Below are 123,217 nucleotides of genomic sequence, written 5' to 3'. Positions count from 1 at the left end.
GTAGATCATATAACATGTGAAATTGTACCTGTAGCTTAACTCACTTGTGAAATTGTTCTTGAAACTAATCTTACATGTAAGGCTGTACGTGTAGCTTATCTCACATGTGAAACTGTACGCGGCGCTAATCTCACTTTTGAAACGGTAAGTGTAGCTAATCTCACATGTGAAACTGTACGCGTAGTTAATCTCACTTTTAAAACGGTAAGTGTAGTTAATCTCACATGTGAAACTGTACGTGTAGCTTATCGCACATGTGAAACTGTACACGGCGCTAATTTCCCTTTTGAAACGGTAAATGTAGCTTATTCCACATGTGAAACTAGACGTGTAGCTAATCTCACATGTGAAACGGTAAATGTGGCTTATCTCATATGTGAAACTGTACGTGTAGCTGATCTCACATTTAAAGCTGTACGTGTATTTTATCTCGTATGTGAATGTTGCAAATTAGTTAAAGGTCGTTAATGAGATTTCATTTTCAACGTGTACTTGACAACACAAGATAGCATGGCAATTTGGAAACATGGCAATAGACCCATTTTGAAAATGTTGACTGTTAGACCACGTCCCAAGCAGGACGGTATCAATAAGTTATAAAACATCGTATACTTAACGACGTTTAAATCTTACTGGATATTTTAACTTTTACCTTATTCTTGATGTATCTTTTGGTCATGGTCAGGAAATAATGATAACACCATAAGTTCTAGCCAAAACACTATACAAGGTAAGGAAATTGTTTGTAACTGTTACAAAGAAACAGTATGATTCTTAATAACAGAATGTGTTGTATTCATACATTAAGTCGAATTTAAACAAGCTTTGTGTAACCTTTGTCCTGAAGTATATAAACCAAATGTCAAGCTTTAATAGTATGTAATCCTGAGGAAACTGTGCGGAAATTGTTTGTTAGGGGAGACCAGATTGCATTCCCAAGCTAACATTCTGTTCTATTTTCCTTTGCCTAAATTATTTTACGTGACCTCCATCTTGAAGACAGAGACGCTACATACTATCCTTATATAGCTTTGAGTCTATATTAGTTTTATATTTTTACTTCATTGCATCTAAATATGTCATATTTGAACCGTATTTAGCGATTACCACTTTCATTTGAGAAAGAATGAACTTCAGCTTGATCATAAATAAATAAAATTAAAATCCCAGTCAACTATGCATATCATCTTTCTACTAATCCTTATACAGGCTTTTACAATTTCCATTTTTTCATTACCTTCTTTATAATGGTTTTTATTGTAGTAATTTTAGCGTTTATTGAAAAAAAAATATTTTTAGATACGTATGACCCAGGTCTTACGAAACTTTGCCTCCAAAGGAACGAAAAATCATCCGGTTAATTAAATCAAACTCAAGTTTTACCGTACAAACAAGTGTGGATGTATATATTATGACCATAAAAGCAAGTTATTCACATCTGGTTATCTGTCTGGGAAGTGTTACTGATAGGATATTTATATACATTTGGTAAATACACCGCGGATTGTTACTGATAGGATATTTATATACATTTGGTAAATACACCGCGGATTGTTACTGATAGGATATTTATATACATTTGGTAAATACACCGCGGATTGTTACTGATTGGATATTTATATACATTTGGTAAAGACACCGCGGAATTGTTACTGATAGGATATGAATATACATTTGGTAAAGACACCGCGGATTGTTACTGATTGGATATTTATATGCATTTGGTAAAGACACCGCGGAATTGTTACTGATAGGATATTTATATACATTTGGTAAATACACCGCGGATTGTTACTGATAGGATATTTATATACATTTGGTAAAGACACCGCGGATTGTTACTGATAGGATATTTATATGCATTTGGTAAAGACACCGCGGAATTGTTACTGATAGGATATTTATATACATTTGGTAAAGACACCGCGGAATTGTTACTGATAGGATATTTATATGCATTTGGTATATACACCGCGGAATTGTTACTGATAGGATATTTGTATGCATTTGGTATATACACCGCCTTATTATACCACTGATCTTACCGTACGATCGTTAAGAGTTGTTTTATTTGAACAAATAAGTCTGTGTTATACTTATATCTAATTTCAAAACAATTGTTTAATTAGTAAATAAGAACAGACATAGTTTGTTTGACTGTGGAAATAAATTTGCCATTACATTTGTAACTGGCAAATACAGTTTATCTGAAAGTCTTGATCTGAAGATATGTCGTCGAACATTGGAGGACATTTAAGAAATACATCACTTCTACAAAATTCGTTTAAATGTACATCAGAATCCCTTTGGCCCGAGGTCGACTATACCGACATAAAACTTCGAGTCATGAAAATTTCGAAGCAAGCAGAATGTAGACTATTTCATGGAGCGTTTGTGGTGATGTTGGTATTTAAGCGATGTAACATCATTGTTTCAATTAAGCTATCGTTCAAACAATTGCATGTACTGATTTGTTTCAAATTAATTTTACTATGATAATATGACTAAAAATAACAGTTCATAAAGTATTTTATTGATTAAAAGCGTTTCATTCATTTTTTCCAGTATAATTACGAGCATATATTATATAGATATATTTTTCAATTATTTACAAATGTTTGTTTTTCTAATAAGAAAATTCACCAAGTTTCAAATTGTATTCAGAAATATATAAATACAATATTTAATTAAATACATTTAACTTGTACTTTCATGATGCATATAAAACATTCTTTAATATTATATGATATAAGTTATACTAATTATTTATCATTTGTTACATGTAAAATGTTAACTATACGCTATATATTATTATATGCATTTTAATTTATTGTTTCATGCTCGATTTTTGATATTTTTGCATTGTACATTCAGTGTTATTTTTATCATGGGTCATATTGCCCTTAATCTAACAAAAAAGGCCGGGTTATTGTATACTATATTATAATATTATTATTATTTTATCCTCCGAAATTTTGATTAACATCACGCATTTCAATTCAATCCAGTGCATCAAGAGACATTCAGATTGTACATAAATCCGTCAAGTAATTCGTCAGTATTATGTTGATTGAAGTTCGTATAAAAGGTCAAGATCTTGAGATATAGTCTGTGTTTCATTCACTAAAAATAAACGGTATAACGAGACATAGGTATTGTTCACAATCGGCTGCTCTCCTTTACCTGAGATTTTGACATAGAGTATGACACGAGTGTTTCGTGCACATATGAATGTAAAGGCATTCAGTGCTTGGGAATGGATACTTTCACATCGATTCAATTGATTGTTTACCTTTTACAAGTACTGTCTTAGGTGAACGTTTTCTGTTACTATGATCTATTTGTTTTAACGTGTATACACAGAACAAAGAGGTGTAATTTACACGTGTATAACTTGATATAATACGTATACATGGATCATATAAATGTTATTTTATACATCATTGTTAAGGAGCTTATTGGTGATGAGGCCTGACATTTAGTGGTAAAAATACTGTAAATCTGGATGACAAACGGGCAGAGGTTTCTGAGTTTTACCCTAAAAGAGAGTTTTATCTCAGTTTTTCCTCGACCAGTCGACCACATCTGTAATCTCCATTTTTTGCAAGAATATTGTTACCTTCTTTGATCATTTTGCAAATATATGATGTATCGGTTTCCCAAATCTCTTCACTGAGACTTCCAAAATAATATAGTTATTAAGTATTGATTTGGTTGTTTATATACGAGGTTATAGAATGATATACCCGGAATCGTCAATGTCTATAGAAATCTTGCTGTTGATATGTATAAAGAAAAATCAATTAAGGGACATTTTTATCCCGTTTTACGGGCATTGATGATGCCATTAAATACTTCACACTGTAAAACATCTTGCTGAGATCAAATTTGCAGTTTTCTTCTGTGCTTTATATTGTACCCTGACTATGTATTTTGAAAGATTTTGCGTCATTATGTTGGTGATGTCTTGAGAAAGTAGTGTGCATACATTAAATAAAGTATCGATCAATACGAGAGTGTATTGTGCATACATTCAATAAAGTATCGATCAAACCGAGAGTGTAACGTACATACATTAAAAAAGTATCGATCAAACCGAGAGTGTATTGTGCATACATTGGATGAATTATCGATCAAACCGAGAGTGTAATTTGCATACATTGAATAAAGTATCGATCAAACCGAGAATGTAATTTGCATACTTTGAATAAAGAATCGATCAAACCGAGAGTGTAATTTGCACACATTGAATAAAGTATCGATCAAACCGAGAGTAAAATTTGCATACATTGAATAATGTATCGATCAAACCAAGAGTGTAATTTGCATACATTGAATAAAGTATCGATCAAACCGAGAGTGTAATTTGCATACTTTGAATAAAGTATCGATCAAACCGAAAGTGTATTGTGTATCAATTGAATAAGTATCGATCAAACCGAGAGTGTAATTTGCATACATTGAATAAAGTATCGATCAAACCGATAGTGTAATTTGCATACATTGAATAAAGTATCGATCAAACCGAGAGTATAATGTGCATACATTGAATGAGTCTCAAATACATTGGCTGAAGTCTCGATCAATCCAAGAGGGAAATGTGCATACATTTAATAAAGTTTTGATCATACCGAGATCGTTTCGTGCATACATTGTATGAAGTCTTGATCAAACTGAGAGTGTTACGCGCATACATTGGGTGTAGTCTCGATCCATTACGCGCATACATTGAATGCGATCTCGATCCAACAAAGAGTATTACGCGCTGACATTGGATGAAGTATCGATCCAACCGTGGTGTAATGGATAAGTCGTTTACGACAGAGAACGAGCGTTAATTGAATGTTAATGACGTCATGCTTTAATTATGTATATTGTATAGGTAAACGCATATGTTTGTAAAGTTTAACAATCATTTAGGAGAGTGGGGGCTGTAAATGATTCAATACAGGAAACTTATATATCCTAGAAAAAAAGGCTCTTTTTAAAGTCTATTGGTTTGATGCCGACACTTGAAGGTGCGTGCTTTGTTGTAGACGCACATATCACCGAATAAAGCGCGTTCTATGATTTATTCAAGATCTTTTTTGTACTATATTAACGTTCTGCAGAAAAATGAAGAACCCAAACTGAGGGAACATAATGTTATAAGAAGTAAAGAGAAGTAACAATACTCCCTGAGTTTTTATTGTACTATTATTAAAGGAAGCTCAATAAACTACATCCACAAGCCAATATGTTAAATGTCTTAGATACCTTGTTTATTGTCGACTTTCAGAAAAAAAATCGCCTACTTTCGGTTTACATTCTTGGCTTTTTGCTGCAAATGAAAGTTACACTTTCGTTATATCGGTAACAAATTCGCGAACAAATTTGTCTTGCTCAAACAAACATTTTTAGTACAAACTATAACTAGCAACCCGGAATATCAAACACTTAAAATATTACCAAAAACAAGTCAATATTTACAACAAAATAGACTAGAAGCAGACAACACTTTTGTTTACGTATAAGCAATTGTTACTTCTTCTTGCGAGGAGCTGTTCGATATATTGTGGTAGCGTGTCTGCTGTGTGACAAGTATATAACTCATTATTTTTTTTAACTTTTCGTACTACCAAAATGTAAACTTGTAAGACTTTTAACGTGTTCAAGGTTCCTGACTGACTATAAATTAACGTTTGGACATCGTTTTATGTATATGACTGTTTAAACATTACTAGTGATAATGTAATGGGCATCGTTCTCAGAGGAAACATTCTACATCAATATGGCCGACCAAGAAAAAAACACACAATAATAAATCCTTCTTTTTAGGACAAACTGCTTCTCCCTGTACGTAAGGAACAGGCGAATTTTGTATCCTTGCCAGATACAGTATTCTATCCACTGCTGTTAAGTTGTCCTTCATTGGACACTTATGATCAGTTACTTCAGATTCATTGATGCTTGTGTTTCGACCACCCAAAAGACCAAACGTGAAAGCGAGAATCGACAAAAATATTTATAAACATTATATGTGTTTTTACAAAGTTTTTATTTCCTTTTATTTTCAGAACAAGTGCAAATTATAGTCAAACGTTGCAAACTGAATCAGATGCGGAGACCATTGACTTCAAGTTTAGTGTGTAGCATCTACATTGGCCGTCCATAGCACTGTGTCCCGACAGTTAAATGAGTAATATTACCAAGAATGAAATCTTGATTCAGTTATTTTGGCTAGTTTGAAGCTCGATTGCCTGAATTTAAAACCTTCAATGTTTTGATTCATTGTCCTCAAGAACAGCATTGTTGTTGTATTCGCCAGTTACTTATTAATTAATATTCGATTCTACTTTCTTTCATCGGAGGCATGCGTTATTTCTTGTTTCATTTTGTTTCTATTCAGATGTGTTCTCACAAAGCGAAATTGTGCTTAGAAGTATCAAAACAGAATTCCTTCAATATAAACAAATACTACATCTTTAGTTCATGCTTTCTATGATCTATATCTTTAAAACATACATTGAACACACTAACATTACAAATGCAGTTTACTATTCAAAGCTTTTGTAAAATATCTAAAAGCATTCCTTTAAAGTTAAGTAGACACTGATTATTTTCTCTTACCCAAACTGTTGACTGCTCCCTTTGCAATTGACCTCAGTTGTTTATATTGATATGCGTGCATGTGTTAAACCGTAATAATGGTTGTAAAAGGGTTTTAAAAAGATAATATTTTAGAGTGTGCGCAATGTTTGGATACATGTGTGTTTAAACGATATCAAGTAAGTGTTTTAAGCGTATCATTCTATTAAGAAGATCTGACTTAAACAAGGAAGTAATTTACTTCTGAATATAATGCAGGCTGTTTTAGTGATATTATTGGTTTCGGTGAGTAATTTTTAAATTGCTTTTTTTAAAGTAATTATTTTTTCGATAGGTTAAAAAAGGATAATATGTTTGGGTGTGGTCAGTATTTAGATAGATGTGTTCTAAAGGATGAAATATAAGTGGTTTAAGCCTTCAAAACAGAAAGTAGATTATTCCACAAGGAAGTTATTTGCTTCTGAATATAATTCAGGTTGGTTCGTTTATACCATTATAAGCTCGTTTGTTCAGAAAGTTAAATGTTAAATAAAGAATAACAATAAAAAGAGACCTTTTTGATGTGGACTCTCCGAAAATACGTCTACTTTTGATTTTCGGTTTTTATTATTAGTTATTTGCTGTAAATGAATTCTACTTTCGATATCTCATTAACTGTGTTTTCGCAAAAACAAATACGTTAAAAACTCATCAACATTCTGTTACTAAAACAAGCATATAATACGAGCTATTACTAGCAAACCTAACTTTAAAACAATGAAAATATTACGAAAATTCTTTTAAATCAATATTTACATCAAGATAGACTCGAAGCAGACAACACTTCTGCTAAAGTATGAGCACTGATTACCTCATTTTGCGGGTAGCTGTCCGATCCATAAATTGCATAACCGTCGTTCATTCTGTGTGAAATTAAAAAAAAATAAACTCATTATTATGTTACCTTGTCGTACTTGCAAGTTGATAAATTTGTTAAAAGTATAATGTGTCCGAAATTTATGAAATGCTGCCTATAGTTTAGAGAATAAGCAAATTGTTGTATGTACATGACTGTTAGACCGTACTTTCGATACTGTAACCACCATTGTACGAAGAGTAAATATGGAACATTTCTTATTTCGACCAAGATCAAAAACACACAAGAGCAAATCATATGTTGGGGATTTAATGCCTCTCTCTCTGTCAGCAAGGAAAATGCATTTTGATTTTGTAATGTTTCGAGATACAAGATTGTATCCTCTGCTGTCGAGTTGTCCGCTGCTATTGAGTCGCCCTTCATCGGACAATTGGGATCATTTACTTCATGTCCATTGGTGTTGTAACCCGTTGTTTGTCCATACAAAAAACGTTAAAGCGAAAATCAACAGAGAATAAATATAAATCATATGATGGTCATGATGTTTTTATTTTTAATTTGATTTTATAACAATCGCCAATAATTGTTAAACATTGCAAACAAAATACACGAACTATTGACTTCTAAGTAAGTGTGTAACATCTACATTTGCCGCCAATAGCACTTTGTCCCGACAGTTTTATGAGTTTTGTTACTAAATATGAAATCGCGATTTAAGTATTCTGGCTATTTTAAATGGAGCTCGATGTCCCGGGTTTCATCTTCTGGTTTTTGGAGTTAATGTCCAAACCTCTTATTCATCAATATTTGTTTCCACTTCGTTGCATTTGAGCCATTGCTATTTATTGTACCGTTCTGTTTTTCTTCAAACGTGTTCTCACAAAGCGAGTTTGTGCTTAGAAAAGTATCAACACATGAATCCTTTAATTAAACATATAATACAAGTTTTCGTTAATGCATTTCACGATCTATTTCGAAAACATACAATTTTTATAAGACTTAAATAAATAAATTATCCTTACTACCACAACATAGATATTCCTTTAATGAAAACTGTTTTTTATCGCAAGTGGTAAATATTATTTCTTAAAATATTCCTTAAGTGACATGTAGACAGTGAATATTGTCGTTTAACAAAACTGTTGACTGCTCCCATAGTAAGTAACGTCGGTTGTTTACATTGATATGTCTGTTTGTGTTTATCCCAAATGATTAGTTTAATAACTTGTTTTAAAAAAGGACGATTGTGAGTGTGTTCAATATTTGGATAAATGTGTTTTTTAAATGATGACAAATAAGTATTTTAAGCGAAAATGAACAATAAAGGCGATTTAACTTAAACAAGGAAGTACTTTGCTTTTGAATACAATGCAGGTTGGTTGACCTCGGGTTTCTGTTTTCAAGTTTACGATTTTGAAGTTTAAGCTATTCATTTCATGAAATTTGAAAGCGTATTGGTTTCATACTTCAAGTTATATTCACAAAATTGGATGGTTTAAGTTAACAACAGTGCTTACGCTGTGAATTTAGTAAAAGCTATGTTACATTAAATTAGATCGAGGCATAAGTGTAAGTTTGGACTAACTATTATTGTTATGTTGATGTGCTTTCTCTTGTCTTAGAGTTTTAATTATATCCAATATGTTTAAAATGTTTATTTAGGAGCGTGTTCAATATTTGGATAAATGCGTTTTCAAATGATGACAAAAACTTGTTTAAGTGTAACAAATCTAAAGAGGTGATTTTGTTTTAAAAAAAAGAAGTTATTTGCTTTATTAATAGAATGAAAATATCACATTCAAGAACTACTTTGAAAGCAAATGTATTTACGTTCCTTTAACGAAAATGAAAACGGCCTTTTTGAACCTGTAAACTATGACAAATAATATTTGATCGTAAAAATGTTTCAATATGTTCCTAGAAATAAACAAAGCTGATCGCTAATTAGGGAAATGGCAAACCTAATTTTTGAACATTTTCGCTTCAAAACGTTTCATTCCGTACAAAACATAAGACGAAAACAATTGTTAGAACATTACATCAATGTTATTCAGAAGAAATAATGAAAAATAGTGGATGGAATTTATTTCCGGGTTACAAAAATGCAATTATCTTTTTTTAAATAGTGCAATCAGAACTAAGCTCCAAGACATTGTTGATTAAGCAGTTCCGATAAATTTGAATCATAAACATATTATTTTATTATTAGGAAGACATTTCCGGGAAAACATAAATGCCTATTGATTGGAAATCTGATAAAATATTATTTCGTTAAATATGCTTAACTCATAATTACAGCTTTTCATGTTACAACGGATATATGAATCATACGTGTTAAATATTGAACATTAAAACTAAATAGAAATTGATATTTCCAGCGTTTAAAATTTTGGTCGTTCAATCGACTTTCGTATCGCTGCCGGCCTTTTGAATTGTTAGTAAACCCGTTAGGTTTTTTATCAGTATCAATTTGATTTGAGCTTGCACTAAAGGACAATATCTTGAGGTATAGTGTGTATTACATTCACTCAGACAGAACGGTATACTGTCACACAAGTAATTTTTACGACCGGTTGATCTCTTGAGATTTTGACATAAAATATGACACGAATGTTTCCAACAGAAATCAATTTGCTAAATCAGAAAATGTCAATGTCAATAGAAATTTTGCTGTTAATTTGTATAAAGTAATATAATTTAAGGGAAAAATTTATCATGCATAACGGGCAATCTTGACGCCATTTAATACTTTACGCTGTTATACATATTGCTGTGATCAAATGGTTGTGCGATATATTTTATATTGTACACTGCTCTCAAATCGCCATCGTAAAATATGCACCTGACTTAACGCCATGTACTCAAGCGTTAACCTAGGTCAAATGCCTTTCAAATTATTAGAGTTTTATCTTTGAATGATAACCGGCTACCAGTAAGCTGGAGCGTAGAGGCTTTCTTTTATTTATGAGGCGATTATTTTTTACATTGTAAACATTGATCACAATTGTTTGAATTGTATAAAATATCTTCTTTTTTTTAAAGTAAAAATGATGTACATTCTTACAATATAATTTTAGATGATCTAATTCTAATTGCATTGGACGAACTTAATCTCCTTAGTTTAAAAATGTTTGATATGTTCTAAAACCTCAGTTATATGAAACTGTTTTGAATCACTTTATAAAGCCTCAGTTTTATAAAACATTTGGAAAATTTCTACAAACATCTCTTTCGTAACGTTCTAAAGCCTCAGCCATATGCAACGTTCACGCTTACGTTTGAAAGCTTCACTAAGATGACAATATCATGTGAACGTTTCTTAAGTCTCAGTTCTAGGAGTTTTTATCCGTGACTTACTCTCTTGCTTTACATTTTAATTACATGTAATGCTTTATAACGAGTGATGGAGATATAATACTTGTATAATATAATGTATTATATATATGTATAATAATTGTACTATATTGTACAATAAGAACGCTAGTCACCTCCCTTTCCGGCGAGCTGTTCGTTCAATATTGTACTATATTATACAATAAGAACACTGGTCGCCTCTCTTTCCGGGGAGCTGTTCGTTAAATATTTAGGAGCACTAGCCATCTCTCTTTCCGGGGAATTGTTTGTTCAATATTGTACTATATTGTACATTAAGAGCGCTAGTCACCTCCCTTTCCAGGGAGCTGTTCGTTCAATATTGTACTATATTGTACAATAAGAGCACTAGTCACCTCCCTTTCAGGGGAGCTGTTTGTTCAATATTGTACTATATTGTACAATAAGAGCACTAGTCACCTCCCTTTCCTGGGAGCTGTTCGTTCAATATTGTACTATATTGTACAATAAGAGCGCTAGTCACCTCCCTTTCAGGGGAGCTGTTTGTTCAATATTGTACTATATTGTACAATAAGAGCACTAGTCACCTCCCTTTCAGGGGAGCTGTTCGTTCAATATTGTACTATATTGTACAATAAGAGCGCTAGTCACCTCCCTTTCCTGGGAGCTGTTTGTTCAGTATTGTACTATATTGTACAATAAGAGAGCTAGTCACCTCCCTTTCCGGGGAGCTGTTCGTTCAGTATTGTACTATATTGTACAATAAGAGCGCTAGTCACCTCCCTTTCCGGGGAGCTGTTCGTTCAATATTGTACTATATTGTACAATAAGAGCGCTAGTCACCTCCCTTTCAGAGGAGCTGTTCGTTCAATATTGTACTATATTGTACAATAAGAGCGCTAGTCACCTCCCTTTCCTGGGAGCTGTTCGTTCAGTATTGTACTATATTGTACAATAAGAGCGCTAGTCACCTCCCTTTCAGGGGAGCTGTTCGTTCAATATTGTACTATATTGTACAATAAGAGCGCTAGTCACCTCCCTTTCAGGGGAGCTGTTCGTTCAATATTGTACTATATTGTACAATAAGAGCGCTAGTCACCTCCCTTTCCTGGGAGCTGTTCGTTCAGTATTGTACTATATTGTACAATAAGAGCGCTAGTCACCTCCCTTTCCTGGGAGCTGTTCGTTCAGTATTATACTTTATTGTACATTAAGAGCACTAGTCATCTACCTTTTTGGGGAGCTGTTCGTTCAGTATTATACTTTATTGAACAATAAGAGCACTAGTCATCTACCTTTTCGGGGAGCTGTTCGTTCAGTATTGTACTATATTGTACAATAAGAGCACTATTCACCTCCCTTTCAGGGGAGCTGTTCGTTCAGTATTATACTTTATTGAACAATAAGAGCACTAGTCACCTACCTTTTCGGGGAGCTGTTCGTTCAGTATTATACTTTATTGAACAATAAGAGAGCTAGTCACCTCCCTTTCAGGGAAGCTGTTCGTTCAATATTGTTCTTTATTGTACAATAAGAGCACTATTCACCTCCATTTCCTGGGAGCTGTTCGTTCAGTATTGTACTATATTGTACAATAAGAGCGCTAGTCACCTCCCTTTCCGGGGAGCTGTTCGTTCAATATTGTACTATATTGTACAGTTAGAGCATAGCAGTTGTTCATGCTGATTGAAATGTATGAAACTCATGAGTATTTTAAATTGTCGTTCTTGCAAATTTATCAATTTTTAAGATGTCGAAAGTGTCCGTGTTTGATGTCATGCTGTCCAATTTTAAGGCGGTAAGCACATCGTGTTATTAAATTGACATTTTTACCATAATTGTGATACTGTAATGACCAATGACCAAAAGCATATTTTCTAAATTTATTATTTCGTCCAAAAGGAAACCACACAAGAATCGTCTGTGGGGGGACAAACTGCCTCTCTCTCTCTGCACGCAAGGAACATACTGTATCGTATCTTAAAGGAGGTGGCACTTTTCGGTTATATTCACGTAATGTATGCATCAGATCGGTGACTATTCGATCTAAGTATATCAGTTTTATTTGGTATATTTTATTTTTCTGTATTGGCATTGTCATCAGGTTGGGTTAAGCTCCCTTCCTTATGTTCGTAATTTCGCTTTTCTTGGTTTAGATGCCTGTAAATTAGGTTAATTCCCAAATTAACTTATGTTTTGCTGACCATTTTCAGAAGGTAACACCAACTTTCAATATTTACTCTTCAACTTCCATTCCTTTAATGTATAACCTTTCTGAAATTGCGAATATGATCAGATGTACGCATATTCTTCGGATATGTTCAGATCGCGAATATCCGCGTATTAAATAATGTATAAAAGTTCAAAACTATTGGTCGTATCGTTGTTTGCATTTTGCCAGAAGAATACGAACTATTTAATGACTATCTTAAAAAAATCAATTCAAATGTTTTGAACGTATCAAATATAAAGTGATTTTCTCCTCGCGATATTATGACTTCATATGATTAACTGTTTTCATGTTACTGTACATTTTATTTACAAAATGGTTAAAAAATAATATTACTGTAGGATTTTCTGGACTGAAATTAAGTAATGTTGTAATTATTCAGAAAAAAAATAAACTATTGGTCTCTCGGACACAACACACTTTAACCAGTCTAATTGCGTTTATTACCCATATAACGTCAATAACGCAATTTGTACCCTAATTATTAGTGTTTTTTGCCTTAGAAAATTGTTCCTTTTAAAAAGGCTATTCGGTAAACAGGGTCTTTATTATACATGGTATTCGTTAAACAGGGTCTTCATTATACATGGTATTCGTTAAACAGAGTCTTCACTATACATGGTATTCTTTATACAGGATTTTCATTATACATGGTGGGGGCGTATTATCAACGATCGTACGCGCAAATATTATCGTAAGTTTGTCGTACGTCAAATTTACGATCGTAACCGCGTCTTACTAAGATTCGTAAACTTACGATTATCTTAACTGGTGCGTTAAAGTTACGACAGGTGAAACGCTCTCGTAAATTTCGTAAATATGGCGGCGTTGTTTGTTTTCGGCCAAAGAAAAAGAAAACAACGCACCTTTAAGGATCGCATTTCATCCTTAGATCATCTGTCAGATGTGGAGGTTGTGGACCGATATAGACTCTCACGAATCGCCATTATTTATTTGGAAGATAACCTAAGAAATGACCTTTCACCTCCTACAAACAGGTCACAATCGGTATCGTCTATGACGAAGGTAAAACTGTACTGGTACTCTTAAAAAAAAAGACCGTCAGTTATATCTATATAACTTATTCAAAATTTCATTGAGTGCTTGAATTAACTCAATGCTTTTATATAAGTATTATAAATGATGTATCAAAGTAGAGCGATATAAAGATACACCAGGTAGCATGTACTGTACTGTATGTATATGAGCAATAAAGACCTCAAAACGAAATGAGAATGACACAGCATTTTAAATAAACCTTTGCAAAAAACACATACCTTCATTGTCCATGTTATCCGATAATTGTGAAATATAGTAATAGTAAGAAGGCGAGTCCAGCAAACATCAGCAGGGCTCGCCACAAGAAATGAAATGCACCGTAAATCCTTCAAACATGTAAATATTTACAGCCATAAATTTCCAGATAAAATGAGGTCAATAACAATGACGTCATGTATTGAGAATCATCGATAGCCTATTTCAGTAATCATACACTATAGTCTTTTTCAATAAGGTATTGGAAAAATACATTTCATATAAAGCAGACGTACTAAACAAGTTAGTGAAAAAAGGGGTTGAACGTAAATATGTATTGCTACGAAAAGCTCTTTTTAAAATTTAATATTTCTGTAAAAATACAAACTACTTAATTTGTGTAACAGGTGCTGGTTGGGCTTAGAGTTCTGTCTAAAGGAAATTTCTTATCAGAGGTAGCCGACCTGCACGGCATATCTAAGCAAACAGCGTCAAGGGTGTTGCATGAGTTTGTAGACGCTGTCAATCGAAATATTGACAATATAAGGTAAGTTACTTAAAGGATATAACTCAATCATTGTGTTATTTGTGTGCAATACCCCCCCCCCCCCACCTTTCTTCGTCTATTTTTGTTTTTGTCCCTTGTCGTATACCTTAAATTACGAAGCGCGTTATATATATATATATATATATATATATGCCATCATACTAGTAAAATGCACAATGCAGTGTGGATGGACCTTAAACATCACAGGTTATTTGACAGAGTTCTTTATTCTGTAATATCACAGTATAGATTAACATATTTTTGAGTTTAACGCAGTAGTAATGAAACACTTTCTTTTGCCAGATTTCAAAGAACACAACAAGAATTGGCAGAAGCAAAACTTGGCTTCTACAAAAGATGCAAAATTGCCAATATCGTAGGTAGGCAATACGTATAAGTAATGACTATATGACTTCATGCATACTAACTGATGGGTTGAAAGTTCGTATTTTTTAATAGTAGTATTTCGTACTCATTTATATTTAAATGATACAGGAACTTATTTCAATAATTTGAATTGAAATTGAAAAATGGTCCGACGGGAAAAGGTAATTCTCTGATGAAAGGTGCACACCAATCTGTTATTTACTTGATGTATTTTAATATAGGTGCAGTCGACGGAACACTCGTCCCTATCATTGCCCCGAAAGACAGTGGCGAAGCCTACATATGCCGGAAAGGATTCCATGCTATAAATGTTATGGCTACATGTAGCCACGACAGAAGGTAAATCGTTTTATTTGATTATTACCTATATATCTAGGTAATGAGATCATCTATCGGCATTCTGTAATTGTCGACCTTAATATTTAATCATTGCATTTTGAGATCGTTTTAGCCCTTTTCCTATTATATATTAGGTTCATCGACATTGTCGCCAAGTGGCCAGGGTCGCAGCATGATTCTTCCGTCATGAACACCTCGTCGTTGAAGGTAATGGCTATATGACTGAATACGTAAGCCATGTATTATATACAAGAGTTCTGCTGGCATTTGTTTATCTATTTGGAAACCCTTGGAAAAACAATTAGAATCATGATAGGTCCATGCATCAAACCTAAGAACTTTTCTTTAGACTACTGTACTTGTTTATCCTTTAAATATTAACCAACCTCAAACTTTTAGGTGCACATATTTTGACAGTTTACGTGACACACGTTATTTTCTGCTTAGAAATGCAAGACATACTGATTTTTAAAACCACTTCTTGTCCATTATCTAACACAGGAACACATGGAGAGTGAGAGGCCAGGGATGCTGCTGGCTGATAGCGGTTATCCACTCACTAACAGCCTGCTAACTCCGCTTGCTAATCCCGTAACGCCTGCTGAAGCAAGATATAACAACGCGCAGAGCAAGGGAAGGATGGTTATCGAGCAGAGTTTTGGAATCCTGAAAGGAAGGTTTCGGTGTGTTATCTCAATCCTATCACCATACACCTCATCGAACACAGACTTTATAGTTGAACCTTATTTTAGAATTGAACACTCTTCATGAACACTTTTGTGTGAAATTGAACGTAGTTTGTTTGTTCCATTTCCTTTAATTTAAATAGTTTGTGATCGTTTTGTGTTAATACATGATGCAAAGTATAATACAAATGAATGTGTGAACTTACTAAGTGATGTAAAAGTAAACAACAAATATGCAGTATTGTGACCTTTACATGGAAGTTATTGGTTGCAAATGGACTGAACATGTTGCCCTGATTAACAGAGTGATCATTTTGTACAAGTATTACAATTAACTGTTATTCAAGTCATATATGTAATTTATGCAATTGATATGAATTGTCAAAATGGAACAAAGAACAAAGAAATGCCAAAACAAATCATTCGTTTTCCAAAGTCCCTTTTTAATGCTGGCATATCCGCAATGTTAACACATTTGTAAACATTCAACAAGACGGCGTTTTAAAACAACGCATTAAAGACATATTTTTTATTCCACCATGCAATTTTGCAAACCTAAGATTTGAGCTAATTTGCTAATTATTTAACAAATAGGATCAATTTTCATACTTATCAGAGATGTGTGCATTCAAATAACCTTAAAGCGTTTAAATGTATGAAATTGGGAGAATATTTCTTCATTTTCTTAAAGCTGCACTCTCACAGATTTACCGTTTTGATAACTTCTTTATTTTTGTTTTGGTATTTAAATGAACAATTTGTTTGCTTATATCTGTATTCCAGTAATGTAACAATGATGACAAACAATCAGCTTGGTTTCATAAATCCTGTTTTATGGCTAAAAGCGTTACTTACAGTTAAAGGAGAATGCATTAATTTAAACATATTTTTTTAAACTTAATTACAAAAATCTGCGATCTGATTTCTTTATCAGCCGTCTTATAGCATTGGTTTCCTTGCATTTTCGCATAAATTTGCTTGTTCCAAAACAGAAAATGAAATTAATTGTCAAATGATTCAATCTGTGAGAGTGCAGCGAGGTTTTACATAAATACCTAGTTTTTTACCCAAGTTCCTATTCTAATCAGGTGCAGGAAAAATTCGGCTTAAAATTATGACATAAACATAACAACATAAAAATATCACATATTTTTTTACGAGCAATTTAAGGGCTATTTATTGATAGTATATACCCCATGGATGGGGGCACTCTTATTAAATACACCACCCTCCTACAGAAGCAAATTTGGGATTCAAATTAGCAAAACAAACACGCACCCATACCCTTTTTAAATAATTGCCCCCCCCCCCAAATTTTATATGTTTTACTGGGGTAACCCTAAATAAAACCTCTTTAACACAACAAATATACAATTATGTCAACAACTTAGACTATCACAGTAGCATTGTGCAAAAGTGCAGTACATTGTAAAATTGTAACCATGTAAATGGGATAAGAACTAAAAGACATTAAGATATTTATGATATCACCCATGTCATTTTAACCATAATAACAAATCAATTATGCACAACATTACACACAGAACATCATACAACATGATTATGGCAACAGAATGGCACACTGCAACAATGTGCATTTCCTGATGTCTCAATGAATAACATTCAATAACTTACACAAATCAAAAACCTTAAAAGCTCAACTAATTAACCTTAAAAGCTCAACTAAATAACCTTAAAAGCTCAACTAATTATTCTTTCATCTATACATTTCTATTGATACAATACAATGCCGTTCAATATCATTTCTGCTTTGTACATATCCTTCATTTAATAATGCCTAACTTGCCAAAAAAGTGTTTTTCTAGTTTATATTTGATTGCAAAACGTTCAGTCAGAATAATTTATTTTACAACTGCAATTCAATATAACAGTTATGTCAGAATAATACACCCATTTTATACAGGGAGTTCATAACAGTTTTAGTTTTATAGCAGTACCTTTCCTAAGAACATCATAGGCAAATATAATATTGCACCAAAACATAAACAAGTAAATGCATCTGGGCCCAAAAACTGACTTTCACTTCGAGGAATAAGTTAAATTCTACACTTTTGAGGAAACACCCATTCAGTTTCAATTACATCCGAATTTGGCACTAAGCCTAAACTTTGTACAAAAGAGTGTAGGTTCAGGCTTTTTATCATACAACACATACAAAGAATTAAGAGTACATACAGACAAAACTAAAGTAACTTTAAATGCCTCTTCTTGTAATCAACTGTACATTTGATGTTTCATAACATCACTTCCAATGGTTATATAAATATTTCATTGACGTCATTTACGAAAAAATGCTTGTTTTAGTGTAAGATGGCAATATATTTAACCTCATGAAAACATAAAATATAGTTTTTAGTGCCCACTTGGTGGAATTTATTACAATGTTAAACTAAAATGAACAAATTAATAATCTTTTATATACATGGCAAATTTCTCTTCAGGGACCTAAGTTCAAATCTTAGATGAAAGGCAGTAAGTTACACAAACACTATCACATCACAGTGCAATTCACATATCATAAAGTTTACTCTTAAACAGCTGGCCCCAATATCTCAAAACATCTTATGAAGCATAACAGGTGTACGAAGCTTATTTTTATAGGCCAAAATACATACTGTAACTGAACTTTGATAAATGAAAGAGTTAATTGTGATAACCATAAACATAATTCCCATTCAAAGTCTAAAGTCTCTTAAAGCCGTCGTAAGACAGCGCGCTCGTCTACGTCGCTTTGACTTAGAATACAATAACGTATAAAAATACCAAGTTTGGTCTCTTTATGTCAAACCTAACTGAAATTATTCGATACATAAGGTGACTTTGATGCTGCCCTTCCACCAGCCCGCCAAAACAATGACGCAAGTCATTCAAATAACTTGATTTCCCATTATGAAAATGTGGTTAAGAATATACAAATATGTCTTTAAAAGGAAGTTAAAAAAAAAAAAATTTAAATTCAAGGGCCATAATTTGTATTTAGGCTTAAAAATGAGTTATGTTTCTTGTTGTAATATGGTCGTAAATAATTTTGCCCAAAACTTTAACCCAAGTCAATCAGGGGCCATAACTTGTATTAAGGATATGGAGTTATGTAACCTAATTGGGTGATGATCCTGAACAATTGTGTGAAGTATTAAGTCAATTGAATGAAGGGTATAGAAGTTATTAAACAATATCCCAACCTGCCCTAAAACTTTAACCTAAGTTCCATAGTCAATCAGAGGCCATAATTTGTATAAAGGATAATATGGAGTTATCTAACCTCATTATGTGATGGCTCTGAACATCTGTGCGAAGCATTAAGTCAATTGAATGAATGGTATTGGAGTTTTAAGTGAAAATCCCAACTTGCCCTAAAACTTTAACCTGCCCTAAAACTTTAACCTAAGTCAATCAGGGGCCATAACTTGTATTTAGGATAATATGGAATTATGTAACCTCATTGATTGAAAAAGTGTTGAGAAATTGTGGCCAGTTGAATAATATAACATTTTCAATGAGTCTAAGAAACCGATACAGAATTTTATATGAATGTTTCCTTAAATTAATATTCAAAATGTAGAAGGTCAACGGATTTTTCTTTTTGGTATTCTAACATTTTCTTCAATGTAGAATCTATTGATGACAGAATACTGTTTTGTTGCTCCTGGGCCATCACCATTCGCAGTTGAAGATTTGATGTGGAACCCCCTGTTGCATTACAAGAAGCTGAAATTAGAAAAAAAACCATTAAATAAAGATGGTCTAATTAAATGGGTAAGACATTAAAAGAATCAAGAAGAAGTTAAATACTTAAACAACATCGGTGCTCACTCAGCTTTAAGAAATTTTATTTATGACACAATTTACAAAATTATCTTTGTATTAGTTTTAAACATAGAGAATGACAACAAAAGCAGGTTATAGTTTCATGCTGGAGACTGATTTGACATAGTTACTTTCTTAAATGTTCATTGATTTAATTCTGGGGAAATCACCTTGTGTAAAGATCAATCTGTTTATTTATAATGCTCAAATCATTTTATTAGAATGATAAAAAACAGATTTCCATCAAATATATTATATGTCTATAAACCTTAATGGAATATCATGAAAAAAACTCACAAAACTTTACTGATGATGAGCGGTCTTTCACATTAGCTGCTGCTCCCTGGATCATGTCTTTTTCTTCTTCTTCTTCTTCTTCTATAAAAAGAAATAACAAATGGTAATTTAAATGTATAGTATAATTGAATTTGTATGATATAACATGACTTGCCATTTTTTAAAACAAGTATGAAGAAATGGAAGACTTTGGAAGCAAACTTGTGGCATGTTTTATAATTTTGTGGTAGTTATACGACACATATATTTGATATAATGCAATGACATTAAACGCAGAATGTTAACTAGGGTCCCTTCATTACATTTGGTTTAAATATACGGCACTACCTTTATTCGATTCCTGGATTGAAGAAACCCCGCACTGCACGCCTCCAGGAATGCCATCAACTGACACCTTTGGAATCGTTGTCAATACCTGAAAGGTTTTTAAATGTAAGAAATACCACTACAAAAAAATAACAATTATCTTTATGAAACATATGCACTTATATTCAAACAACAAACTTTTAATTGCATTGTAAAGCAAATTGTTAAAAAGAAAAGAACTGTTTCAAATATAATATATTTTATATATTCTAATTCAGCAAAACAATATCACACAATTGGCTTAATCATAATTGCAACATTTACTGATGGTGCTTCAGTCATTGAAACTAGACTTTTGGATTGACAAACCCAAATTCAAACTGATATTGCTTGGCATCTTTTTTTTTTAACAAGCCCTGCTAGATAAAATTCAGAATTTGAGAAAACTCGAAAGACATTTTGCTGTTGTAGGGCTTGTGTTAATTTCAACCACTGGTGCTCATGTAATGAATAATATATTGCGATATAATTATGTCATCTCTTTATTTTATTACTTAAATTAATATAAGTAACAGTTAATTTAATTTTACTAAATCATGCATAATTGTTTGTGAACGCAGCATCATACCAGATAGGACATCATTAGAATTGATTCTCAACTCTGTTTGATATGGAAGTGAGGCTGCGATATATATTGAAAGAAAAAAAAATATACACAATTATCCCGATATTTAAAAGACAGAAAAATATAGCTCTTTTTTCGCTGATAATTCTGCATGAACCATAACAAGAGAGCCATAATGGCCCTAAATCGCTCACCTGAGAGTTTAACCTTTGTAATCAATATAGCTTGATATTTGTTCAAAGAATATTGAAAAACAAACTGATCAAACATGTGAAGTTCCATTGAATTTGGGTAGGTAGTTTCAGAGGATAAGTTTTTTAAGCAATTGTTGACGGACGGACTGACTGACAGACTGATGCCGGACAAAAACCGATCACAGTAGCTCACATTGAGCACTTCGTGCTCTGGTGAGCTGAAAATACATAGGATAAGCTTCATTTCAGTATAGCAATACACTTTCAATAAATTTAAAATGGATCTTCAGTTTAATAGCAAGCTCTTTTGCATAGGATTGATTCATATGTTAACAGATAACGTTTTGTTTATTGTGGGTGATTATTATAATTACCATTTCCTCCCAAGAATCCAGATTTATAGTCTTCAACCCATTTCCTGTCTGCCTGCTTTCTGTCCGTTCTTGCTGCGCCTTCCTCTTTACATTGCTCTGTAATTTAACAAACAATAACATATATGATATTGTATATTATGGCAAAGTAAACAAAACACTTAACATCATATCAAATTAGTATGAAATAACACATGCAAATATTATGCAGAACAAACAAATAATTTGATAGAATATTTAAATCAAGTAAATAAAGCAAAAGAAACTTAGATATGATATAGATATAAGGAAAGCATCTATACAATATTATACTAGTTGACTTGTTAAAGCTGCACTCACAGATCTATATATGTTTAATGTTATGCACCAGTCAATTGTACCCCCAGATCCACGGGTATACCAGGGATATCCGTGGAAATTGGCCGTGATTTACATTCCAAGTGGCCCTGAGTAGTTTTGTCTTTGCGCCAAAATTAACAGGGAATGGGCCTGTCTTAAGTCAGGGATGCGGTGACATTTGACGGTGATTTTACCAGCAGTTTGTCTCCCGCGGGGATTTCACCTCGGGTTGGCTGGACCAAAAAAGTCCCAGCTATCCCCCTGGCCTGGGGGGGGGTCCGTTGTTACAATTGACTGGTTTATTATGTCTTAAACTGTTACTAATGCGTAAAGAAAAATGCATAAAACATCAATTTTCAATCTCACAAAAAACTGCCAACAATTCTTTTAGCAGCAGTCTTATATAACTGGTTTCCATGCATTTTTGCAAAAATCAGCCCATTCCAAGACAAAAATTAAAAAAGTTGTCGAAACGTTCACTCTGTGAGAGTGCAGCTTTAATATATGTTTCCTTTTACTTCATTGTTACTTTTAGAGAATGTTTTGTTGTTGATAAAATACCCATTCTTATAGTTTTAGGATATTGCTTAATTTCAGTCCAATATCCAGTAAATAAGACACACTGCAAGTCTAATGAAACCAAATTACCCTCATGTTTTTCATCTGAGTTGTAACAAGCTGTCTGCTGCACATGATGAATTATATTGAAAACATAATTTTCTTTAGCATATCACCTGTTATATTACTTTATCTAGTACCTTCATATCAGTCCACTTCTTTTTAACCTCAGGGGCGACTCTGGAGTTTCCCCCGATACTGTTCACCCTGCAAAACAAATTTAATGAATTGAATATGTATATATCAATCATGAACATTTTGTGAGTATGAAATAAATGTGCTAATATATTAGATAATTATGCCTAGGATATATCTCCCATTCTCAACAACAAAAACAGCAATTCAATCAACATATACAGTATCGACTTTTAATCTTCAGTTAAAAAAAAAAATAACCCAATTTTACTTTAGTAATTTATTTAATACAAATCCACTAAGGAAAATAAAACTTGTTTATGACTAGTCAGAACAGATACTAGCCTTAACATATCCATATACATTTTAATATATGTACAGGTGTCGATAAACAGATTCACAACTACTGACACAAGAAAGTTAACAAATAAACAAAAGGAAAAACCTGTCAGCCACTTCTCCCCAGTTCATTTTGAGTGTGTTTGTACTGGCCCGGCATAGCTCTATAAGCGTATTTCTTTCTTCTAGCTTCCAGTTTGGCCCTCGCTTCTTTTCTTTTCCGCTTAAAGACATTTTACAACTTGTTTACGTCCAAGTGAAAACTGACAGCAGCCACCAAACATCAGATAAAATACCTTCGTTTGAAGAGCTCGCTTTAACTGCGCATGCGTACGATTATCGTAAGGTTACGAAATACTGATATACTTGCGACAGGCTTGATAAGACGCTCGTAGCTAAAATCGTAAACCTGTCGTAAACACTTACGATACGATTTTTAGTACGATCGTTGATAATACGCACCCGGTATTCGTTATACAGAGTCTTCATTATACATGGTATTCTTTATACAGGGTCTTCATTATACATGGTATTCGTTATACAGAGTCTTCATTATACATGGTATTCTTTATACAGGATCTTCATTATACATGGTATTCGTTATACAGAGTCTTCAGTATACATGGTATTCTTTATACAGGATCTTCATTATACATGGTATTCGTTATACAGAGTCTTCATTATACATGGTATTCGTTATACAGGGTCTCCATTATACATGGTATTCGTTATACAGAATCTTCAATATACATGGTATTCTTTATACAGGATCTTTATTAGACATGGTATTCGTTATACAGGGTCTCCATTATACATGGTATTCGTTATACAGAGTCTTCATTATACATGGTATTCGTTATAGAGAGTCTGTATTATACATGGTTTTCCTGATAGAGAGTCTTCATTATACATGGTATTCTTTATACAGGGTCTTTATTATACATGGTATTCGTTATACAGAGTCTTCATTATACATGGTATTCGTTATACAGAGTCTTCATTATACATGGTATTCGTTATAGAGAGTCTTCTTATACATATTCTTCTTTATTCAGGGTCTTCTTTAGTAAGGGTCTTTGTCATTTAGTTGCCTACTGGCTTTTCCCCGTGAAGAATGTACAATACGATTACATACTATTAGATCTTCCCTTTTATTAAGCAACTTAATATCGATAGGGGTTAAAATCATTTCTTAAAGCGTTACTTTAATATCAGGTAGGCACTGATTATCAACTCTTACCAAAACTCTTGACTGCTACATTCGTAACTATCAACAGGTGGATATATTGATAAGCTGTTAAACCGTTGATATTAGTGTAAATAGGGGTCTGAATTGATCATTTGGGAGTGTGTTAAGTATTTAGATAATTGTGTTTTTAAATGATGAAAGTAAGTGTTTGAAACGTAACAAAACAATAAAAGAGAACTGACTGAAATCAGGAAGTAAATTGCTTCTATACACAATGCAGGTTAATCAAATTCTGAATGTTTTAGATTCATACTTTAAAACATATCTTACTAAGCTTTGCTGACAAAATGTATTTGAGCTCACGTTGGGACTTAAGTAAAATTATTGTTATTGTAAACAAAATCAACGCGTAAGATTTTGCGTTGACTTAGCATATTTGTCATTTTGTTGTGTTTTTATTTGGCTTACCGATTTAATTATTGCCAATAGGTTTAAAACAGATACACATTTGGACAGTGTTCAATATTTGGATTACTGTGTTTTGAATGGTGATAATAGGTTTTAAGCGTACCAAAGCTGAGATTGAAAGATTGTTTTGCTGAATAAAATGCTGGTTTGTTTCCCATTCTTTAGTGAGTACATAAAGTGAAATTATGATTTTGAAGTCAACCTTTTAATTAAATTCATTAATTAACATAATATAATAGATTTCACTAAGCTGTGACGACTGAAATGACTTGGGCTTATGTCTGATTTTTAGTAAAAGTATTGCTTTATTAAATAAGACCGACGCAAGAGGCTTTAATGTCGATAATTAGTTCTTACTATAAACCTAAGTACACTGAAATTGATAATGACTTGGTCGTTTCGTATTACCATCTACTCGATTAAAAGGGCATGATATATTGCCAGCTAGAGATTAATTTTGTTTACAAATGATGTAATATATATATATATATATATATATATATATATATATATATATATATATATATATATATATATATATATATATATATATATGACCTGTTTGCCAGTGCATTGAGCACTATCGATGATTGTCAGCACAGTATAATAAGTTCAGCTTTAAGCTGCACTCTCACAGATATACCATTTGTACAACCTTTTATGTTTTGTCTTTGAAAGAGCAAAATTTTGCGTAAATATATGTAAACCAATGATACAAGATTGCTGACAAAAGATCAGATCGCCGATTTTCATATTACCGATCGAAAATTAATGTTTTACTGCTTAAACCGTTACTAATGGTTTAGCAAAAATGCATAAAACATTAATTTTTGAAGTTAAATATAAATATCTTCGATCTAATATTTTTCAGCAGTCTTATATAACTGGTTTCCATGGATTTACGCAAACATTTGCTCGCTCCTGGACAAAACATAAAAAAGTTGTCAAAACGTTCAATATGTGAGAGTGCAGCTTTAAACACTAAGTTAGGTTATAGTTAAATAATCTGAACAGTGTTTCTCAAATGTATGTTTGTATAATAATTATACATCTAGCTATTAATGATTTCAATTCAATATAGGATATTTGTTTTGATTGCTATTCAATAATTACTTCTTAAAATGCATTTTTATATAACTGTATTTCTTATCGTGGTATAGGTAAATGTGTCACTCATATTCATTGGATAGTAAGCATTCACTCCGTTTCTGAATGAACCCAATTTATCTGTAAAAATGAATTCAAAAAAATGCGAGAACCCCTTTACTCGTGATGGCATTAATCAATATCTTATATACATAAATAATGCAGCTAGTGTTATGATATTTACAATGATGAGAAGAAAATATATATTTCTACATGAACAATATAACCGTTAGTTCCCCTTACGTTTTATTCATAAAGCGCCACCTGAATAAACGTATAATGACAAAGCCTCGAGGTTCTTCAACAAAGAATTTTACTCTCCTACACCAACAAACATACCAAATTAAGTATGTATGTAATCATCAGCTTAAACATGATGCCTAATGCATATAATTATTTGATTCAGACGTCGAAACGGAACAATTTTAGTATCCCCATGACAAATGTCTATCTTTGAAAGCCATTTGATCGAAAACTCTTATTGAGTTAAAACATATAAGTAAAGGTAGCTTTTTGTACTTTGTGAAATCTTAGGTATCATTTTGTCTGTCCATTGACTTCATGGGACACAATCATCTTGCTGTACATAGAAAGCTTTTACTGTTTTATGCATTTTTTAAGGACAAGTTCAAATCACTGTGTATTTCTATATTCAAAGTATACCTATTTCTCTTTCTTCATGAAATATAGATGCGTATTGTTTTCATTCATTATTCAACATTGTGTTGTTATAATACATGACGCATTCAAATATGAAAGAATATCTCGTTACACAACCCAATATTTAATTATTTAAACTCATACATGTACATTAAACCTTTATGATTTGTGATTGATACAGAGATAAATACGGGGTTAGGTTTTTAATTTACATTTTTAAACATACGTCATTAACCATGCTTCTTATCGTCAGCGTTATAATACACTCGCTATTTTAAGAAGTATGTTTTTTCTTGTTTAACATGTAAATATTCATATTTTCAGTGACAGATATACTCAAATGAATATACGGTGACAACAATACAATAATCAATTGACACAAAAACATTACTCATATCGCTCTTGCGCATACAAGGACGTTTTAGTATTGGTCACGATATCTTAAAGCTGCATAATCATATAACATGGCATCAAAGCAGATTCAGTGTGAAATGTGCTTTAATGAAAACGCAGTTGGACATTGCAAAACCTGCGGTGATATTGGAGAAATTTGTGTAGATATTCACAAAAAAGGAAAGTTGTTTCAAACTCACACTGTCGTTTTGTATGAGGCTGTAAAAATGCATGAGGATGGGGGAGTTAAACCAAAATTCTTTATGAAAGACATCACAGAAGATAGATGTAAGCAGCATCCGACAGAGAGAGCTATATTTCTTTGTAATGTTCATGAGTCCATGATATGTGGCCGATGTCTTCATTCGGAACATATTCCTTGTGTAAAAGAAGTTGTTGACTTGTTGCAGGAAGGAATTACCATTAACTGCGAGAAAGTCAACACAATGAAGTCAGTGTTGATGGAGGTAAAACATGAAATTCGGCTTCTGAAAAATGAGGCAGAACAAAGCAAAGATAACTACAAGAAAACTGCAGATAAATGTGTGCAAGAATGTATGGAGTTGGGTAATAAGATTAAACGACGGGTAGATGAACTAACAAGTGGCCTTAGAGACGGGATAACAGACAAACATTACGAAAACTTGACCATTCATTCCCATATTACTAAATTGTGTGATGAGAAAACCAAGTGGTGTGACGATGAGGAAAGTAAAATTGATAATTTTGTTGACAATAATTTGGCTGGACATTTGTACCTAATGGGCAGACATTTTGAGAAAGAAGCTTCGGATGCCAGATCCCACCTGAAAGAAATTAAACACAAACATACTTTTAAAGGTTTCGACTTCAAAGAAAACAATGTTATTCTTAAATGCCTGTTTGAGGATTTGAAGGAAGTTTGTGAACAACAAGACGAAGTTACTGGGAGCGACGATGGAAATGCCAACGATGTTTTCGCATCTCTCCCGAAAATAAACAAGGTATCTCGTATGATGTCGGTTGATATTAAATGTTACATTCTTTACTAGCCACATGTCGCATTTTATCTCTGTTGCATGGTAACATCAACGAACTATTTGAGCGTTACATCACGAAATTTTCTTCTTTTTGAAACATGTAGTGTTCTATGAACTCAATGCATGAAATCTAAATAATCATTTATTTTGGCCTGTGAAAGTATATCATATTGCATCGTACTACGTATAAGAATATTCTGATTTGACTAAATTTGACCGATAGTAAAATCATTTTTCAAACGTGTAATTTATTTAAAGAACTTTTAATTTTAAAGGTTTTCATGTTTGATTTCAGACCCGGCGAGAGCTCACTGTACTCTTGAATCAGGCCAAACACGAATCAGATATCTCAGAAAAGGTTTGTACACATCTGATCGTGTAAAGCATTACACAACATTGTCTTAAAATACGATACAATAGAACGTAGCAACTATGATTAAGTATCATCGGGACCGTTTTGTCTTCGCAAGATCACTTTAACAGCCACAGAATAACACGTTGTGGTTAAATATCACACCAATATTATCGTCAAACAAAGTTTTGGGTAAGAATAACACTGTTTTGTTTCTTCTCGTAAGTAATTGAAGACAATCAACAAAAACATAACCTTTTGAAATGGACTTTATGGATTCAACTGAATCAAAACCAATGATAGAACATTTTTGAAAGATGCTTATATAAATACAATTAATTGAATTGTAGAAAAGGTCTTAGTTATTGTTTCGCCCTTTGTCCAATATACCTCATTGTCCTACTATTGAATGGAAGCTACACTGAAAATAGCTAAATGTTTAACAGAGGCCCTGTGTAAAGGCACAATGCTTTGGCAAGCCATGCAATAAACGGCAGATACATAACGTACAAACAACACTGCATCAAACTATATTTACAGTTTGTACAGTAAGGATTTACTTTAAGGTAATTGAATATGAGATCTGTATCTGATCGTTGAGTACTTGTATTTTTGCATGTAATTCATTGTATAAGTTAAAACGATTTGCGGCGTCATCAAGTTGATGGCATTGAAGTTGACACGCAGGTCGAGTCTAATACGTGTTAACTCCCCGTACTAGACATATAGACCATCACTTGTAATGCGTCATATCATAATGTTCGATTTAATATGTATACCTTACTATGAATTACTCTTTTTTTTCGTTTTCAGTATATAATGATATAAATTACCTCAAATGTCCAAATATGTAATGGCTAGTGCGTATGAAGATGTATCGTACTTTTGTGTATTGAAGTTATGGGAGGCTTCTCCAGCGAAAAATAAAAAAAAAGTTACAGAATTCACTTGATTGGGCAAAACAATAAGATTGTTTTGTTATGTATAAGCAAAATCAACAAATTGTTAAAACCAAAACAATTAAATTCGATAGACGCTTTGCATTGATATTTTCTGTTATGATAGTTCCAATTTTAACGGCTAACTAATAATATTTTGCCGTTTTACCGCTTTCAGACAAGAAAGCAGTTCGAGCAAGAGTTACTGAAAGCGAAACAGGACATAGATAAATCTGAAAACGTAAGTTTTCTATAAAAAAATATTTGACAAGTAAGTGAATAAATGTATGACAATATGAAGAAAACCGGCAAACAAAATTAAATCCAGTCTATACAAATGTCAAGTATAAAAAGTACAATTAATATTTTCACTTCTTATTTTTCAGTGAAATTTTCACTGTTGTTTAATTAACTAATAAAACGCCATATTTCATCGAACAGCACGAATGAAACTCCGATAATAACACAGCAACTATTTAAACTGACAACAGACATAAGGGAAATTATAATTTGACGCTTTTCTAAGGACCTGTTTTAGATCGAGTACTGTGTGTAAGCACGTATCTGTCGAAACTGCAGGTCGAGTCGAATACGTGTTAACTCTTCGGAAGAGACGTGTAACCGGTCACTAGTAATGCGCGTCAAATCATAATTTTCTATTTAATGTATACCTTACTATGATTTCCTTTTTATTTTTTAATCATTTGTTGAATATGTTCGCAAAGAATTTTAGGGAACGCCAGACTAGTGCACCTCTTACATTAGTAAACCCTTACGATAAAACAGCTTTAGGATGCATACTATATTTAGATTTTGTATATAATATTCGATAGAAGCATTGCATTTCCTTTCTGTTCTGATAGTGCAATTTAAACTGCTAACGTTGTAATATCCTTCCGTTTGGTCGCATCAGAAAAGAAAGCAGTTCGAACAAGATTTACTGAAAGCGAAACAGGACATAGAGAATTATAAAAAGGTAGGTTTTCTATATAAGTTATTTTACAAGTAGATGAATAGAGATATGATTAGTCTTTTTAAGCGCCGTGTAATATTGTGCTTGCTTGGCCGTCGGAAGGCGATACCCTAATAGGTTTCAGCAGACAGCATGTAAACTGTGTATCAATGGTTGCTCACTTCATATATTGTTGAACAATTATATTACGTATAGGAATGTGGTATCTTCGATTGTGGCCATTTAATCGAATATCTAAACAATTTGTTGATAAAGTCGAAACCAAAGTGATGCCTTATAATTATAAACCAGTTCCAACAGCGAAATCATCTTAAAAAAACTTCTGTTTGCATATACGGTATGTATGTGGTGTTATACACATGGTGTGTCTCTGGCTTAGAGTATATTGATCCATAGCCTGTGTTGATATGAGTCAAGCAATATTCGGCGGTACATATGAATACTTACGAAGCGGGGAATGAAGCCCTTTTAGAAAAATGCTTGGACTCTTATTATAAGTAATGTCTTCAGACGGTCAGATTTGTTCTCGTCTTATTTGTGTCGTGGAACTGGCCCCCTATATTATGGTTGAACTGTATGCAATAAAAATAGTAACTGTTATACATACTGATATGTAATCTTACAAATTCATTCACTATTCCAGACACAGAAGGAACTGCGTGATGAGCTGAAACGAGTTAAACAAGATCTTTCAGAAAAGGTAAAACCTCTTAAAATCATTTGTTTTGAATATCTTCGCAATGATTTAAAGGAAAAGCGAGAATAGTGAACCTATAGCATTTGTAAACCCTGACTATGAAACAAATGTTTAAAAGTACATTGTATATAGTTCTTATATATAAAATTCGATTAACGCGTTGTATTGTGTCTTTTTGGTCTGATAATCGAAATAAAACTATTTAGGTACTATCCTACCGTTCTGCTGCTTTCAGACAAGGAAGGGATTCGAACACGATTTACTAAAAACAAAACCGGACATAGATAAATCTGAAAAGGTCAGTTATCTATTATCATATATAAGTTTTTTACATGTATTTGCATAAACATGACATAATAGAAACCTATGTAAAACGGGCATATTTTTAAATCCTTGCTATTCATATATCAAGTCAAAAACGAACAGAACAGGCTAATAAGCGTGACTTATGAGAATCAGGGGTGTTAGAACATTCCGACACTTTTTCAAACAAGGAACGAGCTATGTGATGAGCTGATAAAAGTAAAACATGACCTTGACGAATAAACAGGGTGAGACATTTACAAAGATGTTTTATGAATCAAAGCGTTCATGGAGACAGGGGTAGTACTTGTTGTAAAACTCTTGCATTTGTCTTGACAAGAGCAAATGTTTGTATATGTATAATTTTTTATTTCAAAATCGAAAAATACGCAAATGATGTTTCTTATTTCATTAAGATTAGTTACTTGCCATTAGCTACAAAACGTTAAAAAGACCGTTATAATTCGAAAATATTTCTACTAAGATTTATTCTCATTGTTTCGTGTTTGCATACAGTATAAACGTCATTCCGAATATGAAATAATTTGAACTGTTGCTAAATATTATGTTTATCGACATTGGTATTTATCTAGAAGTTGTTTGTTGTCTTCATTTTTTGAATAAGCTGTACATTATATATTTTCAATTCCGCGCATTTGAAATGCATTGTTGAACATGTAGATCAAATGCTTATCCGTAAAGCACATATCCAATATGTATGTTTACCAAAACATATTGCGATTCCATTTTGAAAGATATATAAGGCACAACGCAATGTCTGCATGTTTCTGTACGATAGTATGTTCGTAAGTATATATAATTAAAACTCACCTGCTTTTTATTATTATTTATTTTTTTAAACTCAGAAGAGGAGTTGCGGTTTTCATAGAGATAGTTGTTTTTAAACTAAATCATTGCACAAACGCAACTACATTTTTCTTACACATGTGAATATCAAGATAAAGGCCAAGATTAATTATAGAATCATATCTTGTTTGGGATACCGTTCATCGCTGCAAGAATGGAAAACACGAATATACAACACAAATACGTTCGGCGATTTAGTGTTTTCAGTTTAAACTCTTAAATCGTCAACAATCTCAAATTATGGGTTGATCAAAATACAATATACATTAAACAAATAATTGCATGAATATTGGTCTTCACAGTTTTAATGGACTAGACAATAGATGTTCCTAAAATCGGCAAATACAATATTTTCTCAATAATAACCATAGAATTGTCAATTTGAGCTAATATGCGGTCGAGTATACATATTTTACATGCTTTTGATAAAAAAGAGACAATGATGTCACTCTCAAGCTGTCTCAGCTGAGTTTACCCTTTCAACAAATTGCGCGGAATGGTTGACAGTTGCGCAGTTTGTCTTCCGAACACCTTGCAGTTCACATGATCGTTTCAATCAAAATAACCTGTCAATTAGCGTTTTAGCAATGTTGTTCTCTTTAACGAAAGCCATAAAGGTTGTTTTTGTTAAACATGTTAAAGCCCCGAGTTGAGTGTCGATAAATATATGAAGCGTAACAACTCGTGTCTAGTTCATTTAAGGATTTGAACTCTCTTTAGACCCGAATCGCTCTCCCACGGTGGCTGTTTTATATTCATGCTGATTATCAAATTTAACATAATCCCACATGTGTTAGTAATGGAATTGGACTAAAACATATCATTACAAAACTACCAATGCAATAAGTGCAAATGTCACGACAAAGTACGTGACAGCACTAAATAAATGCAGCTGAATGAACTGTTAAGCATTCCAACAAATGGCAACCCTATTAAAAATACGAAAGACAACGAATGTGAACAATACTTACCTTTGTGTATGAATAAAGACCTCAATGACAATAATAAGTAAAGCATGACTGACTGAGCAACGGTCTTTTCTCCATACCATGCGGATCATATTGCTGCTTGTAACCGATCTGATCTTTGATTATTCAGACGTAGCTATTGAGTTAGTGCGACAAGCAGAACCATGAGTGCACTTTTAAACTCAGTATCGTCCTTGTGTTAGAGTATTAAGTTGTTTTGTGTGGTGATATAATCATTGCTGTAGATCAAATGAATATTGCAAACAAATTAATCCAGATGAATAGATGAGCGAGACAGTGAGCGCATTGACTGTTGTGAAACTTGTTTGAGGGGGAACCACCCAACGCGGTTGAACATACGCGGCGTAATTGACACACTTGTTCTGGTGTATTGTTTGGATATTTGGTGCTCCAAACCCGACAGGGAACTTAGGTGTACTTGGAAGCGCATTATAATTTTTGTGCAATTGTGTGGAGGTTGGGGCTCGAACCCCCATTATAATTGAGAATAAAGGCGTGCTGGTAAGCGGGACGTATAGACAATGGTTTAGTAAATGTTTAAGGAGAGGACAGGCGTAAAATTTGGCTGTTTGATTTCATCTGGAAGTAACAGTGTTGTGTCCGTTGTTGTTTTTGTTTTCTTTAGATGCTGGTATTAGTCCACACCAATATATTAATCAATAAGATGTCCAATAAATATGAACCTACATATATGAGGTTCATATTATTGGGCAATATATATTATATTATATTAGTTTATATTTATATAAATATATAGAACATCATTGTACTGTAAAGTAATTCAATGGACATTGGAAGTAGCCATACTACTGTGATATTTAGTACAGCAACTTTTTTTACGAACAACATTAAATAGACAAGTATTCATGAATTGAACAAAACCCCTGTAGAAACATTTACCAACAACAGATGTTTTTGTTAGCTTAATTGTATATTTCAGTATTTAAATAATGTAATAAAGAACGACTTACCCAGAAATAACAGAAATTTGTCCGTTAAGTGTATTTATGGATTCGGGCATTTCTTATATACCCCAATTTTTATTATTTATTATTCTTATTTGTTGTTACTTTATTAGTAAGATTTAATTAAAATATTAATATAATTTATCTATAACGTTTTAACATTATGAATGACAGTTTTTTTTCTTTGGTTTATTACGGAAGGTGCTCCACTAGTCCTTATGAAATAAAATTGCACAGTGTATATTTTCAATTTTAAATCAATGGAAGGACTTTCTATTATACTTACTATCTCAACCATTATCTTCTGTTACTTTTGCACTATAATTAAAGATAACTCTTAGATTTCAGCCAAGTGCGGGGACAAAGGTGTGATATAAAACGTAGTGATTTTTAAGTAATTGATTGAAGTTGGGGTTCGAATCCACCAGCGGGACAATTTGCATGATAAAAAGCGCACTGGTTTGTGAATTATAGGAAAGATTGGTGTCGAAACTCCGAGCGAGAACATAAACGTGAAATAAGTAGTTAAAATAGTCGAAGGTTGGTTCGGTGTTTTAACTCCCGGGAGGTTAAATTGGTGGAATTGTTATCGCACTGGTGTAAGTGATTGTGTAAAGGTAAGTTGTTTGAACACCCGGGAGGTTAAATAGGTGGGATTGTTATCGCACTGGTGTATGTAATTGTATAAAGGTAAGGTGTTTGAACTCCCGGGAGGTTAAATAGGTGGGATTGTTATCGCACTGGTGTAAGTAATTGTATAAAGGTAAGGTGTTTGAACTCCCGGGAGGTTAAATAGGTGGGATTGTTATCGCACTGGTGTATGTAAGTGTATAAAGGTAAGGTGTTTGAACTCCCGGGAGGTTAAATAGGTGGGATTGTTATCGCACTGGTGTATGTAATTGTATAAAGGTAAGGTGTTTGAACTCCCGGGAGGTTAAATAGGTGGGATTGTTATCGCAATGGTGAAAGTAATTGTATAAAGGTAAGGTGTTTGAACTCCCGGGAGGTTAAATAGGTGGGATTGTTATCGCAATGGTGAAAGTAATTGTATAAAGGTAAGGTGTTTGAACTCCCGGGAGGTTAAATAGGTGGGATTGTTATCGCAATGGTGAAAGTAATTGTATAACGGTAAGGTGTTTGAACTCCCGGGAGGTTAAATAGGTGGGATTGTTATCGCAATGGTGAAAGTAATTGTATAAAGGTAAGGTGTTTGAACTCCCGGGAGGTTAAATAGGTGGGATTGTTATCGCAATGGTGAAAGTAATTGTATAACGGTAAGGTGTTTGAACTCCCGGGAAGTTAAATAGGTGGGATTGTTATCGCAATGGTGTAAGTAATTGTATAACGGTAAGGTGTTTGAACTCCCGGGGGTTAAATTGGTGGGATTGTTATCGCACTGGTGTATGTAATTGTATAACGGTAAGGTGTTTGAACTCCCGGGAGGTTAAATAGGTGGGATTGTTATCGCACTGGTGTATGTAATTGTATAAAGGTAAGGTGTTTGAACTCCCGGGAGGTTAAATAGGTGGGATTGTTATCGCACTGGTGTATGTAATTGTATAAAGGTAAGGTGTTTGAACTCCCGGGAGGTAAAAAAGGCGTTTATGTTAGCGCACCAGCGTATGTAATTGTATAACGGAAATGTGTTTGAACCAACGAGTTGTTCAAAAAGCGTTCATGTTAGCTCACCGGTGTAAGTACTTCTAGAAGGGTTAGTTGTTTGAACCCCCGAGAGAGGTTAAATAGGCTTGATATCAAGCCCACTGGTCTTTTTTGTAGTAATGTTGAGGGTGAACATGTTTGATTAGTCGCGTTGGTTTTGTGCAAGTGGTAGGCGCACTGGTGTCTGTTATTTTAGGAAGGTTTTCGTATCGAATCCAAAGCAGAAACATAGGCGTGATATTTAGTATACCTTTTTTAATGTATATATATTGATTAAAATGCGTTGCTTATACCATTAATTAAACGTTTAGGTCATCCATTTTTTGTCTGCTTTAAGGAACGAGCGGTTGTTACTGCACAGCTTTCATCCCTGAAGGACAATATCAAGTGTAAGTTATCTTTTATTAACTGCGTATTGAATGGGTAACAAAACAAAAATGATTGGACAGTTCATTTCAAAATGTAAAAAGTGATTATTTCAAAGAAAATATTTAAAACGTTTTTACGTACTATTCATTGCATGCATTGGTGTAAAGTTTTGCGAGTAGTTAGATAATGGGTTGTTCTGTGGGTCAATAATATGATCAATGTTTAAACCAATACAATTGGCGATGCATCTTAACGCCCGAGACGAGTTGTTGAAAGTTTTCTGTTGCTACTTAAAAAACATTTCCTTTCCTTGCAGAATTTGATCAAATACGTTGTTGAGCTAACATGTGTTATGTCATTTTGTTTCTTAGGGACTCAACCAACTGGAACAGTTGATGTCAAGATCCGTCGGAGGTTTTTGGTATCATCGATTTGATTTTTACATTCCCAGATGGCATTCAAACGGTAATCATTTTGTGTATTATTTTTTTTATTTATAACCACGTGTTTGAAGCTAACAAGAAGTACATGCAATCACAACATAATACTGTTAACATATACTATCCTATACGTGTGAGCATTTATCTACGTTATATTGTTATACTGCCATTATCAGAATTAATCTCTACGCAAGAAAATGAAATGATATATATTTAATTGTTATCCCAAACTAAGGAAAGCGTTAATTTGATCGAAAAACAAGATCGGCCAAATGCTAGCACCAAGGCAGATGCTGGATAGTGGGAACAATTCAACTAACACGACTAGCGTTAAATCATAAAAGGCACATTCTAACCTTAGTTATACATGTCAAAGATACAATATTGTGCAAATCAGGGTCATGTCCTAACTTTTATAATTCAATTTACAATTTGTAAACGTAATTTTTAATGTAATATTATTGGTTTGAACACTTCAATATGTAAAAACAATACAGCCATACACATAAATATGTGCTTAGATAATGGTTTTGATTTAAAAGTTTTGTCACGAGACGTAACAATTCATTCAACTAGTTGAGGAAATTTGACGAGCTTACTAACATATTTAAATATTTATGTGGAAAACTATATTTTTATCTAGCTCTAGCTATATGCTTTGCTGAATGATTGTACAAGGAATAATTAAAGAATAGACAGTTTATTTTTGGATGCAGGTTCAATAAGTCACATAAGCCGTGAGAAAAACAACAACAAATAAACACAAATAAACATTTAAAGTGACATCGTAATTCGAGCATGTGAGGATTACCTTTTAAGGTATGTGCTTTAATAATTTGATATGCTATACAATAACTTGTACAGATAAAAAGGGCATGATAAAAGAAAACTTGAACGTCTTGTAATACAGTGCCAACATGATGCAAAATAGAAATCCTATTCAAGTGAACGTTTTTACGGATTAAAAATCACACATTTCAAAGACAGCAGTATCGAACATTCAATACATACACACCAATGGATGGATTCTGCAATACATAAATGTATATGTTAAGCAACATAATATAACAACAAAATGAGTTATATTGTCTTTGTTAAGTAGATCTTCATTTAAAAGCTTTATGTAAGTATGTACTTCACTTTATGAGATAAGTAATATGAGTACTTTCGAAGACTTGTTTTAATTTATGCATACAAGGATTGGACCAGTAATGTTTAGAAATGCATATTTTACATTAGATTCATCCGATCATTTTACTGCCCTTATATGTATAATGCATACTAAGTGAGATTCAGTCAATATCTTAATTCAACACTCGAAATTTGCTTTCATTTAGAGAGTGACGTCAAATCTTTGTGTATGTTTATGACGTCATTTCCTGTTTAGGTATATCAAGTACCAAACGTTTCAAACTTTTGTCACAAACAAACCATATATATTCTTTAAGATGACAAATGATTCATTCTATTTAATAAATGTTGATCATATAAGAACATGAGATATAAGCGTATGACTTTCTGAAATACTGACAATTATGCAAAAGCAGTCCTATTGTATATTTATAAAACGTGCGGAGGGCTAGTCATTATTTTACCTTCAGAAAAATAAGCAATGCTAAATTATAAAAGATTTAAAAAAACAAACAGAAATGGTGGTAATAAGAAATGGGAAACAACAAGGTATAACATGTGATACATATATATATATATATCTACTACAGATATTAAGGTGACCATATATATATTAATCTAGGCATTATGGGGACCGCTGGATTAAGGCGACAAAAATTGGTCTCCTTAATATTTTCAGTCCAGATTTGATGTATCAAATGTCAATAAAAATGTCCATTGATAGTAAGTTGATAAGCTTGAATGTTTATTTACGAGATCATTTCATTGTTTTAAATCTTATTATCTTTTATTATCAAAAAAAATATTCTTAAACTTTTGTGCGTGTATATTTGTGTATCCATAAAAATAGCTATTAAGGCGACCAGGGAAAAAATCATAATTTGGGTCAAATATAGCTATATACTAAGCATTTTTTATTTGTTTTACTTTATTTAAAGCCTATTGTATATTATCCCGAAGTTTCATTCCATAAAAAACAGAAATAAGGAAATTCGATATTTCGTGTACCATCAGCATCCAAATTTTCAAGTATACAGAAATTTAACTTTCCGGAATATAACGGAAATTTTCGGGTATCTCCGTGGTACCATCTCCGTGCAATTATGCAGTATGGCGTTCATCTCTTACGGAAAGAGAATGGTAACTTGGCAAGTGTTTAAAATACATATTTAACGTTTTTTTTCGTTTATTTTTATGACTTTTGTACAGTAGTATAAATCGTCCACCCTTTGGATGAAAAGCAAATGATTTATCCGGATTTTGTTCATCCGAAACTAAATCACTAGTATCAACATCCGGTGTAATTTTTGCTTGCATTTTGGAGAAACTCGATTGATTTCTAGCAAACTTGGTTTACCACTACATCGTCGCTTATTATGTTTTGGTATGTTCCAATCTAAAAAGGGATTTTCTCCCTTAACATCTAAGATTTTAATAAATAAAAGACGAAATGATACAAATGCCTTACATTTTGTTTGTCAATGTCATGTCATTTGTCATTCTCATCACCTTTGAATAGCAGAACAGAACGAACTCTATCACCAATTCGTATTGTGGCTTTTTGCATGTGTCTTAAATTTTCATATTTGATAATAAATGCAACAATAAAATATTTCCCTTATTCTGCCACAGTTATGCACCAGTCAATTGTAACCATGGCCCCCAGGCAGGTCTTGTTTATACCAGGGATAGCAGGGGAAATGGGCCATGTTTTTACGTTCCAGGTGGACCGGCAGTGCTGAGTGAATGCAGTGTTATTGTTTTTGCGCTGAAAACAGGGAATGGGCCTAACCTAGGATGCCCCCAGGGGCATTTGACGGGGATCTGGTCATTTCGTAACCTTACCATTTCGTAACTGCTGAATCTTGGTTATTTTGTAACCATTTTGTTAGTCAATTCGTAACCATCAATAAATCAATTGCTCATATGGTAACCACCATTTAACAAGGTGATAAATAGTACACTTAGCACCTCGTTAAGTATATTGTTCGAACCTGGATGTATATGGCACAGCAACCAAGACACCAATTGGGAGACATTACTCAAATTCTCACTAGTAACAAGCCAATAATTTATGTTACTCAATAGTTATTAGATATATATCATGGTAAATTAGAAATGATTTGTTATACTACCAAAATATGTTAATTAATTTCTTACATTTTGCTTACTTATAAACAATAATTTAAGACTGATCGCGATGTATTTTTGAGTAAAATTACGTTTACATAAATGATCATTCTTGACCTATTTCATTGACTATATTTGTTTGAATTGTTTAAAACGAAAAAAAATTTGTTCTGTTCTTTTCTCAATTGATCCATATTATGCATACTTTATATCCGAAACCGACAAAAAACAGCCTAAAATTATTAGTTATGGTACAGTGGAAACTCACTAAACCGGATCTCCACCAAACCGGAATCCTCGGGATACTGGAATTTTACTTCTTTCAGAGTCCCGGTTTTCCCCCTCTATTTTCAATGTAAAAAAATCCCTACAAAACCTGAACCCCGGAATTCCGGATACCGGACAAAAAATCGAGAAAATTTGTTAGTTGTCAACGTAATTTTACCTTACAAAACCAGACGTTTTGTTCAAACATGTCAAAATAATTCTGTATATTAGGAATTCGCGAATCACGTGTCATTTTGTTTTGACAGCTGGTACGTCGTTAAATATTACACCTGTGATGTTGTGTTAACACGATAATCGATAATGATGATTGCGCTGTGGATTGACTGTCGCGCGATAATCAAACGATAATCAAACTTGTGAAAAGAAAATTGATTAAAACATTTATTTGTTTGTTGCAGAAAATAAAGAACTAGAAACGGTTTTTTAGTGATCATTTTGAAGTGTTGTTTTATCTAAAGACTTCTATGATTAAATCAAATTAGAGCGGTGCTTTAATTAAACTATCAAACATACTAAACAAGCATTAAATTACGAGAGTTGTTTTATTTCAAGATTTGGAAAAAAGATGGTTATAAAAACGCAGAAATGTTTAATTATGCTTATCACTTTTGCAAGCGCTTTAATCATGTCTCAACCTCCGTCTAAACGTCGGAGAATTGAACTGTCCCTAGAGGACAAAAGCCTTTAAAGGTTAACTCAGTTAATATATTGAGTAAACTTACTCCATACATCGAATCCCCACTAAACCGGAAATTTTGCCCAGTCCGGACCTTGTCCGGTTTAGTGAGTTTCCAATGTATTAATTTCCAATAACAAGATACAAAATTAAACATATGGGCACATTTTTAATACAATAAGCATATAAAAAGCGCATACTCTCATTCGGCAAACTTACTACATTTGACAATACTTCTATGCAATTTAAAAAAAATGAAATTCTAAAGTTATATGGTCTATATATTTAAAAAATATTGGCTTAAGGTCACAATTCCTCTTAATGGTAGAACATCTATGAATTAAAAAATTATTACATTTAATATTCAGCCTACTTATAATATTTCCTTCGCAACATAAAAAATAGCTAGTGTGAATGTTTCTATTTGTCATAGTTTCAGAGTTTATTGGCAAATCGCACTACACTATTAGGAATAAAGAAGGAATACAACTACTAGATTTGACTTTGTTTATGTTGTTATTTTTATGTTTTATACTTACCATAAACTTATTTTGTAAATTCAAATGGTATTAAACTAATTCCTCATAATTATAGGAGTCAACGGTTAAGATATGACCATTCGATTTCTTAACGGTTACGAATTGACTAACACAATGGTTACGAAATGACCAACAATGAGCGGTTACGAAATGACCATAATTCATTGGACAGGGCTTTTACCTGCTGTTTGTCTGTGCAGAGCGGGAATTTTACCTGGGATTGGCTGGACGGAAAGTCAAAGTCCCCGCTATTAGCAGGACCTTGGGGGCCCATGCTGCAATTGACTGTTGCATTATTTTTATTTGGATTTTTTCTTAACTTTACGACACGCCCCCCTACAGTATTTTATAGTCAAGTTTAGTAACATTTATTTACAGAAATTGGATAACTTAACAAGTAAAGTAAACTGTACTGAGCTTTTGAACAAACCTACATACTTATAAATCAAATTGATATTTTAGGGTCTACACTGAATAAACCCAAAATGTTAGTTTTGATTTGCTAAATTCGAAAAGTATTTAGTATATCCACACAAAATTTACAGGATCATCAGATAACAAATTTTCTAAAAATTCTCTGTTTGCCAAATAGGGAAGACAGGTTAAAGTGGGGTTAAAAGGTTGCTATCTGTGACCAAAAAAATACTGTTCAAAATTGTGAGTATTCATTTATCTTTCATTCAGTAAAGAGCATGCAATGGCATAGTGGTTGGATTAGATAATCTGACAGCGGTGCTGGACGTCAGGAGTTCAAATATTGTTGTGAGTTCAATGTACCAAAAGAATACCTTTGGAATACACAATTGTCTATAAAAATGGCAGAGCAAATTGCCCATATTGTAGTAATGTCTTAGATTCAGCTTGGATGACTTGGACACAGTAAGCGGTTCACACCAAGGGAAATTCTCAGATTAAACAGCGCTTATGAACTTGAACATTACGTTTTTCATTGAGACAAAGAAAAAACATAATTGCTGATCTTCTGAAAACAAATCTTGGATTTATACTAATCACCACCAAAATTTAATTTTAATCACACAATGTAAACAACTGCGCTACAGATCTATCTTATCTGTATGTTTAGAGTTTTTAAAATTTAGCAGTTAAATATAGATTAGCATACTGGTAGGTCTGGTTGGTCTGTTGCTTTAGATGCTAAGTAAACATAATGTCAGTGATTTCATCACTATTTCTATTAAAATATCAGTTTTCTTCTTCAGAGCTTCTCACATTTGCACCATTTTTTACCATTTGAATCATAAAAAGATAACAAACAAACACAGATGGAACATTTGAAAATACAATTCAGTTGGTTTCTATTTTCATGCTCATTTTTGCTTAAAATTATTCTGCTTGAATGTGATTTATGTTGCTTAAATTTGAACTTAACTCTTTGTGAATATTTAAGGAATGTAAGGGGTCAGATTTCAGATTGCTCATTATTTCTGGAACACTAAATACTTTATTTGATTGTGTACACTGCACTTTCTTGTTAAGCATTCATCCAAATCATTTGGGTAAATATTTGCAGAAAAACTGCTTTTAGATTTATACTGGTCATCAAAACCGGCACTGACAAAACATAAGATGTGTTTAATTAATGTGCGGGAAAGAGGTTTAAAGGTGTCCGCCCACAACGAAATGCTTGCGGGTCACAGTACCCCTTCAAGTAGTTCTTGAAAAAAAAATGATTCTCTCAGGTAGCGTTTGATTATGTGTACATTGTATCCTTGTATATATTCTCAAGTGTACACATGATTTATATAAGGTTTGTACAATTTTAGTTTTATTTAAATTTTAAAATTTTGACATTTTTTTTAAGATTTGCCTGCCCCTGTCTAAACACTTAAATTCTTGGTCTTTGGACTATTGTCTGCAACTTTAAAACACACTTTTTGGAACAGGACACATTTTTCTGATATTTTATCCAGTTTGACTGCAATATAAGTTGTATTTATCAATCAAGTAAAAAATGACATTTATTTTTCCATAATTACCTGGTAGTTATTTGTTAATTTGTTTTAATTCATGGATAGGTTTATTGCAAGTGTCATGGAAAGCTGGAACTTTTCAGTACACAACATGCAAACAGAGAATGAACTGTGTGTGCCGGCTTTGTGAACAAAAACGCAAGGCGGCTATGGTAAGTTGCGTCAAGATATATCCTTGGGACCCCCCCCCCCGGACACGCAATACAATTCGTGTTTCGCTGATCTGTTGGCTGGGATCAGATCATCCATTTGAGGATTTAGATATGTTACCCCAGCCAACAGGTTGCATGTTTAATTTAACTCACTAAGCTTTGTTTTAGTGCGAACATCAACATGTTTATCTAATTGCAGTTGCTGCTTGGGACATTAAAGTTAAGTCAGCAACCGTCTACCAGACTGCAAGATTCATCTCTTCCAAAGGATGTCGTACCTTTCCAGGTGGGTGTGCATTGATTGATTGATTGTGAGTTTGTGTAAATGAATAACTGTGAAACCATAACCAAATGTTGGGCTGTAAAGGTGTGTATGTGCATGCTTCACATATTCTCCATCCTTTTGGCATACTGGACCGTCATCAGACACTCTGCCATGAATGTTAGAGAGTTTAAAGCTATTTCTTATTTTCCTGTGTAACTATATTGATGTTAGATTAAATTTACGCCGCCGTGTTCCTGAGTAACAATTTGAAATTGGGCCAAAATCATCAAGCTAGAGCTTTGCATAATCTTTTTCAAACTTCTGCGAGATTTCTGCCCTTGACAATATTTGCTCGCAGCCCCCCTTAAAGTTGCACTTCGTTCAGTATTTGAAAGCTTACGGATACACTTTTTTGTTAATTTGAGATCTTAATGTGGCTACTTCTAAGTAAATAGATGCTCAAAGTAACTAGATGCTCTGGGTGTTCACTGGGTGACAAAGGCTACACAGTATTGGTTGTTTCTTTTTTCTGAAAAGATGTTTCTAGTGAATTGCCCAGTTGCAGTGGTTTTGACGCCACAGAACCAGCATAGCTCCATGACAGATATATATGTTTTCGTCATTGATGTCAGTACTGCTGTATTGGAGGCCTCACAATTTCTGTGTGGAAATGTCATCTGATACACTCATAACGGCGTATTTCTAGCATAGCTTTCATAAGTGCATGGCCATTCTCTGTCATTTTCAGATACACTGTGTTTTGTGTGGATAAGAAATGCAGAGTGGTACCACCAATCACCTAAGCCACCATTCCCCTAACAGACAATAGGCTCAAGGGGACAGTTCCTGCAATTTACAGAAATGCTCTCAATTGTAGCCCTACGAACTTAAGGTAAGCGATAAATCTGGACTTCAAGATATCTCTGTACTCACTGTAAGTTTATACTTCATTTGAACAAAACATAGGGCCGAATTCAGAACAATCACTCTCACTCACACTCAATGAGTTAATCCTCTGTAATCACATAACGGTCGAGATATTTTCGAGTGAAAGGTATATCCGTATTCACAGGTGTGAGTGAGACTCAAGTGTTTTGCGTGAGTGGGACATTTGTGAGTGCTCGGCTAGGCCACATGAACCGCCCTCGAGGATTGGTTGTGAATAGGAATTGAATGAATGTATGTGAAAAAAGTACATGGCAAGTAGAAAAGATGAAATATATCAAATATTTGGAACAAATAAGGGACATGCTCGTTCCCAGACAATATTTAAGAGACCGGGATAATCCATTGAAGTACATGTTCATTCAATAACGTGGCCATCTATAAACAAAACAAATTCAAAAGAATGCGCCTATCATATATTTGTTTTGTTTCACAATGATCTTGAACCCCCAGCAATGTTGATGTTTGCAATTCATCAATGGCTGCAAAGACAGGCAGCTAAAGGTACGTGAAGTTAGCATCCTAGCGGCATGAAGTTAGCGGCCTAGCGGCGTGGGGTTGACGGACTAGCGGCCTAAATTTGTTATCTATTTCAAGGTTCAATGGTTTAAATGGAAAATAAGATAAATCAATGTTTTTAGTCGTACATTAGCGGCCTTAAATTGTTTTCTACTTCAGCGCATTTTTATATGAGTTTTCTTCTAAAACAATGCTAAAATAATTGTTTTCCTATGCAAAATACATCACGCTTGAGCGGTCTTGCGGCGTGAACTTGGCGGCCTGGTGGCCTAGCGGCCTAAAAATCCCCAAAACTCATTCAACAGCCCATGAAAAGGGGGAAATGCTGATATTCGCTAAAGGATGTTGATTTATGAAAAGGACATTTAATATATCATTGTTTTAGAAAAGAACGCATATAAAATGCTTTGGAATAGGAAACAATTTTAGGCCGCTAGTCACATGAGGCGGCTAGGCCGCCAGGCCGCTAACTTGACGCCGCTAGGCCATTTCATAGCGTGGTAAGGGAATTGATATGTATTTTCCAGCCTACTTTCAGCTGGATTATTATTACTATTATTACTATTATTATTATTATTATTATTATTATTATTATCATCATCAGCAGCAGCAGCACCACCAACACCAGCAGCAGCACCACCAACACCAACACCACCATATCATCATCAACATCATCATTATTATTATTATTATTATCGTCATCTTCATCCATTTTCCCCTACATTTCTTGAGTTGTTTTTCACTCCGAGGTGTTATTTCCCCATAAGAAGTAGATTCATTCGCTGATTCTATCCATCTGCTATTTTTTCAACTTCCATATATTATTTTCAAACGCCCAAGACCGCTTTATGTAGAATACAAAAGCAAGATTATATATGAATACATATTTAAATTACGTGATACAATGGAAAACGGCTACATATTTAAAACAGCAACAACAATGACAACAAAAAACATGCATTTAAACGTATTTTGCAACAGTTATTTACAACCCAAAACGTTTATTTTTATTAACCAATTGTTTTAAAATGAAAATATCAGTTTTAGAATAACACTTATTATCATTTGTTTGTTGCCATAACTAACAATAAGGTACTCAAATCTCAAATAAACATATGTTTACAATGTATAATGTAAACATCACCATAGTCAAACAGATAATCCGATATGATCATGTAAACATACGTGTATAATTATATACTGTATTGCTCACTTGATGAAGTGGAGTGTTAGCGAGGCGTGTGAATACGAACAGATCACTTGAGTGTCACTCCCCATATTCCACTCAAGTGATCATTTGAGTGTCCCTTAAGGGAATGTGGTTGGAGTGTGAGTGAGAGTGGATGTTCTGAATTCGGCCCTTACAATTTCACCATCAAAATCCAGGTTTAGATCCCAGACCGAACTTTGTCTCCTTCATTAAACTTAATTTCAGATGTTCTATAAGCCACATACATGTTCACTACTTATGACGGATAAGAACTTTCGCAAATTGATTATAAATGCGTTTTCCCAGATTTACACCCTCCTCTTGCAGATACTGCCGATGGTGAAGCTTGGATGCACCGGGCCGGTTTTCCAGCCGTGTGATATCTCCAGCTGAACTGGGGCCGGGAATTATATAAGACTCCTTAGCAGCATGGTGAGCTTTTGCGTATTTATTTCCAGGCTCATATACCCGGCCAGACTTCTGCGTTTAAGCTTTCCTGTCATCATTTTTTTAAATAACGTATCTCAAGTCTTTCAATGAAATCACCACTGTGACACCTTTGGAGACTAGATTTAAATTAAGGAACCATTATGTGTAGAAAGCCTTTTGGGTGATTTAAAATCAAATTAATAAACAGGATTCTCATGGTTCATGGTTTATAATTGGTCTTGTGGACCTTTCATTCTTTACTTTGGTAACAGCCGCTTAAGTAAGAAGGGGGGAGGGGTACAGATGTGATAGTAAACAGTGTTTAATAAGGTATATTTGTTTTTATTTTATCACCAGTTTGAAGGTAATGATTTTGTTAAATCAGTGTTAAGTAACAAGTTTAACACAAACACTGTAACATGTTCTTTATTTCAAATAAATCTATAAATTATCTCTGGAGAATTTAGTCTGATCTCCATTTCTCAGAAAATGTAGCTGTCTAAGTGCCTATTCAATCAATGAGTATCACTGTCTTTAAATTGCTGTTGCGGTTCAGTTTAAATAGCAAAAGTTTTATGGCCCTGCTTGTTTGCAACTCCTCATTCATTTTTGTACAGCGAGAAAAGTAAGGGAATTCTAGAGATTTACTAGAATTATGGATTGTTTTTCATGAGTTACACAGTACATAAGGAGGAATAAGTGTGTACACAACTCCTCATTTTATTCCTGTTTATTATTTATATATGTAACATAGATGTGTACAAGACTTAGAAACATGACATAAAAGAGCTCACTTTGATAAATTTTCTCAAAAAAAGATATCTTTACTGTTAAAGTAAGAACTTTTACTGCATAGTAAGTAATGTCTTCTGCTCATCTTTATGACATCATTACATGGAATGGAAACTTCCCAAGATACATTTCCACATGGCGCAGCTCATTTATATATATTGCTGATGGATTGTTTAGAAAGGGACAGTTTTAATTGGACAAAATGTTTTAATCGCCATTTTACAGAGTGCCAGCCAGTCATTGCTGTTCTTGCATTGCTGAGGAGGACAGTCCTGCCAACATAACAGTTTGTTCAATAACAGGTAAAAAACTGGTCTCACTTTACATTTTCAACCACTGCCAGATAATATAATCTTATATAATGATAACTCCTTCTTCACAACTGGTGTTAAATATACAATGATTAAACAAACAATAAAATGAAAATTATGCTCTTTAAACTCAGAACCATTATTGACTGTCAGATGCTACTGGTAAATGAATTGGTCTTGATGTCCTTTTCTTGAGATAATAACTATTTGCATATTACCCCGGTACTACTATTGTACATTCAATAGAAAATCGTCTTGTTTGTATTGTTAAATGGCTTTATAATGTTCCCCACTTCCTGATTCTTAAAAATTACGTGAACAAATGACAATCCTACTACCATTTAAAGTTTGATTAAATTTCGTACAAATGTGTTTGTTTTAATTTGCCTTCTGCTTAAAGTAAGGGTATATATACTGGGCAAGAAGTGCTGAATTTCATCGTGAATGACAGTGATTATCCATAGTTTGAATTTGGTTCGGACATGTTTGACGGGAATTCAAAGACATTTTTTTGTCATCATTTTCGCATACATTGGTTCATTCTAAGATAAAAAATATAACCTTTTTCAAAATGTTTAATCTGTGAGAGTGCAGCTTTAATAGACCCGTGAAACTAAACTCTCAATCAAACTTTGGTAAAAGATCAAATGCGGGGCTCCGTGTGTGGCATAGACTGTGTTAAGTTTTATTTAATATGATGAAGAGCTAGTAAAGTTATCTTTGATAAAAGTCTTTATTTGAAGCAAAATATGTTTCAATTCCCTGTATGAATTTTCTTCTCTGGATATTGATTTATAAAAAACATTGCTCCAGGGTGCGGAGCTATTTTTTGCTATATGTCTATATGGAAAAATCTTCTCCTCAGAAGTCAACTTTGTTCCCCAATGTGCAAGGCACAATCGGTGAAAATAATTTCAATAAAAGTCACTGATTATTATTATTGTTATTATTATTAATAAACTTTTACTATTTCAGGAGACAAACAGAAACACAGAGGTGCTATACATTCTGATGGAAAAACAAAAGCATCTCCCATCATTTTGGCGTGGCTCAGATCAAGAGGAGAATTTTAAGAAAGGTAATAACTGAGCGACTAAGAACATGCAAGTTGCACTGGTTAGAGTGTAAGACCCATCTCCATTCATAAGAATTTATAATCATCACTGTATTAAATCAAGAAATTGAAACGTAAGTGTCTTGTCTTTTGCAGTGTTTTTGAAATATAATATAATTTAAAAAAACTAAATTATTATTTAATATGATTGTGAATGTGTGATGTTTTCTTCTGATCATTCACTCTCAAAAACCAGATACTAAAAACATACTTGTAGATTTTTTTGTTTTACTTGTAAATATAGTTTTAAGGTTGTATTTTAGGCAAAGCCTTTTATTCTGCTCAATACAAACTTAAATATTGTAAGAGTTATGGCCCTTTGTAATTTTTTAAACAAATACATTTTTTTATGTTTTTGTAAGCCCATTATTAAGGGACTTTTAATATTTTCACCAGCTGCATTATAAAGTCAGACCAAAAGTGTTCAGTAAGTGTCCAAACAATAACTAAGTTAGAATCCTTTCTCAAATCAAGTGAGCGATATAGGGCCATCTCTGTGTTTGTCTGACTAAAACACAATAATCAATCTTTGAGTTAAATTGACAAATATTGTTGTAGAATGTTTTGTGAAGACATACAATTGGATTACTTTTGTGTCAATAGGATTAAGGTTTCTGCACATAAAAATTATTTAGAATTGCATTTGGGTCAGTCGGTTCACGTTCAATATCACTTGCAGTATAAGTGGAAGCAGTGACTTAAAATTAATTACCAAACAGTTTCTGCTCAATTGCTTTGAGTTAACATACGAGTTATGAAACTTGGAATACTAGTTCTTGGTGGCATAAATGAAAGACCTTGTTTTGTCACATTGACTTGTTATCAAGCACTAACTTCCTCTAAATTCTCTTCAGGTGATGGTTGGGCACACACAAGAAGACATAGATCACAGGTGTCTAGCCATATAAGTAGATAGGAGTGTCACACTCTGCCAAACTTACTTCATCAGACGAGCAGAAAGCTTCTCAAGATCCCGCACTGCACACTAAGACATAGTCTTTGACTACAACAAGGTGATGAAAGTACAGAGGTCCAATTGAAATCAATTCTGTGCTGCTGTCATTTCTTCATTCTGGAAGTCGATGGACATGATTTATTATGGCATCAAGTGTGTAGTTTGCCGACTATCAGCAGTGTTGTTCACCAGCTGTGCAACTTGAGCTGGTAGCTTTATTGCTTGAAGCCACTGCATAAGAGGGGGAAGGTGCAAGCTCATCAAAAAGTCTCAAAAGTTGAAACTAGGAAAAGAAGTTTATCAAGAGTGTGAATCTATTTTGAAAACAATCGTTACAATGATTTGGTTTCCTTTGAAACTTCATACATACTATGAATTGAGATGCTTAAATAAAAAACCGCTATTCAAATATCAGGAAACTGCCTTTTTCATACTAAAGGGTAAATGATGTCGCCATTTCCTGTATGTATTTAAATAAGATATGTCTCCACAATTAATATTTTTAGGGAATTTTTCTCAACCTTATGAATGAGATTAAATTGTACAGCGTTATATGAGCTTAATATGTTTTCTCATTCTTTAAAATTGGTGAAAAATTGTCAGAAGATAATTAGACCAGTATCCATTACTGCAATCATACAATCAAATATACAGGGACAAGCCCACTGGGCATATAATATAATTAAACCCTGTTTAGGGGCACGAGGCAAACAGAGTTACTTTCAAACGTTAAAGCTGCACTCTCACACTTTGGATGTTTTGACAACTTTTTTTATTTTATGTCTTGGATTGGAACCATCCAATTTTTGCGAAAAATTAAATCCCAGATTTTTCTATTTAAGTTAAAACATTGATATTTTTTATGCACTTTTCTTAAACCGTTAGTAACATTAATTTTCGAACGGAAATATGAAATCTGCGATCTGATCTTTTGTCAGCAATCTTTTATCATTGGTTTGCAGATAATTACGCAAAAACTTGCTCATTCGAAGACAAAAAAAGTTGTGGAAACGGTATATCTGTGAGAGTGCAGCTCTAAATGTTTAATTTCTTGATTTTACTACTGTATTAGAAATTACAGGGATTGGGGTATATTTTTAGTGTTTTTATTGCTTGTTTTTGATTCATAGTCAGACTTTATTCTTCAGGGCACAACTTACAAATAAACAAAACTGGAAAATGGTCATATCAAAAGGTCAAAGATAATGCAAGTTGAACAATCATATTGTTCATGGCTTGTATTTTTGGTATATTTTGTTGCATATGCTATAGAAAAGTTGAAAGTTAAAAATAAATTCATAGTTGAAATGATGGCTTTGAATGATATTGTCAGATGAGAAACGGCACTATTAAGAAATAGGTATAATGGTACTTTATTTATTGTAATCAATTTTAGATATTATGAAAATTATTATCTTATTTAGTACATGAGACCTTTTAAACAGTTATTGACAATATAACAATGTGTATATGAAGCTTTAGATCAAAACTTAAAGCTGCACTCTTACAGATTGTCAGTTTAGACACAAAATTGTCTCAAAATCGGCTGATTTGGTTATCATTCCTTTAATTCAGTCATATTAGATAATTCACAATAGAACCAATCAAAAATGTTTGGCAAAACTGCCGAAAAAGTAATTTACATTAAATTGTTTGTAATGCTTTTAGTCATTGTTCGTAATGCTTTTAGTCATAAAACATCATTTTTTTTTAACATAAATAAGATGAACTGCAATCTGATCTTTTTTCAGCAGTCTTATATCACTTAAAATTGGGTCTAGACATTTCTGCAAAAAATACTCCATTTATTGACAAACAATAAAAGAGTACCGGTAGTCAAAACGATCAATCGGTGAGATTGCAGCTTTAAATACACCTTTTAAGACCGCCGTAAAATTCCAATGGTTTGCCTAAATCTTTAAAGCTAGCATACTGTTTAATTGACAACCATACTTATTGTTTAAAATATGTCATGATATCTTTGTACAATGTGTTTATATAATTCATTAAAGAAGTCAAAACAAATTTGTTTACCTTGTAATTTGTTATCTGTTATTTAAATGACTCAGACAAAAATGGAAACGTCAGTGCTAGTTCTTTTACTATTAACATCCCATGAAGTTTCTATTGGTGTAGCAGCAAGGAGGTGTTACATTAATTATGCATCATTTAAACCAAATTATACATTCATATGCACATCATACAGGCGTGTAGCCGCCTATACGTGAATACGCGGCTGAATCCACATGATTCTGACAAAAAAATCAACCAAAGTTGCAGTATGCGAACTTGACTACATGAATCTAAAACTGGTTATTTTCCAGTACTAAATAATGCACTAGATTGCACCATGGTTTTCAAAATTTTCTGAGGGGGCACGCCCCTGAACCCCCCAGCACATGAATTCACATGAATAGAGGGGTAGCTACGCCCCTGACATAATTGAAACCACAGTGTGGCTAAACAACACTTGTATGTTTATCATACGCAGTGATCTCCCATGGAAATGCAATCGTCAAAGAATCTGAAGGGGCTGTTTATATGGACTAGATTTGAAATGCACCAAGTGTTTAAAAAAGTTGATTTCAGTCACGAAGAGAATCAACCATACCCCACACTTGTTGGAGTAAGATGAAATGTCCACTTTCCGCGAGAAAGAAAGTACATTGAAAATGGTCATTTGATTCAATTGACTTTATCTTTTTATAAATATGTTGCAATACATAAAATACGTTATTTGTTATAATTGTTTACCCATGTTGAATTTTATTTGGCAAATTTATAAGAGATTTAAATATTAAGAAACTCAGCCGCTAAAGAGCATATGATTATGACATACTTTTTTTTAAATCTTTCGAACATGAGTTTTTGAGTGAATATAAGCGAAGCGTTAAGTGTTTTGAAAATGCATCTTTTACTTGGATTTTATAGATTGTTATTACGAAATAAAGTATGGCGAATCAAACGAAGTGTTAAAGCCAAGCTATTGATGGCTGAAACCCTTCAATAAATGTTGATATGTGCTAAAATATAGTCTTTGAAGTCCAAAATTTTGACATGCGTTACTAACCCGATTCAACAAAAGGCTGTTGCACAATCAGTTGATTGACATAATCACGTGATAAACCAATAACTTCCATTAAGGTTAAAATATTCAACACCTTAGTATGAGTCCCTGTGGGCGAGTGGATAAGCGATCCGTTTTTTATTCTATGTGTTATCTGCACCCCCATGTGCTTGCTTCCAACTTGAACAAGATTAATTTTTAATACTTTAATCGGTTTTTTTTAAAAATGCAATTGAAGTATAAAAGAAAATCAACCTGGTTACTATTATTTCTGCAATTTCAGTACCAAGGAGTAAAATAAATATACATGTAAGTGTTTTTAGATGCATTACGAGGAAAAATATGTTTGGTGCCAAAACATGAGAGAGTCTCTTTAAACGGAAAGGTTTTGACAGTTACTCAGTCAGTCAGATGATGATAAATATAATGCATAGCATCATCGCTCTGGAGTACGAGAACGTTGTATACAGAGTATGTTTTTACTGAACATGCGTCTGTTTATTTTGATGCCATAAAAGGTTTAAACTGTTTAAAGGAACTATAACATTATGAAACAACAAATCTGATTACAGATATCAGTGGCAGATCCAGGAATTGACTTAAGAAGGGGTACGTGAAACTCATGGGCTTAATCTTTCCACATCCGCCCCTCCCTCAGAACAGAAATTGAATGGCTTAAAATGTTGGACCGGGGTGGGGGTTAGACTTCCCTAATTTATAGTCCGAAATAGTGCATTTTTATCTTAATATTGTACTTTTTCCTGATATTGACTGAGAACGTATTATAAACGGACGATTCAAAAGGGTGGGGGACGGCGCGCGCGCTGGAACCGACCCCCCCCCCCCTGAATCTGCAATTGAGTACATGCATTAAACCGTCTCCGTAGCCTATTGGTTAAGGCGTTCTATACCCTTCATTCAATTGACTTAATACTTCACACAATTGTTCAGGACCATCAGCCAATGAGGTTACATAACTCCATAATACAAGTTATGGCCCCTGATTGACTTAGGTTAAAGTTTTAGGCAAGTAAAATTTAAGGGGAAGTTGGAATTTAATAAAAATAACTTCCATGGGTCACAATGAACCCAATGAACAATGTTCTTTAATCATGAGCTAACTGTTCAAGCGTTAACAGACACATTCCTGTGCAGACAAAACTTTTATTGTTTTTACAAGCACAGAACTTGTATTTAGAATTTACAGTTTCTATATAATTCAACTGAAAGTTCTATTTAACCATAATATATCAAATATTAAGTCACCATTCACTAGCGGATTGAGAATGGGGCGCAATCGGCGTGCGCTGCCTTTAAAATCGTCCAAGTTTACTTTTTGTGTCAATATATGAGAAGAAAATAAATAAGCACATAATGCATCATTTCCGACTACAAATTGTTAAAAATTTCTTGATTGAGTAACCCTCAATCCTCCTGCAAACGCCCCTTAGTAACGCCCCCTTCTAACGACAATTCCTGGATCCGCCCCTGGCCATTATATTTTTTGTTGATCAAACGGTACACATACCAAGTGACTGAAGCTGAATTTCATTTAATGAATGAGATGGTCTGTAAAAGATTTCTGATGAATATCCTATGAAATTTGCAGTCCTCCCGTTTCGACCGGTCAATGTTTGTGGATTTATTACACACAATTATATAAAAATACTATTACAAAGTTGTCTCTTAAGGTTACGGGAGCCTTCACTGTCAAAAGTAAGATATATATAATTTGTCCCCCTAATGCCATAAAATATGGATGGTCCCCTTAATGCCTCAAAAATAATATTATATATACACTGGTCTCCATAAACCCTTCGACATATATACCGGACCCCTTAAAACCTGCAACATACTTACAAATTATTAAGGAGACCGCAAATTACGTATATTTTTTGTTAATTAAATTAAGAAGCCTAAATCTTGTACACATAATAAATGATCATTTCAATACTAAATTATCAACAAAAAAGCAAAATAAAATATAAAACAAAAAATATACAAATTGTCTCCTTAATGCCGTAAAATACATACGGTCTCCTTAATGCCCTAAGTATATATATATATATATATATATATATATGAAAAATGATTGCGACATTGGAATATAAGTAAAAAGGCTGTATATCTCAAGTCCAATTATTTATGCATTACATTATATTGAATAATATTCTTAGCCAGTAACCCCGCTTACTTATTTGAAATGCTTTATTGTTAATGGCATGTTCCATTTAACTTCAGCGCATCAGGCCCTATAAAAATAGCACTGTCTTAATTAAAATACACTTTAAAGCACCTGTTGATCGAACTGTGCACAACAGTAAAAGAGTATAAACATATTTGCACCACTTGTTTTTAAAGTATTGTAGATTGAATAAATACGAACAAACAAATTAAATTTAAATGAACATGCATGCTACATAGTCAAATGAATTGTATTCCTATCTTTATTGCATATTGATTACGACATATCCTTGGCGACCGAAATGCCGGCCATCAAATCTAACATTATAACCTTTGGCCTGCACTATAAAGAGGAATGTTTCGTAAACGACGTAAACGAAAAGCTTATATGAAATATAGAAATTTAATGATGTTAATAGTTAAAATTATTTACAGTAATCACAGTATGTACAGATATTACACCATGAAATCTTAAACCTGTGAAAAAGTTAAATGAATAACTAAACGAATAATCTTAGTAAAATGATACTACTGTAGTTTTTAATATTTACAGTTAAAGTTATCAAAACACATCGCGTGTATATGCGTTTATGGTTGCATTATATGGACGATTGATTAACAAAGGACAACGTACGTTTTGGGCCGAAATCGGCCTCACCCAGATTTTTAAAAAAAAATACATCACGGAATAATGAACATATGTAGCTCGTATTTCCAAAGTTTTAAAGAAATATTTCAAAAAACCTTGAAATGGCGACTTGTTGAGTAACGTACGTGCATTTCACGATTCCACTGCTTACCGCGAGATATTGATGCTTCGTTGCGCTCGGTGTTGTACGTTATAAATCAAAAACTGATTCACATCTTTGTTTGTTTTTATCTTTATCATATAAAGTTTTAAATGGCATAAGGATCTCCTTTTGGTTATATTTCAATTTATTGTAAAACCAAATATAAACACGCTTAGTTAAAACACAACATTGTCATAATTGTATTAATTAATACCATGTAAAAACAATTACCTCCCTTTATTTTTTATATTAGTTTTGCAAAACAATAAAGTTATTATTTATGAATTACTATACCAAATTAAATACACTTTATTGGATTTAATTTATTTTATAAAAAAAATATGTTAATTTATTAGCTTATATTATTTCTAAATTCCATTGATTAAATTCGGCCGGTTAGCTCAGTCGGTAGAGCGTTGGACTGTTAATCGGACAACCCGGGTTCGATTCCCGGGCGGACCAGGTCACTTCTGTTGTGATTGGTTATGAAATCCTTTCTACGACCATTCGCACTGTACCACTGCCCCTGGCATGTACAGAAGCTGTCAGTTCCTTGCAGAAGTGAAGGCACCTAGTACTGGTTAACCGCCCAGGATATGTGTGCGGTGGTTGAACTGTCACTCTGGGACCCTTCAATGTGCTCACGCCGGGACCCGGAGTATAAACTACTAACACCACCATTATATTCAAACCTTCAATTTGCCATAAACGCCAGGACCCGGAGTATCATCACCAATTTCATTCAACACCGATCGAATATAATGAAAGTACTAATAAACATAAAATACCACCATGAACTGAATTTTAAGAAAAGAAAAAAAAACGTCCTTGAATTGAAATTAGGACGAAAGTGACGTATATTAATCAAGAAATATTGTATCTATGATCAGATATGTTTCATTTTCTTAATAGAAAATAACAACATATCTATTATAAAAAAAGAAGAAATCATTAATTCATTGTGAAAGCGTGAGCACCGCATGCATACATAAAACAGCAGACTAAAAATATCATCACTATATCTATGGCGAAGTCATATGATATGAAAGATCAAACCTTCAATCAATTTAAGGCTCAGCGGTGTCAATTAGAGCGTCGGTCCAGTTCCTGACACCGCGTGCCATGACATTGTGACGCTGGTATGACAAGTGCCATACAACCGCTGTTATGTGTGCGCACATGCCAACAACCCTGGCACCCGACTTACACTTACAGTACCACCCATTAATGGCGCCCTCGTTATACCCAACCCAGCATTTGTATCTGATAGCTGACATATGCCTGCTCTGTATTTTAATACAAAGAAGGCCAGGCGTTTGCACGCGAACAAAGATATCGAAGTTGCCATGTTCATCAAGGTGTTCTTGTACGTAGGATGGCTTAAGCTTAACACCAACAGTCAAAGTCCTAAGGTCGGACTCGTCCAGCTTTGGAAAGTCCGGCACCACACCAGGTTCAGACAATAGTGCCCAACCGGAGGACTTAGTCAGATGGTCGAGTCCTTCTTCTTCGACCCTTGCTTGCAAGAGGTTCTCATGGCGGCTCATCGATATCAACCGCGCGGCTGTCAATAGTTCATCTTCATCATTACCTAGAAAATAAATTAGTTTGATACTACACATGTACAATGATATATAATGGTAATAACTTTAAATTACAAAACGACTATGGCTTTTCCCTGTAGATTTTACTCGTATGTTACACACAGGGCTTCTTATTGTACATTGCTTGGCTTCGACGGCCTTCCTACGGTCCTTGGTCTTGCTATTTTGGTAATATCCCAGCTTACATTTGTTACATATGACATCATCGTCGCAGGTCCTTTCAATTAAAAATGTTTTTCTTAAATATTTCCTTAGTGGTTTATGTTGTGACCCTGCCACTGGCCGTCTATCTTTTGGTTTTAAACGTTTTGTGCAAACTATGCACGTGTACTGTTTAGCCATACTGAAAACATACAAATCTTATTGTAAACTAACTACCACAATAAACAATATACCACGCGTCCATTATTTGTGTATAATGTACTTGACATGGACAATTTGCCTTTATTAGTTAATTTTATTTGTTTAATGTTTTACCAGTGTATACTGTTTCCATGTTTCATACAGATAAATGGTTCTTTGTTGTTCTTTTTCACCAAAATATGTTTCAACACGGGCTATGAACTATTAGTTGTGTTAAACTTCCTTTTCAAACAACCATTAATATACGTAAACTTTATAGAAAAACAAATAACTTTAAATAATTAAATATAACTAAAAATGTTAATGAAAATGTTTATTGCACAAAAACAAATCAATTTCTCAAATTCAATTTATAAATAAATACTTTTGTATTAATTTTATTATCTCCCTTTTTTTCTCACATGAAGGGAATTAGTGCCCTTAGTTTTAATTTGGCGCCATTTCACAGACGACTTTTTCTCGAGCAGAATATTAAAGACATCATTTAGCAAGTCTGGTAGTATAAAGTATCAGCTTTATTCTTATTATTGTTCTTTTCATTTCTAGTTCACTTCGTTTCACTCAGAGTCAGATATCAAATGAAGATAAAAATACATCACCTTATAAACTGCGGTTGGCTGTTGGGTTGATCCGGATCTTGAAGCTTTGATTAAAAAAATCACTTACACCTTTCAATACTATTTCAAACGTTGAAAAATACTCGACACGAACAATCAAGTCTCGGAGCGTCTGCTTAGAAACGGATATTTGATTAAATCATGGCGGTACTCAACCGATTTTTGGAAATATTAAATCGATTATTTTTAGTAAAAATATTTATGAGTGATCTCAAGTTTCAGACGATGTATTAAACCAAAACACACGAACACATATGACAGACTAGACACTTTTTGGTCACATTTAAGGTCTAAATTAACATTACTAGGAAAAAAAACAAAAGTATTATTTTTAAATTACGTACAAATTAAGAAGCTTTTTTTGGTGTTTAAGGGTAGAGCGCAGATAAGTGTCACGACCAAACTGTGCATAGAAGTAAATAAGATAATACTGAATCCTATGTGAAAAGATCTCAGTGACACTTGCATGCGCTCTGTGTTTATTTTTACATTAAAAACGCAAAAATCGGCAGAATCAACGCTTTTGGCGCGAAACCACGTGCTTTGCGTGCCGTTTCTGACGTCATCTGTTGGCATAGCGGAAAACTATTCGTAATAAAATGCAGTTTACATGTTACTCTATTTATTAAAAACTGTCAGTAACAGCAGTTAATAACTTAATATTTTTGAAATATAGAGGCCGTATATGCCCATTAACGTACACATGTCTTGATGTATTACAAATTAGATGTCTTCCCTTTCAAAAATAGTTGACTATATATAAAGGGACAAAATATATAAAACATTATCAAGGTTAAGTTAAGAGAATGATGTGCAATTTTGGTTAAGTAGCTTGAATTGTACTATACCGAATACAGTAACAATAACAAATATGTATATGAATAATTGTATTGAGTTGAACAATAACCTTTAATATATGCTTTTGAACCGTTGATATTACTTCCGTTTGAACAACAATGTCCTTTTTACCATCCAATGTGCTAAATAATAATTTGATTTAAAAAATATCGCATACTTTTGCATAAAGATTTGTTTTGGGAATAAACTTACCGTTTATAAGGAAAATGGCAATTTCATTTTAAAACGTATTCTTGTAGCTGAATTCTTAAATATTTGACGAAAACTTTTATTTGAACATAAATTCGATGGTTAAGCACGTATTTACTATGTTTTCGAACTGTCTGACTTTGTTAAACAAACTCCATTGGAATTAACACAATAATTAACTAATACATTTAAATAGCCTCCACACGTCATGTCAACAATGAAGCGTGGTACTAACCCCATCTTGGAAATGACCCTTATACAAACGAAGAAGAATAATGTTTGAAAATGACTGTGATTTAATATTCACGTATCATGAACCCATGTTCTATCATGAAACAAACTATACAACTGGTAGAACGGCTTTTGATCTAATGTTTAACCACTCATAATTGGTTTCCTCTTTTAACCTTTCTAATATTTGTTCAGTAAATAGTGACCACTATTATGTTGTTAACGTGTCCCTTCCCTTTTTTATTCGTGCATAAACAGTTATAAATAGGATTATATATGCATTAAAAATGGTTTAATGAATGTTTATAAAGGATTGACAGTCTACGGTATTATCGATCAAAGCTTTGCGTGAGGGACGTCCGTCGGGTGCAGCAAAAGGTTAATAGGAAACAGGGTATTTAGAAAAAAAATATAAATAAATAAAATACCAATAAAACTACAAAAGTAACCATAATTACATATATGAATATTACAAACATATTTTTAAGAGTTCAATATAAGGCTGTATTTTTTCACCAGTGAAAAGATGGTTTTCTATGAAACATGAGAAATAAGATACGATCTTACACTGAAATCGCGTAATCATCTGTATACATTACCAAACTGCCCTGTGTAGTTGTAAAGTTGAAAAATAGAAATGTTTGTTGTTAAAATGTCACCTCTAAATGTGTCATTTTATTTGAAAACATATGTCGATTATTTAAAAAAATAACATTAGACACAACACTAGAATCTATTAAATCATATCTGTTGATAGCCACCAGTGCATGTATGGGGTGTGGTATAATGTACTAGTAGCCTTATAACATAAAACAATAAATGTATAAAATGTAGAAGTGACAAAAATCTCCAGTAGGAAAGATTTATATTAAAATTGGTTTAAGGACTAACGTGTAATCGATTAATCATGTCCCTGAATACCATTGATTTCTGTAACCTCCTATTGAAAACAAAATTTATACTATTTTAATGATAATATTTTGGAAGACTCAGAGAAACACTTGGGTAACCGATAATCACATACAGTATGGATTTGCAACATAAGCAAAGTATTTCTAGATAACAACATGCTTGACAAAAATAAAACAGACGTGGCCGACTGGCCGAGGGAAAACGGAGACAAAACCCTCCTTCTAGGGAAAACTCAGTCTTGTGCAACTAGATGTCGGGCCTTATCACCCATAAGCTCCTTAAAATTGATGTTTAGAAAACATATCATTTACATGCTCATGTATACGAACTATATCAAGTGGTACAAGTTTGTATTACATCGCTATGTTTGTTGCAGACAAGTGAAAACAAATATATCATTTACATAATAATTTGCATAATAACAGACAACTTTCACCTTAAACATTTTCTTATAAAATAAAAAAAATCAATTGAATCGATGTGAACGTATCGGTTCCCCAAAACTGAATGTCTTTACATTCATATGCGCACGAAGTACTCATGCATATGAATCACTCGTGCTTACAAAACGCCACCTGTCGGTTATTCCATTATAAACACGGACAATTAGTTTTCTTCTAATTCGTTTTCTTCAAAAGTAGAACATTATACTTCACTGAATACCATTGTATAACTTCCTATAGAAAACAACAACAACAACAATACTAGTTCAATATTGTTATTTTGGAAGTCTCAGAAAAGCACTTGGGAAACCTATCAAATTTAAAAAAAAAACGGGAATTCCGCTATAAATAATCAATTATTTTTAATATGATAATATTTTTTAAATCTACCCATTGGTGATTGGTGATGACATTTTGAATTACTGTTTACAAACTTAATGCCGAAGACATATATTAAAGAAACCTTTACACATACCTATTTTCACTAGATTCACTTAAACAAAATCCATGAATCCATGCAATATATGCAATACACTTATCGTCGTATAAGTCAGATACAGTTCTTCAAAAGTGTCCTCTTACAGACGTTTCAACTGTTCCGCTTGGAAGAACACCAGTTTTATCCACGGCTTCTCCTCGGACAATATCCTAGCGAAACGGCTTCTTACGTCTATAAGAGGACTCTTTTGAAGAAAAACTCGTACTGTATCTATGTATAGGCTGGAGTTTATTAAGTGATTTCTTCGCGAATAAGTAACCCAAGGAAGCGGATCGCAGCGAAGCGACCGTGGATTTTTATTCAAGAAGAAATGACTTCATAAATTTTAACCGACTTAGCGTTAGCCCCTCCCAAATTGCATCAGCTTTAAAAATAAGCCGTGCGCCTGTCAAAACGACTTGTCAATCAATTCGATATATTGTGATGTCATTTAAATCAGTGTTGACACTGAAAATGCGCCTTTGCATATGCAAACAGTCTCTATATATGTAAACATTGTTTTTGTTTCATAACTTTGTATCATCTGCATAACATTAAAAAATCTGTACTAAACCCAAGACAGATGAAACCAGCAAAGTCACAAAACACTTACCTTTTTAGCACTTTGTATTAATAAAAATAAATATATTGCAAAAGTAAAAACTTTAGCTGGCAAAATATCCCTTCTCCCTAAACCGTAATATAAACCCAACTTTATGACTGAAAGAACTACTTCCGTATTGTTGAAAAATAGTTGTTGCCATCCACTACTGTAGTAGGTCCAGGAGAAGATCGAATTTGCCCGCCAATCCTTCTGGTAAAGTTTCTTTTTTGTGCGTGTGCAAAAAAAGACGTATACAAAAAACTACAAAAAAAACATCATTTATAACGTATTCACTTAAATCAATTCGGTTAACAATCATTGCTTATGACTTAGAATTATTAAATTCGTATCAAGCAATAAAACAACAATTTTACATTTAAACTAGTACTGGTGATGTCACCGTATACTTTAACGATTCATCTCTGGCAATTCCGCCATGAATCAGCGATGCCGCTTTTTTAATTTCGCTTCATAACAATATAATAAATAAACTAGCACGGTTGATTCAACCGTGTTCAGTGTACATTATGATTCACCTCTGGCGATTCTGCCATAAATCATCAATGCCGAATTTTATAACTTTATAACAATATTTACTTGTACCGTAACTGGTGGTCATTCAATACACACTCCCTGCAGCAATAACAATAGGTAAACCAATGAGATTGAAACTCACTTCGCCCCTTCTTAATCATTGCGAATTTACTTCATATCATCTAAGTATTACTAATTCATTTCCGCCGTGAATCAGCGATGCAGCTCATATGATCTTCAGATTATCTTCCTTAATAATGCAAGAATTATGGAGTGCAGTGACATTAAGCGTATCATGATTGTGTACAACAATTTTTGAAAAACACATGTTAACAATATCCTAAGAAATTATCAAATGAATTCAAATTGTTACAGAATCTACAAATCCCAACTTTTTCTAAGGAACACCTATTATAATGGCTTGTCAGCAAAGACAGGCAATTCATCTGTTTAGAGATTATAATGGCAGCCAAGCCAAATGTACCTTCAATCATAAAAAGGTTTAAAAATAATATCTGTATTCATTAGCAGATACAGATCAAATCATTAAAACTTACATAAAACATTCTTTATTATATCTCAGTTTTTTAACAACTCAACTTATAAAATATTTAAATAAGTATTCTTAAAAAAGAAGTATTTTAATGCCATCATTCTGAATTTGAAATCTTCTAAACCAAAAAAATCCACAATTATTCAGCATTGCTTAAAATCTTTCTCGTTCAATTAAGAGAGAACATTAAATTTCAATTATAATACTTATCTTTATATGTTAACTATATGGCTAAAACAATGGCTGATGCTAACAGGTAATAATGAAACAGAAAACCACAATAGGCGAGGGAACAAGATCGGAGCGCGGCACTTTGACAGGAAGTGACGTCAACGAGGAACAGCTGTGATACAGCTCATGTGGTTCCAGCAACGTGGTAGAAACGCGGATTCCGTTTAGCCCGACCTCCTTGTTTGCAGCGTTCTGCTACGTGTTTCTCGCAAAACAAAAAACAAATGTCACCTATATATTATTTAATAGTACTTGAACGAAACACTCACTTTCAAAGTAAAACAGAAGCACGAATTAAATATTAAAATGGCGAAAATAACTTCCTTTAACACACTTTAATTGATGCCTTTAAACGCAAAAGAAACATTTTCTCACTGGTTACACATTATGTATAAACTGAATTAACTCCTAATTTCTACATGTTCCATTTTTCCATTGCATAGTTTGAATCATCATGATAATACATGTATTTTCAATACGACTTATCCTCTGTAAGAGGATTAAAAGCATGCTTTGTCCTGTCATTTCTGTAAACACGGACTTCTGCCTACTGCCCGTTTCGACCTCAATTTCAACAATCAATTGTATCGATTTGAACGTATCGGTTCCCCAAAGCTTATTGCCTTTACATTTATATGCGCACGAAATGCTCGTGCGTATGAATCACTCGTGCTTATGAAGCGCCACCTGGTGGTTAATCCTTTATAAACAAGGACAATTATTTTCTTCTAATTCGTTTTAACCAAACGTAGAAAATTATATAATTTGTTGGCAACATGGTTATTTAATGTTTTTGTTTGTTCCATTTAATTCATTTAGTGAATAAAACATGAATATATACATCATACAGTACACTGTATGCAAAATTACGTTTTTTAATGACGTAACTTACAGAAAAGTGTAATTAATCCTAAGCTAGTCTATATTTCATGGTAATGCTATGACACTCATACATAATACATCGTAGATTATATTTAAAATGGTTTATGTAAAACACAAGCTTAAATGGCCGTTATTCGGGTGTAGGAGAATAGAGTCAGAGCTCTCCGAAAATAGATTTTTTTGTAAGAAAATGGGAATAATGAAATAAAACAATCATAACGATCCTTAAACAAATCTCTATGTAAGTGTATTTTTGTGGTATACAGAAAATAATATCAGCATTTATAATGATAAATGGATTATATGTATATATTAAAAACATATAAAAGGTATAGATGTCTGCAATTAACTAATTTGATTTAATTGTCATAAATCAAGATATTCAGAATATTGTGGTCGATTACACTAAGAAGACACTAGAAGACACAATACGCTAAAAATAGTATATGTCACAAGTATACGATTTTGCGCAGTACGTCATATTAATTGATGTTGTCATGCGTGCCAATATTATTTTGCTATGCATTTAAAGCTCTTGGGGGAAATATTCACTGATATTTTGACATGCAATACGACTTTTTTGCCACGGGAAATTCAGCATGCATCAAAAGGTCACTTATCGTGTTGAAATCCGCACTAAGATAGTTGATAATACTAATGTCTTTTTACAAAGAATATAATTAACCAATTGTAATGTCACTCTAAATGAGTGAATGCTACGTTTGCATGTACTACGATGCACAAACTAAATGAATGACATGATTCCTATTAAGTTGAATATTTGGATATAGGCGTAGAATAAAAGGAATATTTGTTCCATGCGTGATAATGTGTTTTTACTTGGAGTTAATTGTCGGTAGTATTTGTTTATTGAATTTAAATCAAATCTTGATCTTGATCAAATTATAAAACATTTTTCCTTAGAAAACAAATGTTTTAACGTATTTGTTTAAATTATATCAAAAGCACATTCAAACAGGTTAGACAAAAGATATTGGAAATATTCACTTTTGCGCCCATGTTTATTTAACCAATATTGATATTTTTCCGCAATAGCACTAATTCATTAAAAGGCATTCAGAAAGCTATTTGCTTCTCCTCATTTATTTTCATAAAGAACATTTTACTTATTGTGAAGATTGAAATTGACATATTTTACTTGCAAATACAAAGAAAAAGTTCGTCGTAATACTTCATAATGCATGTAAGTGTACATCCCTAAATCTTTACATGGCAAGCATATCAAAATTAATTTGGTAAAATGAATGAAGTATAACTTTATAATTATAACAACAGTAGAATAGGAAATAATCAAACTCATCAATGTAATATCCTTTGTTTCAGCAGAAATTAAATTAAATTTACATCATTTTTATTTCGCTATATTTCTTAACAATTAACATCTTTAACGATGTTTATACCAAAGTTTATTTAAATCATGACATTACATTCCGTTCTTATATAAAGGTACCAATTTGTATTCCGCAATCACATTATGCTCATTTCAAACTATTCGGCTGCAATTATGTTTATATGGATTTTTTTGGTATGTTCATGTACGTAGGATCGTTTATATAGCACATATACTCTTTTCTAATCCATGACCATGAAGCACAGTGCAATCTAATATTATATAGATGTTACTGGATACTCGATATATATTTAAGTCAAAAGAAATTACACACCAGCATACTTTATTCCGTTATGGGTATTTAATTTAACCAGTATAATCTATATGAAGTAAAGCAATATGATTATTTTAGCCTGAACTTTTTCTTAAAATACTTAAACGTGTAGATATCGCAATTTATTCCATTTACGCAAAACCTATTTCAATTCCCGTGCTTGTTTTGAATGTCATTTTTATTGAATCAGTCATGTTCTTCCCTTATCCCTCGCCTTAATTGTACAGTGTAGGGATAATAATATGCCGAAAAAACATACTTTCAGAACAGAAATATCGTGGATGCTTAAATTAAAATCAAAATTGTTCGTTTGTATCTGGAATTTCCCTTTCCAGTTAATTTTCATGTTCATTATATCGTATGTTTTTGTATTCTTGTACTAAGAAGTTATATGAATTCCATCAAGTCTAATACAACGTTTGTCTTCCCTACTTGCAGACGCACCATGCGTCACCGGTAAAACCGTATCATGGCAGCACGTTCACAGGACGCTTGCGTAAGGACCCTGAGGGTGAGCGGCTATGTTGAATGTTAAAGGCCGCATTCAGGAGAAGGTTGATGTTCATCTTGGGGAAGGAAAAAAAGGTTGTCCTGAATGGCGTCTCATTGTATGATGGTCCAGTGTATTATTGCCGGTAAGAAAAATATTATATGTATAATAAGAGGAAGTGTGTTCAGGAGGGGATAAGTGTTAACTGTTGTGAAGTATGGGAAATATGTTCTAAATCCCGTTTCTTTAAAGATGCCCATGTATGAACGTTTTGGGCTGGAATTACTTTTTAATGTATAGTAATTATATGCATCACATACATATGTAACAGGTTATAAATGGTAGTCGGGGTAATCCATTTTGTAAACATATAACGTTTTCATAGGCTAGTGGTGGAGTTCAATATAGGTAAACTTAGTTAAGTTTACATGACGTATAACTTAAGCAGCGAATGCATGTTTGTCGGTAGATTAAAGAGTTTTATCACTGAAATAACAGCATCTAAAATAAAAAAAGGATATTTCAATTCAAACCTAGGAGCGAAATTATCATATTTAAAAGAACTACGTTTAACTTTAAAGCAGTTGCATTAACTTCCCTTTTACCTGAATGAGTACGGCCCTTTTGAAACTGATAACTATGACAAATAATAGATGATCGTTAAGATTGTATATGTTTCAAGAATATGTTTTTAGAATCAAACACAACTGATCGATCATAAGGGGAATGGCAATCACAATTTACGAACGTTTTTGTTTCAAAACATTTCCTTCCGTGCAAAACATAAGACGGAAAAAATTGTTCGAACATTACTTCAATGTTATAGCATGTATTCAGTATACGAATATATATACGAACTTCCCGGAAAATGCACAAAATAATTAACCAATCAATTAAAATAGCCCACCCATCCTAATTGATACTATCAAAGGCTCTTATAAAAATGTTGTACTGAAAGACTACTCATTTAATATTCAGTATAAAGCATATAAAGTTTATGTCGATAACTATGCGCATGATGGCAAACTTACTTAATGATTATACTTTTCGTATAATTATTCATACCATAGAATTATAATTATCCAAAAATAAATCGCACATAATTTAGTTTTTTCATAAAAATGTTTTGTTTATTATGGAATTACTAGTATAAAAACAACCATATATTCGGCACACGGAGCAAGACATCGCATTTCGTAAGGTTGAGTACTAATGTTGGCTTCGTTTAAAATGATATCCATATCCGTAACCTAATATCTAATGTGTAACGTCAGTTGAAACATTTACTGATTTTTTCTGCATTACTAATCATGACGTTTTTTTCGCCCATTTTAAAGTGTTAAGGAGATACAAATCATTGAGAAAAGCATACCAACTCAATAAAATATTCTTATTTCTTGTAGTTAATATATTGTTTCATTCAGTGAATATTTGTATCATATATTATACGTAAATCCCTGTTGTGGTGACGTCATAAAGTTGGCGCCATAAACATTTGAGTGTTTGCAGTCAAATCTAAAATATCTAGACATAGTTTTAAATGAAATTGGAAATTGATATACAGTTATTAAATAGTGTTACGTTAAACACAGTTGCTTTTCCATTATTTTTCTAGCAAGATGAAATGCGATAAAGTAAAATAATTAACATGTATTTCTCTGAATGAAATTAGGTATTTTGGCCAGCAACGTGTGAGGCATTAAGTCCTTTTTCAACTGCACATACAGTTTGTTTTTTTTAATCGTAAGACGCCAGACCGTTTTTGTGTAGACAATCGGATAATTCGTCTAACGGGTCAATCCGACACTTCGTAATCGTACATACCAATCATACTGGTTTCAGTTTATTTCAGGAATTTCATAAGAGAGAAGAATATTAACATACAAATCAGAAATAACTATAGATGTATAACGACACAATTACCGAAATTCCTTAAATACCACAACTTATGAACCAACAAATGTTCATGTTTTATAAGAAGTAGGGCATTTATTAATACTGTGATTTTTTTTCGAGGTCAAATCAACTGTTTTCTGTTTTTCTTTGTTTTTTTTCTTCATATTGCATTGAACACCCCTTTGGTTATTCAATTAAGTGTCAAAATGTAAAAACAAGAACATTGATTGACTACCTTCAAGAATCAGTTGCATGACCTAATAACGTAAAATAAAATATGTGAACATATTTGACAAAAACAATCAATATATCTGGTTCCATCTTGCTGGTTCAATTTTATAATCATATTTGAAACTTTGAAAAAAACGTATGTGTTTGCATGCTTAATATTAAGATTGAGTGCAAGTAATGTTCCCACTATCTTGTTTTGCTTATTCAATGTTTGTTCGAAACTTCCTAATACATGTATCTTAATTCAATAACAACTATCATACAATATTTGCACAAACATCTATACATATACTCAAATAAAATTCTGAACTTGTTTTAGAAGCCCCATCACCAAATAGTGTTTATGCCATACCCTCTGATACAGTTATTACAAACGGATGAGCATTGAGCATCCCTTACAGTACTTTAGTTTAATAATGATACTGCTTCTACACCGTCTGTATGTTGGTGTCCAATATCATCACTGTTTAATGTTGAATTTAAGTTTCGAAAGAACAGAAAGTGTGCTATTGCATATATTAACACAAATATCATCTGAAAAATGGTTTGTCTTCACGCTAGAAATTCATCGAGTGAAACAGGTATCATGGAACCTTTTCAAAAATACAATACCGCGCAGTCAACATATTGTTTAGAAAACTATATAATATAAATTAAGGCCACTTAAAGAATAATTCCAAAAATAAAATGTATACAGTTAATTGAAACATTGTATTAATTTAGTATTGTGGAGCACTGCAGCACCAAATTCATAAAATTATGTAAATAAATAAACCGAAACGTAGATTTTCAATTTAATATAGTGTTCAAATGTCTCACAATCATATTACTTAGTACGTAAAATCCCTCATCACTTATTATTTGTATACGAAGTTATACTGTTTATTTTTATTAGTAATTACCACTTTATAGGAAGTGTTTACTATAGAACACTCAGCAAATTCGGAAACTGTAGAATGGAGACATATTTAAAAGGGTATATAACAACAATGTCTTCATTTGTTTTTAGTTGCATTTAATTAAAAGTTAAAATTACCATATAATACGTTGTGGGTATGAGTAACCTGTCCTTGTCTTATAAACGAAATTATCCAACAATTGTTGCCCGCGGGTTCTTGCTTATTTGGCGGTCACAATGCCGTTATTTCAGGTTTTTTTTCATTTTTCACGTGTAGAACGTACCGTGCCTACACACTGAAATTGAAAGGGGAACTGGCTGCCAAAGGCATAACTGAGGCAGAAATAAATGCAACAGAAAAGTTGGAAGAGACTTTCACTGTCGATGGTAGGTGACTGTTATTGGTCTTTTGTTTTCAATATTCATTCTCTGTATGATAATGTCCTATATTCAAATATAAGCATTCTTGTGTCGTATATCGCAAGGTATGTCCATCTGTCGTTTCCTTACTACCATTCAATTCGCTGAAGTTCCTGTTTCCAGTTTGGATGTGACTTGAATTATTACTAGGAAATAGTTGATATTACATTCCATAATTCATTACAGCATTTATATGTTTTATATTATGGATAAACTGTTACAATTGTGCAGTTAACGTAGTGATATTTCAATGTCTTAAATAAATGATCAATTGTGTTTCCCTTTAAAACAATAATTACACTCAGTATTAGTTATAATCTCTTGCATATTACATGACGACATCTATCATGTTTCCATATCATAATAGTTCATAGATTGTTTAAATATGCAATGGGAATGTAAACAATTTTTTATTCGATATTGATGTTATCCCAATCAGAATAAATATTACAAAATACGTTATTGATATGTTCAATCTGTAATACATGATTAATAATATCCGCATGTAGTTGCACTTTTGTTGTCCTTGCGTTTTTGTTTTTATAATATTTTATCGTCAGTTAAATATTACGTTCCATGTCACAATAATTCAACATTGATATAGAAACATTTTGTGGTTATATCGTTTATATCAATATAGCCAATACAATGTGTTTTTAGTAACACGGTTGAGTAGTGTGCATGTACAATAATTATACTAGGGTTGCAGTACATTCAATACGGTTTGTTATTTCAGGTCCATCTTTGCTAGAAGCTGCACTGAGTTCTTAAAAGTGCACACAGTGGAGTCGATAATGGAACTAGAGAGGCGAATGTATATCCAGAACTTCTTCCGAAACATAAGCAGCAAAGTTTTAAAATTTTGTATAGATGCTATTCAATTAAAGCATAACATGCAATTGTAAAACATTTAGTACAAATGAGAATATTCGTTATGTTACCTGATATCTGAAATGGTTTACTTTAAGGTATATAGGTATATAGAGTTTCGTTATACAATGTGTTTATCGAACGTGTATAAGCTTAAGCAATATTACTAATTAATAACTCTCTTATAAATAGCAAGTCAATATTATGTTAATGACTAAACTTACGTTAATATATGTATTCTTTAATATTCTCATAGTTTAAGTGAGTTACCGATAAAAGTAATCCAAACTAGCATGAATACTAGGACTTAGTGTAAGGACGTTACCTTATTATTCACTGACAATGCCAAGGCGGTTACACAAGACTAGTGTTTACAAATGACGGTATTGTGATAGGTGTGAATTATTTGTAGACGTTCTGCGTAATACATAATTGGCTTAAAAGTTGAACCGTATGCCTTCAGACACGGTATTGTTTACTGGGCTTGCACTCCATTACTGTCCATTATATTTTCTAAAGATTGCAAAGTGAATGTATAGGTATCGGTAATCACTTTAATAAATAACTAACTGCGGTGAAGGACAGCAGTCAATTAACTTAAACACGAGATAAACAAATTAAAACATCATTTAAAAGCATGCACGTAATCATAGTGTATACTTTGAATCTTATCTTGTCTTGTAAACTGTTGTTTATTTAGCGCAGTGAGGTGACGGTCAGTTCTGTCCTTACATCACATATTATCGTACTGTTGTAATCAATGTATTATAATTGTGCCACTATAAAAAAAATGTACTGAATGTGTTTAATTGTGTTTCTACATTGTATTCGGAAAATAAAGACGAAAATGCAAACCATGTAAACTCTCAAACTGACATTGCATGTCCTTTAAGAAATAGTTTAAATATATCTAAAACTAATTTCATATGTTTTATTCCTTTTCCGAACGGATTCGAATTGTTGCAGTGAAACATTGAAAAACATGGCGTATTGTTTAAAGGATAATCCAAGGTCAAAATTGCTCTCTATAATATATAAGGCTATATGGTTGTGCAACATGGCGTACCCGTTCTCTGCGTCTTCATATGTTTATTTTAGGAGGTAAAACAATGCAGTAAGCCCAGTCAGAAATGTGAACTCCAATTCTGCCCTCATTTTTCGCTTAGAACGTACATTGTCGATTAATGGCGTACTTGTTAGTCGCTAAACTGAAGACAACTTTGCCTAATTATGCTTTTATAAGTTTCCATTATGACAATTGGCAACTTTGAAACTGGCTGAACCTATGACAGGTTTACCTTTATTCTGTTTAAAGGTTAATAATGTAAAGCATGTTGTTATCATTTCAGATAGACCATGACAATTTGCTTATATATTTGTTTTGTTTTTGTTTAACAGAGATATTTGGCGTTATCGCTCCTTGCTAAGCCCACACTAATTATGCACTTATTTTGTTTTAAGAGGTATCATTTGGAGTGTTGTTTTACTCATGTTGCGGCATACGTTGTTTGCCTAGGCCGGGAGTCGAATCTGCACTCGCTTCTCACTTAGGCGCCCGTGTTCGATTATCATATATATACATGTTGCCTTTTTATAGGCATCGTTTGCCTCCATGTTTACGAGAGTAACTTTTTGAAAATTGACACACTCTTTAGTTGCTTAACCTTAGAAAAATTTGCCCTCATTTTCTTGTTTTACAGCGAAATATTGTAAAAATCGGCGTTATTGTTAAAGGCTGAACGTTATACAAGTCGGCCCTCGTTTTGTGTGTAGAAGGTTACCGAGTCAAACCTAGCGTGGTCGTAAACGGGATAATCTTGGACAATTCTGCCCTTGTATTTATTTTCGTTTAAGGGTGTAAGGTTGTGAAACTTGGTGTATTTGTCACAAGCTAAACATCAAGTTCGACTCATGTAGTTTTTTATAATTGTGGCTTCAAGGAAATAATAATGTGTACATTAGCGCACTCGTTATGAGTTTGCCTACAAGATAACAATTGTTTTGGTATCAGGGAGACGACAAATCCGAGTTTTTCAATGTCACTTATATCATCTAAACATACTTGAAGTCGGCTGGTAACACCGTGGCGTCAAGACATAATGCAGCCAACTTGATCCGCTATTCCTTTGTAAACTTTTATCTTTAAAGGCAACAGAAACCAATACGAATATGATACAGAGCGATATAACAAGAACTTTAAAATAAATAAAAAGAGCAAATGTTATCAACTTTCAGACATACTTTAGTCTTACATTCATCTACATCTATGAGTACTTTTGCAGAGAAAAACAATAAGACGTATATAAGCATAATTAAATAATAGTCAGTCATATATTTATTAGAGCCAATCATTTTACGGAACATCTTTGTGTTTAATATGTTCATATTTTTAATGTTATATACAGCCCTATTTATGTAGACAACCTAAGACATTTTCGTAAAAGTAGCCTTGATGTTCTGCTACTGGGCTTACATCGCATTATTTCGTTTCTAAAATATGGCCGAATTGATGGAACTAGATAAAGCCTTTTAGGTTTTAGGTGAAATGGCAGATTATAATGTTTAAGACAATCTGAAAAGATAAGAGACGGGTTGCTTACTTCATTTCTAAAACATGCTCTCAATGTGTGTATCCTTTACAAAACCTGACCATATTCTTTATTAAATGTTATGAAATATGCAACTGATTCCAGCTCACACATAACAATAGCTTTATTAACTGATACACGTACAAATGGACAATTTTAGTTAAAGGGTATATCAAGTGTCTGCAACAGTTTTGACACTAGGGTAAAATGTGACTATGCTGTTTCTACCCAAACCGGCAGACTACAAAATGAAACAAATGTGTAAAATTGCAATGGCTTTAAAGTTGTTAAATTCGGCTTCAAACCTCCACCGTTATTGTAGAAAATTGAAACACATTATTAAACGAAATCTCAATTAAGAACGAATTCCAAAAATGAAAGCTTACAATAAAATTAAATATATATTTCGTCGTCAAACCCAAGCTGAAGATCGCCCTATTTTTCAGCGTATGGACTTCATGATAGGTACGTTTGTTTAAGTGTTTTGCGCACATACGCCTCATGGAATGAACAGGGTCTCAAGGACAAAACGCACATACAGTGATAGCTGCATACATAATTTACAGATGTTAATCGGAAAGGGCATCAACTGTTTTGGGTTTGTTGCCCAAATCTTGCATTTTTAGAGATTTCTGCTTGTTTTTCAGAACAGCCCTAGCGTGATTGTTGACAAATGTTCAAGTGTGAGTAGCGTGAAAAAATATCCGGTAATTGTTGTGTGAATTCACCGGGAGGTTCGTATTACAAAGTGATTCAGTGAAAGAATAATATATATGATAGATCATTAAATATATGTTTATTCAAGTTAAAATATCAAACTGATACATTCATTTTTATGTCACTGATTTAACTCCATTGTTCATCGAATAGCATGTAAGAAATGACAGTAAATACATTATACATGAACTTATTACAGTGCGTAGAGTTGTGCATTATTTCATCTAATTTCGGGCATACATGCCGACTGTTCAATCATTTAAAAAGCCATTACACGTGTTTGTCATTATACAGTCGCTTTTAGTTTATTTCTCAATTAATTTTCTAGACACTATTCCATTTTAAATGAAGCTAAAATAATAGAATACTGTTGGGTCACTTGTTACATGCTCATATTTAATGGTAGAATACCTTCAATACGATCTTAAGATGTTAAGTATTAGTATGTGGTTTACTGGTTACATATTGCGAAATTGCAGGGTACTTATATGTGGTTGTCTGTCTAGGATTCTACTGATATACATTTAATAAATACACTACCTTATTATGCCAATGAACGTAACGTACGATTGTTTTGAGTAGTTGTGTTAACTCCTACAAATCTCTTTAAAATGTACATTGGAATCCCGTTGGCTCGACCTCCACAAGACCGAGCATTTATCTTCGAGCCATGAAAATTCGAGCCCAGCAGAACTATTCATGAAGCGTTTGTGGTGAGCTTTGGTAGTTAAGCCATTTAACACCATTGTTTCAATTTTGCTACCGTTCAAACAACTGCAATTTACTTTTTTTACATGTATGATCAATATAAAAACTGTTTAACATTCTGTGTTATAAAATCTGATTATTAATTATCATTATTGTTTTGCATAATGTTAGCTGTTAATTATACGCCCGTCCTTTTCTTAGTATATGCAATCTAAGTTATTGTTTTCTTATGCTGGATCTTGTATGTTTCTGCATTGTATCGTTAGTGAAATATCTCGATTACAGGTCATACTGACATAAATCAAACAAATAAGCCGGGTAGTTATATACTTTATTATAATAATGATATTATTTCATTAGTCGAATGTATGACACATTTTAGTTCGATCCATTGTGTAAAGATAAATTAAGATTGTAAAAAAAAACCGTCAGGTATTTCATCAGTATTATTTTGATTGTAGTTTGCACAGAAGAACAAGATCATGAGATAAATTATGTGTTACATTAACTACAAAGAACGGTATAATGTTACATAGATATTGTTCAAAACCGGCAGGTCTCCTTTACCTGAGATTTTGACATAGAGTACGACACGAGTGTTTTCAACAAAAATGGAATTAAAAAATATAACTTCCTTCGTTTGAGTAAAACAAGTTAGAAGGAAATTATTTTCTCTTGTTTATAATTGAATAATCACCAGGTGGCGTTTTATAATCACGAGTGATTTATACGCACGAGTAGTTCGTGTGCATATGGATGTTAAGGTATTCAGTGCTGGGGAATTGATACGTTCACATCGATTCAATTAATTGTTAACTTTTTACAAGCAAATGTTACAGGTGAAAGTTTTCTGTTACAAGGAGAGTTTTACCTCAGTTTTTCTTCGACCAGTCGACCACATCCGTTAGGTCCATTTTCTGCAAACATGTTGTTACCTAGACATTCTTTGCTCTCATTTTGCAAGCATCGGTTTCGCAAATTGCTTCACTGAGACTTTTAAAATAATCCAATTGAAGAGTTTTCAATTTGTTGTGTACAAAGGAGGTAATGGAATGGCACTTAGGGAAATGCCAATGTCAATTCAAATATTGCTGTTTATATGTATAAAGTAAAAGGAATTAAGGGACATATTTATCCCGTTATACGGGTTAACTTGACGCCATCTAATACCTAACGCTAAAAGACATCTTGCTGAGATCAAATTGTTGAGCGATTGGCTTATGTACTTGATAGTGTAACCTGACTATGTATTTGAAATATATTTGTCGTCATAATGTTGTTGAAGTCTCAAGAGTGTATTATGCATGCATTGAGTCGAGCAAGTATCGATCAAACAGAGGATGTTATGTGCATACATTGGGTGAAATCTCGAATAAACCGAGCGTGTTTTATGCATAACTTTTGACAAATTCTCGATCATACCGAGAGTGTTATGCGAAAACATTGAATGAAGTCTCGATCATACCGAGAGTGTAACGCGCATACAATGAATAAAGTTTCGATCATTCCGAAAGTGAAATATGCATACATTAAATGAAGTCTTAATCATACCGTGAGTTCATTGCGCATACATTGGATGAAGTCTCGATCATACCGACAGTGTAATGCGCATACATTGGATAAAGTCTCGATCATACCGACAGTGTAATGCGCATACATTGGATGAAGTTTGATCATACCGAGAGTCTAAAGCGCTAACATTGGGTAAAGTCTAGATCATACCGTGAGTGTAACGCGCATACATTGGATGAAGTCTCGATCATACCGAGAGTGTTACGCGCATACATTGGATGAAGTCTAGATCATACCGAGAGTGTTACGCGCATACATTGGATGAAGTCTCAATCATACCATGAGTTCATTGCGCATACATTGGATAAAGTCTCGATCATACCGTGATTGTATTGTGCATACATTGAATGAAGTCTCGATCATACCGAGAGTGTAACTCGCATACATTGGATAAAGTATCGATCATACCGTGAGTGTATTGTGCATACATTGAATAAAGTCTCTATCATACCGAGAGTGTAACTCGCATACATTGGATAAAGTATCGATCATACCGTGAGTGTATTGTGCATACATTGAATAAAGTATCGACCAAACCGAGTGTGTATTGTGCATACATTGAATAAAGTATCGATCAAACCGAGTGTGTATTGTGCATACATTGAATAAAGTATCGATCATACCGTGAGTGTATTGTGCATACATTGAATGAAGTCTCGATCATACCGAGAGTGTATTGTGCATACATTGAATGAAGTATCGATCAAACCGTAAGTGTATTGTGCATACATTGAATAAAGTATCGATCATACCGTGAGTGTATTGTGCATACATTGATTGAAGTATCGATCATACCGAGAGTGTTACGAGCATAATTGGATGAAGTCTCGATCATACCGAGAGTGTTACGAGCATACATTGGATGAAGTCTCGATCATACCGTGAGTGTATTGTGCATACATTGAATGAAGTCTCGATCATACCGAGAGTGTAACGCGCAAACATTGGATGAAGTATCAATCATACCGTGAGTGTATTGTGCATACATTGGAAGAAGTCGTCTCGATCATACCGATAGTTTTACGAGCAAACATTTGATGAAGTATCGATCATACCGTGAGTGTATTGTGCATACATTGGATGAAGTATCGATCATACCGTGAGTTCATTGCGCATACATTGGATGAAGTATCGATCATACCGTGAGTGTATTGTGCATACATTGAATGAAGTCTCGATCATACCGTGAGTGTATTGTGCATACATTGAATGAAGTCTCGATCATACCGAGAGTGTAACGCGCAATCATTGGATAAAGTCTCGATCATACCGAGAGTGTAACGCGCATACATTGGATGAAGTCTCGATCATACCGAGAGTGTTACGAGCATACACTGGATAAAGTCTCGATCATACCGAGAGTGTAAAGTGCTTACATTGGATGAAGTCTCGATCATACCGAGGGTGTAAAGTGCTTACATTGGATGAAGTCTCCATCAAACCGCGAATATGATGTGCATACATTGCATGAAGTCTCAATCCAACCGAGAGAGTGATATGCATACGAAGTGAAGTTGGTAAAGTTTCAAACTAACCGAGGGTGTTATGTGCATACATTGGATGAAGTCTCCATCCAACAGAGAGAGTGATATGTCGATCGTACGGAGAGTGTAATCTGCATACATTATATGAAGTCTCCATCCAACCGAAAAAGTGATATGCATACATTTGGTGAAGTCTTGAACTAACCGAGAGTGTTTTGTGATTACATTCGTTGAAGTTTCGATCAAACCGAAAGGAATTGTCATCGTATATAATTGATACAGAAATGCATTCTAAATATTCCATTTTTTGTTTAAAAGTATTTTTCTTACTAGTATACGTTTTCCTTTTAAAATGTATAAAACATTAAACACACTGACTTGTGATTGTAACATATCAGTAAGCATTTTCGTTGTGTACGTGCATTTGTTTATTCTTACATCTGAAAGGTTACCAGTAGGCAAGAAGCAGCGTGCGGAAATATTACAACGATATTTCAATATACGCGCTCTACTGCTGTCCTTGTCAATATGGTATAAACAGTTTCTATACACTGATATTTAATCTCAATAAATGTAAGCAAACAATATCAAACATATTTCAACTAAATATTAAGTTATTCCGGTATCCAATGCTCAAAATGTCAATGATTTGTTATGCGTAACATTGTGTGATGATACTTATTAACCTTAAGATATTGCAATTCGGTCGGATGAATTTCGAATGAATGTGTTTTTTTGTACTTCTTCAAATCATTCAGTACTTTGTTGATGCAATGCATATAAATCGTGTGTTTGTTCATGCGACTTTCTTCCGTCATATTGGATATGAATAAACTGGCAACTACAGAGAAAGGTCCAACATATAAAAAAAACTTAACTAAGGCATTACACTGTTAAGAGGACTATAGACAGCTCATAACAAAAATCAAATAACAACACAGCCTTATTTAGACCAAACACTTAAGAAAGACAAGGTAATTCCATATCAACCACTTAATGAGATTTGTACACAACACCAGAGCGAGACCACACATGCATCAATATTTCTATTATAATACAAATAACATTATTTTTTGAAAGTTAGAGGGATAGGAAAAAGCAGTTGATCGTTTAAACAAAATGATGAGCATTCAACTTTAAACTTATTCTGACTAAATACCATGGTCTTGAAGTACACCAATTACAATGCGTATATAAGGATAATAATTTATTAATTGCCTCAAACTTTCCTTAATTTTTTCACATATAGCAAAGTAAGAAATCAAACCGTACCAGATATATTGTAGAACTGCAATATGATTTAAGGAAAAGGAGTACGCAAATACAAATACAAAATGTTACATGTAAATCTAGTATAATAGTACAAATTATTATTATTATTTTATTTATGTTCAACTGTGTCTGTATAGTTATAGTTTACATCAACTGTGTCTGTATAGGTATAGATTACATCAACTGTGTTTGTACAGTTATAGTTTATATCAACTGCGTCTGTATAGTTATAGATTACATCAACTGTGTTTGTACAGTTATAGTTTACATCAACTGCGTCTGTATAGTTATAGATTACATCAACTGTGTTTGTACAGTTATAGTTTATATCAACTGTGTCTGTATAGTTATAGGTTACCTTCTATTTTTTTAAGTTGCGTATCACCATTGGCTTACGGTATATACATGTATAGTTGTTGTTAATTTATAGACTTGACCCATGGGCAAAAACTACGGCATTCGATGGATATATACTGACATTGAAAGCGGAACTGGCAGCCAAAGGCATCACAGAGGCGGACATAGATAAGAAGGAGAAGTTGGAAGAGATTTTTACTGTCGATTGTCGGTACCTTTCATAAGTCTTATTTTATGGTATCAATGTTCTTTCTCCGAATAATAACGTCATTTTTCATGTGTATGTAGTGTTTGTATTTAGCATGGCATAACAGTCTGGAGTTTTCTCCCTTCCATCTTCTTCGCCATTGTGTCTGTATCTAGTTAATTTGAACTTCACACAACGGCATGAATTTGTTTTAAATACAAGCGATTAACCTTTTTTACAGATAACCTAATTAGGATAATTTCAACATCGTTAAATATATGTTTTGTATGGATATATAAATCGTCCACAAACCGGTAAAAACGAAACATGATTTGAACATGAACCATGAACATGAACACGATTTCGTGATTAATGTAGAACCTTTGTTTTAATATATTTTGACAGTTTTAGAAAGTACAATATGATAATCAGCAGACAAGGCATTGTCTATGTTCATTTTTCACTTATATGATTGCAGTTTATTTATAAGTGTTAATTTCTTTAGGTTTATCTGTGCTCTAAGATGCACTGCGGTCAATAATGATATGATAGCGAGTTGACAGACAAGGGAATAACTGAGGCGCTTGTTGAACCTGAAGGAATTTTGAAAACAGACGTTTCACGGTCGATTGTGCGTATACTGTCCTAGGTCAACTGTTGTGCACGTTATCTCTTCCAATCAGCTCGTGTTAAAAAGAATTTGGCGTGTTGTATAATTTGAAATAATATTTTCTGATTTTTTTTTTACATTTTAATTGATTATTTTATTTGTTGGTAAATAAACGTTAAGACGAGTACTGTTCCATTAAAAGATCAATTGAAAGTCAGTTGTCAAAGTAATTTGCTATAGAAAACACAGCAAGCATGAACTGTGCATATACTGTTAATAATGTCTGAGTACTGTGAAAGATTGTTTTAACCAAGTTGTGTATTAATAGCCCAGTAAATTTATCAGGATAATTATGATGATTCGTTTGAAGCTCTGTTATGTTGCTATATGATGTTGTGGGCGTTTTCGTTAGAGTCGGTTAGGCTTTATCCTTATGACTCTTAAAGCATAACTCGTCATTTTAATTCCGCTGTATATTCCATTGTATTTTTGGTACGACAATACATTATGCCGTTGTTCAATCTTCTCTCTTTAGTAAATACTATTTAGTTATTACTGTGTTTTCCTAAATGGTTATGTTAAATTATATTTTGTCTTTAACAAATTTACATATGATTTTTTAATTGTAGCAGGTTATAAATAACCATGCGGTATGTGTGCGAACACCCGTATATCTTCCCACGTTAAGACGTTAATACACGTAAACATATCGGACATGCTTATATTGCCCTGCTTAGAATGCTTACATTTAAAATAAGCTACAATGTTTCATAACAGGGATACAATGGAATCTACAGTCATGTGAGAAGCAGTCAATACCTCAACTATGACCTTGTTAGAAGATACAATGCAAATAAACATAGCGCCACAAAACAGCACATATATTTACTTAATAGAACTTTTTTTTAATATCAATACATGATGGGTTCATATCTGTGTAAAATGTCAGTAGAAAGGAGTTAGGGTTCAGGCCAAATTTTGAATGCTTGACTAAAACTATCCACAACGTCGGGTGCGGAAGTTCCAAGTTATATGCCCGCCCGAATCATACAAACTTTTTTAAACGTGTTTGGAACTATAACCCCCCTTCCCTGGAGCTTGGAATTAATATGATTATATAATGATAGATGTTGTTGCAAATTTGAGGTTGTGTGCTTAAAAGCATAAATTACCAGTCAGCTTGCCTTTAACTGACCGTTCAAGGACGGTAATCCTAAAATGTATCAATAACGTTTTTAATGCACGCTCAGTCGAACTTTGATATGTGTATGATTTGTGTATCTCGCTAAGTGTATTTCTGGCTCTAGCCTAATGAGACGGTAGTAGATAACCGTAAATATTTCAGCAGTCACCAATCGTTTATTATTTTTGTGTTTTCAGCCATTAAATACACAGTCTTGTTACAATCTTGTTTTAAGTCATTTATATTTTACATAAATTTAATCTATTAACAAGTTAAAGATTTATCGCTCAAAAATGTGTTATACAAGTCGTCACCTTAGTGCAATAACTCAATAACTGCATATAGATATAGAAGCAGATATTGAGTTCTTGCACTAAGGTGACGAAGTGTATGTGTTGATTTGAATAAGAGTTTCACTATAAATATTATGACAAACAAATATTAAGCGTTGATGTACACAAATGCAGAATCAGTTTGTATTATAAAAAATAATGTTTAAACACACTCCTCTCCAAAAATATTCAAACAAATTGAAGAGGTGATACAAAACAGGAAAACTAATTTGTTGTTAAAATAACTGCGCTGCATTGTTTTATTGCCTTAATTCAAAGTGTTTCCGCTCAATATAAATATGTACAGTGAAATTTGGTCATTACATGTAGATAAATTTTAGCGACATTGGGCTTAACGTTCACTTTGCGCGTTTCAGCAGATTTAAAGGTGTAATCATCATTGTACATAAGTGTATAATTTTGCATGGACCATTATAATTTAAATAATTGATGAATGCTATATCTGCTTACGAATTTTACAGTATGAGAAGCTGTATCTTATTAAACTTTGATATTTCTTAAAAGGATTGACATATCCCTATTAAGATAAGTATTTGATAAAGAATTCATACGGCATACATATTGAACTTTATTATACAACCAGATAATGTACATAATTGATTGATGCCAAAGAGAAGCATCATTTGTACCTCCATTTTCCAATTACTAAAGTAAATATAGAAAAATAAATGGTCGGTCTGGACTAATTATGAAACGGAAAGGTGTAAACCTGGCAAATAACATGCAATATCTTATATCAATCAAAGTATTGAACCATCCTCACGAAATGTTTTCAAATTCATTGAAGGATCATGTTTTACAAGAATTACACAAAGGTACATATGCGTATGACTTCTGAACGGTTTACTCTTGTATATACAGGACTATTTTCCTCAACGTGCATCGGAAAAATCATCAAAGCAAGGTAGAGCCAGTCCGATTCAAAACATAATTAGAATTCAGGAATACCCATACATGCGATGATAAACCCGAAGTGTTCGTAACTATATGTAATTTTCAGATAGCTCATAACCAAGACTTTCAAAAAGCTTTAACCAAATCACTTACTGGTACTAAGGATATGAAAAGTGTCACTTGTTTATTCATATTCAAAGTCATTATTCAAAGAAATATTACTTCATGAACGATGCTTATTTTTTATTTGTGTCCTTGGGTTAGCGCTGACGACAGCATTACTATTTCTCAAGACATATTTCAGATGGTGGCACAGGATTTCAGTTTAAATGAAACAACGGTGTAACAATTATGCAAATATCTGAGAACAATCTGCCCAATCAATTCATACTAAACGATCAAAGAGTAAATATTGATACAACGAAAGGAATTTTATTTGTTTTTATTTAATTTTATCTTACATGCTTTTCGGTTGCTTCAAAATCGTGTACATCACCACCCTGTTGACAACACAAGTACATGTTTTGCGTCGAAGGTTTATGGGATCCTTAATGCAATATGGCGCATGTCGTCGGGGGAAAATAGGTATCCGTCTAGATGGTACAGGTATTAAGTCGCAGCACCGAATGGCATGTGATTTATATCGACGATGGGTTCGCAAATATTTTTTGGAGAACTCCCGGCAATTGAGTCGCATGACGGATGCATGTATATGACCATTATTAAGATGCGTAATATGTCGCTGTGTGACATAATGAAGTAAAAACACTTCCGTCGAAAGTATCTCTAACGGGATGCATGATTATTCATAATAAAGGGTACATATTGTACTGCCTTAACGTTAATATACCAAATGATGTGTGACACATGTTTTGGGGGTAAAATGTAGAAACCATTCTGCAATCAAGTCTAGATATAAATGAACGTTTGTTTACCAAACATTTTGTTCATGAATTAACACGAATCCGTTAAAGCCGTAATGTTGTGGAAGCCCGATATGGATAAACGTTGTTTTGTGCATAATTAACATGTTCTTTGTTTATATGCATTATATATTATGTCTTTGTTAACGTTGATTATGCTCAAATTGGTCAAACTAAACTTATTGTAAATATTACATCGAAATAAATATTGTTTAAACCAACGTTTATACTAATAAATGATTTGTACCATTTAGTCATGGATTAATTGTTCTCTGTTAAATCCGTATCGCGTTTAAGTATCACGATGAATGAAATTTTATATAACAAATGATGTCGAGCACATGCTGTTCTTAGCTAACTGCGATGTAGTTGTAAATAAAAGATGTCTTTTTGCTATAAAACAAAATTATAATCAAAATCCAACATTAATTAACATGCACTTTATAATTGTCTTTACCTTGTACCTTATCTTGTTTTTTTTTTATAAACTGTTGTTTAGGTAGCCCCGCAAGGTGATGGTCCTTTCTGTCCTAACATCATATAATATCGTACTGTAGTAATCAATTTACTATAAATGTGTCACTATTTGAATTAAAACAATGATTTTTATTAAATTTGTACTGTAATTCTTTGTTTTAATCGGAACATAAAGACAAAAATGAATCGTTCGTTAACATTCAAACATGACTCTGAATTTACATTAAATATCTCTCCAATTTCTTTTTTTTTTTCTCTGTATCTTAAAACTTTGCATTGTTGTCGGTTAACATTGCAACACTAGGCATATTGTTAAGGGGAATATCCCAAGACAAACTTCATCTCTATTTGATATAAGGGAATAATGTTGTGAATCAATGCGTATTCGTTATTTGCTTAATCTGTGTCTGCACGTGTTTGCTTTAAGGAGGTTAAAAATATTGTTGCATGTGCAGCAAAGTGATATTACAATGTTTCTATAAATACACAAATTCATATAACAACTTGAGAATAACTTTCCTCTCTGAATTGTATTTATTTTTATATTCATTTACTTAATTACATTATAATATTTCATAGTAGTTTATAAGTACCTCCTAGTAAGTGTTAATGTTATGATTAAGCGTTTCAAACCATACCATTGTTTCTATTTCCGTTTGTCGAAGTGAAACTAATTGTCTCTTAAGGATGTATTAGCGAAAGTTGTGACTAGACTAAGTGAAAGTACTTCAGATATTCTCTTAACTGTCATCATTATCCATTAAAATCATTGTCGTTCCCATTCTTCTGCTAAAGGGAAACTATCATATATAGACACAAACTGCAGTATCCTATACATCGATAACACGGTCCATAAGTTAAGGAATAAAATACCAAAATATATTTACTTTCTAGATAATAAACAAGCATAAATGTTATAAATGAAATAAGCTCTAAAAATGTTAATAAATAACAAAGAAAAAAAATGGATAAAAAGGAGATAAAAAAGTTTCGATGAAGAGCAAGATTTGACAACATTGCAGCTAAAGTTGTCAACAGACATATAGGATCTGTCACGTGTCGTCACATAATTTATTCAACACACAGAGGTCAGAAATGTATCAGAAAGCGAGCCTATGCTTTAAGCTGCACTCTCACAGATATACCATTATTACTACTTTTAATTTTTTGTCTTGGAAAGAGCAAATTTTTGCAATTATATCTGCAAACCAACGATTTAAGTTTGCTGACAAAAATCAGATCGTAGGTTTTCATATTTTCGTTCGAAAATTAATGTTTTATGGCTTCAACCGTTACTAACGGTTTAAGAAACATCATTTTTTAACTTTATTTAAAATTCTTCGATCTATTTTTTTTTGTCAGCAGTCTTATATAACTGCTTTCCATGGATTATCACCAAAATTGTCTCGTTCTAAGACAAAAAAATAAAAAAAAGTTGTCAAAACGTTCAATCTGTGAGAGTGCAGATTTAACAGTTAAAGTACACGCTCTTTTCCTCGACACATTTTGCGAATATTAATAAAACAACTGCACAAAGTCGTTATTCAGAGTCACTATATAACTTGCAAAGCCCATGGTAATAAGTTAAATATGAAATATTAGACGATCGTTTTATATAAACCTCAATAGCAATACTAACATAACAGAGAATTGTTTTGTATTGATCTAAGAGCTATATGCATGGTCCATATTTGCATAGTTACCCAACCTCAATGATAACATTCCTTCAATTTGCTTGCCTTGTCAAGTTTTCTTTCATTCGGGCATATTTTTCATCATGTGATAGATCTAGTTCTTTTTAAATTAGAGCAAAATCCGTAAATAGCTTTATTCAACACTTAACGCTCATTCTTGGAAACATGGAACTAAGACGCTGCCACTACGAAAGCTTGAAGTATTATTGCCGGAAACGTTATAGTAAATGTTTAATGAATGACTAAGTGAAACTTACCAAGAGTTTATGGGACACGTTTACCAACTGTTTAAGGGACTCGCGCATGTTTATGGTACAGCACTTAGTTTTAGTTGAATGGTTCCAGCGTTGGATACTTTACTTACAACACTACTATCCTAATGATTTGCAACAATTAATTTAACAATGCATTTTATCTTTCGTCTGATAATTTTGATTTAAAGTAAAGTGTTCAACATAAAGCCATACAATATTTTATTACTGTACCTTTAAGAAGAAATGTTTAAACAAGGACGTTAATAGTTAAGTGTTATATTGAAAACAACGATCTGAAATCCACATAAATTGAAAATATAAAATTCTGATGTAAAATAGTTTAATGTGAAAAGTTAAAATGTCATCAAAATAACTTCTACATTCGGATCATTTTTCATGTGTCAAGGAAGATGTTGATTTGTGTAAAGAGGCCACACAAATTAATTGTGATCAGGCTAATGATACGACCGAAGCTATAAATATAATAAGGGAGAAAAAGGATGACATAAAGCGCATGAAGGAAAAAGTTGATAAAAAAAATCGAAACAATTAATACCAATAAGGTAATAGGCAATAAAGAATTGGATCATTTGGAAATCAAACAGAAACAGAAAGTGGAAGATTCGAACAAAAGTTTCTGGCAGGAAACATGTACGGCTAACGACAAAAACAAAGACGAAAATTCACGGGGGAATGAGAGACCGAGTCAACAAATGCAAATGGTATGCCATGATTTTGATTACATCATCTTTATGTGAATGCCATGCATCGTACGATAGCGTGATACATATTATATATCTATCCCATATCTATCTATTTTATTTTTTATTGTCCGAGAGTTAATTTTGTAAATATATTGCTTGCTAACTCCGTTTACTGTTATCTCACAGTCTGCTTTAACATACTTTCCTTTCTTAAAGATGTGCCTATTGTGGTAGGAACTTTTGTTGACTAACAGGGTGTAAAGAAAGGTACAATACTCACTCTGCTAGCAACTTATCATTTACACCTAATCATTTTCATTTGTTTTTTTTACTCGCGATATTCGGTTTCGTCAATTACTAACGTAGAACGTCGAGTGTCTATGACATGAAAAGTTCCATTGTACGGTCGTATGCACAATGTCCTGAATGATTCATTGCAGCATAATTAAGTTCAATTTCCTACACTACTTACCAGAGCACACATGGTACACATAACGTTTAAGACAACGAACATAACAAAACTATCAACATATAGTGACTTTGCAAGAATTGGGTGATCGCCTATGCTGAGTCTGATTGTGTTTGGGTTCACGGTTATAATTTCATTTGTATTTCATACATGTAGCATATACATGAAGATAGTAATTCTATGTTTCGGTATTATTTCAATTTATTATTATATCAAAGAAGCAACGATGAAGCAGATCTTTAGTAAAAAAGCGACATTCAAAACTCATATTAAGTATATCCACTTATAAGCATATATAAATATAACATCATTAAACATTAGATGTGTGTTTTCGGCGTCTGCATATTTTCCGCAATCGGCAAATATTTCTGATGTTGCTGTATTCCCTTTTTAGATAGTATTTGCCTATAAAATTCAATTTAAAAACAAAAGATTTATCTTTAAGTTTACTTAAATTTGTACATGTATATCGATGTGAGTATGCCTTTATCCAGACCTCTTTTTGATTAACAAAGTGATATTACATTATTTCTATAAATAAACAAATACATAGAACAACTTGAGAATAAATTGAGATAAGACTTTTGGGTGAATAAGCCTTACACGTCTTGCATTAGTATTTGCATCAAACCATTTCATTAACGTTGTTTTATAAACTCCAGAATATAAACAAGCCCAGATGGCATTTCAACAGTGTACCGCAGAAATGTAGGTACATTACATACTACATAGTTTGTTCAATATATTTGTCATGACATAGAGGATGTTTATTTCAATGTAAGATAGTATTTTATTTCATGAGTGTCATAGAAAAACATATTTTTATTTTTATTTTTTATGTTCACGAGTTTATTACAATACGATCTTACACTGAAATAAACAAATATCCTCTATGTCATGACAAATATATTGTACACACTGTGTTTCTTTTATGCTTATTTTCGGAGTTTCATTAGTTTTTTTTTTAAATTTATTTCTTAATAACCTCCTTTTTTTAAAAAAAAGTGCTATTTACGCCGCTATCCGTGAGGCGCCCCTCACGCAAAATTAAAGCAGTTAACTTTTCTATTTCCGGTTTGTTGAGAAATAGTCTGCTGCTATTCATTCGTATAGTTTATTATTCGCTCGTATTGTAGTGCAAAGTTTTTATGAACAGTAACCAATGAAGTTTATAAGTTCACATTTGTACCAATAAATAAAGAACAAACGTTTATTTTAGGTGGGGTATGAATACATCAAATGTGTAAGCAAAACAAATGCGGGTACACATTTGATTTTAAACATTTTTCTTAACTAAAGACTGCATGTTTTTCATGATACATGTATATTCAGTATTCTTACTATCAGAGACCAGTCTGTTTCGCTTCAAAACAGGTTTGTTTTCCAGGAAAAGAGTGAACGCCACGCTAGTTTGTTGACAAATCTTTAGGCGTTGGTGGGGTAAAAACTCTCGGATTATCTGTAAATTGTTGTGTAAATTTTCCGGAAAGCTCATTCAACGTATTACAACGGCAAACAGTTCAAAATACATTTGAACGATGATAGAAAATTATATTTATTTTCGAACAGTTGTTCTCGTCTGTAATGTGCTATGAAAGCAAATGTTCGAACACTCAGCTTCCAGATCATAAAATATTTGATAAACGGGATAACCGGGACTAAACGGTAAGTTTTTAATTTTCAAATATATATTTATTCAAATTTATTAAAACGTTTCTTTAAATTTGAAAAAAATGCTAACATTTACTGGTGTAAAGTGAAGTGTTTTGTTTTGATCAAGGGAAATAACTACAAAGGAATTTTAAAGTTGCTATTTTCACTCCATATTTTGCAGTGAAAATATCAGATTGATATTTTCACTGTTGTTATTTCACTGTTAAAACCCCATATTTAATCGGAAAGCACGAAAGAGAGCTTTGTTTTAACACTTCAAAAAATATGATTGTAAAAATATAAGCTCAGAATGACTGAAAAAGCATACACCCGAAAAAATATAATTTATATAATTTCGGTCTACTAAAATATTACTATGATTCATATAGAGTTGGGCTGGTAAGATGATTGGTTCTTGACTTAATAATACAGAAATTCGGATTACGGCTTGAAAATATTGGTGTCTTAAGTTGTGAAACATTTATTTTGCCAATACAAGTATAAAACTTTGTTTACCAATATTGCTGGAGTGGGGGAATTTTAAAATGTATACAATCTAATTAGACAAAACTGAAGATGAATGAAAAGCATCGAATATGATTATTGTGAACATGTTTATAAAAAGGTTTTTCAAGGGACGTGCAGGAATGTTATCTTTTATTTTGTTGTATAACTTTATCAGTTCCAGGTCATCAAGGAATGCAAATGGTCTTGTACATCTTAATTTATTTGTATCGCTGTGTTTCACCGTTCTTACATGCAGCAGCAGCAATATTCATAATTTAACTGATACTTACAAGAACAACTAACCATGCAAAATCATTATAATGAAAATTACTTTTAAACTTATGTGAATATAGGTTGAATCCACTAGCCTGAGCTTTGAAGCTGGATACGCCTTTTTTGTTCGGAAAACCCTTTGTTTATTCATCCCAATTCTGTGTTCCAACGAATATCAATCTATGATGTGATACTGTGTATACATGTAAAATATATGCTTGTTTGTGCTGCATTGAATACTATACCAATTGATCTTGTAATTCCATACATTTCATTGATGAGCTGATCATTTTCAAAATGAGTATGTTATTCAATCGAATTTTTTATTTTATTTTTATTTTGAAGCTCTGTATTGTATTGCTGGTTTGACTTCGATAGAAGTTGGTCATTTAAATGGGTTCGGGACCCTGAAGCAAAATGATGTCATGTCAAGTACATATAGTTAATCTTATTTTAAGCTGCTCATTAATTTAATTTAAAGGAAAAAACAACCATGCATCAATGTTTTGAGACTATCCGAACAGTGTCTAAAGAATCGTTTGCTAACTAAACGTCAAAAGAAAACTGAAAATAGCGGGGCATCTGCTTTTCCATTTCTTAGAATTTTCCCGTTTGATGTAGGTGGTTTGTTCAGGTGATGGTGCTTATTTTGATGCACAGTGAATAGTCATATTAATTTTCCGACGGATGTTTTTTCAGAAGTTGTTTAATGGCTGCAAATGAATGTGTACCTCTGTTTTCACATCATCAAGATTAGCCTAAATAATTACATGTTTTCATCTTTCATCTAGGTTAAGTTTTATCATTTCAAAATGTGTTGGTTGGCAAGAGTTTGATAAAACAATAAGTGACATTTGCATAGCATATACATTTAGCATATACACAAATAATGCAACCTCGGAATGATCGGCGTTGATGAATGTTGAAAATACAATTATTAACTCGATGATTAGAGTAAGAAATCTTAGTGATATGCGATTGTTTTCTGCTAACGTGAATCAGTCATTTTCTTACTACGATGCTTCTTCAAATCTGATATAGAATAACCAAGGACTTTTCGCAGCTGTATTCTAAAAGAGATAATTTATTTATATTTGTTGTCATTGTTCTTTCCGTTAGAATATATATCTGCTTTTCATTTTTAATTAAATAACCAGTATGGAAGCATGGAAGCAATCGTTGTTATAAATATGTATCCGAACTTTTATAAGTTGTTGCAATTTTAGTTGTAAGTAATTTAATCTCGTTGATAGATAATATGTGTTGTCATACTCTTTCAATGTATGTTAAGGTTCCATGAAACTTGCCTAAAATTTAGGTTTTCCACTATGCTGAAATTCTGTTTTTTCTTCAAGTGTTGCATAGTTCTTCATAGTTCATAGTTTTAATTCAGGCACATTTTTTTAAATTGATGTAATGGAAAAATAAAACTGTTTTATTATTGTGTTAATCTTTGCAGAGCTCGATTTATTTCCGAGAAGTACCATCTTCATCTTCCTACTTGTGTTCATCAATACGTTCACACATGCTTTCCAATATTATCAAAATTAGGTATGATGAATAAAAGGGGGATATATGGCAAATGAATAGTAGAATGAATTAGGTGGATATAATATGAATAATAGGAGGGGTAAACGGTGAGAGTGAACGATGTGAACTGGTCAGTCAATGTTGAATTAAAGCTATCACTTTGTCCTGCAAATGCCTCACATGAATGTCCAACTAGAAACTTTGATACTCATAGTACTTCAGCATTTTGATTGTGAACGTGTTTGGAAGCGACAAAGCCTTTCGCGGGGGTGGAATCTTTTGTACTGCCAAGTCGCCAATCTGTATTGGTTCTTTACGTTTATCCTTTATCGTGACAATGCCATCACTTTTACACGCCAAATGTACGTTTATATAATTCCGTAAAGTTGGTCATTTATTTGTACAATAATTCCAAGCTTAGCATATTATTCGCTTAATACCACCAAATAACCTATCCTATAGAAAACAACAAAATCAATACTTTTTCAATGGTATTATTTTGGAAGTCTCAGTGAAGCGATTTGGGAAACCGATACAGCATATAATTGCAACATGAGCAAAATATGTCTTATTAACAACATGCCTGACAAAAATGGAGCTTACAGACGTGGTCGCCGGGAAAAACTGAGATAAAACCCTCCTTCTGGGGAAAACTACGAAAACTCTGCCCGATTTACATCCAGATTTACAGAATATGTATCGTACCACTAGATGTCGGGCTTCATCATCCGTAAGCTCCTTAACAATCATTTATATGCTTCATGTACACGCACTATATCAAAATATGAAAGTTCCAATTACAACGCTATACAAGTGAGAACAAAAAGATCATTCATATGATGAAATTGCATATTAACAGAAAACTTTCACCTTAAACATTTGTTTGTAATTTTACAATCATTTATATCGAAGTGAGCGTATCGGCATACAAGCGCTGAATGACTTTACATTCAAATGCGTACGGAATACTTATGCATATGAACCACTCGTGCATATAAAACGCCACCTCGTTTCACTCAAAAGCAGAACATTATTTGACCCCCTGATTTTTTATCATCCATTCTGCAGCTCAAGAATAAATCTATCCGTTAATACTATATACATTGTCTTAAAGAAGAATACCTCCCTTTATTTAGTATACATGCACGTACATTTTACCAATATTTTGGCCACCAGCATCATCATACATTTATTTCAAAGCTTAGTCATATCGTATTTATACCATTTCCGACGACCTTGAGCCGATGTAACATTCAAGTTTCCTGATAATTGTGCTTCGTTTATAGTTACATAATCAATAGTCTAATCTGGAATTTCTTATTGATCATGTATGAAACCCATCCAAAATGTAATGCTTTCAATTACATTATCTGGTTTCGCAGTTATATTATTTTCGTCTTAAAATATATGGCTTTAGATATATCCGTTTAGATATAAATTAATAAGCAAAGTCCATTGTTTACATTGCTTTTGAGGTATTCATTTCATCATATAATTCCTGTGCCGCTATATTGGTTATTTTGTGGGGCAGTATGAAGGCACAATCTTAAAATAAAAAAAAATAAAACAAAAATATGTATTTTATGACACTATGTCTTAATATCAATACTACTTTACGATTACAAAAAGCGCGACGGCATGTCTCTGACGCAATCAGTTTGAAACACATCTTTGTTAAGGTTATGTGCGCCTATCGGTTTTGCAAAAAATGCTTTCATCACGGTTAATGAACCATACGCCCGTGTCATTTTGATTGGAATGCTTTGTCATGCTTTTCTCGTCATTGGTATTGACCAGAACAATCGACCTGCACTGCATCCTAATATAGTCAGTTATACGAAACGTGTTTGAAGTCATTTAAATTTATTTCAACGTGGAAGTGCATACACAATCCAGTTGAGAGTGAAATCGTAATTCCATCGGTCTTCATTTGATGAACACATATTTCCTATCGTGATTGTATCTTCAAAAACAAATTGAATTTGATGAGGACGAGAAGATGTCCATGCAGTAAAAGTTAATGAAGCTATATGGGTATATTCCTTTTCATGAGTTAAACAGGACACGACATGAACATTGAAAAATAAATCAAAATTAGATCAATTGAATAATATTAAATATTAAATAAAGAACAGTTGCAAAACAGTGACTATTGACCTAAGTACTCAATGAATATGCAATATTAACTGTACCTTTTTACTCCTAGTCCGGTGTTTTATTTCGGTTTTTAATTCATCCCTCATAATGTTATTAAGGTTACAAGTAACTTCAAATTGTTAAATAATAAACACGTACATGCCGTCAAAGAAAGCTCATTCAGCCGTGCCTGATCATATAAATGTCGCCAAGTTTAGTTCTAATACTTGTAATCACTGCCAACATCTATGAAAAACGTGGGGCTACAACTATACCGTGTAAAACACTTGTAAATATCAGCACAAACACTACAGGTGCTTTTCAACGTATTTATGATGAACGTTCATAGTACATGGGCATTTATGACATCCGATTAGCTATTGAGGAGATGTATATAGTAATGTCGTCATCGGCATGTTAATACAGAACCAGATGGTAGCGCTCGTATATAACTGTCTCGAAAATTCTTAAGGAAGCAGGAATAAGCTAAGCTAACTGGTTTTGGTTTGGTTTCATATGTGCACGATTCACATACTATCTTGACTTTAAAAGGACATTATTTTCGGTAACATTAAATTAGGATAAATTAAAAAGGGGTTAAATCTAAGCTACTTTAGTTGCTAAGCTTAAGTTAAAGAAATTGAGGAAAAAATAAAAAATAACTTTTCCTTGTCAAATTATCATAAATGCTGAAAATAAATGAATATAAGAAAAAAGATGAACGGCCCATTTCAAAATGCGATGACTGCTAATCATATAAATGAAAGAAATCCGATTAGAAGTAAATGTGGCAGATTTGCCTTTTAATTGAAATCCATAAGACACTAAAAAATACAAATTAGTTTTAAAAACAATTTTACGTGCTGTGTTTCTGGATTGTTATCGTTTGTATGAAGTGTTTTTATATATGTACACGTTGAAATATTTCGTTGTAAATCTTATGTTTTTTTGCGAAATAAAATATGCATGTCAGAAATAAACTGTCAGTCAGTATATCTATTTTTTGCTAGGATTAGACGGACGCATTGAAAAAAAATGATACACTTACAATCCCATAAAAACGGATTTTCTGATCTATATCCTACCGTGAAAACGGTAATTAAAATATTTAAATGATCACAGGGCAGATTTCCATTTAATAATATACTCCCTAGTTTTCTCCCATGAGTTTGTTACTGACCTAGTCACATGCAATCTATCGAGGTGATATGATATGTTTACCCTTTGGTCATACCTTAATCCGCTTATCTTGTGCAAATATTGAGGATGGAAGGAACAGTTAAATATTTGCCTTATTTTTACATTTTACATTCCCAGTTACGGTCTAGAGTGTTACATTACAAGTTTATGTGATTAAGCGTAACCTGCGGTATGATCTTATTATGTTTATATTTGTTAAGTTATTTATATACGAGCTATGTTACAAACGGTGTCTTATATTAAACACTGACTTTGACTGATATTACCGCTTCATTTAACATATTCATTGCTAGATCATGTACATGATTTGTAGAAATTCTGAACTTAGTTTTATTGTGTCGGTTATTGAGTAAGTGAAATGTATTGGGGCATACCGACTTAACTTTGTATTGTAATGTATGTTAATGAACTGTATTAGGCAATACCGACTTAACTTGGTTGTGTTATGTCGGTTATTAAACTGTATTAGGCCAAACCGACTGTTCAAATAGCATTATTGATTTTTAATTTTGCTACCGTTCAAACAAGTTCATGCACTGATATTTTCAAAATTAATTTTCGTATAAAAATATGACTATAATGACAGTTTATAAAATTATAAATAAAACGCGTTTCATTCAACTGTTCAAGTATACTTTCTTGCAAATCTTTGTATTTATAAAGAGGTTTCAAATTGTAAGCAGAAATACAACAATATATTATCAAAATAAATGTATTTATATACATTATTCTAATAATGATATTATTTTATAAGTCATTTTTTTATCAAATGTATCAAGACAAATTGAGATTGCAAATAAAACCGTCAGGTATTTCATCAGTATTATTTTAATTATATTTTGCACAAAAGGACATTAACTTGATATATAGTTTGAATTGCATACACTCAAAGAGAACGGTATAATATTACATTACTGCTCCCATTTACCTGAGATTCTGACATAGAGAATCACACCAGTGTTTCCAGCAGAAATCAATTTAGTAAATCGGAAAATGTCAATGTCAATAAATATTTTGCTGTTAATATGTATTAAGTAATACAGTTTAAGGCAAATATTTATCATGTATTATGGGTAATGTTGACGCCTTTAATTACTTAACGCTTTAAGACATCTTGCTGTAATCAAATGGTTGTGCGATATGCTTATGTACTATATATTGTTCCCTGCTCTTAAATATGCATCGTAAAAATATACATTGACTTTAATTCAATGTACTCAAGCATTCACCCAGCTCGACTGCCTTTTAAATTATTGATTTTATTTGCAATACACCCGAGCGATTTTATCCTATCTATTTAATAGATCAAGCATTTGTATTGAAAGCCATAGACTGACGAACAGACTTGATAAAGTCTTATCTTTGAATGAAAGCCGTGTAGCAGGTAGGTGGAGCGTGGAAATGAGGCTTTCTTTATTAATGCGGCGATTAAATTTTACACTGTAGACATTGATTATATTTTCATGTTTGAATCGTTTAAAATATATTTTTCTAAAAAGGAAAGTGATGTACCTTTTCACAATATATTTTAATACTCAAATCACACTGAAAGAACTTAAACTCTATAGTTTGATGTTGTTTGTTACGTTCTAAACCCTCATTTCCATAAAATTGTCTTGCGAGGCGTTCTAAAACCTCAGTTATATGAGTTCTTGCGTTTCTATATTGTCGGTTTGTTAAACATTTCGCAAATTTGATACAAACATCTCTTTCGTTTTAACACATCAGTCATATTCAACGGTCACGCTTGACGTTTTAAAGCTACATTTTGATGTCAATATCATTTGTACGATTCTTAAGTCTCAGTTCTAGGAGTTTTTATCCATAACTTACTTTCCTGCTTTACATTATGAAGCCCCCTTTCTGTGATGCTTATTCATGCGAATCAAAGCTATATTGCTACATCAGGTTCTAAAGCAACTGTAACAAAATCAGTTCTTCAAACTGAGCGGTGAAAGCGAAAAGGTTCTTTTGCTTCTTTATTTAATGTCACTTAGAAACTTTTCGCTTTGACCCCTCGAAATTCTCTTGCGTTGGGTTGTTAAACACTCAGTTTTATGAACATGACGTTCATAACATTCAAAAGTTTTGCCTACAGATTGAAGTTTGTCGAATTATTTCGAAAGCGGAAATGGATTAGTCTTTAACGACAGAGACCGAGCATTATTTGTACGTTAATTACGCCATGCTTTAATTATGTATATTGTATAAGTAAACGCATACTTTTGTATAGTTTAGTAACTATGTAAGACTGTGGGGCTGTAAAATGATTCAATACAAGAAACTAGTAACTGTATGTCCTAGAAAAATAATTCTTCTGTTTTAAGTTCATTGGTTTTATGCCGACACTTGATGGTGCGTGCTATATTGTAGACGCAAATATCTCCAGATTAAGCGCGTTATATTTTTTTTAAAGGTCTTTTATGTACAGTAGTATGTTTAACGTTCTGTAGAAAAAAAGAGCCCAAACTGAGGGAACAAATATTGATTTAAGAAGTTAAAAGAAGTATTCCTGCATTTTTCGTTGTACTATTATTAAAGAAAGCTCAATAAACTACATCCATGGGCCAATATGTTAAATGTATTAGACTAGAAATGTATATTGTCGACTTTCAGAAAATACGTCTACTTTCGGCTTACATTCTTGGTTTTCTGCTGTAAGTGAAAGTTACACTTTCGATATATCATAAACAAATTCGTAAACAATTCATCGAATTTGTGTAACTCAAACAAACATGATTAATACAAACTATTACTAGCAATACCGTACTACCAAACACTAAACATATTACGAAAAACAAGTTGATATTTACAGCAGGACAGACTAAGAAGCAGACAACACTTTTGTTTACGTAAGAGTAATTGTTAATTCTCTTTGCGGGGAACTGTTCGATCAATAGTGTTGTAGTCTATAACCGGCGTTACTGATGTGTGCCAAGAATAAAACTCATGATTATTTAAACTTGTCGTACTAACAAAATGTAAACTTGTAAGATTTTTTAGGTATCAGAGTTTCATGACTGACTTTATTTTTAGACGTTTGAACATCGTTATATATATATGACTGTTTAACATAACTTGTGATAATGTGATGGGCATCGTTCTCAGAGGAGATCTTCTACAGTTATTGTGGCCGACCAAAAGAAAACACACAATAATAAACCCTTCGTTTGGGACAAACTGCTTCTGTCTACACGCAAGAAACAGGCGAATTGCATTATGGTTTTGTATCCTTGCCAGGTACAGGATTCTATCCAATGTTGTTGAATTGTCCTTCATTGGACACTTGTGATCAATTACTTCAAATTTAATGATGCTTGTGTTTCGACCACCCGAAAGACCAAACGTGAAAGCGAGAATGTACAAAAATATTTATTAACATAATATGTGTTTTTACAAAGTTTTTATTTCCTTTTTTCAGAACAAGTGCTAATTATAGTCAAACGTTGCAAACTGGATAAGATGCGGGACCATTGACTTCAAGGTTAGTGTGTAACATCTACATTTGCCGTCCATAGCACTGTGTTCCGACAGTTAAATGAGTTATGTTACCAAAAATCAAATCGTAATTCAGCTATTCCTGCTAGTTTGAAGCTCGATTGCCTGAATTTCAACCTTCAATGTTTTGGTTCATTGTCCTCAAGAACAGCATTGTAGTTGTATTCGCCAGTTACATATTAATTAATATTCGATTCTACTTTCTTTCATCGGAGGCATGTGCTATTTCTTGTTTCATTTTGTTTCTATTCAGACGTGTTCTCACAAAGCGAAATTGTGCTTAGAAGTATCAAAACAGAAATCCTTCAATATAAACAAATACTTCATCTTTAGTTCATGCTTTCTATGATCTATATCTTTAAAACATACATTGAACACACTAACATTACAAATGCAGTTTACTATTCAAAGCTTTTGTAAAACATCTAAAAGCATTCCTTTAAAGTTAAGTAGACACTGATTATTTTCTCTTACCCAAACTGTTGACTGCTCCCTTTGCAATTGACCTCAGTTGTTTATATTGATATGCGTGCATGTCTTTAACCGTAATAATGGTTGTAAATAGGTTTTAAAAAGATAATATTTTAGAGTGTGCGCAATGTTTGGATACATGTGTGTTTAAACGATATCAAATAAGTGTTTAAACGTATCATTCTATCAAGAAGATCTGACTTAAACAAGGAAGTAATTTACTTCTGAATATAATGCAGGTTGTTTTAGTGATATTATTGGTTTCGGTGAGTAATTTTTAAATTGCTTTTTTTTTTTTTTAAGTAATTATTTTTTCGATAGGTTAAAAAAGGATACTATGTTTGGGTGTGGTCAGTATTTAGATAGGTGTGTTCTAAAGGATGAAATATAAGTAGTTTAAGCCTTCAAAACAGAAATTAGATTATTCCACAAGGAAGTGAATTGCTTCTGAATATAATTCAGGTTGGTTCGTTAATGCCATTATAAGCTCGTTTGTTTAGAAAGTTAAATGTTAAATAAAGAATAACAATAAAAAGAGACCTTTTTGATGTGGATTTTCCGAAAATACGTCTACTTTCGATTTCCGGTTTTTATTATTAGTTATTTGCTGTAAATGAATTCTACTTTCGATATATCATTAACTGTGTTTTCGCAAAAACAAATTCGTCAAAAACTCATCAACATTGTGTTACTAAAACAAACATATAATACGACCTATTACTAGCAAACCTAACTTTAAAACAATGAAAATATTACGAAAACTCCTTTAAATCAATATTTACATCAAGATAGACTCGAAGCAGACAACACTTCTGTTAACGTATGAACACTGATTACCTCCCTTTGCGGGTAGCTGTCCGATCCATAAAGTGCATAACCGTCGTTCATTCTGTGTGAAATTAAAAAATAAACTCATTATTATTTAACCTTGTCGTACTTGCAAGTTGATAAATTTGTTAAAAGTATAATGTGTCCGAAATTCATGAAATGCTGCCTATAGTTTAGGGAGTAAGCAAATTGTTGTACGTACATGACTGTTAAACCGTACTTTCGATACTGTAACCACCATTGTACGAAGAGTAAATATGAAACATTTCTTATTTCGACCAAGATTAAAAACATACAAGAGCAAATCATATATTGGGGATTTAATTCGAGATACAAGATAGTATCCTCTGCTGTTGAGTTGTCCGCTGCTTTTGGGTCGCCCTTCATCGGACAATTGGGATCATTTACTCCATGTCCATTGGTGTTGTAACCCGTTGTTTGTCCATACAAAAAACGTTAAAGCGAAAATCAAGCGAGAATAAATATAAATCATATGATGTTCATGATGTTTTTATTTTTAATTTGATTTTATAACAATTGCAAATAATTGTTAAACGTTGCAAACAAATTATACGAACTATTGACTTCTAAGTAAATGTGTAACATCTACATTTGCCGCCAATAGCACTTTGTCCCGACAGTTTTATGAGTTTTGTTACTAAATATGAAATCGCGATTTAAGTATTCTGGCTATTTTAAATGGAGCTCGATGTCCCGGGTTTCATCTTCTGATGTTTGAAGTTAATATCAAAACCTCATAATAATAACCGACGGACTCATATTCATCAATATTTGTTTCCACTTCGTTGCATTTGAACCATTGCTATTTCTTGTACCGTTCTGTTTTTTTTCAAACGTGTTCTCACAAAGCGAGTTTGTGCTTAGAAAAGTATCAACACACGAATCCTTCAATTAAACATATAATACAAATTTCCGTTTATGCATTTCACGATCTATTTCGAAAACGTACAATCTTTATAAGACTTAAATAAATAAATTGTCCCTACTACCACAACATAGATATTCCTTTAATTAAAGCTGTTTTTTATCGCAAGTGGTAAATATTATTTCTTAAAATATTCCTTAAGTGACATGTAGACGGTGAATATCGTCCTTTAACAAAACTGTTGACTGCTCCCATAGTAAGTAACGTAGGTTGTTTACATTGATATGTATGTGTGTGTTTATCCCAAATGATTAATTTAATTAGCTGTTTTAAAAGAGGACGATTGTGAGTGTGTTCAATATTTGGATAAATGTGTTTTTAAATGATGACAAATAAGTGTTTTAAGCGAAAAAGAACAATAAAGGCGATTTAACTTAAACAAGGAAGTAATTTGCTTTTGAATACAATGCAGGTTGGTTTTCTGTTTTCAAGTTTACGATTTGAAGTTTAAGCTATTCATTTCATGATTACAATTTGTAAGCGTATTCGATTTATACTTCAAGTTATATTCACTAAATTGGATGGTTTAAGTTAACTACAGTGCTTACGCTGTGAATTTAGTAAAAGCTAAGTTACATTAAATTAGATCGAGGCATCAGTGTTAGTTTGGACTTACTATTATTGTTATGTTGAAGTGCTTTCTCTTGTCTTAGACTTTAATTCTATCCAATATGTTTAAAATGTTTATTTCGGAGCGTGTTCAATATTTGGATAAATGCGTTTTCAAATGATGACAAACAATTGTTTTAATTGTAACAAATCTACAGAGGCGATTTTGTTTAAAAAAAGAAGTTATTTGCTTTATTTATAGAATAAGAGTGAAAATATCACATTCAAGAACTACTTTGAAAGCAAATGTATTAATGTTCCTTTAACCCAAATGAAAACGGCACTTTTGAACCTGTAAATTATGACAAATAATATTTGATCGTAAAAATGTTTCAATATGTTTCTATAAATAAACAAAGCTGATCGCTAATTAGGGAAATGACAAACCTAATTTTTAAACATTTTTGCTTCAAAACGTTTCATTCGTACAATACATAAGACGAACACAATTGTTAGAACATTACATCAATGTTATTCAGAAAAATAATCAAAAGTGGTGGATGGAATTCATTTCCAGGTTACAAAAATGCAATTATCTTTTATTTAAATAGTGCAATCAAAACCAAGCTCCAAGACATTGTTGATTAGGCAGTTCCGATAAATTTGAATCATAAACATATTATTTTTGTAGGAAGACATTTCCGTGAAAACATAAATGCCTTTTGATTGGAAATCTGATAAAATATTATTTCGTTAAATATGCTTAACTCCTAATTACAGCTTTTTATGTTACAACGGATATATGAATCATACGTGTTAAATATTGAACCTTAAAACTAAATAGAAATTAATATATCCTGCGTTTAAAGTTATTGTCGTTCAATCGACTTTCGTATCGCTGCCGGCCTCTTGAATTGTTAGTAAACCCGTTAGGTTTTTTATCAGTATCAATTTGATTTGAGCTTGCACTAAAGGACAATATCTAAGTGTGTATTACATTCACTCAGACAGAACGGTATACTGTCACACAAGTAATTTTTACGACCAGCTGATCTCTTGAGATTTTGACATAAAATATGACACGAATGTTTCCAACAGAAATCAATTTACTAAATTAGAAATGTCAATGTCAATAGAAATTTTGCTGTTAATATGTATAAAGTAATATAATTTAAGGGAAAAAAATTATCATGCATAACGGGCAATCTTGACGCCATTTAATAACTTACGCTGTTATACATATTGCTGTGATCAAATGGTTGTGCGATATATTTTATATTGTACAATGCTGTCAAATCGCCATCGTAAAATCTGCACCCGACTTAATGCCATGTACTCAAGTGTTAACCTAGGTCAAATGCCTTTCAAATTACTAGAGTTTTATCTTTGATTGATAACCGGTTACCAGTAAGCTGGAGCGTAGAGGATTTCTTTTATTTATGGGGCGATTATTTTTTACATTGTAGACATTGATCACAATTGTTTGAATTGTATAAAATATCTTCTTTTTTTAATCTCCTTAGTTTAAAGTTGTTTGATATGTTCTAAAACCTCAGTTATATGAAACTGTTTTGAATCACTTTATAAAGCCTCAGTTTTATAAAACATTTGGAAAATTTCTACAAACATCTCTTTCGTAACGTTCTAAAGCCTCAGCCATATGCAACGTTCACGCTTACGTTTGAAAGCTTCACTTAGATGACAATATCATGTAAACGTTTCTTAAGTCTCAGTTCTACGAGTTTTCATCCGTGACTTACTCTCTTGCTTTACATTTTAATTACATGTAATTATACATGGTATTCGTTATACAGAGTATTCATTATATATGGTATTCGTTATACAGAGTATTCATTATACATGGTATTCGTTATACAGAGTATTCATTATACATGGTATTCGTTATACAGAGTATTCATTATACATGGTATTCGTTATACAGAGTCTTCATTATACATGGTATTCGTTATACAGAGTCTTCATTATACATGGTATTCGTTATACAGAGTCTTCATTATACATGGTATTCGTTATAGAGAGTCTTCATTATACATGTTCTTCTTCATACATGATCTTCTTTAAAAAGGGTCTTTGTCATTTAGTTGCCTACTGGCTTTTCCCCCTAAAGATTGTGCAATACGATTACATACCATTAGATCTTCCCTTTTATAAAGCAATTTACTATCGATCGAGGTTAAAATCATTTTTTAAAGCGTTGCTTTAATATCAAGTAGACACTGATTATTAACTCTTACAAAACTCTTGACTGGTCCCTTCGTAATCTACGACAGGTGTTTATATTAATTAAGCTTGCTTGTGTGTAACCGTTGTGATTATTGTAAATAATGGTTTAAAGAGAGGTCATTTGGGAGCGTGTTTAAAATTTAGATAAATGTGTTTTTAAATGGTCAAGTGCTTTAAGCGATACAGAACAATAAAGAAGAGCTGACTGAAACAATAATATAAATTGCTTCTGTATACAATGCAGATTAATCTACACTATTCGTTTCATGAATTCAAATTTTGAATGTTTTAGATTCATACTTTCAAACATATTTTACTTAGCTTTGCTGTCAAAATATATTTGAATTCACGTGGGATGTTAGTAAAGGTATTGTTACTTAAGATAAGATTGACGCGTAACTTTTGGCATTGACTTAGCCTAAGTGTTATTTTGATGTGCTTTCATTTGACTTTCCGATTTAATTATTATCAATATGTTTAAAACAGATACACATTTGGACAGTGTTCAATACTTGGATTATTGTGTTTTGAATGGTGATAATAGGTTTTAAGCGTACCAAACCTAAAATCGAGATCTAATTTAAAGAAGGAAGTTATTTGTTTTGCTAAATAAAATGCTGGTTTGTTTCCCGTTCTTTAGTGAGTATATAATGTGAAATTAAGATTTTGAAGTCAATCCTTTAATTAAATTCATTAATTTACACAATATACTACATTTCACTAAGCTGTGACGACTGAAATGACTTGTGCTTATTTCTGAATTTTAATAAAAGTATTGCCGAAAAAAGTCCGACGCAAAAGGCTTAACTGTCGATAATTAGTTCTTACTATAAACCTAAGTACACTGAAATTGAAAATGAATAGGTCGTTTCGTATTACCATCTACTCGATTAAAAGGGCATGATATATTGCCAGCTAGTTAATTTTGTTTACACATGACGTAATAGATATATATGACCTGTTTGCCAGTGCATTGAGCAATATCGATGATTGTCAGCACAGTACAATACGTTCAGCTTAAAGCTGCACTCTCAAAGATATACCATTATTACAACTTTTTATAGTTTGTCTTAGAAGAGCAATTGTTTTGCGTAAATATATTTAAACCAATGATAAAAGATTACTGACAAAAGATCAGATCGCAGGTTTTCATATTTCCGATCGAAAATTAATGTGTTATGGCTTAAACCATTACTAAAGGTTTAACAAAAATGCATAAAACATCAATTTTTATATCAAGTTAAATATAAAAGTCTGCGATCTTATTTTTTGTCAGCAGTCTTATACAAAAAATAAAAAAGTTGTAAAAACGTTCAATATGTGATAGTGCAACTTTAAATAATAAGTTAGGTCATAGTTAAATAATCTGAACAGTGTTTCTCAGATGTAAGTCTAGATGTTAATGATTTTAATTCTATTGTGTATGATATTTTTTATGATTGATATTCAATAAGTGCTCCTTAAAATGCATTCTAATCAATCTGTTTTCTTTATCGTGGTATAGGCTAATGGGTCACTCATTCATTTGATAGTAAACATTCATTTAATTTCTGAATTAACCAAAATGTTCTGTAAAAATGAATACAAAAAAACAATGCGAAAAGCTTTTACCTCGTGATGACATTAATCAACATCTTATGTACACAAATAATGCAACTAACCGTAAGTTCCCCTCACGTTTTATTATTTAAAACTTAACCTGAATTAACGTATATTGATAAAGCCGCGAGGTTTTTAAAAAACGAATTGTTCTCTCCTAAAACCTCAACATTTCAAACAAACATTCCAAATTAAATATGTATGAAATCATCAGCTTAATTTGATGCCTAATTTATATAATTCTTTGATTCAGACGTCCAAATGGGACAATGTTAGTATCCCCATTACGAATGTCCATCTTTGACAGTCATTTGATCAAAAACACGTATTTACTTAAAACATATAAGGGAAGGTATATTTTTATTGCTGCTTCTTTAAGTCTTAAGTATCCTTTTTTCTGTCCATTGACCTCATCTGTAACAATCAGCTTGCTGTTCATAGGATGCTTTAAGTGTTGATGCGATATCTATTAAGGACATTTTAGAGTGCAAAACACTGTATTTCTTTATTCAAAGCATAACTGATTCTCTTAAATCATGCATTGAGAAAATATATGACGCATTCAAATATGAAAGAATATGTCGTTACACAGCCCACGATTTAAATATTTTAACTCATGCATGTGCATTAAGCCTTTATGATTTGTGATTTATACGCATATAGGTACGGGGTAAGGTTTTTAATAACGTTTTTAAACATATGTCATTAACCACACTTCTGATCGTCAGCTTTATAATACACTCGTTATTAAAGTACTGTTATCGTTTTATCTTGTTTAACATAATATTCATATTTTCAGTGACAGATGTTCTCATATGAATATATTGTGACAACAACAAAATCATAAATTTACACAAAAACATCACTAATATCGCTCTTGCGCATTAAAGGACGTTCTAGTATTGTTCACTATATCTTCACCATAGCTGCATTAACAGATAACATGGCATCAAAGCAGAATCAGTGTGAAATGTGCTTTAAGGAAAACGCAGTTGGACATTGCGAAACCTGCGGAGATGTTGGAGAATATTGTGTAGATATTCACAAAAAAGGAAAGTTGTTTCAAACTCACACTGTTGTTTTGTTTGAGGCTGTAAAATTGCATGAGGATGGTGGAGTTAAACCAAAAATCTTTATGCAAGACATCACAGAAGAAAGATGTAAGCAGCATCCGACAGAGAGAGCTATTTTTTTTTGTAATGTGCATGAGTCCATGATATGTGGCCGATGCCTTCATTCGGAACATATTCCTTGTGTAAAAGAAGTTGTTGACTTGTTGAAGGAAGGAATTACCATAGACTGCGAGAAAGTCAACACAATGAAGTCATTGTTGATGGAGGTAAAAGATGAAATTCTTCTTTTGAAAAATGAGGCAGAACAAAGCAAGGACAACTACAAGGAAACTGCAGATAAATGTGTGCAAGATTGTATGGAGTTAGGTAATACAATTAAACGACGGGTAGATGAACTAACAAGTGGCATTAGAGACGGGATAATAGACAAACATAACGAAAACTTGACCATTTATTCCCATATTACTAAACTGTGTGATGAGAAAACCAAGTGGTGTGACGATGAGGAAAGTAAAATTGATAATTTTGTTGACAATAATTTGGCTGGGCATTTGTACCTAATGAGCAGACATTTTGAGAAAGAAGCTTCGGATGCCAGATCCCACCTGAAAGAAATGAAACACAAACATACTTTGAAAGGTTTCGATTTCAAAGAAAACAATGTTATTCTTAAATGCCTGTTTGAGGATTTGGATGAAGTTTGTGAACAACAAGACGAAGTTACTGGGAGCGACGATGGAAATGCCAACAATGTTTTCGTATCTACCCCGAAAGTAAACAAGGTATGTCGTATGATGTCGGTTGCTATTAAATCTTTACCAGCCACATGTCGCATTTTATCTCTGTTGCATGGTAAGATCAACGAATTTTTTGAGCGTTACATCACGAAATTGTCTTATTATTGAAACATGTAGTGTTCTATGAACTCATTCATAAAATCTAAATTATCATTTATTTTGGCCGTGAAAACATACCATATTGCATCGTACTTATACGTATAAGAATATTCTGATTTCACTAAATTTGACCGATAGTAAAATCATTTTTCAAACGTGTAATTTCTTTAAAAAAACTTTTAATGTTAAAGGTTTTCATGTCTGATTTCAGACCCGGCGAGAGCTCACTGTAGTCTTGAATCAGGCCAAAGACGAATTAGATAACTCAGAAAAGGTCTGTACAAATCTGATCGTGTTAAGCATTGTCTTAAAATACGATACAATATAACGTAGCAACTATGATCAAGTATCATCGGGGCCGTTTTGTCTTCGCAAGAATATTTTAACAGCCACAGAATAACACGTTGTGGTTAAGTATCACACCAATATTATCGTCAAACAAATGTTGGGGTAAGAATAACACTGTTTTGTTTCTTCTCGTAAGCAATTGAAGCCGATCAACAAAAAAATAATTCCATCGCATTACTACGTAAACCTTTTGAAATGGACTTTATGGTTTCAACTGAATCAAAAACTAGTGATAGTACCTTTTTGAAAGATATCTATATGAATACATTTAATTGAATTGTAGAAAATGTCTTAGTTAATGTTTCGCCCTTTGTCCAATATACCTCATTGTCCTACTATTGAATGGAAGCTACACTGAAAATAGCTAAATGTTTGACAGAGGCCCCGTGTAAAGGCACAATGCTTTGGCAAGCCATGTACTAAACGGCAGATACATAATGTACAAACAACACTGCATCAAACTATATTTACAGTTTGTACAGTAAGGTTTTACTTTAAGGAAATGGGCTATGAGATCTGTATCGTTGAGTTCTTGTATTTCTGTATGTAATGCATTGTATGAGTTAAAACGATGTGCGGCGTCATCAAGTTGATGTCGGCTCCGATAAGGTTTGTATTGCTTTAATATTTCAATTGTCTACCCATCTTTTGAGTTTATGTTGATAAATAGTTTATGTTTGTGTTTAATATTTCGTTTTTTCCAAAGTATTAACTCGCTAGTATGGCCTGAGTAAAACGTTTAAAATTAAACATTACTTTAGCTGTTCTAGGGATACTTTCAAAACAAGAATTAAAGCCCTTTATACATCCTAATTAAACTTTTATTATTTCTTTAAAATTGTAATACAATTTCAAGACATAACGTATATTCTTGTCTTGTCCATTCTATCATGACGTCAAGTAGATAGGGTACAATATTTAAATTGATTTCTTACTTTGTAGTGAAATGTTCACTGTTGTTTATGTTACTGATAAAACGCCATATTTATAATAATTGTATATATAACTAATAATATTATGCCGTTTTGCCGCTTTCAGACAAGAAAGCAGTTTGAGCAAGAGTTACTGAAAGCGAAACAGGACATAGATAAATCTGAAAACGTAAGTTTTCTTAAAAAGTTATTTAACAAGAAGGTGAATAAATGTATGACACTTAAGAAGTCTGAGTAAAACGGGCATACTAAATTCATACCATGCTATTCAAATGCCAAGAAGAAAATGTACAAAATAATATGTTCACTTCTTATTTTGCAGTGAAATTTTCACTGTTGTCAATTTACTGATAAAACGTCATATTTCATCGAAAAGTACGAATGAAACTCCAATATTAAGGTACGGCAACTATTCAATCTGACAACAGACATAAGGGAATTTATTATTTGACGCTTTTTAGTGACCTGTTTCACGTCGAGCTCGGTTTGTAAGCACGTATCCGGCAAAACAGCAGGTCGAGTCGAATACGTGTTAACTCCTCGAAGGAGATGTGTAACCGGTCACTAGTAATGCGCGTCAAATTATAATTTTCTATTTTATGTATACCTTACTATGATTTCCTTTCTATTTTTCAAAAAAAGAAAGCCAGAGTAGTGCACCTCTTATATTAGTAAACCCTTACGATAAAACAACTGTTAGGATGCATACTATATTTAGTCATTGTATATAACAGTCGATAGCCGCATTGCATTTCATTTCTGTTCTGATAGTGCAATTTAAATTGCTAACGTTATAATATCCTTCCGTTTTGCCGCATCCGACAAGGAAGCTGTTCGAACGAGATTTACTGAAAGCGAAACAGGACATAGAGAAATATGAAAAGATAAGTTTTCAATATAAGCTATTTGAAAATAGGTGAACAGAGATATAGAGAAATATGAAAAGATAAGTTTTCAATATAAGCTATTTGAAAATAGGTGAACAGAGATATGATACCGTGTAAAATTGTGCTTGCTTATTTGAAGGCGATACCTTAATATGTTTCAGAAGACAGCATGTTAACTGAGTATTAATGGCTGCATACTTCATAAATTGATAAACATTTATCTTACGTTTATGTGTGTGGTATATTCGACTGTGGCCTTTTAATCGAATATCTTAACGATTTGTTAATAAAGTCGAAACAAAAGTGACGCCTTATCATTATAAACTACTTAATCCCACATCATAATCATCTTAAAACAGTTAATGTATGCATATACGGTCGATCTGTGGTGTTTAACACGTTTTGTGTCTCTGGCTTAAACTGTGTTGGTCCATAGCCTGTATTGGTCCATAGTATTTTAACGCAGTATTTGTTAGCGTTGTTTTTCCTGTATTATACAACCTAACATACAAAACACAATCATGCTCTAACCTTGAAAAGCGGAAAACTTTTTTTATAAAGGCCATCGTTTAGTCCCTTCTGATTACCAGAAATAAAACAGTTGTCAATTATGATTGACGGGGAAATAAGTTGCCATACATGATTAACATGAAAACCGTATTGACAAATATGAATTCAAGCGGTAATCGGCAGGACATAAGAATACTTACACAGAGAGAAATGAAAATTTGATGATTTTAGGCGGTCAGATTTATTATCGTCTTTTTTTGTTGTGAAACTGGCCATAGTATTATGCTTTAATGATTTTTAATAGAAATAGTCACCATTATGCATACTGATATGTAATGTTACTATTCCAGACACTGAAGGAACTACGTGATGAGCTGAAACGAGTGAATCAAGAACTATATCATTCAGAAAAGGTAAAACCTCTTACAACCATTTGCTTCGGATAATTTCGCAAGGATTTAAAGAGAAAGCGAGAATAGTGAACTTTTAGCATTTGTAAACCCTCACTATAAAACAAATGTTTAAAAGTTCTTTATATGTAGTTATTATATATAAAATTCGTTAAACGCGTTGTGATATCTTTTTGGTCCTATAATCCAACTAAAACCTTATACGTACTTTCTTGCCGTTCTGCCGCTTTCAGACAAGGAAGGGATTCGGATAAGATTTATTGATAGCGAAAGCGGGCATAGAGAAATCAGAAAAGGTCACTAATCCATATACGTTTTTGTACAAGTAATTGCATAAAAATGACATTATAGAAACATGAGGAGAACGGGCAAAATAAATTAAATCCATGCTATTCAAATGTAAATTCAAAAACGAACAGAACAGACTAATAAACATGACTTATAAGAGTCAGAGGTAATAGAACAATCCGACACTTTTTTAAACAAGGAACGAGCTATGTGATGAGATGATAAAAGTAAACCATGACCTTGACGAATTAAAAGATGGTGAGACATTTACAAAGAGTTTTTATGAAACAAAGCGTGTATGTAGACAGAGGTAGACCTTGTTGAAAACTCTTATATTTGTCCTGGCAAGAGCAACTCTTTGTATATGTGTGATCATTGACATAATCAATCGCGTAAACGCAAATGATGTTTCGTATTTCATTATTATTAGTTACTTGCCATTAGCTAAAATACGTTTAAGAAGACCATCATAATTCGGAAAAGGTGAGATGACCTTTGATAAACATTTTTACTTAGATTTTATCTCATAATTATGGATTTAGTACGGTATAAACGACATCCGAATTATGGAGCAATTGGAACTATTGCTAAATAGTATGTTTATCGACATTGTCATTTATCGAGAAATTGTTTTTTCGTCATATTTTGAAAAAGCTGTATATGATATGTTTCAAATTATGCGCGATAAAGTGCAACCCATTGTGAAACTTGTAAAACGCATGCTGATCCGTTTAGCACATATACAATATGTATGTTTACCAATACATTTTTAGATTTCATTGTGAAAATATATATAAGGAAGAAGGCCATGTCTGCACGTTTGTACCATAACATACTTCGAAAGGCATATATTTAAAGCTTTTCTAATTACCTTGACACAATGGCATGATATCTAGCTCTCTTGCTATTTCAACTCAGAAGAAGAGTGTTACGGATCCAGAGAGATGGTTGTTTTTAAACTAAATCAATGCACAAACGCAGTTTTATGCTTTACATCCATCGCTGCAATTATGGAAAACACGAGTATACAAGACATATAGGATCTGACACTCGTTGTCATTAAATTCAAGAATTTTATTAAACGAGTTCATGAAATTTGTTTTAAGTGAGCTTACTAACAACTTTCATGGACGAGTGTAATATAATTCTTGAATTTAATGACAACGAGTGTCAGATCTTTTTAATCACATGCTTAAAACTGTGTTTTATTAACAATTAGGTTCCACTTTCTGAACGGATTGTTTGACAGCCAAAGTACTCAGAGTAGAATGTCAACGATGCGCTATATAAGTAGTTCCAAATTAAAATGACAAAAGTAACTAGAAGTTATCAAGTTTGAAAATCAGATAAAGCGCTTAACAAGTCACAAATATAAAAATGTGTAGTAAAATATCAAACATCATGAATAACGAACGATTTTAACCAAAAAACAACAACAATAAGTACACAATTTGATGACGTCACACTCAGAGTACATGCATTTACGCGGTTTATGTGGCCTACATCGGTCTGTCAAGTTTTACTGTGTGCACGGATTTAAAAGATATTCGCTGTCGCTTCTTACGATGATTTTGCAGCGTTTTCTTGGTGTACATGGTGTTTCACAACATGTTTACTCTGTACTGCATGGATGTTGATGTTGAAAAAGTTTATTTTCACCAGGAATGTTTACAGAGAACATGATGTTCTAGCCGCCATGGGATGTGTAATGCGATGTCTGTGCTGCGAAATTCGTATTTTTGTTTTCGGTAACCGACAGCTGATTAAATTGGCAAGCAAATGGCATTGATTGCATATTGCTTGTGTTGGTCAAGATGGAGATGTTTGAAATGTTCTTGTGGTGTTTGTCACTATTGTGGCTGTATTTGTTGACTGACTGGATATTTCTGTGACTTGTAATCTGCATTATCTGGTTGGCGGAACATTGTTATCAGAAAGTTTTTGTACAAGATGCTTTCTGGCACTATGATTTGTTAGCCATTTCTCTCCCGGAAGTCTTACAGCTTCATTATTACGGTAAGTATTTGATGGCATTTAAACCATTTTGTTTACAAACAATGCGGAGGGATATCTAGGTTGCGTGTGATTAGTCTGGCCTATAGAAATGTCTGATTGGTTATCCAACACATGCGTAAGATAAAAATATTCGTAATGGGTATATTACACGGAAAACAAGGGTAAGCATGTGATAAAAATATGTTCGGCGATTATGTGAATTCAGTCCATACTTTTAAATCGTTAAATACATGGCACAAAACATCACTTCAATATTGATCTTCCCAATTTTAAGGGACTCGACACCATGATCAGTAATCGGCAAATACAATATATCCTCAAACGAACCATATAATTTGTCAAAACGAGCTAGTATGCGGTCGATAATGGCTATGTTTACATGCTTTAAAAAAAGAGAAAGCGATGTCGCTCCAAAGCTGTCTCACATGAGTTTCCCCGTTTTACAAATTGTGCGGAATGGGTTCCAAGTTTAAAAATTGCGCAGTATGTTTTTTTTTCCCAAAGACCTTGTAGGACACGTGAACGTTGCACACACTAACGTGTGAATAAGCGTTTTAGGCAAGTTGCCTTTTTCGGAGGTTATAAAATATTTAGCATGTAAAAGGCACTAGATGAGTGTCGATAAATATACGGAAGCTATTTTATAGGTATTTGGACTTACTGTGAAGACGACTGGTGTAACATCTGGTGTCAAGTTTCTTTAAAGAATTGAACGCTCTTAAGTCCCGAATCGCTCTCTCATGGTGACTGTATTATATCCATGCTGATTATCAACAGTAACATAATCCCTCATCTGTTAGTTATGAAAGTAGATATATCATCACATATCTACTACTTTCATTCAAATACAGAACGGTGCAAACGTCACGAAAATATGTTACAACATTAAATAAATACAGCTGAATGATCTGTTGAGCATTCCAACAATTGCTAACCCATGAACAATGTTAACAAGGCAACGAATGTTAACAATAGTGACCTATGTGTATGTATAAAGACTTGAATAAAATTAAGCATAAACAACTAATCCATGGTCTTTTCTCCATACCGTACGGATCCTTTTGCTGTCCGTATCAAGTGATCTTTGATTATTCAGACGTAGCTTTGGAGCAATTGCGACAAGCAGAAGGCGTGAGTGAACTTTTAAAGTAGGTATCGTCCTTGTGTTAAGGAATTTAGCTGTTTTTGTGTGATGCTATTACCATTGCATGATATCAAATGAAAATTTCAAACAATAAAACCAAATGAATGGATGGGCAAAATGAATTTTGTGTGACATATGGAGTTTGAGTGGGATATTCCCAGAGCAGTTGTACATAATTGGGAGAGTCGACACACTGATTTTGGGTTTTTGTTTGAAGGATTGGTGCTCCGTACCCGATCGGGAACCGAGGTGTACTAGTTTTTTGGTGCAATTGTGTTGAGGTTGGGGTTAAAGCCCCTATTATATATAATTTAATCGAGAACTAAGGCGTGCTTGTAAGCGGGTCGTATGGACAACTGTTGAGAAGTCGTTTTAGCTGGAAGTAACAGAGATCTGTCCAGTGTGTATTCTATTCCTTAGGTGTTTGTTTTAGTCCACAGCAATACATTTTACAATGCGTTTTCTTAAAATATGAACCTCATTTATATAACACATTACTGTACTGTAAAGTAATTCAATGTACATGGGAAGTAGCCTAATACTGTGATATTAAGTACAGCAACTTTTTTTTACTATCAGCATTAAATGGACATGTATTCAGATGCCAATTACACACAATGTCTCTATCAAGATTAATCAGCATAAGATAATTAGTTTTTTTTCTGCTTAATTTTCATTATTTGAACAATGCAATAAAGAACGATTCACCTAGAAATACGGAAATGTGCCAGTTAAGTGTATTGTATGGGCTCGGAATTTTCTTATATACCATAAGACCAAATATATTTATATTATTTAGTTTGTAATAACTTAACACAATACTTTTTACATTATGTATGGCGATTGTTTCTTCATTTGTTAATGACGGAAGGTGCTAAACTAGTTCCTAAAATGAAATAAAAATGAACAGTGTATATTTTCAATTTTAAAAAAATAGATTAACTTCCAATTGTGAATTCTTATAAATTATTTATATCCCACAGATGGTAAACTAGCTCGATAGATTGTTGTCATTATCTTTGTTATTTTGTCTTATATTTATAGAAATTTATTGGGTGCCAGCAATGTGCGTGGAAAAAGGTGTGATAAAATGCGTTGGTTTTTGTATAATTAATGGAGGTTGGGGTTCGAATCCACCAGCGGGACAATGGTCGTGATAATAAAGTTTGTGAAATTATAGGGACGTTTGGAGTTGAAACTCAGAGCGAGAACATAGGTGTGAGATGAAACGCATTAGTTTGTGTAATCGTAGAAACTCAGAGCGAGAACACAGGCGTGAGATGAAATAATTAGTTACTTTTATACTGTAATTATACGAATATCTTTGGTTCCAACCAAGTGCGGGGACAACGTGTGATATTAAACACAGTGTTTCTTGTGTAATTTATGAAAGTAAGGGGTTCTTCTCTAGCGGCGGGACTATAGGCGTGATCTTAAGCGCACTAGTTTGTGATATTATAGTAACATTTGATGTTGAAACTTTGAAACTCCGAGCGAGAACATAGGTATGAGATGAAACGCATTACATTGTGTAATCGTAGGAATGTTAGATGTTTGAACTCCCGAGAGGTTAACAAGGCGTGAAAGTTAGCGCACCGGTGTTAGTAATTGTAAGAAGGTTAGGTGTTCCAACCCCTGAGAGATTAACAAGGCGTGACAGCTAGCTTACCGGTGTAGGTACTTGTAAAAGGGTTAGGTTTTGAACCCACGAGAGTGGTTAAATAGGCTTTATATTAAGCGCACTGGTATTTTTGTATTTGTAAGAATGTTAAGGGTGAACATGTTTGATAACTCGCGTTGGATTGTGTATGTAATAGGTGCACTTGTGTGTGTCTTATTTTAGGGAGGTTTGCATTTCGAATCCAAAGCAGGAACATAGGCGTGGTGTTAAGTTAAGTGCACTGGTCTTGTATAACTGTTGCTCTATTGATAAAGTATATACTCAAATTCGTTTAGTATACCTTTTATATTATATATTGATTAAAATGCGTAGCATATACCATAAATGGACAGTTTAAGTCATCCATATTGTGTCTGCTTTAAGGAACGAGCAGATGTCAAGGCACAGCTTTCACCCCTGCAAGACAATATCAAGTGTAAGTTATCTTGTATTAACTACGTATTGTGCAGGTAACAAAACATTAATGATTTGACAATTCATTTTAAAATAGTCATAGTAAGTGCAAAATAATATTTAAAAAAATGTTATGTATTATTCATTGCATGGATTGGTGTAAATTGTTGCGAGTATTTAGATACTATTAACTGTTGTTAACTGTTGTAAATGTTGTATTCAGTTGTTTTTATGTCATTTATAAAATCAATGTTTTAAGCAAGAAGATTTAAGGTGCATCTACCCGCTCGACACGAATTGTTGAAAGAATTGTGTTGCTACTAACAAAACATTTTCGTACTAGCAAGATGTGCTTAAATCCATTATTGATCTAACATGTTTTATGTCATTTTGTTTTTTAGGGACTCAACCAACTGGAACAGTTGATGTCAAGAAAACCACTGTAGAATAATTTCGGTTTTAATATAATTGATTTGGTTTTTACATTCCCGGATGGCATTCAGACGGTAATCATTTTTATTTTTTTATTACTTATAATCACTTGTTTGAAGCTAACAAGTATTTGCAAAAACAGTTTAATACTGCTAAAATATATAATCTTGTACAAATAAACATTACCTACGTTATATTGAAATACTGCCATAATCAGACTAATTCTCTACGCAAAAAATGATTTTATTTATATATTTTAATAGTCATTCTAAACTAAGGAAAGCGTTATTTTGATAGAAAAACAAGATCGGTGGAAGACTAGCTCTAAGGCAAAATGACGGGCAGTGGGAACAATTCAACTAACACGACAGGAGTTAAATTATAAGAGGCATAGTCCAAGCTTAGTTTTACAAGTTAAAGTTACAAGCTTGTACATATCAGGGCCATGTCATATTTTGTATCAATCCATACTAGCTTTTGTTCTAAAAAACATTTTAACCTACCCTTTTATTTATCTTAATTTCTCATCTCGGACAGTATAAACCTTTTGTTTAAGTATAATAGCTCAAGACATCTTCTTCAAATAATCTACTTAAAATTCCATTCACGATTTGTGAATGTTAAACTTTTTCATGTAAGATGATTTGTTTTAACACTTCAGTAAGTAATATCAATACATCTATACACAGACCGATGTACATAGTATTTCCATTTTTCTTCAATATATTTAATTTTGCAGAACAGTTTAAATTTTAAAAGACAATCACCTTGTACGGAGATAATGATTTGAATTTAAGATTATGTCACGTAACATCATATAATGTATATTACATCCAACAAGTTGAGGAATTGACGAGCTTACTACCATATTTAAACACATTTATCAAGCTCTAGCTACATGCAATACTGAAATATTGTACCCGTAATACTAGATAGTTTATCTTTGAAGACGGGTTCAATAAGCCACATGGCCCGTGAGAAAAACGAAATACACAAATAAACATTTACTAATAACAAAGTAAGTGGAGCATTTTAAGATACGAGCTTTTAGAATTGATATTTTTGCAATACCTTATACAGATTAGGAAGGACATGTTTAAAGACAACGTGAACTTTGAAATGTGAATGTTCACATCATAGACGGAGGTGTCAATACACGTACTCATATATACAGTGTCAACATAGTGCAAATGAACTTTTAACATATTCAATATACACATTTCAAAGACACAAGTATTGACCATTCAATACTTACACAACAATGAATGGCTTTTCCAATACATAAATGTAAATGTTACGAAACATAATTTAACAACAAACTAAGTGATTTTATCTTCGTTAACTTGATCTTAATATGCTTAATGTAATATGTACTTAATTTTATTAGATTAGTACTTTGAGTACTTTCGATGAGTTGTTTGAATTGATACATACACGGATTGGTTATGTTTAGTAATTTATATTGGACCTAAGATTCATCCGATTATTTTACTCCGTCTATAAGTATAATGCATACTAAGTGATATCCAGTCAGAAACTCAATTGAAATTTGCTTTCATTTAGAGTGTGACAACAAACATTTGTATTTGTGCATGACGTCCTTTCCTGTTTTAGCATATACCGAAGGTCCTCAAACATTTGTTCATAAAATCAAACAAATATCACTTTACAGAAAACAAATGATTTATTGTATTAAATTAATCTTTACCATATAAGAACATGATATATAAACGTATGACTTACTGAAATACTGACAATTATGCAAAAGCAATCCTAATGTTTATTTTAAAATACGTGTGTGTGTGTGGTGGGGTATTTATTATTTTGACCATCAGAAATAAAAGCAATGTTAAATCATATAGCTTTAAAACACAACAGACATGGTTATAGGATACGAAAAACAAGGTATAGCATGTGATACATATACTCGACATAAAGGATTGCTACATGACTATATAACTAATAAATAGCTGTACATACCAAGTACATTTTTTATGCATTGTATTAAATAGAAGAAAATTCTAAGCCAGTAACCCCGCTTACTAATTGGAAACGATTTATTGTAAATGACATGTTCTATTAAACTTAGGCACGTAAGGCCCTTAAACAGCCCTGTCTGTATTAAAGTACATATTAAAGCACATGTTGATCGAACTGTGTTTGCACAACAGTAAATCGCCTAACAAAATACAACACACAAATCAGATTTTTATAAACATGCGTGTTACATATAACAATACAGTGCGTTCCTTACTGTCTTTATTGGTATAAGGACAGTTCCTTATCGACCGTTATTGACTGCAGTCTAATCTACAATTATAACCTCTGGCCTGCCCTATAAAATGGAATGTTCCGGAAACGACGTAAACGAAAAGCTTATATTAAATATGGGAATTGAATGATGATAGGAGTTCAAGTTAATAACAGTAATAACAGTATGTACATTAAAACCACTCAAAACCATGAACTCTTAAACCTGAGAAATAGAGAGATGAATAACACAACGAAAAGTTTCAGTAAAATGCTACTACTTTAGTTTCTTATATTTACAGTTAATGTTATAAAACCACATCGAGTATATGTGCATCCATGGTTGTATTGTATGTACAATAGATTTACAAGTATATGTTCACGAAACACATGTCTTATCACAAGGTAGTTTTCTTTCTTTTCTAAAATAAAGTTGCCTTCATATCACTAGATAACAAATATAAAGCAATAACATTTTTAAGTTAAGAGAATGGCATGCATTTTTATTTCAGCAGCGTGAATTGTACTTTACCATATGCAGTAAGAATTACAAATATATAAATAATAATAACATTGGGTGAAAAAACAACTATAAAAACTGCTTTTAAAATCAGATGTAGTTACTTCCGTTTGAACAAAACCAAAACTATACATTTCTTTTTTTACTATTCAAATATGCACATTAGTGCATTGATTATAAAAATATCGCTTACGCTTGAAAAAAAAAGATTTGTTTTGGAAATAAACTCACCGTTTATAAGGAAAACGGCAATTCCATTCTCCCAAACGTTCCTTGTATATTTGTTTAGGTACAAAACATTGGCCGAAAACTTTTGTTCGAATATAAATGCAATGCTATAACTCGTTATAACTATGTTTTAAAATGTCTGTTACCAACCTTGCCAATACACTTAAATAACCTTTACATGTGATAGCAACGATGAAGCGTGGTCTTCATCCCATCTTGGAAACAACCCGTCTACAAACGGTAAACGATATTTTCTGAAAATGGCTGTCATTTGATATGCATGTATCATGAACCCATTTTCAATTATAAAACAAACTATACAATTGGTAGAACCGCTTTTAATCTGAAAAAATGTTAATCCACTCATGATTAATCACTTTCAAATGTTTGTTTTCAGTAAATGGTGGCAACTATTATGTTGTTAACGTGTCCCTACCCTATTTTATTAGTGCACAAACTGTTATAAATAGGATTGTACATGCATTAAAAAGTGATTGATGAATGTTTATGAAGGCTAGCCAGTCTACGTCATTAGCGATCAAAGGTTTTGCTTGAGGGACGTCCCTCGGGTATAGCAAAGGGTTAATCAAAAAACGGGGTATTCAGAAATTTAAATAAAATACCAAATAAACTACAAAAATAAGCAGCAAAGTATTTCAAACAATTTATTTTAGAATTCTGTGTAAGTGTATTTGATAATACACGTGGAAATATGTTCTTCTATGAAACTTGTGAAATAAAATAATCTAACAATGGAATCACGAAATATTCTCTCTATACATTACCAAACAGCTCTGTGGACCGTAATGTTATGTAGTTATATGAATAAATAGAAATGTTTGTTGTTAATATGCCACGTCTAAATGTGTCGTTTTATTTGAAATCATAAGCCGACTAGTTTAAAAATACTATTAGACACAACATTATAATTTATTGAGTCACATATGTTGATAGCAACCACGGCATGTATGGGATGTGATATAATGTGCTAGTATCCTCGTAACAGGAGGCAATAAATGTATAAACTGTAAAAGTGACATTAATCTTAAGAGATTAAGTAAGACAGTAAGATAAAAACATAAAATTGTTTTAAGGACTATCGTGTGTTACAATAATTCAGTTGAAACGAGCCCAATAATCGAAAAATCAATTCCCAATTCCCTATTCCCTAAAACTATTCTATTACCTGCTCTAGAAAAAATCAATTCAATTATATAGTTCAATGATATGATTTGGGAAGATTCTTAGAAGAACTTGTGTAACCGATTAATATATAAATCATGAACTTGCGTTGAGCAACGAATGTCTATATAACAACCTGCTTGACAAAAATGGAGCTTACATACGTGGTCGACTGGCCGAGGAAAAACTGAAATAAAACCCTTTTTCTTAGGAAAATTCAGAAACTGCCCGATTCGCATCCAGATTTACAGGATTTTTCTTGTACCACTAGATGTCGGGCCTCACTACCCATAAGCTCCTTAACAATGATGTTTAAAAACATATCATTTACATTATTCATGTATACGTACTATATCAATTTGTACAAGTGTTTATTATATTGCTATGTTTTTTGTACATAATTGAAAACGAATAGAGCATTTATAGAATGAATTTGCATAATAACAGAATACTTTTACTATAAACATTTCTTATAAATTTGATCAATCAATTGATTCGTTGTCTTAACATGTTTATGCGCACGAAATACCCGTGCATTAGAATCACTCGTGCTTACAAAACGCCACCTATTTGTTATTTCATTTAAAACAAGGGGAATGAGTTTTCTTCCTATTTGTTTTACTCAAACGTAGAAAATTATATTTCCCTTAATACCATTCTATAAACTCTTATTGAAAACAACAAAATTCATACTTTTTCAATGTTATTATAGTGGAAGTTTCAGAGAAGCACTTAGGAAACCGATATAATTAAAAGAACGAGAAATCTTATATAAATAATCCATTTTTTTTTAGTTTGGTGATCTTTTTCAAATATACCCATTGTTGATTGGTAAAAACATTTTAAACTTCTGTACATACAAACTTAAGGCTGAAGACTAATATTAAAGAAACCTTAACACATATCTATTTTTACTAGATTCACTTAAAGTAACATCCATGTTTTTCGACATCCTCTCGTTAACACGATAGATGACAACATACGTTTCACCAGCAAATCTTAATCAATGAACACTATATTTCTTAACATTGTCAACTTCAGGAGCAAGTGCCTGAATAAATACATTTCACATGTTTATATAACATATAGATAAACAGCAAAATAATGTATAGATAATACAAATATGGATACACTCATCCTTTATTTTAGATCAATGAATCGTTAGTAAAACTGGACACAACCTGGATCGAGTTCTTGCTATGATGATCTTATAAATGTTTTTATTTGTGCACACATTGTTTTTATTTTATTAAATTGTATCAAATACATACCATTCAAAAATTCTGAACAACAGCCATTACAGATGAAACCAGCAAGTCACTAAACACTTGCCTTTTTAGCACTTCGTATTAATGAAAATAAATATAATGCACAAGTTAAATGTTTAGCAGGCAAAATATCCCTTCTCCCTAGACCGTAAGTTAAATCAAACTTTCTAACTGAAAGAACAACTTCAGTATTGATGAATAATACCTTTGGCAATCCACTTCTTTAAAAGGTCCGGGAAAAACTGTTTTAAAAAACATAATTTAAAACGTATACAGATAAATTAATTCGGTTAGCAATCATGGCTTATGACTTAGAATTATTACATTCGTATAAATCAATAAAACAACAATGTTACATTTAAACTATTACTGGTAACGTCACCGTATTCTTTAACAATTTATCTCTGGCGATTCCGCCTTGAATCAGCGATGCCGCTTTTTAATACTTCACTTCATAACAATATTTATATATAAACTAGCACTGGTGATTCCATCGTGTACAGTGTACATTATGATTCATCTCAAGCGATTCCGCCATAAATCATCAATGCCGAATTTTATAACTTCATAACAATATTTGCATAATTACTAGTACCGTAACTAGAAGGTCACCGTAAACTTTGATTACAATACAGCCTTGATTTTCAGCTTACGAAACTTCTGATAAGCAGTCATTAAATGCTAAGCTTTACAATTCAAAATTTCATCTTTCGCGCGTGTTTAAAAGTCCGCCTTCTGCCTCTCATTCAATACACATTCCCTGCGTCACTGACAATAGGTCGACCAATGAGGTTGAAACTCACTCCGCCCCTTCTCAATCATTGCGAATTTACTTCATATCATCTGAGCATTACTAATTAATTGCTGGCGATTCCGCCGTGAATCAGCGATGCAGCTCATATGATCTTCAGATTATCTTCCTTAATAATGCAAGAATTATGTAGTGCAGTGACATTAAGCGTAACATAATTGTGTACAACAATATTTTAATAACACATCTTTACAATATCATAAGACATGATCGTATGCATTCAATTTGTAACAGAACTAAACACAATCTACAAATCCATCTTTTTTCTAAGGAACACATATTATAATGGCTTGTCAGCCAAGACAGACAATTCATCTGTTTAGAGGTTATAATGGCAGCCAAGCCAAAGTACTTTCCATCATAAAAATATAAAACAATATTCATTAGCAGATACAGATCAAATCCTTGAAATTTACATAAAACATTTTTTGTTATCTCTCAGTGTTTTAACAACTCAACTTATAAAATATTTAAATAAGTATTCTTTGAAAAAACGTATTTTAATGCCATCATTCTGAATTTGAAATCTTCTAAACCAAACAATTCAGAATTATTTAGCATTGCTTAAAATATTTCTCGTTCAATTAAGAGAGTAGATTAAATTTTATTTATAATGCTTATCTTTATATTTTAACTATATGGCTACGTGGCCACGTGGTAGAAACGCGGATTCTGTGTAATCCCGACCTTATTGTTTTGCAGCGTTCGCCTACGTGTTTATTGCAAAACAAAAAAAAATGTCACCTATACATTTCTTTAATAGTATTCCAATAGAACAGTCACGTTAAAAGTAAAACTAGAAGCACGTTATATTAAAGTGGCGAACATAACTTCCTTTAACGCACTTTTATTGATGCCTTTAAAAACAAAAGAAACATTTTCTCACTG

General features: G+C 32.8%; 4 protein-coding genes across 9 annotated transcripts; 3 read left to right on the top strand and 1 right to left on the bottom strand.

The window, feature by feature from the left end:
• The first annotated feature begins 6,647 nt into the window (after positions 1–6,647).
• Positions 6,648–67,010, top strand: LOC128241749 (uncharacterized). 2 transcript variants are annotated; one of them, XM_052958817.1, is made up of 9 exons: positions 6,648–6,767; positions 27,060–28,111; positions 28,443–28,505; positions 29,616–29,678; positions 30,351–30,413; positions 31,054–31,110; positions 36,231–36,282; positions 36,634–36,727; positions 66,814–67,010. In XM_052958817.1, the coding sequence occupies exons 2-8, from the start codon at positions 27,200–27,202 to the stop codon at positions 36,696–36,698; spliced, it is 1,275 nt and encodes a 424-aa protein (XP_052814777.1). In that variant the 5' UTR covers positions 6,648–6,767; positions 27,060–27,199; the 3' UTR covers positions 36,699–36,727; positions 66,814–67,010. The 2 variants fall into 2 exon arrangements, with proteins under 2 accessions (XP_052814777.1, XP_052814776.1); XM_052958816.1 differs by lacking the exon at positions 66,814–67,010 and adding an exon at positions 31,343–31,405 and having other exon boundaries at positions 36,634–36,738.
• LOC128241750 (putative nuclease HARBI1) lies at positions 6,810–16,843 on the top strand. 5 transcript variants are annotated; one of them, XM_052958820.1, is made up of 7 exons: positions 6,810–6,873; positions 12,680–12,790; positions 14,669–14,808; positions 15,112–15,188; positions 15,417–15,534; positions 15,669–15,741; positions 16,036–16,843. In XM_052958820.1, exons 1-7 carry the CDS (start codon positions 6,841–6,843, stop codon positions 16,303–16,305), a joined length of 822 nt encoding a protein of 273 aa, XP_052814780.1. In that variant the 5' UTR covers positions 6,810–6,840; the 3' UTR covers positions 16,306–16,843. The 5 variants fall into 5 exon arrangements, with proteins under 5 accessions (XP_052814780.1, XP_052814781.1, XP_052814782.1 ...); XM_052958821.1 differs by having other exon boundaries at positions 6,814–6,873; positions 12,680–12,766; positions 16,036–16,842; XM_052958818.1 differs by having other exon boundaries at positions 6,850–6,873; positions 12,680–14,033; positions 16,036–16,842.
• LOC128241752 (nuclear apoptosis-inducing factor 1-like) lies at positions 21,635–23,475 on the bottom strand. Its single transcript, XM_052958823.1, has 4 exons — positions 23,379–23,475; positions 22,939–23,005; positions 21,845–21,940; positions 21,635–21,688 (listed from the first exon to the last, which is right to left on the bottom strand). Exons 1-4 carry the CDS (start codon positions 23,402–23,404, stop codon positions 21,650–21,652), a joined length of 228 nt encoding a protein of 75 aa, XP_052814783.1. The 5' UTR covers positions 23,405–23,475; the 3' UTR covers positions 21,635–21,649.
• A 31,914-nt stretch (positions 67,011–98,924) lies between the features above and the next one.
• Positions 98,925–116,089, top strand: LOC128241155 (uncharacterized). The gene is made up of 7 exons (XM_052958124.1): positions 98,925–99,160; positions 105,860–106,915; positions 107,241–107,303; positions 108,416–108,478; positions 110,057–110,119; positions 115,609–115,660; positions 116,040–116,089. The coding sequence occupies exons 2-7, from the start codon at positions 106,004–106,006 to the stop codon at positions 116,087–116,089; spliced, it is 1,203 nt and encodes a 400-aa protein (XP_052814084.1). The 5' UTR covers positions 98,925–99,160; positions 105,860–106,003.
• Positions 116,090–123,217: the final 7,128 nt, after the last annotated feature.

Source organism: Mya arenaria, chromosome 7 (assembly GCF_026914265.1).
Source record: "Mya arenaria isolate MELC-2E11 chromosome 7, ASM2691426v1".
In the NCBI taxonomy this organism is placed as follows: Eukaryota; Metazoa; Mollusca; class Bivalvia; order Myida; family Myidae; genus Mya; species Mya arenaria.
The sequence above is the reverse complement of the archived record's forward strand: the minus strand, read 5'-3'. Positions and strand labels throughout refer to the sequence as shown.

Coding starts and splice junctions, on each gene's coding strand:
- LOC128241749 (XM_052958816.1), top strand. CDS start 27,200: ATGGCATCAAAGCAGATTCAGTGTGAAATGTGCTTTAATGAAAACGCA. Junction 30,414..31,053: donor ACATAGAGAATTATAAAAAG/GTAGGTTTTCTA, acceptor TCACTATTCCAG/ACACAGAAGGAACTGCGTGA. Junction 36,283..36,633: donor CCTGAAGGACAATATCAAGT/GTAAGTTATCTT, acceptor TTTGTTTCTTAG/GGACTCAACCAACTGGAACA.
- LOC128241752 (XM_052958823.1), bottom strand. CDS start 23,404: ATGAACTGGGGAGAAGTGGCTGACAG. Junction 23,006..23,378: donor TGGGGAGAAGTGGCTGACAG/GTTTTTCCTTTT, acceptor TTTGTTTTGCAG/GGTGAACAGTATCGGGGGAA. Junction 21,941..22,938: donor AGAAGTGGACTGATATGAAG/GTACTAGATAAA, acceptor GTTAAATTACAG/AGCAATGTAAAGAGGAAGGC.
- LOC128241155 (XM_052958124.1), top strand. CDS start 106,004: ATGGCATCAAAGCAGAATCAGTGTGAAATGTGCTTTAAGGAAAACGCA. Junction 106,916..107,240: donor CTACCCCGAAAGTAAACAAG/GTATGTCGTATG, acceptor GTCTGATTTCAG/ACCCGGCGAGAGCTCACTGT. Junction 115,661..116,039: donor CCTGCAAGACAATATCAAGT/GTAAGTTATCTT, acceptor TTTGTTTTTTAG/GGACTCAACCAACTGGAACA.
- LOC128241750 (XM_052958818.1), top strand. CDS start 13,827: ATGGCGGCGTTGTTTGTTTTCGGCCAAAGAAAAAGAAAACAACGCACC. Junction 14,809..15,111: donor CGAAATATTGACAATATAAG/GTAAGTTACTTA, acceptor TTCTTTTGCCAG/ATTTCAAAGAACACAACAAG. Junction 15,189..15,416: donor CAAAATTGCCAATATCGTAG/GTAGGCAATACG, acceptor ATTTTAATATAG/GTGCAGTCGACGGAACACTC.